The 144,179-nt window shown below is 36.7% G+C and overlaps 1 pseudogene across 1 annotated transcript; it reads right to left on the reverse strand.

Moving 5' to 3' along the window:
* Nucleotides 1-56,277: 56,277 nt before the first annotated feature.
* LOC308241075 (neurofilament light polypeptide-like) lies at nt 56,278-57,439 on the reverse strand (annotated as a pseudogene). Its single transcript has one exon. The product of its transcript is annotated as a neurofilament light polypeptide-like (transcript).
* Between the last annotated feature and the right edge of the window lie 86,740 nt (nt 57,440-144,179).

A 144,179-nucleotide genomic window follows, 5' to 3' on the forward strand; every position in this document is an offset into this window, starting at 1 on the left:
TTTTTTTTCATCTCTTTTTAAGCTGACCCAGAGAATGCTGAAAAAGCAGGGAACGGCCATGCGTGTTGTATTTTCAGTCCAACCAGCAACATGATGCACTCAAAATCTTGCAAAATAGGTCTTTCCCCCAGACTTGCAGTTCAATTTTGCAAACACCAGAATTTCCATAGTTTTGATAAAGTTCAAGTAAGCATCCTCCAAACTTCAGTATTTATCTGGACCAGTGTGAATGTTGCATTTTTTTTTAAATTCACCCAGCAATAATTACCTTAATATTTGAGATAGCAACTACTGATCTGTAATCTTTCCTGGGGAAAAGTAATCTGAGGTTCCCATAAGAAATAGCTTTGTATTAATATCCTTGAGGATCTTAAAACATTGGGTATTGTTATGTCAGCACAACTGTGTATCCTTTTTGGGCAGAGAAATTAACTATCTGGCATTACTGATACAGCAGGGGGATTTCTGAGGTCCTTTGATGAGAGGAAAGTATAACTTTAATGAAAATTTAAGGTTTTTTTTCTCCTTATCTTTCCCTTCTCAATTTGTATGCAGCATCTCTGGCCAGTAGGAAAGTGAAGGAAATAGTACACATTTCTTATTACCTAAATAAGACCTGAAATAGACCTGCAAACTTAAAAGTCTATAACCCTAAGCATAAAGAGAAATGAACTACCTTCTAGCATTCCTTTAGAAATGCCAACTCTTTATCTAGAGTAATGATAAAGCTTGGAAAAGTTAATGCTTTAATTTCATAGTTAAGCATTATTTTAATAATATTCTTCTACTGATCCTTCTTGCTTGGTGAGCCATGAAAAATGAAATGCTGAAAATCTCACAATCACTTATCCAAATGTGTTTGGCATACAGTACCCCGTTTTATTTTTTAAGTGCTAATTAGGATGTATAAATTAAAATATGCAAGGTAAAGGTAAAATACATTCTAATTGTCTTAGCTATGAAATGAAGGACTATCCTTCACTGAAGTGTTGATAACTCCTCCAGAGATCTGCCCTGAGTAGCTGGATAAAACTGGCAACTCAGTTAGCTTGCACTCACTTCTCTCCTCACAAATTTTGTCTTCTTTTGTGAAATGATTTTTCTGGTGGAAATTCCGTCTTAATTGACTTTTTTCTCTATACCTTATGAATGTTTTTCTTCTCATTTGTATTCTGTTATATTTCTTCTTTGCTATCTCAGCTCCCAGCTAGATTTCACTAATCTGGTTTTAATCTCTTGATTCAAAATAGATCTCAATAATAATAATAATAATAATAAGAAGAAGAAGAAGAAGAAGGAGAAGTAGGAGAAAAAGAAGAGGAGTATCAAGCTATGATTTATTGATTATTTATTATATGTGGTACTTTGTGCTTGATAGATCTCATTTATTTCTCATAATAATCCTTAAAGTAGTCACCGTTATCTACATTTAAGAAATTAGTAAATTAAGTCTCAAAGAACTTAAGTATATTCAGCAACATAACAGGGTTAGTGAATATTAAAATTAGAAATGAAACCTTGGTCTCTCTGACTTTGACACTTATACTCATCAATATTTTTTGCTTATTAATGGATTTTTATCCCCAGTCTTAAGAAATGCCATTAAGAAATGTCTGCCCATATTATAAATAAATTAATATCTTGTACTATTTTTTTTAAATCCAACCAGCCCTGCACAGCAAATTTCATGTTTGTATCCTGTGATGATGCCAAATGTGTGTGTGAGATATAAACCTGACAGTAACAACCCATAAAACTCAGATACTTTTTTTAAAATCTTGTTTTCTTTATTTTTATGGTAAGTCGGCTTAATTTCTATCATGAGCTCCCATTACTGCATGATAGCAGAAAAATTTTATCTACTTAATTCTGTTTTGTTTTTTATAGTCTAATCCAGTGACTTCTTAGTCATTATAGGCTAACAACATAGTCCCATTTATACTTAAATGTATCTCCAATGTGTCGTTTTCTTCCTCATGAAATTCTGAGATTGTATCATTTCAGAATTTGGATTGAATATAGGAGTATCATATTGGTCTTCCTGAGTCTCATTTCTCTTCCGACCTTCTCTCCATTAAAAAATTATCTTCTCAGGCCATTTGTAGAATAATAAAATGGTTTCCTGGATGTCTGTAGGTCTAATTTGTCTTTTAGTTGGTTAAATCTGTCATAGTCAATCCATTGATGTTTCAGCTATATTCTAATTCCATCTCCAGCAGGGAATGTGTGGTTGTATCCTACGACACATTCCCTCCTAACTTTTACCAGGTCTCCAAGAAGTCTTGCTGGCATGCTTTCTTTGTCAAGTGTAAACAGTATTCTACTTGAAAACCAGAGGAACTGTAGGGTGTGCTTACAAAATACCTTTTTGGGCCCTCTCATTTTCCAGGTGGAGTAAACTATTCTCCTTGAGAGTGAACTGAACTTTATGACCATATTAAAAAATAAAGGGAAGATATAAAACTTTATAGTGAATAAACATCTCATGTACCCCTCCTCTCCAAATAAGAGATGGATTGAGGTTAACAAGCAAAGATAAGTCATGTGCATATTATGAATCATGATGAGAAGCACAATTCATCTCCCTGGTATTCTTCTGAAAACCCATGAGAAACCATTAGGCAAATCCAAATCAGGAATCATTCTGCAAAATATATGACATTACTCTTCAAAATGGTCAAGGTCATAAAAAAAAGAAAAACTGAGAAACTAATGTAACATGATAATTAAGAGCAATGTGGTATCCTGGAACAGATCCTGGCAAAGGAAACGGACATTCTTTAATGAAAAAAAAAAAAAAATGAAATCCCTGTAAAATCTGTAGCTTAGTCACTAGTATTATACCAATGTTACCTTCTGAGTTTTGACAAATATACCATATATTTTTAAATAAATTAACATTAGGGAAAATTGGGTGAAGCACATATGAAAACTCTCTGTACTGTCTCTGCAACACTTCTGTAAATCAAAAATTCTTGCAAAATAAGAAGTCCAAAAAAATGGATTTTGTACAAACCAGGTATAGCAGATGACTTAATTGAGATGTAAGAAGGGGGAAAAAAAAGTGAGTCATCCTTAGTTACAGTGAGATGATCACCTGGCACATACTATAAATATTTTGAAAAGAGTAGATACTTTTAAAGAAAAGCTTATATACCACACAGAGATACTTTGCTTATGAGACTGCACTTAAAGAGTTGCCAATGTTAACAATGATTTATATGTTTTTTTCTTTACAAAAATAAGTATTCCAAAATTGCCAATTTTTTTTTTTTTACACCATGTAAGAAGATTGTTGCTTTTCAAACAAACTGCTGCTTGGAGAGAACAATTTGAAAAGTGACATTTGTAAATATATCTGTCTTAAGATAAATTTGTTGGTGAAAATAAAGTGTCACCTGTAAAACTTCTCATATTAGCATGCTTTAAAAGCTTAGAATTCTAATTATCTCATCTGATTACAAATATTCCAAATGAATTTCTATGACTGGCTTTGAGATTATTTTATAAAATTATTAAAGTATAGCACTTTCCTATGCAAAAGGAAAAAAAAAACTGATAAATGTTAGGGAAGCTCAAAACCTAGTGGCAAATTAAAAAAGATATATAATTTCATTATTAGAGAATGGGATTGAAACATGAGTTTCAAGATTTAGTAAATGCAGGCAATGTGTATTTCTTCTCTTGGATCAATGAATTTTAGCCTTTAACATTTGACTGTTCCAATAATAACAGTCATTAAACCAATAAATATCATCTCAATAAAGAGTATTTAGAAACAGAACTGTAAATCATTTTCTGGTATAAATCAAGGTACTCATGATGCATATGTAATCATATTGAAAGCACCAATAAATCTAATAAAATATTTGACAGTTTTTAACTCCACTGATAAATAGAATAGAATGTTTCAGAAAATGAATTTTATATATCTCATCCAATTGACTATCATGCTTTTGTGTATATTATGTAACACAAATCGTATCCTATCTAATAAAAGAGTAATATGCAAATTGACCATCACTCCAACACACAAGATGGTTGCCCCTATGTGGTCAAAGATCCTGCCCCCATGTGGACACAAGATGGCTGCCACAAGATGGCCAGCAGGGGAGGGCAGTTGGGAGGGACCAGGCCTGCAAGGTAGGGCAGTTGTGGGTGATCAGGCTAGCAGGGGAGGGCAGTTGGGAGGGACCAGGCCTGCAAGGGAGGGCAGTTGGGGGGGACCCAGGCCTGTAGGGGAGAGTAGTTGGGGGGGACCAGGCCTGCAGGGGAGGGCAGTTAGGCACAAACAGGCTGGCAGGGGAGTGGTTAGGGGGTGATCAGGCTGGCAGGCAGAAGCAGTTAGGGGCAATCAGGAAGGCAGGCAGGTGAGCAGTTGGGAGCCAGCAGTCCTGGATTGTGAGAGGGCAGTCGGACATCCCTCGAGGGGTCCCAGATTGGAGAGGGTGCAGGCTGGGCTGAGGGACACCCCCCCCATGCATTAATTTCGTGCACCGGGCCTCTAGTATAATAACAGAGGGATATGCTAATTAGCCCAGATGCCGTAACAGTCACGACTGGTCAGGCACGTAATAGTCACGACCAATCAGGTGTGGCCCAGGAGCAGCCACCGGCAGAAGCAGCCACCAGCGGAGGCGTATGCAGGCCCACAGCACCACCCAGCCCGGAGGCCACCTGGCCGGGGGTCACAAGCAGGCATGCAATGCTGCCTGGCCTGGGAGCAACCCCCAGCAGAAAAGACCACCAGCGGGGGTGCACACAGGCCCGTGGCACCACCCAGCCCAGAGGCCGCCTGGCTGGGGATCGAGAGCAGGCCCGTGGCATCCCCGCTTGGTGCTGAGGTGGAAAGGCCCCCGGCAGAAGTGGCCACCAGTGGAGATGCGTGCAGGCCTGCCCAGTGCTGAAGTCATGCTGCCTGACTGCGTGGTGCTGCCTGCATGCGTCCCCGCCCAGCGCTGAGGTAAAGCCGCCTGCCTGTGTCCCTGACAAATAGCAATATTAAAATATTTCCTCTAATGAATTCCCTTTTAATGTGCATGAATTTCATGTACCGGGCCACTAATATATAATAATAATATACTTTGTGAAGATTTCATAAACACATAACTGTTCATATAAAGTATAATTACCTTTATTTAATGCAAAACTTGTTTCTCAAACACACACACACACACACACACACACAAAATACAAACACTTTGAAAGAACCAAGAACCGCCTCTCATGAGCAATTGTTCTCCAGTCTGAGCTTTAATCTGCTTCATAAACTTAAGCAGATGTCCAATATCAAGTGGAACATGAGCAGTGACGGATTTTCTTTAATAGGCTTCTAACTCTTCTCTTTATGCAATTTCTTATTAGAGAACAGGAAAATAAAACTGGTTTTAGGCAGGTTATATATACCTTCAAACTTTTCTGGCTTACATCAACTCTTAAATATACAGGTATGATGTGGGGATTATTATTCATTTTCTTTCACCTTGATGCTTTTTTTTTCTGGGGAAAATAGCAGCCATATATCTTCACTTTAAATGGAGTGGTCCTCAGAAATAAGAGAATTTACAATCAAAGTAAATGTTTCAACTCATTTACACACAGTTCCGATAGGAAATAATGACTCTAACATTATTTATGGAGCAAAATCTGTCATAAGGTAGGTCCATCCTAGATAATTCACAAAGAAATGTTTTCCTGAATTTACAAGGTAACCTCAGCTAAGCCCAGGACAAGAAGGAGAAGAGCAGTCAGGCATCAGGGTATTGCAACCTGGAGTGGGTGTGCTTTGGTACAAAAGAAAATCATCATGCAAACTGCATGTGTCAACGTGGCACAGATTTTAAAGAATGAACCCTCAGGCCCTAAAAAAATTAATGAGTTCTGCCTCTCCTTTCCGTGACCTTTTAGTTAGGTTTTCCTGGGAATTTGTTTTCTTTGTTTTAGTCTGAGCTGTTCTGTGAAGTGTCTCAGTGGGACAGTGAATCTGCAAAAGTGCTCTCCTGGCACAGATTTTGCAATTGACCACTGAGTTGCTGGCTTTTGAGTACTTGAAGGTCTTGACCTAGGCAAATTCATGTAGAAGTCAAACATTGTCTCACTAAATCCAAGCCAGGGTTCCTCTTTCTAGGTGTTTTCTTCTTTGAAAGTTTCTTTTCTTTCTTTTTTCCCCTGCAAGGAGCCTATTTATCATCTTTTTTTTTTTTTTTTTTCATCTTTCAAACCATACTTTCATTAACAGATCAGATGAATTCATTCAATATGTCACTAGAGAATAGAAAATAGGGATAGGAACAATAAACCTGAGGTCAGATAACTGGTCTAAAAATCTGACATTGCCACTATCATGAGCTTGAGATCCAATCAATTGCATTTTGAGTCTCAGTTTCTGTTGTATGACATAGGGCTAATAGCCTCTGCCTTGATTCTCACAGAAGTTGTGTACATTGTGTTCCTACATCCCTTCCATGTTGTTCCCTCTCCCCACTCAGCAGTCAGTGAGATTTGAGTGGGATCCAGATCCAGAGTGAGTCCCTGCTGGGTCTAAATTTATCAGCTAATTTCATCCCATCTGCTATGAAGGCTGGCTCCTGGATAGAGAGTAATTTAGGATTATGTGAAGAGGCCCAATTCTTCCCACAGCAATTGGTTGAGGGGTGGGTTTGAAAACTCAGTTTGTCCAACCAGCACAAAAAGAGCACCTCTTTCTTTAAATTGTATGTTGTGTGGCTCTGAACCCTGGTCAGATATAAAGATTACTCAGAGGTTTGGAATTAATCACGGTAATATTCAAATTATCTTCTATTCCTTAAACAATTGCCTTTGTAGCACATACCCTGCAACAACATCCTTAAAGCTATTAGGAATTTCTATTAATTCAATCTGAGCCTAGCCCCATAGGCAATCACAGGCCTTGCAAAAATATATTTTCTGATTGTTCATCTCTTTATTACCAAATGATTCTGTTTTAGTTGACTTAGCTTAAAAAAAATTCTATTTTTTTAAGAATTCAGAAACTATAAAATGAGAATATGAACTAGAAATAGTGAAGGAGGAGAGGATAGCAAAGTTAGAAATGTAGACTTGAGATAAGAGAAAGGGTAATTAAAACATACTCTGCATCTATACATATATGCAAAGAGTAGATGATACATTTTTATAAGCCAGAATAGTTAATTTGTTTTATATAAAAATTGTAGTCTTATAATTTGGAGATATTCACCTATAGTACTTTGTTGAAAAACACTCTTTACTCAATCTTATTTCTTAGGGAATGCATGCTATATTATGGATAACTACCGTCATCCAAGGAAGAAAGGGTAGGTCTAAGATATTGGGAGACAGTTCTCATGTTTCTGTTCATCCGTGATAGCCTTTGTGTAGGAAGCAACCTTAGAAAATAGATATAGTGACTTCCTTTGGAGCAAAGGGCAGGTTTAAATAGCATTCAATTTAATAAAGATCATGTCTCATTCTGGGCATGCGTCAAGCAGGTTTACTGTCAATAAAATATTTTGTTTCCTATCCTGGAGGTTCCCTTCTTATAACAGAACTCCTTGTATGTGCAGAGAGGTTCAATCACCTGGCCTTCTCTGCATCACCCTGCGGGAATCGTGCGGTTCAGGCAACCCACACAGATCATGATACTCTGGCTTCTGCTATTGCTGCAAATAGAAAAGCCATGTGTCAGTGGACTAGGAGTCTCATCTCTCCTACCAGTATGTATAAAACACTAGCACATTACATTGGAGGAAGCAAGTAGAGTAAACTTTCAGACCCTTTACAGCTCTTGACATAATAGTCTATATTTGTTTTATTTTGCCGCATAACAAATTATCCCAAACTCAGTGGCTTAAAACAACACCCACTTATTAGCTCATAGTTCTTTAGGTCAGAAGGTCAGGCATAGTGTGGCTAGGTTTCTGCTCAGGTCTTACAAGACAAAATCAAAGTGTTGGCCAGGATTTGTTCATTTCTGGAATCTCCAGGAGGGAGGGAGAGGAATGCACTTTCAAGTTTAGTTACTTTTTGGAAAAATTTAGTTTCTTGCAGATATAGAATGGAGGTACCCATTTTTTTTTTGCTGAGGGCTGTTCTTAGCTCCTAGAGTCCACCTATATTCCTTGTCACATGGCCCCACCCATCTTCAAAACCAGAACAGAGACTATAAATCAAATTGAATCCCTTTCACTAATTTTGTGTTTGACGTCGTTCACCTCTGACCTCTAGATCCATATTAAAAGGCTCGTATGATTACGTTAACCCACTAAGTTAATCTACCTATCTTAATATCCACTAACAAGGGACCTTAATTATATCTGCAAAATCTCATCTCTACAAGTTCCACCCATATTCAAATGTACAAGAAAATATGTACAAGGGTGAGAGTCAATGGTGGTCATGGAATGCCACCTCTACAGCATCCCGATATTTACCATCCTTGACTGTTCTGGAAAGCTCCCATATGTTTCTCCTATTACTACCACTGCACTTCACTTCTGACACAAGATGTGTGGGTTTTCCCCACATCACGCAAATCACCATGACACCAACTGGATGTCCTACAATTCAATCCAAATTTGACACTAACTGGAGTTAGCAAAGGCCCCCTCAGGTTAAGGGCTCGGTCCCACAAGACTCCACACCACCCCACCTTACACATTAGTCATAACCTCAGGTTGTCACCTGTACTTCTGACCAACCAGCTATAAACCAAAGGTTCCTATGGCCACCCTCCTTGGGTGTGATAATTTGATAATCCACAAAACTCAGGGAATCACTTACTTATATTTACCAGTTTATTATATAGTAAAGGATGTGACAAAAGACACAGATGAACAGTCAGATAAAGAGATGCATAGGAAGAGGTCTAAAAGGGTCTTGAGAGCAGGAGCTTCTATTACCTTGTAGTTGGGGTGTACTACCATCCTGGCATGTGAATTTGTTCCCCAAACCCCACACTTTGGTAATTTTTATAGATTTCGTCACATAGGCATGATCAATCACTAACCAATTCTCCAGCCTCTACCCCTTTTCTGGAGGATGGCAAGTGGGGCTAGAGGTTCCAAGTTTTTAAACATGGCTTGATCTTTCTGGTGACTAGCCCAGAAGCCATCTGGGAGCCCAACAAAGTCACCTCATTGGAACAGGAAACATTGTATCATAAATTTTAAGGGAATATTACAACAAAAGATACTCTTAGTCCTCTTTTCACTCAGTAAATTATAAGTGTTTTAGGAGTTTTGTGCCAAAAACTGGGGGGCAAGGATATATCTACACTAATAAAAGAGAAAGATACAAATTGACTGCACCTTCGCGATGCCCACCAGCCAATCAGGAGTGAGTATGCAAATTAACCCCCAAAAGGTGGCAGGTTAATTTGCATACAAAGGCGCTGAGCTGCCAAGGACAGGGCGGGATGCTTGTGTCGTCGCCATGGCAATGACGCAGGCGTTCCGCACCACCCCAGCAGCTCCTGGCCTCTGGGCAGCATGGGGAGGCGGAAAGGTGGCTCCGGCCTGGAGCGAAGGCAGAAAGGCGGCTCCCTGCTGAAGCTAAGGCAGAAAGGTGGCTCCAGGCCCAGAGCAAAGGTGGAAAGGGGGCTCTGGCCAGAGAGAAGGTGGTGCCGGCAGCCAGGGGAAGGAAGGCCTATTCTTGCACTAATCTTCATGCATTGAGCCTCTAGTGTGTGTGTGTGTGTGTATGAGAACCCTCAAGAGATGTCCGACTGTCCACTGGGATTGGGCCTAAACGGGCAGTCGGACATCCCTCTCACAATCCATGACTGCTGGCCCCCAAATGCTCGCCTGCCTGCCTTCTTGATTGCCCCTAACCATTTCTGCCTGCCAGCCTTATCACCCCCTAACCACTCCCCTGCCAGACTGATTGATGCCTAACTGCTCCCCTGTAAGCCAGTTTGCCCCTAACTGCCCTCCCCTGCAGGCCTGGTCACCCCTAACTGCCCTCTCCTGCAGGCCTGGTCTCCCCAAACTGCTCTCCCCTACAGGCCTGGGTCCCCCCCAACTGCCCTTCCATGCAGGCCCGGTCACCCCCAACTTCCCTCCTCTGCAGGCCTGGTCACCCCTAACTGCCCTCTCCTGCAGGCCTGGTCACCCCTAACTGCCCTCCCCTGCAGGCTTGATCACCCACAACTGCCCTCCCTTGCAGGCCTGGTCCCTCCAAAATACCCACCCCTGCTGGCCATCTTGTGGTGGCCATCTTGTGTCCACATGGGGGCAGGATCTTTGACCACATCGGGGTAGCCATCTTGTTGGAGTGATGGTCAATTTGCATATTACTCTTTTATTAGATAGGATAGAGGCCTGGTGCACGGATGGGGGCCAGCTGGTTTTCCCTGAAGGGTGTCCCGGATCAGGGTGGGGGTTCCCTTGGGGTGTGGGGTGGCCTGGGCGAGGGGCCTGTGGTGGTTTGCAGGCCAGCCAAGCCCCCGGCAACCCAAGCAGAGGCCCTGGCATCTGGGATTTATTTATCTTCTACAATTGAAACTTTGTTGCGTCGAGCAGAGACAAGCCTGCTGCTCAATTTGTGGCAGCAGCCATTTCTGTTGGGATTTATTTATCTTCTATAATTGAAACTTTGTAGCCTTAAGTGGAGGCCAAAGCAGGCCAGGGCTGCAGAAGCTTGGCTTCCTCCATTGCCAGAGGCAACCCTAGCCTCCTGCTCTCTCCAGCTGCATGGCAGCCTCCATTTTTGTTGGGATTTATTTATCTTCTATAATTGAAACTTTGTAGCCTTGAGTGGAGACCTGGGCCAGCAGGGTGTGCGGAAAGCTTGGCTTCCTCCATTGCTGGGGAAACCCAAGCCTCCCTCCTGCTCTCTCCGTGGCCGCAGCCATCTGGTTGGGTTAATTTACATACTCTCTCCTGATTGGCTGTTGGGCGTGGCTTGTGGGTGTAATGGAGTGGTGGTTAATTTGCATATTACTCTTTTATTAGATAGGATATATACCTATAATAATAAAAGCATAATACGCTAATTAGACCAGACATCTTTCCAGACGAAGCCAGGGCTGCGAGGGAAGCCAGGGTCCCAGGTGCCTGCTGGTGGCCAGAGGCAAGCCAAGGTCCCAGGTGCCAGCAGCCAAGGAAAGAAAGCCTACTCTTGCATGAATTTCATGCATCAGGCCTCTAGTCCTAATATATAAAAATCCTGGGTTGTAACAACCAGTAACGACTGGAGGTTGACCAAATGGAAGTCACTGCTGGCCCTGGCCCCAAGCAAGCGATAAGGGGCAATCAGGCAGGCAGGCAGAGTGGTTAGGGCTGATCAGGTAGACAGACCAGCTGTTAGGGGTGATCAAGTGGGCAGGCCATTGGTTAGTGGTGATCAGGTAGACAGACGGCCCCTTGCTGGGCTGGCCCAGCCCCCAAGCAAGCGGTTAGGGTCAATCAGACAGGCATACTGAGTGGTTAGGGGTGATCAGTTAGGTAGACCATCAGTTAGGGGTGATCAGGTAGGCCAGCAAGTGGTTAGGGGCAATCAGGCAGGCAGGCAGAGTGTTTTGGTGTGATCAGGTAGGCAGACCAGCAGTTAGGGGTGATCAGGTAGATAGGTGAGTGGTTAGGGGCAATCAGGTAGGTAGACAGTCCCTCACAGGGCTGGCTCCAACCCCCAGCAAAGAAAGAGGGAGGCCCAGGCGAGTCAAACCATTGCACCCCAGCCTGTCACCTGCAGAGGGAGGCCACTGGTGGCAGGGGATGGGGAGGCAGTACTGCACAGATGGCAAGCAGTGGCAGCGGTGGGGGTGGGGCCAGCTGCCTGCAGCACAGGGAAGGAAGGCCCCTATAGGCTCTGATCTGAGGCCAGGCCTAGGGACCATACCCAAGGGGTCCCAGATTGTGAGAGGGTGCAGGCTGGGATGAGGAGACCCCCCCACCAAGTGCATGAATTTTCGTGCACTGGGCTTCTAGTATATGTATAAAACCTCAAGTAGTTTACATGGATGTAAGTTTTCAAGCAATCAGAATAAACTGCATAGTGAAATCAATTATTAAAATAACACTATCCTGAGATGAAAATGAGCCAATTAATTAGAGCAATAACTTAATTCAATAATTTTAGAAATAGTCCATCCAGTGTGTCTCAGTGTTTGGGTGTTGACCCAGAAACCAGGTGGTCATGGTTCAATTCCTGGTCAGGGCACATGCCCAAGTTGTGGATTCGATCCCCAGTAGGGTATATGCAGGAGGTAGCTGATCAATGATTTCTCTCATCATTGATGTTTCAATCTCTCTCTTTCCCTTCCTCTCTCTGAAATCAATAAAAACATTTTTTAAAATAATAATAACATAAGAAATAAAGTTTTTTATTATCTATAACTAGAGGCCCGGTGCACAAAATTCATGCACTGGAGTGTGGGGGATTGTTCCTCAGCCCAGCCTTCAAGATCTCCAATCTGGGACCCCTTGGGGGATGTCCAACAACTGGCAGTCAGACATCCCTCTCACAATCTGGGACTACTGGCTCTTAACCATTCACCTGCCTGCCTGCCTGATTGCCCCTAACCACTCTGCCTGCCAGCCTGATAGTCCCCTAACCGCTCCCCTGCCTGCATGATTGACACCTAACTGCTCCCCTGCCAGCCCAATCACCCCAAACTCCCCTCCCCTGCAGGCCTGGTCACCCCCAACAGCCCTCTCCTGCTGGCCATCTTGTGACAATGTGGGGGTGCCATCTTATGATGACATCAGGGTGGCCATGTTGTGGAGGCCATCTTGTGATGACATGGGGCGACCATCTTGTGATAATGTGGGGGCAGCCATCTTGTGACAACATGGAGATGGCCATCTTGTGATGATATGGGGTGGCCATCTTGTGACAATATGGGGAGAGTTATCTTGTGATGCAAGATCATGAGGGTCAGCTTGCATATTATCTCTAATATATATATATATATATATATATAAATCTAAGCAACTGTCTGACTATTCGACCATTCAACCAGTAGCTATGACACACAATGACCACCAGGGGACAGACGCTCAATGCACAGGCATGGAAACATGGAACAGGCTGATGAATCTCAGAGGGGATGGGGGAGAGGAGGGATGGAAGAGATTAACCAAAGATCTTACATGCATACTAGAGGCCCAGTGCATGGATTCATGCACGCGTGTGGTCGCTCAGCCTGGCCTGTGGGAATCGGGCCGAAACTGGCAGTCTGACATCCCCTAAGGGGTCCTGGGTTGCAAGAGGACACAGGCCAGGCTGAGGGACCCACTGGTGCGCGAATCTGTGCACTGAGCCTCTAGTGTTATTTATAAAAGGACAATTAGAAAAACACTTCTATTCAAGAACCAGGTTCAAAGAAGTTTCATAGGGCAAGCACAATGTCATCCATATAGGAGGTGGTCAGTAAATATCACTGAGTTCATTTAAAAGGAATGTTTGAGATTTCTTCAACACATATGTAAACAAAAACAAGAAAACACTCTAGAGAATGTATTTGAAAAAATATTTTAAAGTAAATTTTGCTAGTATCTATAATAATAAAAGCATAATATGCTAATTAGACCAGACAGTTGAACAACCATCCAGACGTCATTCTGGACATCTTTCTGGACAAAGCTGCTGTGACGGGGGCCAAGGCAGAGGCGGTTGGGGGAGATCAGGAAGGCAGGCAGAGTGGTTAGGGGCAATCAGTCAGGCAGGTGAGTAGTTAGGGGTCATCAGGCAGGCAGGCAGAGGCAGTTAGGGACGATCAGGCAGGCAAGCAGTTTGGGATGATCAGGCAGGCAGGCAGAGCAGTTAGGAGCCAGAGGTCCCAGATTGCTAGAGTAATGTCCGACTGCTGGTTTAGGCCCAATCCCACTGCGGTATCAGGCCTATACCAGCAGTTGGACATCCCCCGAGGGGTCCCAGATTGCAAGAGGGTTCAGGCTGGGCTGAGGGACCACCCCCATGCACAAATTTTGTGCACCTCTAGTAGGATAATAAAAGCATAATATGCTAATTAGACCAGACCATTGAACAACCTTCCAGTTGACCTTCCAGATGAAGCTGGGGCTGCAAGGGCCAAGCCTCTTGCATTAATTTTGTCCATCAGGCCTCTAGTCCTATATAATAAAAGCCTAATATGCTAAGTGTCTGATTATCCAGTTGTCCAGTTGTCCATTAAACCAATCAAAATGTAATATGCTAATGATATGCTAAGGCCACTCAACTGCTCATAATGACGTACACTGACCACCAGGGGCAGACGCTCCAACTGGTAGGTTAGCTTGCTGCTGGGGTCCGGCTGATCGGGACTGAGTGAGGCAGCCTGGACATGCCCTAGAGCCCTCCCGCAGTTCCTCCCCAACTGGCCAACTTCCTGTGTCCCTCCCTGGCCCCCATCATGCACCGGTGGGGTCCCTCAGCCTAGCCCAGCCGTGGGCAAACTATGGCCCGCGGGCCGGATCCAGCCCGTTCGGCTGTTCTATCTGGCCCGCGGAGCTGAAAGAGCGGAGGGTTCTCTTGCTCTCCCCTCCGCTCCTTTACTTTGAATTTATATTAGTTCACACAAACACTCCATCCATGCTTTTGTTCCGGCCCTCTGGTCCAGTTTAAGAACCCATTGTGGCCCTCGAGTCAAAAAGTTTGCCCACCCCTGGCCTAGCCTGTACCCTCTTGCAATCCAAGACCCTCAGGGGATGTCAGAGAGCTGGTTTCGGCCTGATCCAGCTCAATGTAGGAGCTGGTGTTCAGTGCATTCCCATAGGAGGAGTGCTGCTCAGCCAGGCTCATGGCTGGCAAGCACAGTGGTGGTGGTGGTGGTGGTGGGATCAGGCCCACTCCCTGTAGGACATAAGTTGGGCATTCTCTGAGGGCTCCGGATTGTGGAGGGTACAGGCCAGGCTGAGGCATCTCCTCCCCCGAGTGCATGAATTTTGTGCACCAGGCATCTAGTCATTTCAAAAAGGAATACTGTTTGCTCTGATGTATAATAACCTCAACAACCTTCTTACCCTGATTATCTTGAGAGGATCTACAGGTATATTTCTTATCACATCTTTCAGAATTGACTGGTGGAAACACCTAAGTATTATTCAGCAAAAAAAAACTGTATAAGGGCTCATTTGAAAGAATGATTCAAAAATCAATTAGAATTTCACATTTAAGTTTAATTTATAAATGTTTTGTATCAAATGTATAAGCTTGTGCTGAGTCAAGTTATAAGAAATGGAGAACCCATGAATTTAATTCAATATAATTTGATGCTGACAAAACATATTTTGTGTCAGTGCCATGTTAACTGTCTACTCGAAATCTCTTAAAATTTTACAAACATCTCAAATTTTATTACTTCCTCAAAATCAAAGTCAAGTCTTCCTTCATTTAGTAAAAGGCACCCCACACATTGGTGAAAAATTAGTTATTGGTGATTTCTCTCCTTCCTTAACTCACCATAACTAATCATAAAGTATGGCCTGTTGATAGCACCTCTAAAATATAGCATAGTACTCTATCTCAGATTCTACCATCCTTGTTCTGGTCATAGTCATCTCACACTCTGAACTGTAAAAAACCATCTTCATTACATTTCTATTCCATTCTTGAGCTTTTCCCTCCATTCTCCAAATCCCACAAAGGTTTTCTTCTTAACTACTAATCAAACTGTCACAACCTTACTGAAAACCTTTAATGGCTTCTTCATCACACCAAGTGCACTTCTGCTTGAGGGCTTTGGTGTCTGACGTCCCCTCTGCCTGGGACATCTTCTCCTAGATGTCCTCTGGGGGGCCTATCTTATTGTGCTTAGGTATATTCATGTCTCTTCCTCAGTGAGATTTTCTATGACATCCTACCTAAACAAATGGCTTCCCTACATCTCCTAACTTCTAGATTTCCTCAGCTCTTCTATGTATGATACTATATTTATACCTTTTACTTATTTATTTTGTTTTTTGTTTGTCTCCTCCTCCAGAGTATAAGCTTAATGGTGATAAAGGTTTAGCCTAAGTTTCTCCCTGCTAAGTTTCTCTTGCTCTCATTCTTGTTATGGTAATCCTATCTCTTTCCTTAACACTCAGTTTAAATACAATATATACTGGGAGAATAAGTCTTTTTTGACCACTCCACCTAAAGTCAGTTCACTTTATCTTCTCAGACATTTTAAAAAACCATAATAGTATAACCTAAAATAATTTCCCATGGCTGGATCCACCACAAATTAGCTAAATATTTTTCAAATGACTAACTGAATAAGTAAAAGAAGGAATGGATAAAGTGTAGAATAGAAATCATGACTAACTGATGATGGGTTTAGCGAAAAATTATATATAAATAAATTTGCTATCATGTATACATTTTAAAATCCACTTATTGATTTAATTTTTCCAGTAACATTACATTATTATTATTATTATTTTTAAATATATTTTATTGATTTTTTACAGAGAGGAAGGGAGAGGGATAGAGAGTTAGAAACATCAATGAGAGATCCATCAGCTGCCTCCTGCACACTCCTCACCAGGGATGTGCCCGCAACCAAGGCACATGCCCTTGACCGGAAATGAACCTGGGACCCTTCCGTCTGCAGGCCGACACTCTATCCACTGAGCCAAACCGTTTAGGCCTAACCCTTAGGGCAACATTACATTATTTTTAACAGTAAACCTTACACACAAAGATCCCATGTTGTGATACTTGGAATACATCTCAGAATTAAATTCCCATTCTAATTCTTATTAGCTATGCAGCCATGGACAAGTCACTGAACATTAATTTCTTTAATAATATAGCCAAGATAATTATATCTTCATTATAAGTTTAAATGTGGTAGCATTCAATTAATGGTTTTGTTTTTGTTGTTAATAGTGTAAAAGAAAGTGCTCATAGAGGTGGGTGAAAGCTCTTTTGAATAAGAAATAAAATACATGCTCACACAGCACTGAGCACCCTGGGGGTAGATAAGTTATAAAGATTAGGGTTTGCATAATTGGGGTAACTCATAGCTTGTGTTAACCTTATGAAGGGCAGACATTTTTCATAGGTGTTGAGAATAATGTTAAAGAATACCAAAACCTAAGCCATGAAAGTTAGCATGGATTATTAAGCTAATTAAAACACGGGGGCTCTGGAGACCTGAATTTTAATACACATTTTGCCACTAACTTATAATGTAACCCTAGGCAAGAGAGCAGGTCCCTTTATTCTTTGCTTTCTTCATCTGTGAAGTGAGCATTACCTTTCAGAGGTGGTTGTGCTGCATAGCAATGAACTGATGTAACATACACTGTGAGAATGGCATCCTTACGATAATCATAAAAAAGTAAACTGAAAGAGATGTAACATAGTTTAAAGAAACCTGCAGATAGACAGGTTACATCTTATCTCTTTAATTAGTTTATTGTCCACAAAGGGAGTGGATCTCTTTTTGCTGTTTCTATGTAGTCTGCATCTCCCCACCATCACTGCCACACCTTTCTAACAGCATTCAACAGTAAATGATAAAATTCGGTGAATATTCCAACAACGTAAAGACTAGAATATTTATGGCCAACAAATGTTAATTAAGATCATGCTTTCACCTAATTTACTCTAAAATGTGAAGAACACAGACTTACTTCCATCAGAGGACTCATATGTATTGCTCTTTAATTAAAGCTCTGATGTTAACCCACTGTTACTCTTGACTGAGACCCCAAGAAGCATAACTGGGAAGTAAGATTATGGTACTAGATGATGAATGAGTGTAGCACTCCCCTTCCTAAGTGCTCTACCAGAATATAAAATGGATGGATGTCATCATGGTGTAAAATATGGGCTTGGGTTTAAGATAAATTAGTCTACCTGTGGCACATTGCAAATTTCTTTATAAAATTAATTTATTTTACCTGCCAAATTACTGCACATTTATTAATTTTTTCAGGTTATTCATTTTATTAAGAGAAATTTTCTGTAGAATAGTAAGGTGATTTTTGATTGCTATTTTTTATTTGATTACATTGTAACTTTAAATTCTGTTTTGAAATCTTACAAATTTGCTATCAACATGAAGAGATAAGAACAGGAATTCAGAAAGTTCTTATTCATTTATATTTAAACACCTTAAGCAAAAAATATATTTCTACTCTTTAGAAAAACATCTAGGTTAATGTCTATAAAGCCCTAGTTTTATTCAAGAATGACTCATACCTTTCAAAAGAACTAAATTTATTTTTCCTATTAATTCATACTTAGATGGTTTATTGTAACACAGTCATAGATTACTGATTTGGGTATATTCTTTTATAGAATACTAGAGACTCGGTGCATGAAATTCGTTCATGGGGGGGTTGTCCCTCAGCCCGGCCTGCACCCTCTGCAATCCGGGACCTCTCGGGGGATGTCTGACTGACAGTTTAGGCCCTGTGGGATCAGGCCTAAATGGGCGGTCTGACATCCCTCTCACAATCCAGGACTGCTGGCTCCAAACTGCTCGCCTGCCTCTGCCTGATTGCCCCTAACCACTTCCGCCTGCCAGCCTGATCACCCCCTAACCACTCTCCTGCCAGCCTGATTGATGCCTAACTGCTCCCTGGCCAGCCCAAATGCCCTAACTATCCTCCCCTGCAGGTGTGGTCGCCCCCAACTGCCCTCCCCTGTGGGCCTGGTCACCCCTAAATGCCCTCCCCTGCCAGCCTGGTCACCCACAATTGCCCTCCCTTGCAGGCCTGGCCCCCGCAACTGCCCTTTCCTTCAGGCCTGAGTTCCCCACAACTACCCTCTCTTGCTGGCTTGGGCTCCCCCAACTGCCCTCCTCTGCCAGCCTGGTCACTCCCAACTGCCCTCCTCTGCTGGCCTGGTCACCCCTAACTACCCACAACTGCCCTCCCCTGCTGGCCATCTTGTGGTGGCCATCTTGTGTCCACATGGGGGCAGCCATCTTTGACCACATGGGGGCAGCCACCTTGTGTGTTGGAGTGATGGTCAATTTGCATATTACTCTTTTATTAGATAGGATGACCTCCCTTGAAAGCCTTACGCATAGAGAAAATGAAAATAGAGCGTACAAAACTTATGGAACATTAAATGAGAATGTTTGATAGCCACTTCTTGAAATCTCCATCACACCAAATTGTTGCAAAAATAAAAGTAAACAGTATTGTTTAGTTCAATGTAAGGGACTTTTTGACATTTAAAAAAAAGCACACAAAGAAACAAAGAAAAGATAGGAAAAAGAGCAGTAGCCCAGCTTGTTCTGAAACAGATTACATTTCTCTGTAAAAACCATCAATACAAATTCAGTTAGTAATAAGTGATCATAAGTGAATCATGTTTATTTTGAAGTAAATTACGACATTGTTAATAATATCACCTATTTCTAAAGACATAATATGTACCCATCACAGTTCGAATATTTCCTGCACTTCCTCAGAAAAGACACCCTCAGGTACTTATCTCTCCCTCTAATGTTATTTGTTTTATAGTGCTAGCAGAGCTCTTAAAACTATTAGGCATTCTGGAAAGAAGCATGAATACATTAAACCTCTTATTAAGGTATTCTGAATAGTTGGTTTCATTTGCTCTTTCAATAAACTAATTCATAAGTTGATGTTGACTTTATTTGACCTTCATGCAAGGGTTGTGTTCTGAGGATGGAATGTGGGATGACTGTCTCTGAAATGTTTTGTTTGAAAATATAGTCCAATAACATTGATTTACAGCAATGCCTAATCACAAAACCCTTATGACTACAACATTTGAAATGAACAAGACAGTGACAGTACATCATCCTGGGCAAGGGTAACAGCTCGGTAAGATGAATCATAGACATGCATAACTGGTGTCACTTAACACACATCCATATTAAGGAATGTAGTTTACATTTTAGAATTGTTCAGTATGCAAACATTGCATTTCAACTTTACAGTGCACACCTACTCAACAAAGAAGACATGTAGTAAAGGCTTTAAACATAAAAATAGTCATTGACTTTTAACCCTGCATAAATGATAATCAGTAGCAATATTTTCTGAACTAATAATAATAATACTTAATTTGTAATCATAACAAAAATATAATTGATTAACAAGTAATTTCAGAGAACTTATCAGTTTTCAAAGTTAGGGATTTATTACTTTATATGATAGAAAGATTATATTGGCAACATTCAAGATACATTTTAGACCGTCAAACCTCAGAAGGAAGGTAGGGGAGAATGGGGGTAAGGGGGAGAGATCAACCAAAGGACTTGTATGCATGCATATAAGCCTAACCAATGGACACAGACAACAGGGGAGTGAGGGCATGAGTGGGGGTGGGGTTGGGGAGGGTAATGGGGGGATAAGGACACATATGTAATACCTTAATTAATAAATTTTAAAAAAGATACATTTTAAGATTTGTGATTCTTCACATATTTCTCAAAGGAATGTGAACTATATATATGTGCATATATATAATGTACTTACAAAAAAGTAAATAACAGTTAGAGATTTTGGTGCTAAAATTTTCTAGGTTACAATCTTTCATTTCCTCTGGAGAATAAAAAAAAGAATCTTGATAATTGACAAATAGTTCTCTACAACATGCCCAAGAGTGGATGAAAAAAAATTACTGGTGCAACATAGATATTAGAAAGCAGTTTAAAGCAGCTTGTTAGTCGAATTGAACAATAAGAAAACTTACAGTTTAACAGCTTTGCTAGCAGGTGTTCTTGCTGTCATGGTAAAATGCTACGTTTTAGTTAATAATGATGATAATATGATGGTGTTAACCCAAAACTGTTTGTAAAAACTCAAGCAATAAAAACACATTATGGTTTTGTTATTACTCTAGTGTTGCTTTAAACTATGTGCCCCAAAGATGTCCTCTTTGAAAAGTGTCTCTTACTTAGATGAAAGGAAAATTGATCATTTTGAAATGAAATTAGATTTAACCTTATACATGTTGTTAGAATCACTATCCGTAAGTATTTTTTCTCTCAGCTATTCCACAAGTCATTAACAATGTAAAAGACTTACCAAATTTTTTTTTTGTCACCTACGTTTACAGTAACTAGTTATAATAAAGACAAATCCTGCATTTCCTACCAGGTTTTCAGATAATACAGACTCTCCTCTAATTGCATACATTTATTCTTAGAATTTTATAGACTTAGAAAAGCTTTACCCCAGGGCAAGTTAAACCAGTTCTGACATTTAAAAAAAGCACATTAGTTAAGCATGGTTATTTTTGTTTGACTATAGACGTTTCTTTTATTTGTTTTGGTTTGGGTTTTACTTTCCATGTAGGAAGTACAATAAGAGAGATGATTATAAATACAAATAAACAAGGAAGAAAATTTTAAATAAGCAAAATATTGAGATGCATGTCATCAGAGCTATAGCTCTCTCACTGGTCTCTTATAGAGTTTACTTTAGGCTCAGGCACATGAACAGGCTTTCACCCTAAGCTGTTCCTAATAAGAGGAACTTCTGTATATGCCACCTCAGTGGTCAGCGGTTCAATCAATGATTATTCATTTTTCATTGAGGTTATACTGGTGAAGAGACAGGAGCTGACCTCCAGAAACTCAGTGTTCCTTGGAAGATGCAAGTGTAAAAGCAAAAAAAAAAAAAAAAAAAAAATAAAAAAAAAAAAAATGGACAGTATTACAAAAGAGCTATGAACAGGGTGATATGAGAGCATGAAGGAGGAAACAGAAAACTGCCTGAAGGTTTCACTTAAATCTGCTTAAAGATGGCACTTACAAAAGATTAGTAAATACTGATATCCTTGGGAATGAGGGCATGGACACCAGTTTAAAGGCCAGCACTCACATAAATCATTATTCAGAATTCACATACTCGGTGATGTTCGTTTTCTTCTATATATAAATGTATTTCTTCTATATATAAAATGCAGGTGCAGTTGTGATATCATTTTGGGTCTCATCTCAAGATTTGGATATCACCTGGAAAAGTTAAGTCTGTGAATATATGTGTTGAATAATGAAGACATAATAAGCCTTATAAACAAACATGAGATTAGTCATAACAATTTGTTAGAAATAAGACATTGGCTCATTTTCTGCAACTATTTTCATAATCAATACATGTTTTAACACAGATAAGTTGCAAAAGATGTATTAAACTAGGGATTTAAAAATAGTTCTGTAAATTTAGCCATTGCACATTTAATTTTACTCAATTCATTTTTATTGCTTGATTTGATCTCAAATTGGAATCATTCTGTCAGCAGCTATGAAAGAATAGAATTAAATATATATATGTGTGTGTATATATATATATATATATGTATATATATATGTACATATATATATACATATCCTGTTAAAATTTTGTTATGTAGCATGTAGTAATATAAATGAGAATAATTGAAGACACAATCAATTCTCAAAAAAATAAAATAAAAATTTAGAAGTTACTGTATGCATTATTGAGAAATGCAAAAAATATATTAAAAAATCTAACCTTTATTGAATTTTACCACCACAACTACTCTTCTTAATATAACCCGTTAAGATCTGTTGTGTTTTTACAATGTCAGTCACTCTGATTGCCTTACAGAGTTTATGCCATTTGATGAAAACAAAACCCCACCATATTAGTTATTTTATTATTCTGATCTTATAGATGAGAAAACTGAGGCTATGGAAGGTAAAATTACTTATTCAGTGTATTAAAACCAGTAAGTAGAACAACCAATATATAAACCCAACTCTCTGGAATTTAGAGGTTGCTCTTGAAATCCCAGTGCCATAATGCATAGTATTATTTCATACTCAAAGGAATGCCATTTTCCAACTATATGTATTGCAATGCCAAGCTTTAGACATATGCTAGGTCCACATTCATAAACTTAGTAATAAAGCCCTACATCTTAACAATCCTAGAGCCAGATTTTTTAATCCTTGAGCTAGGTGATCTTTTAATGTAAGCCCTACAAAATTTTTATATAGCCCAAGGCCAGATTCTGCTTTAATCAAATGAGCTCATACATGATCAGGCAGGTTGATGGTGAATCAAGCTAATTATTCATTTAGAAAGTAATTATGTAAATAATTACTAATCTATTCAGTCATTTAGTATTATGATTATGAAGGACACAATGCATCATAGTCAATCTTTTGCTATAATGAAAAGTGAATAGAGTAAAATAAAAAGTGATTCATATATTGTGATTGCTAATATGTAAAATAAACATAAAAAAGACTACAGATAAAGTAACAAAAATTAATACCACAACAGTGAAAATATTGCTGATTTTTTTTTAATATATTTTATTGATATTTCACAGAGAGGAAGGGAGAGGGATAGAGAGCTAGAAACATCGATGAGAGAGAAACATCGATCAGCTGCCTCCTGCACACCTCCCACTGAGGATGTGCCCCCAACCAAGGTACATGCCCTTGACCGGAATCGAACCCGGGACCTTTCAGTCCGCAGGCTGATGCTCTATCCACTGAGCCAAACCGGTTTCGGCTTGCTGATTTTTTTAAATTTTCTATAAGTTGATCACATTTTAAAAGTTAAAAAATGTAACTAGAAGAATAAATATTTAAATAAAAGTAAAAAAACATAGCAAAAATGTAAATATCATATATTATGAGCTGATATTTTGCCTATAGTATATAATGCATTTGTTAATCAAGGTTTTGAAAATAGTTTTATAACTTAGGTATAAATTTATGCATAAAGGCCTTACCTTTTTAAGTCCAATTCTTCAAACTTTGGGTTTCTAAACTATTATATGTTTTATTTTGCATTTCTGAAATAATACTTTTTAAAATAATTACGATTAATAGTGTTGTTCTAAGGTATTCTTGAACCACTATTCAATCTTTAAAATAAAGTATAATCTTTATGAGTTAATATCCAATATAATAAAAGGCTAATATGCAAATAGACTGAATGGCGAGATGACCAGTCGCTATGATGCGCACTGACCATCAGAGACCAGATGCTGAACACAGGGGCTGCCCCCTGGTGGTCAGTGTGGGCTCATGGCTGGTGAGCACAGTGGCGGTGGCAGGAGCCTCCGGCTTAGGCCATCAGCCGGACATCCCCTGAGGGCCTCTGAACCACAAGAGGGCATAGGCCAAGCTGAGGGACCCCACCCAAGTGCATGAATTTCATGCACTGGGCCTCCAGTGTATTAATAAACATATATACATTTGTGTATATATGTATATATATAAAATCAAGTGTATATGTGACAATCTGTATTTATACTTGAAATTATTTGAACTATTCTTCAAGTCTTCAATTTATCTCTAAGTATTTTGTTTAACATCAGTAACTGATTGCATTAGATACCTGTCCCTGTATATTTACCAATTACTCAGTAGAATTCACATATCTGATATTAAAGTAGATGCCTTGAGAAAAACATCAGTGACTTCATGGAATAAATAGAGGAAAGAAATGGAAATCTATATATGTTCTGAATAAGGTATTATATTTTACAATACTTTGCTCACAAATAAAACTTTCTATAAGGAAATAAAAAGTAGTAAAAAGTAAGAATACAGATAACCTTAAAAACTTCTGTTATTAATCTTTTATTTTACATTGTTTATCCAACTGCAACATATTTATGTATTTAAATCATGCTTATCTTTCATTACATGTGGTCAGAAGATCATCCAAAGCTTGTTCTCAGATCCCTTTTCAATCTCATTCCAGCCACTGCCAAAGAAATCCTAACAGGTCAATTCATTCAATATGTCAATATGCCCTCTATATACTGACCACACTTAATATAACATTCTTTGAAAATAAAGAAGAAAGTTGGCAAGATTTGTGGTATATCCTTCACCAATATTTATTCTAAAGCAAATAGCTTAAATATGATAAACCATATTGCATATATGTACATATGTGCATTATAGTATATTCTATGTATCGTATGATAGCATATAATAAAATTTTTGTTATAAATATCTACTGTTCATAATTTTGAAGGAAAAGTCATGTTATCTTTCATTTTATATGTTTTCAAATTTTTTAAGTTATCTCCCTTTTCATTTATTGTTGGCTTCTTGAAGAAAAGTCTACTGAGTACTGCTATGTAGCATTCATTTACAGATTTTAGCAGAGAAAAAGAGTAGTTATATCATAAATACTCATTGATGCATGATCATTTTCTGCTCAAACATTTACCAAAACTATATCATTAGTATTTTGAAACATAAGCAGATATGCTACATAAATTTTAAAATCTCTTGACAGTATATAGAGATATGTCTGCTCTCTATCAATATTAGTAGTAAATTTTCTAAAGATATTCAAAGTTATATTAAGATTTTCCTTCTTTGTTTGTTCATTGATTTGTGTCTGTCACATTTCCATTGGGAATCTGGTCAATTTTGCCTCCTCTGTGGAATACTGGGGAAATGGCTATGTTTCAGTAATAAGGAGAGGGTCTTGGGAGACTTTACAAGGTCAGCACTTCTTGATCCCTGACAAAACTAATTAGTAAAAGTGAATTTTCAAACTCCACCACCTTGGAAATAATTAGGCAAATAAATCCAGGGTCTGAGGGAAAAAAGTTATATGAACATTAATATAGTATTTATTTTTCTATTCTCCTATTTTCTTTTTCTTGTATCCATATAGCTTGGCATCATGTAGTTTCAGTTATAGGTCTTCATTCTGGATAAATATAATCTCAAAAGGTTTATAAACTACTAGTGGCCCAGTGCACAGATTCGTGCACTGGTGGGGTCCCTTGGCCTGACCTGCACCCTCTTGCAATCCGGGATCCCATGGGGGATGTCAGACTGCTGGTTTTGGCTCGATCCCCAGGCCAGGCTGAGGGACCCCACGGGTGCATGAATCCGTGCACTGGGTCTCTAGTATGCATATAAGATCTTTGGTTAATCTCTTCCCGCTTCCCTCTGAGATTCATCAATCTGCTCCATGTTTCCACTCCTGGGCATTGAGTGTCTGTCCCCTGGTGGTCAGTGCATGTCATAGCTACTGATCGAGCAGTCAAATGGTGGGCCAGTCGGTCAGGCTTTTATATATATATATATATATATAGACTAGAGGCCTGATGCATGAAATTCGTGCAAGGGGCTTGGCCCTTGCAGCTGTGGCAGCTTGCCTCAGTCCTCGCAGCCGTGGCTTTGTCTGGAAGGTCATCCAGAAGGTCGTTCAGCTGTCTGGTCTAATTAGCATATTACGCTCTTATTATTATAGACTAGAGGCCCGGTGAACAAAATTCGTGCATGGGGAAGTGTGTCCCTCAGCCCAGCCTGCACTCTCTCTCCAATCTGGGACTCACTGAGGGATGTCCAGCTGCCCGTTTAGGCCCAATCCTACTAGGCAGCCGGATATCCCTCTCACAATCCAGGACTGCTGGCTCCCAACTGCTCATCTGCCTGCCTTCCTGATTGCCCCTAACTGCTTCTGCCTGCCAGCCTGATCACCCCCTAACCACTCCCCTGCCAGCCTGATTGATGCCTAACTGCTCCCCTGTCAGCCTGTTTGCCCCTAACTGCTCTCACCTGTAGGCCTGGTCACCCCTAACTGCCCTCCCCTGATGGCCTGGTCCTCCCCAACTTCTCTCCCCTGCATGCCTGGGTCCCCCCCCAACTGCCCTTCTCTGCAGGCCCAGTTGCCCCCAACTTCCCTCCTCTGTTGGCCTGGTCCCTCCCAACTGCCCTTCCCTGCTGGCCATCTTGTGGCAGCCATCTTGTGTCCACATGGGGGCAGTCATCTTGTGTGTTGGAGTAATGGTCAATTTTCATATTACTCTTTTATTAGATAGGATAGAGGCCTGGTGCACGGGTGGGGGCCAGCTGGTTTGCCCTGAAGGGTGTTTCGGATCAGGGTGGGGGTTCCCTTGGGGCATGGGGCGGCCTGGGCGAGGGGCCTGTGGTGGTTTGCAGGCTGGCCATGCCCCCTTGGAGACCCAAGTGGAGGCCCTGGTACCTGGGATTTATTTATCTTCTATAATTGAAACTTTGTAGCCTTGAGTGGAGTCCAGGACCTGCCAGGGTGTGTGGAAAGCTTGGCTTCCTCCATTGCGGGAGAAACCCAAGCTTCCTGCTTGCTCCATGGCCCCAGCCATCTTAGTTGGGTTAATTTGCATACTTGCTCCTGATTGGCTGGTTGGTGTGGCTTGTGGGTGTAGCGGAGGTACAGTCAGTTTGCATATTACTCTTTTATTAGATAGGATTATTAATTGTACTTTTAGAAAATCTATTTTCCAGAGTCTTTAATCAATAAGACAGTGTGTAAATAAAGAGAATTATCATGGTTATACAGATCATCTAAAGGGAGTGGGAAATTATGGCAGAAGTAGGAACTCAGACGCCTGAATTATCAAATATGGCTGTTACACTGTTCAAGTTTTCTAGTTACTCCAAAAACTATACTCTACATGGAGAGTGCTGATACCACCAAATTACCATTTCAGTTTTTTGCTTTGTTTTGCTTTGTAAGTACAAAATAGTTTACTGGACTTCATTGCCACTTATTTGTAGACATTTAATCTCAATGTTACTAGCAAAATATCTATAATAAAAAAATAAAGTCCATATTTATAGATTTTAAACAATTGACAGTATTAAAGGAATATTGATAAATATGTGCAAAAGTAACATAAACCCCTAAAACAAATGATTTTATCACAATTTTCTTCCTGTTCTGTTCATACAATCATGTTTGATATCATTACAATCACATATGTTATCTTTTATTTCCCATACTTTTAAAGTATCTTAAAACCTGTGTCTTTGATTTTCATTATCTCAATAATGTTTTTTAATGGTTTAAAATTTTTGTCCTACACATTTAAAAATGAGATGCTGTGCATAATATCATAATAACTTTGTACAGTGACAGGTGATAATTAGACTTATCATAGAGACAGGTGATAATTAGACTTTCCATAATCTAACATATATAAATGTTGAATCACTATCTTGTATACCTAAACTAATATAATATTGTATGTCAAAATTAATAAAAAATTCCAGAAAACCAAAGTGGATTATTTTTTATAGTTCATTGATAGAATCAACATGAATAGACCATCAAGACTTTTACTTAATGTATTTAAATAAGCAATGGATATTTACTGGTGTGCATAATGGTATTACACTTTGAAAAACAGTGAGTATGTGTGTGCATGTAGACATGTGCTTACATAAATCTATTGCAAGTGGGTACATAAAAATATTTACACATAAATATAACTAAATATTAAAAATATAGAAAACTTATAAAACTCAGCAGCAAAAAATAAACAATCCAATAAATAAATGGACAGGGGACCTGAAAAGACACTCTCCCAAGAGGACATACAATGGCCAACATGAATATGAAAAGATGATCAAGTTCACTAGCTATTAGGGAAATGCAAGACAAAACCACAATGAGATACCACCTCATACCTTTAGAACTGTTATTATCAACAAGACAAATAATAAGTGTTGGAAGGGTTATGGAGTAAAAGGAATATTCATATACCGCTGGTGGGAATGTAAATTGGTATAGCAACAGTAGGGAGATTCCTTAAAAAATAAGAAGAATAGAGTTACCATATGACCCCGCAATCCCTCTTCTAGGTATTGATACCCCTATGTTCATTGTATCATTATTCCAGTAGCCAAGACATGAAAACAACTGAAGGGTCCTTTGATAGATGATTGGAAAAAGATGTGGCATGTATATACAATGGAATACTACTCAGCCATTGGAAAAGATGACTGTCTTTGCTACACTATGTATGGATCTTGAGAATGCTGTGCATAATATCATAATAACTTTGTACAGTGACAGGTGATAATGCTAAGAGAAATAAGTCAGACAGACAAAGTCAAGAGCCAAATGATTTCATACATATATGGGACATAAAACTGAAAGCAATAAATTAATAAATGAGGGAAACAAACAAAACCTCATTCATAGACACAGTCAGCAGTAAGGTGGTTACCAGAGGGAAATGGTGGAAGGAAGTAAGAAAGGGGTAAAAGGTGTCATATAAATGGTGACAGAAGATACTGACTTTGGATGACAGGACACAATGCAATATATAGAATGTATTATAGAATTGTACATTTGAAACCACATAATTTTATTAACCAATGTCACCCTAATAAATTTAATAAAATGAATATAGTAGACTATTTGAACTAATATAGTAGAATCACACAAATACTTTGAGTAGAAAGGCAAATTGCATTATTCAGCTGAATATAATGAGCTATTTTTTGCTGGATATAAAATTTTTAAGTACAATATAAAGAACATTGTATGACAATAGAGTACAATCAGTATAATTAAATTTGGATAGTATTTTAAATAATTAAGTGATACTATAAAATCAATGGAAGGATTCAATTGTTTGTTGTTGTTTTTGGTGAAACAAGTATTGAAGTGTAAAGTTGTAAAGTTTATATTGTCCACAACAACAGCTTCTTATAAATATAAGATGATACTGTTAAAGCCATGATCATAGAAGGAGGGAGGTTTGAATACAACTATATTAAAAAGAGTTAACTACACAAGTTAACATGTATATTTTGTTTGAAGGACTGTGTGCCTGAAAACAGATAATACAAATGTATCAATCCATCCTGAATGAAACTGATCATTCATTTAGCCCAAAATAAAGTATAAACTATTCCCCTAAATATATTTCATAACTAAAAAGGAATGCAACTATTTTTTTCATAAATGTGTACATATGCCTTAAGGAATCTACATAAGCCAGGAAGTAGAAGAATGGGAGTAAATATTCAGCTAACTATTTTAAAGTGTGAAACATCTGAAAATCTTGTGAAAATATGAAAACTACCCTGTATAAATAGAGATTGCAAATCTGACACAGAGGCATAAAATATAAATGATAAAGAATTTGAACTATTTATTTTACCTTTTTTTGTTAGTTCTGGTCTACAAAATAAAAATATAGGATTTTTTATTTTAACTAATATTAACAGCTTGGTGAAGTGGAATTGACTGGAAATTTGGAAGAGATTAATAACTGTATTATAGTTCATAAATATAAAAATGAGGATTTCTTGGTATTACATAAACTCTATAGGTTAGTGAACCAAAAAAAATGAATAAAAGATTAATCATGTAACAATAGATTTTTAAAAAATGAAAGTGTATCTAATTGGTAGAATGCTGTTAAACTGATATCCTGAAGTAATTATTCCTGATTCCAGTGAACTGAAAAAAAGCATGGATATTCAGAAATATTCAGTTACATAGAAATCTTTAAGTAACCTTAGAATTTAAAATAGAGTGTACAAAATATAGGAGAAATGGTATATATTGAAGGGTAATAAAATGTAACAAAACTTATAAGGAAGGTTGGAAGGAAAATATATCCTCTTGTAAGCTAATACATGAGGGAAAATACTTAAAAAACAAACAACAACAAAACCTTTGGGTATGTTAGCAATATAAGCAAAAAGAAAAAAGAGAGAAAGACATATTTCTAAGTAAAGTAGTATAATATTAATAGATGATAGTAAAAAAAACAGCTGTTCAAATTCTTTGTTCTGTATCAAAGAAAACTATCCTAAAATTGGCAAGAGTTGAACAAAACTTGTTTGAGTGAACTTGAAAAACCTGAGATAAGTACCTGTATCCTATACTTCTGAGTTGGAAGTATGATAATACCTGATATTAAGCTAGACTTAAAATGGGCTGGCAATGGCTTAAGAACGGGCATATAGAAGAGCTAGAGGCCCGGTGCATGAGTTTCTGGGACCCTCTCTCAGTCCGGGACCCCTCAGGGGATGTCAAACTGCCAGCTTAGGGGGGATCAGGCCTAAGCTGGCAGTCAGACATCCTTCTCGCAGTCTGGGTCTCTCACAGTCCAGGACCCCTTGGTCCTTACTGACCACCTGCAGCGGAGGCGAGAGAGGCTCCTGCCACCTTCGCTACACTTACCACCCATGAGCCTGACTTCTGGCTGAGCACACTCCCTCTGTGGGAGCACACTGACCAGCAGGGGCAGCTCCTGCATTGAGCGTCTGCCACCTGGTGGTCATTATGCGTAATAGCAACCGGTCGTTCCACAGTTGGGTTGATTTGCATATTAGGCTTTTATTATATAGGATGGAACAGAAGAATAGACTCAAGAAATCAACCCACGCCATTGAGAGAAGTTAGCATGAAACGCATGCAGACAGGGCAGGGTCCAGTGGGAAACAAAGGCAGGTGGAAGATAGGCAGGGGCAGACATGGCAGTTTGAGCAAGCTTAATCACAGAAATCAACAATGCTGAAATAATAGAATGTTTCTGGACTCAAAGTGGGAGGCATGTGAAACTAGGGAGGGTTTGCAGTAGTAAGGTGAATTGATGCATATGAACAGAGAAAGTTCAGGTCCCTTGCTAGGCAAGAACAATGAGGAAATCAATCAGGTGATGACATGGATAGATATAGAGCAGGCTTATAGCAAATATATACCTCTAGACTACAAGGCTTCAAACAGGCAGCCCATTATTGGGCTCCCCTCCCAGTGCAGGGAGTCTGAATCCTAATATATAAAAACCCTGGGTCGTAATGACCAGTAATGACCAAGGCTTGGCCAATTAGAAGTCAGTCCTGCAGTCAGAACTGGGTTGCCATGGCAACCCAGCACTGGCTGCTTCTGCTGCAGGCTTGGTGCTCCAGCACTGACTGCTGAGGGGGCTGTGAACCAGGGCCAGAGAGAAGCCTGAATAGAAAAGCAGGGACTGATCCGTTGCCTCTGTGGCAGCTTTTGATTAGCACTTGCTTCTCTCTTTCTCTCCCAGTCTGACCAGCAGCTGCACCTCCATTTCTCTGGAAGCCTCCACCAGGGCTGCTGATCAGCCCTGCCTTTCTGATCAGGACCCATTGATAGGCCCAGAGATGCTGACTCGCATAGGAACTGACCAATCAGAAACAAATGTGGGTGCTGTGAAGAACCAATGGCTGCCTAGGATGTGGAGCTTTTGATGTTGATTGGCATAGGAACTGACCAATCAGAACCAAATCTGGGTGAATTGCAAGGAGCCAATGGCTGCCTAAGAGGCGGAGCTTTTGATGCTGACTGGCATAGAAACTGACCAATCAGAACCAAATCTGGGTGCTGTGGGGAACCAATGGCTGCCTAGGAGGTGGAGCTTTTGATGCTGACTGGCATAGAAACTGACCAATCCAAACCAAATTGGCCAGCAGAGGAGGGCAGTTGGGGGTGAGATCAGGATGGCAGGAGAGGGCAGCTGGGGGCGAGATCAGGTCAGCAGGGGAGGGCAGTTGAGGTCAACCAGGTTGGCAGGGGAGAGCAGTTAGGGGCAACCAGGCCGGCAAAGGAGAGCTGTTAGGGGTGATCAGGCAGGCAGGCAGGTGAGCAGTTAGGAGCCAGTGGTTCCAGATTGCGAGAGGGATGTCCAATTGGAAAAAGTGCAGGCGGGGCTGAGGAAACCACCCCTCCGTGCACGAATTTTTACTTATAATACATGAGAGGCCCGGTGCATGTATTTGTACACTGATGGGGTCCCCCATCCTGGACTGTGCCCTTTCGCAATCTGGGACCACTTGGGGGATGTCGGACTGCCAGTTTCCACCCGATCCCCACAGGCCAGGCTGGGGGACCCCACTGGTACATGAATCCGTGCACTGGGCCTCTACTATGCATATAAGATCTTTAGTTAATTTCTTCCTGCCCTCCCCTCTTCCCCCTTCCCTCTGAGATTCATCAGTCTGTTCCATGTTTCCATGCCTGTGCACTGAGCGTCTGCCCCCTGGTGGTCAGTGCATGTCATAGTTACCGGTCGAATGGTCACTTAGGCTTTTATATATATAGATTTTCCATACTTTTGCTTATATCTTCTAGTCTTCAGAGGTCATTCTTCAGTATTATGAGACACAACCCCAGGGAAAAAAACCCTCAGCTCAGAGTTTTGGTTATCACCATTATGGTCAATTAATATTTGACAAAGGAGGCAGGATTATACAATGGAGTCAAGACAGTCTCTTCAATAAATGATGTCTGGAAAATTGGACAGGTACATGCAAAAAATGAAACTAGACTACCAACTTACACCCACCATACACTAGAATAAACTGAAAATGCATAAGATACTTAATTGTAAGATGGGAAACCATAAAAGTCCTAGAAGAAAACAGAGGCAGTAAAATCTTAGACACCTCACGTAGCAATATTTTAGCTGATGTATTTCCTAGGGCAAGAGAAACAAAGAAAAAAATAAACAAATGGGACTACATCAAAAAGCTTCTGCACAGCAAAAGAAAACATCAAGAAAATGAAAAGGGAGTCCACTGTATGGGAGAACATATTAACTAACAATATATCAGATAAGGGGTTAATCTCCAAAATATAGTAAGAGCTCATATAACTCGACACCAGGAAGACAAACAATCTAATTTGAAAATGGACAAAGGACGCAAATAGACACTTCTCCAAAGAGGACATACAGATGGCCAATAAACAAATGAAAAAATGCTCAACATTACTGATCATCAAAGTGATGCAAATTAAAACAAAATGAGTTATCACACCTGTAAGAATGGCTACCACCAATAAATCAACAAACAAGTGCTGGCAAGGATATAGAGAAAAGGGAATTCAAGTGCACAATTGGTGGGAGTGCAGACTGGTGCAGTCACTGACAGAAACAATATGGAGTTTTCTCAAGAAATTAAAAATGGCCCTAACTGGTTTGGCTTAGTGGATAGAGAGTCGGCCTGCAGACTCAAGGGTCCCAGGTTTGATTCTGGTCAAGGGCATGTACCTTGCTTGCGGGCACATACCCAGTGGGGAGTGTGCAAGAGGCAGCTGATCAATGTTTCTTTCTCATCTATGTTTCTAACTCTCTATCCCTCTCCCTTCCTCTCTGTAAAAAATCAATAAAATATATTTAAAAAAAGAAATTAAAACTATATCCTAAAGAATCCAAAACACCAATTTGAAAGAATATATGCACCCTTATGTTCATAGCAGCATTATTTACCATAGCTAAGATCTGGAAACAGCCCAGTGCCCATCAGCAGATGAGTGGATAAAAAAGATGTCATACATTTACCAAATTAAATACTACAAGGCCATAAAAAAGAATGAAATCGTCCCTTTTGCAACAGTATGAATGGACCTGGAGATTATTATGCTAAGTGAAATAAACCAGTGAGAGAAATATAAATGCCATATGATCTCACTTATATAGGAAATCTAATGAACAAAATAAACTGAGCAAACAATAGTAACAGAGGCATGGGTACATAGAACAGACTGATAGCTGTCAGCGGGGAGGGGAAGGAGGGACTGGGTGAAAGAAGGTGAAGGGACGAGTCAAAGAACATATAGGCATAACCCTTAACTCTGGTGATGGTCAGAGGGAAGGGAGGGGTGGGGGCTGGGTGGACGTGGGTAAAAAGGGGGAAAATAGGGACATATGTAATAGTGTCAACAATAAAAAAAATTCCTTATAACATGTGATAGTTTCCAGTTTCCAACTCCTCCCCTGCCCCACCCAACCCAGCTTTGGTCTGAGTAGTAGCTTCAGGATCCCCTGCAACTAAGAAGGCATCATCCATTTTGATTCTTTTAGAATAGAATCAAGAGGCATGAGAGGAAGCATAGAAATACAGATAAAATATATTTGTGATTCGTATTCTGTGGGGCAAGAATTCAGTTTTTATTTCTTTCACACAATACACTTGTGAAACTTTCTTAGAAACTTCCAAGGAATCTTCATAGTTCATAATTTAATTATTAAGCCATGAACCTGTATGATCTGATCCTCTCGGTTCTTGCTTTCTGCAGTGCATATTCTATAACAACTTAATGCTGGAATCCCTCATCCCACATAGTTTATTTTCATGGGTACAATGCCTTTCAAGATGGCTTAGAACCACCTGTCTTCTTCAGCAACCATCTGGTACCTGAGAAAGTTTTGTATCACTGGTATGCCCAACCATGGAAGTTTAGCTTACTTTTCTGCTGCCCCTATTCCTTATTTTAAACTGTCGCTGGCAGCCTTCCATATCTTTAGAATTAAATAGTTGAAAGGCAGGAAGCCATCTCTTTTCACATGCCTTCCAAACTCCAGAGACCATGACAATATCCTCCAAGAATTCACAGGGGCCCACCCGGTGTGGCTCGGTGGTTGGGCGTCACTCTATGGACCAGGAGGTTACAGTTCAATTCCTAATCAGGGCACATGCCCAGGTGGTGGGCTCGATTCCCAGTAGGAGTTGTGCAGGAGGCAGTCAATCAGTGATTCTCTCTCATCTCTGATGTTTCTATCTCTCCCTCTCCCTCTACCTTCCTCTCTGAAAACAATACAAATATATATATATATATATTTATATATATATATATATATATTTATATATATAAAAAATATATATATATATTTTATATATATATAAAATTCACACAGGCCTCTACACAGGGCAAGTGCCATAAGCTCATTAGTTTTTATAGTATAACAAACATCCATTGTAAGATGGATAGCAAATATCCTTCTCTAAAAAATATTTTCAGTGTTTATGAATGGTTCCCTTTAATCCTACTCATTGTGTTTGAGAACACCAGCACCCTGACCACAGAGATAAGAGGAGAAATCACAGAGTATTTTCTTGTATATCTACAACTTCACAATCTCAAATATTCCCTTTTAATTCCAGTATTATCCTAGATGGGCTTGTAGAGGGCAGTGAGTGGGAGAGACACAGGATAGTGTCTTGGTATTTTTTGGGACACTCTGGAGGAAAGAAAGAGTCTGACAGTTTAATGCCATAATCTTCAGAATTTGAGGGCCTTTATTATGTTATCCTTAAAAAAAAAGACAAATTCCTTTAACATTGCATTTCTGTCTATGCATCCACTTGTATATTTATATATTTACATTTATTTTGATAAAAAGATATGGGTTGAATTTGTGGCACTCATTGGATTAGTATAAAATTCAGTCCATTTGAACTAGCCAACTAAAGATCTAAATATGAAAAACTATAAAGAGACTATAATTTCTTGGTCATTACGTGGCTATACTTGTCTCAAAATGTGACTTCACTTTTAGGTCTTTAATTTATATTCAAAGTTGTAAATATTAGAGTTAAGCTTACCTTTGAACATTCATAAAAATTTCTGGATTTCAATGACTCATAACTTTGAGCAAAATCCCTTTGGCTATTTTTAAGCTAGAAGCAGGAAATAAGAGCATTTGTCCAATTTTAAGTTCAATTAAACTTGGTATGCTTCAATAATTCAGAAACCAGTGAACTTTAAAAACTGAAGATTTTCATGGGTCCAATTTACTCCCAGTTAATATTAGTTCAGAAATTTAAGCAAAATATGTTTTAATTATTGAAAAGCAATATGTTACAAAAATTGTTCTCTGGGGTTTGTTTAATAAAACACTGGATGATTATATTTCAAATATAAAATATTATATTAAGTAAAGCTTATGTATTTTGTAGTACAGTATGAGCAAAGGGATTAGATGTATATAGTTGAGATGTTAGGATATGGAAAAGTAAAAATCTTTATATCAAAACCTTTAAAAATAATAATTAGCATAAAATGAGAATATGCTGATATATTGGCTTATAATATTTTAAAATAATACTTATACTGATTTTATATTCCACATTATATGTAAATTTTTAAAATACTGTGTTTAATAAAGTATACATTTTACATTTTTAATAATATAACTCTAGAATATCACTGTCCAATAGAACTGTCTGCAATGATGGAAATGTCTGATACCTGCATATTAATACAGCAGCTATGAGCCACATATGGTTATTTAGAACCTAAATGAGACTAGTGAAATTGAATAACAAATAACAGAATGTTTATTTTTATTTAATTTTAATTAATTAAAAGATTAATTTATTCTGACACATGTGCTTAGTGGTTATCATATTGGACAATTAAGCTCTAGAATGAAGAGAATGAAGTCATTAACATTCTCCTAAGATTTGCTTTTGTATCCTTGAAAATTACATTAATTATAATACTTTGCAATCTTCAGAGACACAGAATATTAGGAGAGTCAAAGACTACTATAACATATCATTATTTTCAAAATGAAACTTCAAAAAATCAAATTAATGCTATATACGAAAGGGCAGTACATATCTTTAATATCTCTAAAAATCTGCCAATGCATTGATTATTGATGTCAATCCATGCAATACAACTTTTGCAGAATAGTACAATTTTTATATAGAAATTTATGTCAGAAGATTATCATATAAATTTATTATTTTAAATTGCGAAAGTGCAATTATTTATTTTTAGATACTTTTGTTTTTCCACTTCCATCTTCCTACCTCTACATAAATGTCTTTGTGTGTTTTTACATATTTTCAGCTATTTAAATTAAGAAAATAGTAAGGTAAAAAAATACTATAAACTTGGAAAATGTAAACAGCTTGTTTCTTCCATAACACATGTGTTCTCTACAGGGGAACTTTGTAGTGCTGACTTGCAGAAGATCCCGTAACCAATCTGCCCTTGGGACTGTCTGTCTTGTTCTTCATTCCAAAGATGAATATTATCCAGGAAGACTAGGTTCATTCAAGGCCAAATTATTTAAAAGAATCCTTTGCACACCTCCTTTCAGAGACTATGTATTTTATTCAGTTTCTTTTTGATTTTCTTGTATTCTATAGTGATTTCCAGGATAAAAACTACAAAAGCAAGTACAAAAAACATTTTAAATATTTTACTTAACAGTGAAATCAGTTGGGAAAATGTGACACAAAATTTAGTACATTCATGTTTATTAGAGTTAATACTAGTAATATCTTCTTTATATGATTGCTGTTGATATTACATAAGCTAATATAAATTAAACACTGGTAATAGCACCTGGCACATACAATTATTACTAATCTTTTTTGTTTAAGGTAGCATCATTATATAGGCACTGTTAAATTTTACTCTCAGAAAAGTGTTAGGGATGAATTAGGATCTTTGCTAAAAAGATGTACTGAGAGTGCTTCAAAGAAAAAATAGTACTTTATTATTTCTAAAATATTTTTAATGATTTCAGAGAGGAAAGGAGAGGGAGAAAGAGATAGAAACATCAATGATGACAGAGAATCATTGATCGGCTACCTACTGCACACTCCACACTGGGGATCGAGCCCGCAGCCTGAGCATGTGCCCTGACCGGGAACTGAACCATGACCTCCTGGTTCATAGGTCGATGCTCAACCACTGAGCCATGCTGGCCAGGCTGAAGTAAGAGTTTTAAGCTATTTCTCTAATAATGGAAATTGATTTGTCCTGGTCCACCCATGTGCCCCGGCTCATTCAATGCCATGCTTTTGCAAGAGTGCTGACTGGCATTGGGAGAGCATACCCACTCCCAATCATAATTAACTCAGGCTTCATGGTCAGTTGGCTAAATCATTTAAGTCTTTTGTCTAACTTTCAGTCTAGGTCAATCAAGAAAGCTTGAAAAGTTTTTAAAATTATGGGTATTTCTTTCCGTTGGCAAGCTATGGGTGGTTTTCCTACTCTTTCTCATAAAACTTTCTTAATTATAGTAAAGAAATATGTTGGCAGAATAGTATTTGTACTATGTAAAATAAAATAATTCTTATACTAATAGTTTTATACTACTTATTATTCAAACAAATTTTAAGAGAATACTAATGGAATTATTACTTTATAGTTTTAGAATGAATATGTAAATGACATATACTATTTTCTATTTTACCCAAAAGCATTTGTTCTTGAAAATAATACATCAATTAACAGTGAAATGATATTTCCATGAAGTCAACCGTTCAAGGAAATCGTGAGGAAACAAAATAATTTAAATTTTTTATTTACTTCAAAAAACTTAAAATCAAGTTGATATTAAAACACACTCACAGAAAACATTAAAAATATAATGTATGCCACAGGAATCAACTGCTTATTTCAGATATTAAGTATAAAAAGGTGGGACTTTGGGTGGTAAAATAATTTATTAACATCCATGGAAGAGTGAAGTCATGGAGAGTAATGTAAATAGTGAAGTATATCAAGGATGGAAAGAGGATGGCAGATTTGGTATACAGTACACAGTCAAGGATTCTGTCATGAAGTCTGACTAAGGAAAACAGACTGATTTTTTTTTTAATACATCAATATTTTTGTTTTGTATTTACTTATTTTTAATTTAAATTATTTATTGTTTAAGTATTACGTAAGTCTCCTTTACATATGGGAATCTGTAATAACACTTCTAAAAATTATAGTAACAAATGGACAGACACTGAAATTTAAAGGTGGGATTATTCTACATTGTTATTATCTTCAGGAAATTAGATGGTTAAAAGCAGGGTATATTTGTATAGAGAGACATGAAGGAGGGAGACAAATTTGGAAGTAGTAGGTGTAACTATTGTCTTTCACTTTAAAGTTGTTATTTGACAAAATTCCTTTACATATTAAACTCATATAATTGAGGAAGACTGACACGTGACTTATTTAAAGTTGAAGTAATAGGAACATGAAAGAAGAGTTAAATAGAAAGGGTTTTTATTTGTTTTGTTTTGTTGGTGGGGGGTTGTGGGGTTTTTGTGTTTTTTTGTTTGTTTGTTTGTTTGTTTGCTTTTTATAGCATAGACAAGGCATGGCAACAAGGTACTGCAGATAGCTCTGAAGTGATAAGAGAAATAGCAAGAAAAACAGAAACTAGTTTGACAAGAAATTCTTACTTATTTCCAGAGTTTTAAGTGACAGCAAAATATTAAGGTATAAATTCTTAGTAATTAATTAAATCTTTGCAACTTCATATATATTAGAAAGGTCAAGGCTAGAGAGGAGAATAAGTAATTCCCTAAGAATATCTTGAGAGAAAGAAAAAAAAAAAAAAAAAGACGGTAGTGGATTACTTTCTGGAGAGAAGGAATGCAAGAATTTGGAAAAGCCAGGGAATTTTAGTGCTATAGATATATCCATAGATATAATGAAACAAAAAATTTTTTAGCAAAGAGCATAACTAATAGCTTGGTCAAAATTTCAAAGATTCTGAATTTAAATGATTGAAAGAGGCCTTTTAGACTTGGAAGAACATTATTAATGATCTTACTGTGTGGACTTTTGAAATCCCAGAGTGCAACAGAAATTATGAAGTGAATGATGGTGAGAATATTGGTCCAGGCAATATCAGAATAAAAGTAAAAAATAAGAAAGAAATAATATAGTAGCTCTATGGAGGCGGGAAAGTTTAAAGGCAAAAAAATAAAAGAGTGAGACTCAACTTGCTAGAAATATTAGAACAAACAGATAAACCCAAGGTCCCTTAGGGGGCAGAGAATACAAGTTCAAAACCAGAGGGAGGAAATGCCTTTTTTCTCACTCACACATTCTTGATATAGTCTCCTAATAGAGTCCATTGTCAGTATAATACTAACCAAAATATTCTTTTAGGTAATCACTTACACAATAATAATTAAATAATTTTATTGGTAACATTTGAACAATATGAAAAAAGGTAAGGTAACATTTCAATCCTCCTGGAAACACACACTTAAATCAAAATGAGTTGCACCATCATTCATATTTCCATGTAGCATTTTAGATCCCAAAAGTGAGCTCAAAAGGCAAGTACTCAAACCAGTGATAAAGAAAATGCTGTTAAAAGGATTATCATATTACTAAGTCATATTTTAATATTCATATCCAGATGCTTATAAAATTGCCTTTTTCAAATAACACTCTTCTTAAATGGAATTTATAGTGTTTCATTCTTAATAAAAAAACATGCTCTCTTATTTCACTAGTTTTATCCCATACTTGTTGCAATAGTTATCATTTCCTTCTAACCACATAAGGTGAGAAAACCTTCTTTTAAGCAAGGATGCAAAGAAATACTTAATCCTAGTAAAACAACAAAGTCCTATATATCGCAGTTAATAGAAGAGTGTTGCAGGTAACTTCTTTCACCAGCAGTGTCTTTCTGTAACAATTAACTGCACAGTATTCACTTTACAATGCATTCACACCAGTTTTTGTTTCTGAGTTAAACAGCATTGGCAATATTAATAACCCATTAAGACTGGAAAATGCTCTTTAAAAATAAAGAGGTGAGTTTATGTCAGTAAAATCAAGTCACTATTCCAAAAGAAGGCTTAAACAATAGTCAAAGTGAAATTTACCTTCTAAACTCCCCTAGTGTAAAAATCCTTGGAGGATCAATTTTCTTAAACTCTTAGATCAAATAGTAACTACTCTTTCATGTTATTGAGAGATAGCTTAAAGTTCTGGTATAAAAATATAGCTCTCAACCAGCCTTAATTTCTCTTCAACTTCTCAGGACATTGAATATTTAAATATTTATTTATTTATTTATTGTATTATTTACTTTTTTTCCAAGTTGTAAAGCACATAATATTGACTAGAAAATGCTGTCTAATTTCCTATCTATGGTCCATCCACTTACTCTCCCAAGGAACACAAATATCAGTATGTCAATTCTTTACCATTAGAAACATACTTTTTAAATAGGATTGCTATTACTGATCATTTTTAGCTGTGGTCCATAGTACAAAATTTTTGTTCTCAGATTTAACTAAAAATAAATACTTTGCTTCAAATTAGTGGCATTGGCAAAGTATTGGCACAATGCCAATCTGCTTTTTAGGGCTAAAAATAATTTCATATATTTTACTTACAATATGACTGATGCAATAACTTTCAAGAACTACTTCGCAAATAAAGGGAAGGGTCATTCTTCATTATAACATAATATACTTTTCAGTTTGCAAGGGTTTTGTCTATACCAATGTCCCGTGGTTAAATTCTTTTTTCAGTTAAATTAAAAGACTGTGTTCCATTCAATTATTTAAAGGTATTAGAAGGAAAGTGCTTGGCACAAAATAGTTGCTTAATAAAATCAGTATTATATTTGAAAAAAATAAATTTCAAAGTGATGTTATTTTCTGAGCCTAATCAAATCAAAATTTTTTTCATTAAATGTAAAGAATATTGGTTTTTGCAGAGAAAGAACAATTACTTGTATCTAATAAAATTCTACAAAGCAAACATTTTAGATACAATATTAGATAAAATAGATAATATTTGATAACATATACTTTAGAAAAATATTGAACACAGTTTTATTCACCGTTAATTTTCATAAGGCACTTTTTTATTTTCTTTTCTTTTTTAGTATGAAATTACTCTAGTGAGGAAGAAAAGTACATCAGAATGTGAACTCCTATAAAACAAGCTGTATAAAACAGACTTGGTCTCCACTAAATCTGATCAATTATAATTGGCTAAATAGTTAAGGAACACCACTGAATATATAAATATTATCTTGATGTAATAGGGATGACATTCATTGAAAACTTTAAAATGTCAACTGAAAATACCTGGGATTATATAATATTGCATCTTTGTGCTAAGACACAGCCCAAGAAATAAAAATTAATAAATGCAATTGAAACCAAACCTTTACTCACAAGGCATAGTGGAATTCACCTTAGATCTTCTATTCTTACATTTTACCATTTTATACATCAGTGGAAGCTACTTCCCCCTAAAACACAATAATTTTAATTTTATTTCTTCTCATTTTCAGCAACCAATTCAAAACTTCATAGACGCTGAGTTTTATAGAATTTATATTTATCTTCCTATGCTACCTCTTTTCTTTTATGGCTAATATATTCTTTTTCCAAAGAGTTAACTTTACCCTTGAAGTACAAACCAACCATTTCTATCTCTCCAGTTCTTCTTCTCTGCTCCCCTCTTTTCTCTTTCTCTTCCTCATTCCACCCCTTCCTTCCTTTCAACCCACACCTCATGAGGTCTATATATCAAACTCTCAGGAATGGATTTCTAAATGAAAGAATTCTTCATTGAGTGAAAGAAAGAAGAATCTCCATAAACAAAGACAGATTTGCTTTTAGGAGATAAAGAATGTTTGGTTGTGGGATTGAATGTCTATATTTTCTTGTTAAATGTTTTTATCTAATTATTACAAAAAAATAAAGAACATTGTCAAGGTTTTATTTGAACATACTTAAGTCTAAACTAGAGTTTTTATCCTAAATTTTGGCTAGAAAAAAAAAGCGATATTAAAAATGAGAGTTTAACACCATGTTTAATGTCTCACAAAATTCTCCAAAACAAAATAAGTAAAGGCCCTTAGACACTGTGAAGGCAATAACCTCTCTCTCCATGGAAATTTTATTTAAAGACTAAAGTTAATCATTTAAATTATGAGAATATCTATGTCCATCTCCAGTTCTTGGCACCTAAGGACAGTGTTTTTCATAGATAAACTATATTTTGACTTATGCAAAGAATGCATAAAAAATAGATCCAATTTTACTTAACTTTTGTGACAGAAAAGAGAAACTATTCTCAGTAATAATACTTTATACTGTACTACACTTTTCAGTTTCTAAACCCAGTTCTCTTACAGTATTGCATTTGACCCACAGCACCCTGTGAGTTAGCTATTATTTCGATTTCATAGACATGGTAACTTGAGTTCAGAGAGGTTAAGTGACTTGCCCAAGTTCAGATAGTATGTGACAACAGGACCCGGAACCTATGACTTCTGAAATTGTCTCTAAAGATATCTATTCATTTTCACAGACACAAACTAAGTCTAAAATGTATTATGTGGATAATGAGTTATTCATTGCCTTTTGTATTTTCTCAAGAGGAAGAGAACACCAGGACAGAGACACTTGACATGTAAAAAGTGATGGAGAGTAGAGAGTTAAGTAAGCTGGTTGTACTGTTGGGCCTCTATGTTTCCCTATATGGTGCCTTATGAATACTATGTGCCTTCTACCACAATAGCCCTTATATCTTGATTCCTTTTAATATATCATAAAAGATACAATGATTGAGTCTTTATAACTATGACAAATTGAATGCAAAGCCCAACCTTTTTTTTTTTTCCCTTTCCATCCAATTTTCCGGGGTCATCCTATGATCACACACGCAATGGGGATGGCGGTTATATCTCTGAATAAGGTTATGCCCACATGGCTGAGTGGCAGTAGGGCCAAAACCCTCCTGGTCTCATTATTCTCCATTGCTGTGTTCTGAACACAGTGGCCGCCTAATAAGTGGCTGCCTGGCTGAAACATTAAATGAACACAAGAAAGTAGCTTCTGAAGCCCTGGCTACTTTTTTTTTTTTTTAATCTTTATTGTTGAAAGTATTGAAGTGAGTTCCTTGAGATAGTTATTCCCTCTCATGGACACTATTTATAAATTCCAGCTAAAGGTTCATCCTCACTAAAGTCACAACTCTATAGGGCAAAAATTTTTTGGATCCTTTATAGAGACCAGACTATAGAGGGATTAATATTTAAGTGAGTTACAGGCAGAATTCTCATTTTCCAAGCCTGCTTGTAGCATATGTTCCCACCTATCTTTACTTAGTTTCTCCTCTTTCCTTTGTAGCTGTTGCTTTGGGAACCATTTTTGTCCTTTTGTTTTTTTCTTTCCAAGACTTTTATCTCCTTTTGTTTGAGTGCAGAAAAGCCTTATCTCCTGAGTCCTGGACACAAGCTTATAAAGAAGAGTTTATGATAGGAAAGAATTTCCTTTCTGTATCTCTCTCTCTCCCAAGCAAAATTGCATCTAGTTCCAATGATTTAGCAATGCACCTGATAAAGTAATTGACTTTAAAGCTTAACACTTCCTTGCTCATCAGTTCTTTTTTTTCTCCTATAAATCACTAAACAAAGAATTTGCTTTGATTAAACCCTTATCAGATGTTACATTGGCAAATATGTTCTCCCATGCTGTGGGTTTTCTTGTTGTTTTGTTGATGTTTTCCTTTGCTGTGCAGAAGCTTTTTACTTTGATATAGTCCCATTTGTTTATTTTCTCTTTTGTTTCCATTGTCCTAGGAGATGTGTCAGTAAACATATTGCTACAAGTGGCTATATCTGATATTTTGCTGCCTATGTAATCTTCTAAGATTTTTATGGTTTCCCATCTTATGTTTAAGTCTTTTATCCATTTTGAGTTTATTTTTGTGTATGGTGTAAGTTGGTGGTCAAGTTTCATTATTTTGCAAGTATCTGTCCAATTTTCCCAACACCATTTGTTGAAGAGACTGTCTTGACTCCATTATATGTTCTTTCCTCTTTTGTCAAATATTAATTGAGCATAATGGTTTGGGTCAATTCCAGGTTCTCTGTTCTCCAAAATTTATAGGGAACTCATACAACTTGACAAAAGGAAGACAATCCAATCAAAAAATGGGCAAAGGGCCTAAATAGACACTTTTTGAAAGAGGACATACAGAAGGCCGAGAGACATATGAAAAAATGCTCAAAGTCACTAATCATATGAGAGATGCAAATCAAAACAACAATGAGGTACCACCTCAAACCAGTCAAAATGGCTATCATCAACAAATCAACAAACAACAAGTGCTTGTGAGGATGTGGAGAAAAGGGAACCCTCGTACACTACTGGTGGGAATGCAGACTGGTGCAGCCACTATGGAAAACAGTATTGAGTTTCCTCAAAAAAATAAAAATGGAACTCCCATTTGACCCAGTAATCCCTCTCCCAGGAATATATCCCCCAAAATCAGAAACACCAATCAGAAAAAAAAAACATATACACCCCTATGTTCATAGCAGCACAATTTTGTACAATTGCTAAGATTTGGAAACAGTCTAAGTACCCATCAGCAGATGAGTGGATTAAAAAACTGTGGTACATCTACACAATGTAATACTACGCTGCTGTAAAAAAGAAAGAAAGAACTCTTACCATTTGCATCAGCATGGATGGACCTGGAGATCATTATGCTAAGCAAAATAAGCCAGTTGAGAAAGGTATCACATGATCTCGCTTATTTGTGGAATATAATGAACAACATAAACTGATTAACAAAAATAGATCCAGAGACACAGAATCATTGAACAGACTGTCAAATCTCAGAGGGAAGGCCAGTGGAGGAGATAAAGAGATCAACCAAAGTACTTGTATGCATATAAGCATAACCCATGGACAAAGGGAGGGGTGAAGGCCAGGGCTGAGGGGCAGGGGCAGGCTAGGAGAGGACAATGTGGCGGGGGAAGGAGACATATGTAATACTTTCAACAATAAAGAATTTTTTAAAAAATAATAAAATAAATATAAGAATCATCATGTGAAAAGTGAAAAGAAAAAGAATTTGCTTTGAGTCCTATTGAACCATGTAAGTAAGATGCTAAAAATTAATAAAAGAAAAATTTTATCATTTATAAAGCAATGTGATCAGCCAAAATACTACCCAGAATCTGTCCAAGGAAACAAAAATAAATATGAATGTCATTTAGATAGAAATTATCCTTTGCTCTCATTAGTTAAAAATGTATAATTCTGGGAAATGTTGAAAACCAAACTAAGGAGTACATTATATGAGAGGCAAACCTTCACAAATTAATTTATGCAATGAGTTAAAAAACACATAGGCTATTGTAAACATAATGATTCAGATTGTCTTAATTATTGTGTTAGTATGAAGTAAAATGAAAATATTTTCTTTTATGGTTGGAATAGTTTATGTTGCCAAATATAAAGATGTTTGCCATTTTATTTAAACAGATGTTTTTGTATTCTGAGTTGCCCCTCATCACTTGAAGGAACTAATATTTTTTTGTTATATAACACTTCCAAAATACTCTTTAAGTAAGAGCTATAAATTTGAAATAGAAGCTATTTGGAATAAAATCCTAGTGTTTTAATATATAGCAGCAATTTTTAACTGGTGTGCTATGAGAACTTTTAAAACTTGTAATACCTGACTATTAGTCAGGCACACTGACCCCTTTTCCCTTAGATTGTCAAATATTTTTTTTTTTTAAATGACAACAGTCAGCACAACAATAGCCATCGGTGTAAATGAATAAAAATTATACCTATTTTTTTGTCACATTGGCAAAAAAATATATAATGTATTTTTTGGTGTCTTGAAAAATTTTAGTAATTAGTTTATGTATGCCATGAGATGAAAAAGGTTGAAAATCACTGATATATAGTATGCATATAATCTTTGTTTAATTTAAATTATCATTATTTAAAATGTATAAACAGGGTATAATATATTGTATGTCATTGTGTGTCATTTATGTAATTTGTAGCTGGAAAAATATTTATTTAGAGATTTAGATTGCCTAAAACCAGTATCAAAACCTTCACCACTTTTCTCTACATTCGAATTCCAACCTCTATCTTTCCTTCTCCTTCTCTTCCCTTCTCAACCTGTTTCCCTCTCTTCTTCTGTCTTTATATCAATCTGTCTATTCTTTTATTTATCTGTCTATCTCTGATATCTCTATCTCTGTATATCTTTATGTATCTTTATCTTCTCTCAGCTGATAATCTGTGCTATGCTCCCTAGAGAAATTGTGCTTATTGGACATTAATTCCATCTGCAACTTGTCTCATCATTTACATTTATCTCTATCTGCATTCATCTTTACCTTTTTGCCATTTATAAGTAAGGCAGAAGAATTTATCCTCTTGTGCATTATTGTTTTATTCCATCACATCTCTATAGGAAAAAAAAATACCTTGCTATCAATTAACCCCTTTTTTTCTCTATCTTCAGTAATACCTCTCTACTATTTTTTCTTTATATCATAGAAAGCTGATGAAACATTTTTTATCCCAAAACAACAATGATTTCCCTTTTATCTTTGCACTCTAATTCTAGTCTATTTTGCTACATTTCTTTATATCTATAAATCTTAAAGGATCTCTATTTTGCCCTATACATTCTTTTATCTAGCTATCATATCCACATTTTTCACATAAAATATTATCCTACTGAAATCAGTGCACTGATTGCTGAACACATTGGTTACTTCTCATTCCTAACTTTAGCTGAACTGTTTGCATATTTGTCAAGTTATGACTATATCACTTGTCTTAACAATTTCTTCCAATTTGGTTTCTATGGTTCTTCTAATTCTTGGACTATTACATCTTAGTTTATTTCCCTGACTCTTGATTCCTTGTAATCAAATAGTCTTGGTGTTATTTAACATATTTTTAGTAAAGTTCCTGGTGTATTATATATAATATTGATATTATATATAATATAATATATAATATTGATATTAAAATTAGTTGTTTTTGATGCTGGTGCAAAATCAATTATATAATAAGATAATAGAAATAAAATGTTCATAAACACAAAATTACACTATATATAAATCTATTTCTTTTTTAATGCAATTATAGTTGGAGAAGAAGTAAGTTACTATTGTACTGTATGTGTACGATTTTATATGTGTCTAAATGATTAGATTGCTACCTGTGAAAACAAAGGTAAGAAGTTTATCATGCCCTTTCACTATTTAGATTCATATGGGACCATTAAAGAAACATCGTAAAACAATCTAACTAATAAAACCAACAATATTGCTGTCCTGTCTAAACTTGCTCCTCTCATTGAGATATTTAGTTTAAGCTCTATCATAATAACAAATATCATAAATCTGTATCCTAGATAAAGGGGATATGACCAAAAACAACAACAAATAACAAAACCTCTCAGTAGTGTACAACAATGAGTACTTACATACTGCTTATGTGTGTGTAGAATTAGCAGACTGTCAAAAGGTGCCTATGCAAATCTTAGTCTGCCTTGCTCAAATGTCTGAAAGCTGGCTGGTTATTGTTAAATTAAGCAAGGAGGCCACTGGAGTGAGGTCGCTCTATGGCATAGTGGCCTACCAAGCAAACCAAAATCTAAGTCTGTAAATGCCTCAATCTTATAAAATCAAAACCTAAAAACAACCAATCACAACAGAAATTCCAATGGAAAACCTATGATGTGAACCCAGACAGTCTGATGCTGAAGACCCTTCTTAACTACTGCTATGGTGTCACAAAGGCTCATTTAGAAACAAAAAGTCCTTGTAATGATGCTTTCTTCTGCTAATACATGATTGCCACTTCTATTACACATGAAGAAAAATATAAAAGCAATGACATACTTACACATTATATGTTGCATGGCCCAATTCTTTTTATTAGTGAAATAATTATAATTATTTTTTCACATTTACAAGACTATTATAGGTTTTAAAAAATTTAGTCTGACAATAAGAAGCTCCAAAGCTATATTTGCAATTCATAAATTCACTTCAGTTATAAATCTTGCATTCTAATCTCAAGTCTAGTGTTAAAATCAGCTGACAAGCAGGAACTGCTACAGGCTTCAGCTGCTAGTATAAAATAGAAAGAAAAAAACACACAAATTTATTAAATCCTTTCTAGAGGCATTTTATCTTCAAAGTTGAAAACTGGCTTAAGTCTGAACATTTCAAGAATTTTATAACTTGGCCTGTAATCGGTTAGAAGAAAGAAAAAGAAATCACCAAAACGGAGTGGTTTACTATACTGCAACAGGGCCAGCAGAGACATTTCATATAATGATAACACTGAAGCAAAGGGATGTCTAGCAAATACACTGAACCGTTATTTGTAATGAAAACTTGTGCTCTGAAAAAAATATAATTTTAAGATTAAAGCTCATGAAGTTATACACATTATATAATAATGAGTTTACATGTTGAAAATTAGATTGTCCTCAAAAATGACCAAAAAGAAAACAAACCAAAAAACTTCTAATTATATTGACACTCTTTTTTCCCTAAAGAATATGATGTACATAGTAAACATACTATGAACTTCCAGAAAACTAAAGACACTTCGACACAATTAACTAAGCAGATGAAGAAGAGGACTAGAATATTAATTGCAATTTTGTCTACTGCACTAATTGGGCCATGCTTTAGGGGGAGAAATGTGTTAATGTTCTTATAGTATTTGCATGTTTAACAACTCCTTTTGAAAGTGCTGGCTGTGTGGAAGAATTTTACCAATGAGCTCAAAGAACGATGACATCTTTTCCTCAGATGAACAAGACTCCTTCTAGACTCAAAGCTAGTTACCTTCATTAGGATTTTAATTGACTCCGCAAAGATCAAAGTTAATAAATCTGTTTATTAACTGTTGTTAACTCCTATACAATAGAATTGCTCCTACAGCTTGAAATTATATGGATTAGTAGCATGATCTTCTTGATGTACATTTAAAAATACCTGTAGCCTATATATATATTTTCTGTTCTCTCACTGTACCAGCTGGTGCCTAGTTTAAAGGATAAATAAAACTTAGCAGTTGGTTGTCATTTCTTCAAAATGAGTAGCAATGAATATAGCATTTCTCTGAACAATAGCTAGTTCTCCTGCAGCAGAGGGCTTTCCAAGCATAGCTTAGCTTTCCAGGTTTCTTTTGCATGTATTTTACTTTAAATATGGAAACACAAGAGACCAGTAATGTAGAGTATATTTCCACTCCAATTGGTTCTACCACTATTCTTTAAAATTAATATTTTTTAAAGTGTCAAATCACTCAGAAACCCAGTATCTGAATCTCAGTTTCCTAAGTGGTAACTTTTAATAATAATAATAATAATAATAATATTGATATTATCTTCAGCTTAAATGTCAGTGATCATATTTAATGACACCCATATTTTGTCTATCAACCCATGTAACTTAGTGGCATTAGGATAGAGGCTGTGTTTTCCCACTTTTGTACACCCGGAAAATGAGAGTACATTCTGTTAAATAAGTAAATAGCTATTAGAGTTTAACATCTAGGTGTTTTACAAGTTAGGAATTATCCTGGAAAGCAGATTTGAAAATGGGATTTTGAAGCTGGATCAATGGTTACTTAGCCATTAATGAGGATCTCATATTGTTTTTAGTAGCTGGCAGGTGAAGTACTTAATCCATGCTATGTTGTAATAGAGCAAGTGTCAAAACTGACACTAGTTATAAACTGGAATTGTACATTGGTGTAAGAGAATACATTAGCTGGTACATTATATCAGACATTTGAAAAATAGAGAGGAAGTAGTATTTTTTAAAAAATATGATTTTATTGACATCAGAGAGAGGACGGGAGAAAGATAGAAACACCAATGAGAGAGAAACCTGCAATTTCCTGGTGCATGGGGCAATGCTCAATCAACTGAGCCACATAGCGGGCAAGGAAGTAGTAATTGTAAGGAATAGGAAATTGGATGTCTATTGCTGAGTACTGTTGATACACTGGGGAAAATGTAAGGCTAAGAAGGAGCAATGATCTATTTGAGCGATGTGTGAATGCCAGAAGCCTTAGCAGGGACTATCACCTTCTGAAGCTGAAGGGTAGAAAAAACTGAGCATGAGACCCAAGACTTAAGAAGAATATTAGTAGTTTTCCAAAGAGTTGAATCTTCAACCCTGTCAAGTCTCCCTATTCCAAGAACAGGGCCTTAATTGGGAAAGTATAAGACCCTGAAACTTGGAATAGAAAGAAGTCAATGTACTTGAAATGTCTGAAAAGCCATATTTCCCTGTGTCTGCCAAAATGTCCCTTTTATTGGATTCTTCTCCCCTTGCCTAAAGGTGAAGTCTGCTTTTCAAAACAGGTGCACTTGCCCAGGTTGAGGCTTGAAGCAAGTTCAGACCTGCTACCCACTGACTGAAGGAGAGGCTGGGTCGCTAGAGAGAACACTTAAGGGTATACTGAGAATCTGACACACCAAAATGTGAATCCTCATAACATCCCCTATCAAGAGACACACTTTATAGCAAAGGTGTGACACTGGCTACTTCATCATGGAATAGACACTTTATACCATATATCATAGCATGGAAGCCACTAGAATGATAAAGTAGCAGAATAGTTTCCTGAAGATGAAGCTGTAACACCAACTCAAATATAAAATCATGTGAGGGTAGATATAAATCCCAAGGACTTAGTAGATATCCTAAATTCAATGAGCATAATATGGCCTCACATCTCCAGAAAGCAGGATATCTGTATTATTAAACCAAGGGGTGGATGCTAGAGTACCTCTGTTTTACTCTCTGTAACCATGTATGGAATATGTGCCTCACTCCCCATGACTTGAGACTCTGAGTGTGTTGGAGAGTGGGAATTTTTGCCCATTCCAGAGAGACCGTGGACTATGCCCCAGTTAGAGTTGTCAGTGCTGACACCAGGCCAGGCCTTGAGATACGGTCTCATGGCCCCTTCCAAGCACATAGGCCTTCTTTCATAGAACACTGTCAACTTTCTAAAGAACAGGATGACCCTGTGAATAACATGGTCGTCAATGGCATGATCCTGACATTGCTTAGAAAAAACTGTTTTGTCTTGGGTTACTTGCTCTGCAAAAACAGGATGTGGTTAATGTGCATAAAAGTGGTCCTGCACAAAGGGTCAGGGCTGCTCTCTGGACTCCCTGTGTAGAGAAAGGCAGAGCAGTCGCTGGCCAGCTAATAAAGGCTCCCTAAATTTTAATTTGGTCTGGACTCCAGTGGTCGTTCACTCGTGCTAGCTCCACAACAAGTGTAGAAGATCTGGTTCCCAGAAGGAACTTCCAGGAGGTGTCACAGTAAGATTTTCATTCATCTTTAGCCTGTGGCTCTCACTTTGTCACTTCAGACTTCTCACACCATGACAATAGCAGTCAAGAAAAGAAACAATGTACTGGAATGGGTAAATAACTGCTCATTGGCAGAAGGTAGAGCTATGGTTAAAACGAGAAGGGAAGATTATATCCAAACCTGAGACCATCTACTGGAGCACCTTTTGATTACACCCTTGCATGATTTTGGTGGTAAATGGGCAAAGAAACATACATAGTCTGAGAAGGACATGATAACCAGGGAATTAGACCTTGAAGAGATGAGGGTCTGGATCACTCCCAGAGGTAAATCTCATGGAGCACCAGTGGTGCCAGCTGAAGCTAAGGGAAGTCTAGCATGGATAGTAGAGGAGGCAGATCATGGATATCAGTGTGGGCCTTAAACCAACAGCAGTGATAAGATACTAGGTTGTTCCAGTAACCTTCCTCTGATATGTATCCCCAGGAAAGGAGACAAATCAACATCTTGAACAATCTGTTTCTATATAAGGCACAATTAAGAAGTATGTATATCCTCGTGGCCCAATGAGTAAACTGCAGTGGATATGGTGGTGTGCTACCCAGATAGGCTACCTTCAAGAATGAGGCATTTATTCATCGAGTCACTGTGAGTAAGGTTCCCCACCAAATTGCCCTTCACCATACTGGAGGAAGCTGCCTGGCCCCACTTCAACTCTGTCTCCTGGGACAGCCTTTATCCAATGACTGGCCTATGTAGAAAACAAAGACTGGACATTTTGCCTCAATTTGGGAAAAGCTGGAGGTAATCCCACCTCAGTAACTCCTTTGTGGTCAATGAAGTCCCGTGTTATGTCAGATCATAGTTCAACTCCACCCTCTGACTGATACTGCTTCCCAATTTGATGAAAGATACTTTTAAGTGAAATCCCTAAAACCTTCTGAATGCAAAGCTCCGTCTTTGAGGTTGTTTTTAGGAAATGCAATCTAAGAGACTCTGCAAGTATTTCTTATTCTTATTACTTGGCAACAATCCTTCTATGCCTTTCTTTTATTTACATACTAAAACTCCAATTATGTTTGTCTTATGATTTATTTAATAGTTTTGGCTGTTTCAAAAATATTATCCTATAGATTAAGGTGCTATAAACATTTCTAGGAAAGGACACCAATAAAAGTACTTAATATTTAAATCTTGGTGGTTTCATTGATTTCAATTTTTAGAAATGTGAAAGTTTCCTGTGTCTTAGTTTCTGATAGGATTAAGTGATATAATTTTAAAGAAGTTATTTTAATATTATAAGAAGTTCTTTTTTTAGCCTTCCTTAATCTCCTGTTTCAGTTTTATTTGCACAGTGTAAATTACATGATCAAACAAATGAAAAGCAATCATTATCAATAAAAAAGTTCCTATTGCATCTTTTACATTCCACTGTGTAAATTACATGATCAAACAAATGAAAAGCAATCATTATCAGTAAAAAAGTTCCTATTGCATCTTTTACATCCAATTGCTTGTTTATTTTAAAATTTTTAATACAACTAACACTCCTTGTTATAAAAATATTACAAAACTTTTCTGATTAGATCTACAAAATCATATAAATTCTTACTTTCACTGAAATATTGTTCTGTTCTGAAACCTTTTTATTCACTTTCTAATACAGTAAAATGCACAAATACGTAAGTGCTAAGTGTAAAATATATTGAATTTTACATATAAATATACCAGTGTGACCACCACATCTATCAACATAAAATATTTGAGAACCAGAATTTTTTCATGTGCCTCCTCCTGTTCACCTCCCTCTCCAGAGGAGATCATTATTCCGATTTCTATCACCCATAGGTTACTTTTATGCATTCCTCAATTTCATGTATATATAATCAGAAAGTACATACTCTTCCTTCTCTGATTTCTTTACTCATCAAATATCTGTGAGATTCATCCATGTTGCTGAGCTTAGAAATACTTATTTTTTTCATATTGTTATATTGTTATGAAGTGTACAGAAAATACATTTGTGTTTCCAAGAATAAGAGCTTTCTGAATAAATTTTACTGGAAACTTGGGATCCTAAGCAAAAAAAAAAAAGCTTTGCAGATTAAATTTACATATATATATCATATTACACACATACACACACACACACACACACACACACACACACACACACACAGAATTCCAGAGATATTTTCTTAACTCCAGAGGTATGTGTTTATGTTTCAAGAGAAAAAAAGCCCCATGACTTTGGAGACATCTCCAGGTTGTATAATCTAAAGACATCTGGAACTAGACCTTGGAGAGATTTTATTTCTATTCCAAAGGTTGAAATGATAACTCAGAATCCTGTCCATCCTTTATGCAAGGAGCAAAAGTCCCTTGCCCTCATTTTGGGAGAAGAAAGGGAGGCATCTCCCTCTTTCTCCTGCATATAAGTAGATAAAATAATTACATATAAGTAAGTAATGATATTTTTAAGTGAATAATGATATTTTATGTACAGTTTAGATCACTTCTTGTGGACATTTGGGATAACATTAGTAAATATTAATATTGGTAGCTCAACAGTAGCCTTTTACTTCATGAAAAGTAAGAATGTATTTATCCATCCTAATTTTTATACTTTCAATATGCAACTATTATGAAGAAAACTGCTGTGAGCATTATTGTACATACTAGAGACCTGATGCATGAAATCCGTACAAGAGTAGGCCTTCACAGCCGCAGCAGCTGTGTCGATCCCTCCCTCGTAGTCACAGCAGCTGCCTCAATCCCTTGCACCCTTGGCAGCTGCCTCGATCCTACAGCTGCAGCCCCAGCTTCGTCCAGAAGGTCATCTGGACGGTCATTCTGCTGTTCGGCTATTTGGTTGATTTGCATATTACACTTTTATTATAGAACTAGTGGCCCAGTGCATGAAATTTGTGCACCAGGGGGGTGTCCCTCAGCCTGGCCTGCATCCTCTCCAATCTGGGACCCCTGTGGGATTGGGCCTAAACCAGCAGTCAGACAACCCCCTTGCAATCCTGGACTGCTGGCTCCTAACCGCTCACCTGCCTGCCTGCTTGATCACCCCTAACCACTCTGCCTGCCTGCCTGCTCGCCCCCAACTGTCCCTCCCCCCCGCCAACCTGATCACCCTCAACTGCCCTCCCCTCCTGGCCTGATTACCCCTAACTGCCTCTGCCTCAGCCCCGCCACCATGGCTTTGTCTGGAAGGACGTCTGGAAGGTCTTATGGTCTAATTAGCATATTACCCTTTTATTAATATAGGTAGGATATGACATACTTCCATAACTATAACATATCTACCAATATTACAATATTACTCTATGATAATACGTACTTCATGCGATAGGAAGGCATCTAATACATTACATTGTATATATTGTAAGTAGTAGGAAATACTGTATTCATAGCAATAATATACACCCTGTGACTTCCCTTCCTGTTTTGGGAATGGTTCCCCAGTTCTTTGAACATTTCCTGGCCCCTAATATATATATATATTTTTTTTTTGGTCATTCAGTGTAACTTTATTTACTGTTTATTGCACATGATTTGAGGTCTTTAATTTCTAACCACCAAAGATTCAAAGGACTATTTTTTCCATGAAGTTTAACATTAACATCAGTGAATTCATGTATTCATGTGTTTTTATTGTAAACATCTGAATTATTCACATTGTCATAGATCCTGAGCTCATAAGCGTGGACCATGCACAGGCTGGCAGCAAGCCAGGAAGCCACTCTGCAAGCAAATAGATACTCTGCATAAGGAGAAAAGTCATAGCACAACATTTAATGTCCAACCTGAGTCACCTCAGAATGTTATGTATATTGACTTCTTAATTCATACAGTATCGGGAACTCAACTGCTTGGTTGGTGATGGGGTTGACCTGGTTTCAGGAGGATTATTCCTGAAATAATTAAGGAAAGGGGGGCTCACTCTTTCTTCTTGGTTGCTTGCTCCTCCCCAGCACCTTCATCTTTCTTCTCGTCCTGAGCTTCTTGGGCATCTTCTCCTTCACCTTCACCTCCTTCTTCCTCCTTTGCGTCCTCCAATTCTTCCTTGGCACCTTCTTCCTCTTCCTCTCCTTCCTCTTCCTCAGCCACTTCCTTTTCCTTCTCCTCCTCTTCAGCTTCTTCTTCAGAGGGGGTTTCATCCTTAGCTTCATCGGCTTTTGTCGCCTCAATGGTCTCCTCCACCTCGATCTGCTCCTGGTGTATTGGCTGGTGTATTAAGAAGGGAAGGAGTGAGTGGACATCAAGTAGGAGCTGGTCTGTAAACCACCGTAGGCAGATCAACCAAAGACCTGGGAACTCTGGGAGTAGCCGCTGGCTATGCTTCCTATGCTGGTGAAACTGAGCCGGGTCTCCTCACCTTCCAAGAGTTTCCTGTAAGCTGCAATGTCAATGTCCAAAGCCATCTTCACATTGAGAAGATCCTGGTATTCTTTTAAATATCATGCTATTTCACTCTTTGTAGTTCTCAACTCATTTTCTAATTGTTGATTGTGTCCTGCATAGCACTAACGTCTGCGTTCTGCTTATCCTCCAGCTCTCGCAGCTGCTTTCCCAGTGCTTTGTTCATGCCCCAGCTTGCTTCCATCTCCAGGGTCTTGGCCTTGAGCAGGCGATGGCTCTCGGACACCTTGTCCTTGGTGGCACGCACCGCGTAGGTGTTCTTGGCAGCGCTCTAGGTCAGCAAGGTGAAGCGGCTTTTGTACCATTCTTCGGCATTCTGCATGCTCTTAGCAGCCAGCTTCTCGTACTGAGCGTAGATGTCCTTGAGTGCAGCGGAGAGGTCAGACTTGGAGAACACATCCATCTCCACGGAGATCTGAGCATACTGGATCTGCGCCTGCAGCTCAGCGATCTCCTTTTCATGCACCTTCTTCAGAAAGGCGATTTCGCCCATCAGGCTGTAGATGCACTTTTCCAGCTCAGCGCCAGTGAGAGCCGCCTCATCTGCACCTTTGCGCGCCTCCATCAGCCAGCGCTCTGCGTCATCATGGTTCAACACCTCTTCCTGGTAGCGCGCCTGCAGGTTGCTCCCAGCCCCTTCTGAGCCCCGGTGCCTCCTAACTGCCCACTTCCCTCTCATCCCAGGGATAGGGTGTGGTGGGGTGGGGGACAGGCATCCCATTTTCATTAAAATGTTCAACCCAGGACCTGCTCCACTGGTGTCAGCAGGTGGCCCAGGGGCAGACAGTGATCCTGGACCTTGGCCACCCCTGCCTACCCAGGTCCTTGATCACGGCCTGGACCCCGTGGGCGAAGTCAGGTGCTGCACCTGCTGCCTGCCCGGGTCCCCAATCATGGCCTGGATCCTGCTGGCAGTGTCTGGCACTGCCTGCTCCACCTGCCCTTCCCCCATCTCAGCCTGGACCCCACAAGTGGTGTCTGGCGCTGCCTTCTCCGCCTGCCCATCCCCAGTCATGGCCTGGACCCCACAGGTGGCATCTGGAGCTGCCTGCCTGACCTGCATATGCAAATTTACCTGCCTTATTTGTTGGGTTAATTTGCATATCACTCCTGATTGGCTGTGGGCATAGCGGAGGTATGGCCAATTAGCATCTTTCTCTTTTATTAGTGTAGATATTTTGATAGTCATCTGTCATCATTTCTGGAGGAATATATAACTAGGAATGAAATTGCTATGCTACAGGAAAATTAAATTTTTAGCTTTTGAATGAATGTAGTACCAAATAACATTCCAAAGCAAGTTTGGCAATACACACTTTGGTCAATATGCAAGTGTTCTGTTTGCTCTCATGCTTAACAACAAATTTATGCTATTTCTAATAGGTAGTTACTTTTCAACGTTATAAAGATACCATTGCATTATCATCTGGATTTCACAATATTGTGCAAAAGTTAGCAAATATCTTAACATTTTTTCTTTGAAGGAAGTGTTTATTAATCCTCTGGCTACTTTTAAGATTGTCTAGTTTTAGCAATCATCTTTATATATAATTCAAAGTCATTTTCTCTACTGAAAAATCAGCTGACACTCTTATGGGAACTCTCTTGTAGGTAACTAACTGCCTTTCTCCTGCTACTTTTAAGATTCTCTTTGTCTTTTGCATTTTAATTATGATGTGTCTTGGTGTAGACCTTTGTGGGTTCATCTTGTTTGGGAATCTCTGTATTTTCTAGATTTGTATGTCTATTCACTTCATCAGGTTAAGGAAGTTTTATGTCATTATTTTTTCAAATATGTTTTCAATTTATTGCTCATTCTCTTCTTCTTCCAGCACCCCTAAAATATGAATGTTGTTATACTTGAAGTTGTCCCAGAGGCTTGTTACATTATTTTCATTTTTTGGATTTTTTTTTTTTTTGATGTTCTGATTAGGTGGTTTTTGCTTCCTTATATTCCAAATCACTGATCTGATTCTCAGCGTTTTCTACTTTACTGTTGATTTACTATAAATTATTTTTTATTTCAGTTAGTGTATCCTTCATTTCTAACTGATTCTTTGTCATGGTTTCCATGTATTTTTTTTTTATGCTGTTGAAGTTCTCACTAAGTTCATATGCATCCTTATAACCAGTGTTTTGAACTCGGCAACTAATAGATTGCTTGTCTCCATTTTGTTTAGTTCTTTTTCTGCTGTCTCCTGGACTTCATAAAATGGCTTATGTATTTGGTGTTCTGTAGGGCCCAGTAGCACAGCCTCCCTGATCACCCAAAAGGGAACTTTGTAGACCAGAAGGGATTGGCAAGAAATATTCGGTGTGATGAAAAGCAAGGACCTACAACCAATATTATTCTACTCAGCAAAGTTATCATTAAGAATTGAAGAACATATATAGAGCTTTCCAGATAAGAAGTTAACAGAATTCATCACCACCAAATAAGTATTACATGAAATGTTATAGGGTCTTCTGGAAGAAGAAGAAGAAGGAGAAGAAGAAGAAGGAGGAGGAGGAGGAGGAGGAGGAGGAGGAGGAGGAAGAGAGTATGAACAATAAATTGGCAATAAAAACTTCTCTATCAACAATTTAATCTAAAAAAACAAAATAAACAAACAAGCAGAACCAAAGCAGACTCATAGATACAGAGAACATTTTGATGTTTGACAGTGGGGAAATGGTTGAAAAAGGTGAAGGGATTATGAAATACACATTGGTTGTTATAGAACAGTCATGAGGATATAAAGTACAGCATAAGGAATATAGTCAACAATATTCTAATAACTATGTATGGTGTCAGATGGGTATGAGATTTATTGAGGTGATCATTTAATAAGTTATTTAATGTCTAATCACTGGGGTGTACATCTGAAACTATATAATATTATATGTTAACTGCAATTGAAAAATAAATGATTTAAATAAAGACAAATTTTTAAAAACATTCTCTCTATCTCTCTTCTTAGTTCCATGCTTGAGCATAAAACTGTTTATTAACACCCCACTTGGCTCTGCTGCTGATTTCTCAAATTTGAGTCACCTGGAAATTAGATATACTTCTTAAAAACGTAGACTCTGGAAACATTTAACTAAAAATCATGCTGTCTACATTACAATTTTTAAGAAGAATAAATTTAGAGGCAGCAATCTCGTTTCAAGTTCATTGAAGAGAACAACAAACAAATTAACTTAAAACCCAATGTTCATATCAAGCCCCTCATTCATCCATTGAAAAATACTTACTAGCACTTATGATCTTCCAAATGTTACTATAAGCAATAGTGATACATCAGTGAACAAAACAGATCTAAATCTTTTTCTTATGAGGTTTACATTGAATATGGGGAGATAAACAATAAACAATAAATAATGGATAAATATGCAATATAAACACATTTATAATGTTAGAACATAATGTTAGGGTGTGATAAGCATCTATATATATAAAACACTAATATGCAAATAGACTGAACTGCAGAACAACTGAACAATGAAACGACTGGTCGCTATGACATGTGCTGACCACCAGGGGGTGCATGCAGAACATTATGGACAATGGCTGCAGGCAGCAGAGCGTGGAACATGGCAGGTGTCAGCTGTGGCAGGATGGTGGAGCAGGTGAGCGGGGGCACCAGACCAAGGTGGGGCACCAGTCGCTGTCATCGGGGCAAGCCTCTGGTGGTTACTGAAAATTCTTTGCTCCCACGTGCTGTGGTCCCACCTGGTGCGAGCAGGACTAGTGCTTTCAGTGTGTGGAAACGGCAACAGCAGGAGCTGGGCTGCTGGCAGACAGGGGACAGAAGGGCACAGCAGGAGGGGCCAGGTGGGGGCACGAGGATGGGCTGAGACCCATCTATTTGCCCATGGCAGCCTTGTGACCCACAGTTCCTTTCAGGGTGCACGAATTCGTGCACTGGGCCCGTAGTGCTATATAAAGTTAGAACATTATAGAAGATGAATAAGCAGGTTAAACAGAATTGAAAGTACTGTAGTGCTCAAAATTGGCCTCAAAAAAACACACACACACACACACAAAAAAAAACACACACACTAAAAAACACAAAACTAAAATATAAGCAAAGAGTTAAAGTAGATAAATGAGGAGTATACCAGATAACGTTCTACTACAGAAACAAAACCAGTATGATATGTATACCCTTATGGAGGAGATGGACAGAGACAATGAGACAGAAACAGGTGTGTGTGTGTGACTTTATTCAATTCCCTTTGTTCATGTGTACATATACATTCATGGATATATGTGTATTTTATTCACAGCAGGGTGTGCAAATGATTTTAATTATTCATAGATTCCATATCTGCAGATCAATAATCATGGCACTTTTGTGGTAACTCAGACATGAACAGAGCACTGAAAAATTTGAGTCACCAACACACATGTTCCTAGCTGAAGTCAAACAAAACAACACTGTGCATTCTCATTTTACCTCTCTGACTACAACAAGTCTACTTTTCATAGTATATTCAGTCCCACGTTTCCTCCCCTGTTTTGTTTTTTATTCTTGGTGATTTTACTGTTTAAAATGATTCATAGTACTAAGGCACTATCTAGTTTTTCCTAGTATAAAAATTCTGTGATGTGCTTTATTGAGAAAATGTTATATAATCTGTTTTTGAGCATGAATTATATTGATGCTTACTATAAATTTTATGTTAATAAACCAACCATATATATTAGAGGCCCGGTGCACAAAATTCGTGAATGGGGGGGGGGAGGTGTCCCTCAGCCCAACCTGTATCCTCTCCAATCTGGGACATCCCTCTCACAGTCCAGGACTGCTGGCTCCCAACTGCTTGCCTGCCTGCCTGCTTGATTGCCCCTAACCACTTCTTCCTTCCAGCCTAATAACCCCCTAATCACTCCCCTGCCAGCCTGATCTACACCTAACTGCTCCCCTGCAGGCCTGGTCACCCATAACTGTCCTTCTCTGCAGTCCTGGTCACCCCCAACTGCCCTCCCCAGCTGGCCTGGTCACCCCTAACTTCCTTCCTTGCCAGCCCGATTGCCCCCAACTATCTTTCCCTGCTGGCCTGGTCACCCCCAACTGCCCTCCCCTGCAGGCTTGGTTCCCCCCAACTGCCCTCCCCTGCAGGCCTGGTCCCCCCCAACTGTCCTCCCCTGCAGGCCTGGTCCCTCCCATCTGCCCTCCCCATTTGCCTGATTGCCCCCAACTATCCTCCCCTGCTGGCCATCTTGTGGTGGCCGTCTTGTGTGCACATGGGGGTGACCATCTTTGACCACATGGGGTGGCCATCTTGGGTTTTGGAGTGATGGTCAATTTGCATATTACCTCTTTATTATATAGGATAAGGTGTCTATAAACAGGAATACACATAAAATAAGGTTATGTGTTGATCAGTTGATGAAAATGTTATGACTAGAACTAACCTAATATCTCCCCTAGAAAAAACAGTCTAGTATTCACTAATTCTAATAGAACATCACTACCATGAATAACAAGAAATATATATATATATATATATATATATATATATATATATATATATATATTTGCATATGTTATGTAATATATATATATTTGCATATGTTATATAATATATTTGCATATGTTATATAATATATTTATTAGTGTTTTGTTATTAATACAAGTTTCATCTATCTGTATCTATGTGTATCTATGAATTTATTAAAGACTAATATACATATTGGAGAGAGACATAGATAATAAATTTATTGCAAGGAATTGGCTTACACATTCAGGCAGGAGATGATGCTGCAAGCAAAAGCAGAATTTCTTCTTTAGGGAAAGAGTTCTGTTCTTAATGCTTTCCAACTGATTTCATCAGGCACACTTAGATTGTCAAGGATAATTCATTTACTTAAATTCAACTGAATTTAGATGTTAAATATAACCTACAAAATACCAACACAGCAATACTTAGATTAACATTTGATTGAAAAACTGTAGACCAGCTAAATTGACACATCAAATTGACCATAAGGAGAAGTAAATCTGAAGATATTCAGAAAAGAGTGTATTCCAGATAGAGAAACAGCCATTGGGCCCTTTTAACAAAATTTATTTTAACTCTGAAAGAAATGTGAATTTATTCTACAATTTTTTAAGTAGAAGAAGGATGGGATTTGATGTATATTTTAAGAGTTCTCATTTAGCTGTGTGGACAATAGACTGAAGCACACCAAAGGCAGAATTGAGGAACACATTTAAGTAAAAGACTTTGATCAGGATTGTAACAGTGATGAAAAGAAATGATCAGAGTTTGGATATACTTTCTAGTTAGCATCAACAGGATCTGAGGAAGAATGAGTGAAAAAGTAACCAAAAATGGTTCCATGAATTTTAATATGAATAACCAGAACAGAGTTGCCTTAAACTAAGATATGAAAGGCTCTTGAGTAGAGATGGTTTGAATTGGGAAAGAAATCAGAGATGAAGCTTTGAAAAGCTTCAAGATAACTAAAATGGAGATGTTGAGGGTAAGTTGGATAAATGAGTCTAAACTTAAGGATGCCTATTTTTATGTAAATTTTGGAGTCTTCAACTTATATTTGGTATTTTTAGTACATGAAACTGAAACCTGATTGATGTAGTTTTTCAAAGATAATAGCAAGAGAGTGAATATATAAAAAGGATGTAAACAATTATTAATTTGCTGTAGAAGACAATAAACTTATTTGTACATATAAACAGAGGATTTGATTATTGGTTGAGGGGAATAATCTCCTTCCTAGCCAGAATCAAGTTACCATCTCTGGATGCTAGTCTTTGAATAAGTCTTTGAATTATACTTCAGCAAGAATTATTTTGCTCATATAGTTCTGGATAACTAGAGTTATCTCCACTTTTCAAAATATTCTTATCTGCTCAATTCTTATTAATGCCATCTTATTAACTTATTATGTCATAATTTTCCTTATAATAGTATAATTCTCCTATTTTCATCTAAATTTCTTATTTCAAATGTACAATTTTCTTAACATTCAGTCATATTTTTATCTATATTCAGTCATATTTTGATCAAATTATCTACATAATTTTTTGTAACTTTTCTTATTTCTGTTAGATTGAAAGCTACTGGAAAATTTTCTCCACCATTGTAATCTTAGCCCTTATCATAATACTTTGCATATAATAGGTTTTAAATACATGTTTGCAAGAGTAAAAATTATAATTACTATTTATTGAATAAATAACTATTCCAGAAAAAAAAGGCAAAAAATTGGCATAATATTTAGTATTTATTTTAACTAATCTTTATATGGATAATATTAAAACACGGAGTTAAAAAAACATTCAAACATTGTTTTTGAGAATTTAATTGTTCAATTAATTTTATCTATTTCTTTTTCTATGAATATATTCATTGTGATTTTTTTTTTTACCTTTTTGCATATATATAGTGTCATATTTAACTCAGACCCTCATTCAATTTGTCATTACAAGAAGTGGCTTTATGGCATAATGAACAAACTCATTTCCTGCAATTTTTAAAATAAGTTAACACTATTAAACTAAAATTCACTTGTATGATTCATTAATGACCATGCTTCTTTAAAATTTTATTACAGCATCTTTGTAGATAGTATAAAAATGTCCAATAATTATAACTCCTGTTTTAATCACATAAAATGAAATAAAGGCATGAAAGATCTAAAAACTCTAGACATAGCAATATATATTATTTTGTTTGTTTTAAAACATAAAACTAGTATGGTGATGCTGGAACTCATGATAGGAATGGTGACCTTCATCATATATAACTGGGCTCTCTCACTAAAATACAGTCAAATATGATTTATCTCTAACAATGCCCAAAATGTTACATTCTAAGAAGGAAACACCCCATAAGCTTAGCTTGCATCATCAATTAGCTATAGCCAAATAGCAAATATTGACTATTCGAAGCTTCCTTTATGTATCAGGAGCAATTCTCAGAAAGCAGAAATCATTGATAGCCAGGGAAGCCACTCTCAGAGATACAGTAAAAAGTGTCTTTTAGAGATTATTTTTAATTGTAAAAAAATGGATTTGTTTCCCCATTGATACCTTTAATGAGATTCTTCTCATTTATCCTTTTTTTTAAAATTTTATTCCATTATACACAAAACAACTTCTCATATAGTGTTTGCATCATGTACCTGAGTAGGCATTAAGGGTGAAAGTAGATGATCAAGTTCTTACTTTCAGGGAGCTTTTAGTTAAGCATGTGTAGAAATATGTACACAAAGACTTAGACAATGATATGTTAAAATTTTTGCAAGTTGCTGAACAAACACAGAGAAGAAAATAAATTTTGTTGAGGGGTACCTTTAGCTGTCAAAAAAACATAAAATCCCTCACTTGTCCAATGCTGGACAGCAAGTAGCCTCAAGATACTAATCATTTTCAAATATTTTATACAACTTGGGAGATGATCTGAAGTGAAAAGTTTGAAATCCCATTACCATTCCTTAAGTCTCTCAGTCTTTTAGAAGAATTTTTGATGGCACTTCTTGCGTTCTACAAAATGATAAATAGCAGAATTTTACTGGAGTTTAAATATTTCTGAGAGAACAATTCTTCACTCCCTGCTGTTTACAAGTAAAACACTGTCTACAAATAATACATTACATTAGCTGTCCTCTTTATCATAAAGCCATGTTGAATACTTGTAACATTTATAAAAAGACACCAACTGATTGCAAGATGAGCGTTACCCTTGAGCAAATTATGAACACATTTATTTCAGTCTTATGCATTTGAAACTAATTTTCTGGTAATATCAAAAGTGTTCATAGAATTAATTTCCTGTCAGTTCAGCAGTATTCAAGTGAATATTTTATGATTTTGCATTAGCTGTATTTGTCTAGAGTTGTGACATGATCGAGTCATTCTCTGAGGGAAACACATTAATAATTAAACTCTGTCCAATGTGAAGTGCTAAAGATGACAGCATAATTGTACATTTCCAGAGACCATTTCGCAAGGCAGAGGAGAATTACCCTGCCACCATTTAAATGTCAATTTAGAATTTCTTTCTAAACTAAAACAGAGAGTCAGGAAAGAAAAGGGGGTGGGGGGCTGATGTCAAATTTGGAAACTACTCTCTTTACTTTCTCTTTATTTTAAAATCTGAGCTAAATGCAAATAGCCTCCTTCATTCTTTCTTTCTCATGCTGAATAAACTGTCAGATTTTTTTTTTTTTTTTTGCAATATAACATCATCAATGGTCTCTGAACCAAGACTCTTCAAATGATAAATACTACTTGCATAGATTATCTCCATAGGAAAGAACACAACTGACAGGAGAAACTTTTATTTCTTATATTTGAGTTTTTTTTTAACTTAGATAACTTCAGCAATAATTTAAGATTTTAATCTACTTCCCAGTCAAATAGTTGTAAATTAATCACTATATGTGTCCTTATTTGTGTTTCCTATTCTGATTATTAAAATAAAGTTATTGGATTTTTAGAAGTGGGAATATTTATAAATTTCTGATGAATGTATATTGTACACATTAAAACTCATATTTGTGTTTACTGCCTAAACAAACTCTGGTTAAGAATTATGAGTGGAGCCTGGCCAGCGTGGCTCAATGGTTGAGCATGGAACTATGAACCAGGATGTCCTGATTGGATTCCTGATCAGGGCACATGCCCAGGTTGTAAGCTCAATCCCCAGTGTGAGGTGTGCAGGAAGCAGCTGATCATTGACTCTCTCATCATCAATGTTTCTATCTTTTTCTCCCTCTCCCTTTCTCTCTGAAATAAATAAAAATATATTTTAAAAAAATTGTAACTGGAGAAACTTAAAATTGAATTCAACTAAAACTATGACTACAAACATACAGATGTTCCAAAATAATTTGTGTTGAAATTTGCTGTTGAGCAAAGAGCCTGGTAGCAAACTCCTCAGTGAATTTCTGTTTATTTCAGACATAGACATTCTTTACCGATAATACATATTTTCTCATTATCTAACATTGGCTGAACGATTACAGTCTTTTTCTTTTTAACTTTATTTTTATTGTTGACAATATTACAGATGTCCCCACTTCCCAGCCTTTGCCCACTTCCACCCATCCCCTCTTCTGCCTTAACACTACAATTATAGTCTTTAAAAAACCCTACTTCCATGAATTTATCCTAAAGAAATAACACCAGATTATTGAACCACAATGTAGTTTCTGGCAATATTGTTTATAAATTAAAAATAAAAGAAAATTAATTTAGCTCAATGGCTAAAAATAGGGGATTGTTAAATATATTACGATGTGTTTAAGTATTCTAATGCTGCAAATAAAAGCCTTCAGTGACTAAGAAACAGCTTATTCATCTGTTTTATTCATTGATTTATTAATTCACTCTACATATATTTATTAAATGCTTATTAAGTGCCTAGCCAGGGGTGGGCAAACTTTTTGACTCGAGGGCCACAATGGGTTCTTAAACTGGAATGGAGGGCCAGAATAAAAGCATGGATGGAGTGTTTGTATGAACTAATATAAATTCAAAATAAAGGAGCGGAGGGGAGAGCAAGAGAACCCTCCGCTCTTTCGGCTCCGCAGGCCAGATAGAACAGGCGAATGGGCTGGATCCAGCCCGCGGGCCATAGTTTGCCCACGGCTGGCCTATTCTTGATGGAATACTGCCTAGGAGATGGAACAGTGAAGAGAACAATTGCCCCAGTTTTATGGGCTAGCATTCTAGAAGGGAACATCTGACAATAACCATGTGAGGATATAATGTGCCACAATGTATTAAAAGCTATAAAGAAGAATTAAATAAATTAAGGAATGGATCAGATGATAGAGGTATTCAGTTGAGTAGTCAATCAAGAACTTTGAGAGTTGAAAATAACAGGCTCAATCCTAAGGCATTTGGAGGCAGAGCATCTTAGGGTGAATGACTAGGAAGTACAATCGATGCCTTAGAAGCAGCAAGGAAGCCAGTGTGACTACAGTGGGTGAGGAAGGAGGCAATAATTAAAGAAGAGACATAAAGAAGCCACCACCATTTAATGCCTGTAGGCCACCAATTTTTATTTCATGGCCCTCAGAAACTGATTACTAATATTCTGTGGACACCAAAAATATATATATTTTGCCAATCTGACAAAAAAGTATAATATTGATTGTTTTACCAAAAAAAAAAAATAATAATAATAATAGTGATTACCTACCCCTTTTGCTCCAAAGTGACTTTTTAAATAAATCAGGTGTATGTATATAAAGCTTTCTGGTACTAATAATTAACCAATTAGACACAACCTTATTATGCAGTGTGACCAATAAGATGTAATCTTATTATGCTACATGGCCAATAACATAAAAATCTATTATAACATAAAACTCTATTATGTGATCTATATATTTATGGCTCAAGATAGCGTGTTCACACCTAACGCCTATTACTGTGTTGGCTGTTGTCATTTTTATAATTTGACAATCTAAGAGAAAAGAGGTCAGTGTCCCTGACTAAATAGCCAGGTATTGCATGATTTAAATTTTTTGGTAGCACACCAGTTGAAAATCACTTATATAGGCCAATGGGAGGGCTTAAGAGTTTATTCAGGATCTGATGGAAAGCCACTGGAGAGTTCTTAGCCAAAACCTGGAATGATCTGACTTTTGAAAATAAATAATACTTTCATGATATATTAAGTGGAAAACAAGGATTTCGACCGGAAGAATGTAGAACTTATAAAGCATAACGAGGCATGTTTTTGTTTTTTGTTTTTTGTTTTAATATATATTATTGATTTTTTACAGAGAGGAAGGGAGAGGGATAGAGAGTTAAAAACATCGATGAGAGAGAAATATAAATCAGCTGCTTCCTGCACACCCCCACTGGGGATGTGCTTGCAACCAAGGTATATGCCCTTGACCAGAATCGAACCTGGGACCTTCAGTCTGCAAGCCGACACTCTATACACCGAGCCAAACCGGTTTCGGCATGAGGCATGTTTTGATTTTGATTTTATCATATCTATTTCTGCCTGTGAATTCTAAGCTCCTGGTGGGCAGAAACATATACCTGTTTACTCATCACTGTGTAACCAGCACTTAGTTTACTACCTGGCTTATATTAGGCATGTAGTACTATTTGTTGGATGAATGTATAAATGAGTAAATGGACAAGTATTTTAATATCCTATCTAATAAAAGAGTAATATGCAAATTGACCATACCTCTTCTACACCCACAAGCCATGCCCACGAGCCAATCAGGAGCGAGTATGCAAATTAACCCAACCAAGATAGCTGCGGCCATGGAGAAAGCAGGAGGCTTGGGTTTCCCTGGCAATGGAGGAAGCCAAGCTTTCCGCATGCCCTGGCCTGCCTTGGCCTCCACTTAAGGCTACAAAGTTCCAATTAAAGAAGATAAATAAATCCCAACAAAAATGGCTGTGGCCACGGAGCAAGCAGGAGGCTTGGCTCTGCTCAAGGCTACAAAGTTTCACTTATAGAAGATAAATAAACCCCAGATACCAGGGCCTCCGCTTGGGTCGCCAGGGGGCATGGCCGGCCTGAAAACCACCACAGGACCCTCACCCAGGCCACCCCTTGCCCCAAGGGAACCCCCACCCTGATCCAGGACACCCTTCAGGGCAATCAAGCCAGCCCCCACCCGTGCACCAGGCCTCTATCCTATCTAATAAAAGAACGATATGCAAATTGACCATCACTCCAACACACAAGATGGCTGCCCCCATGTGGTCAAAGATGACTGCCCCCGTGTGGACACAAGATGGCCGCTACAAGATGGCCAGCAGGGGAGGGAAGTTGGGAGGGACCAGGTCTGCATGGGAGGGCAGTTGTGGGAGATCAGACCACCAGGGGAGCGCAGTTGAGGGGGACCAGGCCTGCAGGGGTGACCAGGCCTGCAGGGGCAGGCAGTAAGGGGCAAACAGGCAGTCAGGGGAGCAGTTAGGCATCAATCAGGCTGGCAGGGGAGTGGTTAGGGGGTGATCAGGCTGGCAGGCAGAAGTGGTTAAGGGCAATCAGGAAGGCAGACAGACGAGCAGTTGGGAGCCAGCAGTCCTGGGTTGTGAGAGGGATGTCTGAATGCCCGTTTAGGCCCGATCCATTCGGACATCCCTCGAGTGGTCCCAGATTGGAGAGGGTGTAGGCTGGGCTGAGGGACACACACCCCCATGCATGAATTTCGTGCACCAGGCCTCTAGTATTGTACATAAATAAAATCACTTGTTTTCCTCTTATCATGGCTGTAACTTTATTGTCACATTACTGGTTGTTCTTGCCCTATTGGACCAATCAGTATTGGGGTTCACAAGCCTTATTTATAATTAATTCCTTCACAATATTTTTGTTTTTGTTTTGTTTCTTAATATAGAAGCTAGTCTACTGGGTCCATAGCAGCGTGTGTGGTATAGAAAAAAATCTATACTCGTATTTATACGAACATATTCCATATTTTCAAAAGTTTCTATGAAAGCTACATTGATTTTATATTGACAATTGAGAAATAAATAGTAAAATATATATATTTTAAAGATTACCCAGGAATTCAATAAGCTTGAAATTTTCTTTTATTTTTGTTAATCCTCACCTGAGGATATTTTTCCATTGATTTTTAGGCAGAGAGGGAGAGAGAGGGAAAGACAGAGAGAAATAACATCGATGTGAGAGAAACACATCTATTGGTTGCCTACTGCACAAGCCCCAGCCAGGGTCGGGACCAGGAGGAGCTTGCAACTATGGTACATGCTCTTGACCAGAATCAAACCTGGGACCCTTTGGTGTGCAGGCTGACACTCTATCCACTGAGCCAAACCAGCTAGGTCTAAGCTTCAAATTTTAAAGTCACTTCAGCAAAAAAAAAAAAAAAAAAAAAAAGCCATTTCACACCCTGGCTAGTGTTACTCAGTGGTTAGAGCATTGGCCCATTCACCAAAGGCTCATGGGTTTAATTCTGGTCAAAAGCAGGTACCTGGGTTGCAGGTTTGATGCCTGGCCCTACTCAGGGCACATGCAGGAGGCAACCAATAAATGTGTCTTTCTCACATCTCTCTTTCTCTTTTTTTCGCTCTCTCTCCCTCTTTCATTCGATGGAGAAAAAATATCATTGGGTGAGGATTAACAAAAATAAACAAACAAATAAAAAAAGCCATTTCTCAATTTTCACTTTTTTATAATTTAGAGATGGGTTGACATTTCTTCTTTGCAGCAACAGCATAAAAAGAGGCTTACAAAAAAGGTGAACTATACAAACAAAAAACAAAGTGATGAATCTATGCATTCTTTTCAAATAAACCAACTCCTAGTACCATTAAACTCAAATTAACAAAACCTCAATCTCTCAGAATAGTTCATTGTTAGGAACTGCTATTGCTATTTTTATTTTGCTTTATCAGCACCAACTTCTAGAAGAAAGAGGCAAATGACAAAAATATCTCTGGGCAATTTTTGGAATTTATTCAGAAAAATATCTTCCAGACTATGTTATGCTGTCAAAACACATTTTTACTTTCCCCCACTTTCTACATCTACATTTACACAATTGTGCAGTGATCACCAATATCTCGAAACACCTAGAGCTCCATGATTCCATTATGATCATTGAACCTGACTCATTAGGAGGAAATGTGAAACACTGAATTATAGAGTTATCTTCTCAGTATTTGGAAATTAAACTACATTTTCCAAAATATTCAATTAATTAGCACATACTCAATTTTGAAAGCTGACATTATTTTTTTACAGTCTATGAGTTTCTCTTTCAATATAAAAAATATGCAGTAATCACACAGTTAGCTATCATACTTGGAGGACCAATTATCTGATTATTAAATGAAATTTTTCTGAAAAGTAACACATATTGCAAGACTAAGTTAACAATTCTCAGAGTGTTTATATAGAATAAAATCTATAACAATAGAACAACACTATGTCTTTATTTAATAATTCAGAAAACACCCTTAGGGATTAGAAGACTCATTGGAACATTTATCATGACAGAATCATATTTCAAGAGACCTTAATAAATGCAAGCAGAGAATAGACACATGTTTATATAACAGGTAACATTTTAATTACCTATTATCAGTTGTTGTTTGTGCTTGATGTCATTATAAAATTATGGTTTCCTTCAATAGAATAATGTACCGTATATATCTCCAAAGACCAAATTAATAAAGCTTTACTCTGTGTGAACTCTATGGTAGGTTTAGAGTAGTCTACATAAGATCATAGCTTTAAAAAACAGATTTTTTTTTGGCAGTTAAATTTTGTATATTAAAATAATGTTTATAGGTCATGAAACTAAATTTTCTATTGTAACACTAGTGGTAAATTATTAAAATTTTGTCATCTCTCTTTTAGTAGCAGAATAAGAATGTTCTAGGGCTAAAGAACTTACTTTATAGCTATAGTTAGGGGTCAAATGCTGGTCAATTTAGAAAAATGGTATCAGTATCTTTCTCAACCTCTTTATTCCCTGTGTTTCATTTAATAGCCTTCATTTCAGGGCCATTCTAGATACTTTCTTCGTTGCTTTTTTCACTCTCACCACAGCCTTATCTGGGAAGGTCACACACACACACACACACACACACACACACACACAATTTTTAAATGGAAAAATATGATTTAAAATTATATATCTCTCCCTACTTCCCATGCACCCAAACCCCAGGTGAACTCCCCAGAGCTAAACCATGTTATTAGTCTGTTGTATATCTTTATAGAATTTTTATATGGTTGCATATCTGTGGCAAACTTAAATCTATCTATAAATCCCCTTTTGTAGATTAATCAGAGTTTTATATGTACTATTCTGCACCTTCTTTATTTTACCTACCAATAAATCTTGGCTATCTTTTTACATCAGTGTATATCAATAAACCCATATAAAAACAAACAAACTAATGGCATACTATCCTATTGTATGTATATACTGAATCTATTTAACTATTTCTTTTCAGCTGGAATCTTAGGATATTTCTAATCATTGATATTGAAAACTTTGTTGTAATAAATCTTGTCTAAAAGGCTTTATGTACATCTGCAATATTAAGTTTTCATATCTGAGAACAAAATGTTTTTCAATTTACTCAAGCCTACCTCCCCACTCCCTTTTCTCAGGAGAGTGTGGATTCTCTATATCTCTCTTCGTGCATGGAATGCTGTGTGACCCCTGTAAAAGATGGACTCTGCCACATACCCAAGTCCTGTCCTCAGACCACTTTACTTTGTACCCAGTTCCACCAGTTACTAGATCATGAACCTTAGAAAGGTTACCTGACATTTCTGTGCCAAGGTTTCCTTATCTGTAAAATAGAGACAATCATAGTAACTGCCTTGTGGGCTGGTATACAATGTATGAAAGAGTGGTTTGAAGAGTGCCAGACACAATAATTAGCACTTAATTAATATTAGTTAGCATTAGAATCATTCCTACAATTATCATTTTATGTGTGCCTACATAATGTTAAGGCATTCCTACCTGTATTTTATTTAAAAGTGTTAATGAAGAAGATATGTTTAAAACTCCTATTTTGCATCTATGGAAATGAACATACCATTATCTTTCTTTACCTTCTTAGGAATGTTTAGACATTCACAGTTGAATGTCGGCACTTTGGGTTTTTATAAAACTACCTTTCCCAGTTTTTCATAGTAATGCCATGCTTTCCTTATAAAACGGTGTGATGGGTTCTTTCTTCTTCATATCGTTTGTGGGAACCATTTAAAAGCATTAAAAATACCTGCCTGCGGACATTGATTAAAGTTCCCTCTGGATCCTTTTGCAACTGGTAAATGTGGCTGGCATCTCTGTGATCTTTTTCCCTACTGTTTCTCACATCACTCAGGTCAGTTTAGGTGTTCTGCTTTGGTTAAAAATTGTACAAATTTATATTTTCTTGGACAAATATTTACGTCTTACAATTTATGAAGTACATTTATTTCCATAGAGCTGAATTTAGGTTTCTTTCCTGGTGGTTTCAGAGTTGTTCTCAAAAGATTTGCTGAGTTCTCTGCAATTAGTGTTTTCCTCTTTGGGGAAAACGGAGATCTGTCTGGCTCTCAGTGTACTCTTTCCTCCACCCCCACCTCGCATCCCTTGCAATTAGAAGATATTTCTGTGCTGATTTAGAATTTTGTGACTCATTCATGACATGCCAAGGACACTGCTGATCCAGACACGATATTTAGTCACCTCCTTATGTCTCTAGTTCCAGGAACACAGCACTTAAGATTTGTAGAGGTCTGTATCTGCTACCTGAGACTGTCCCCAGTTTTGATTAACTCTTATAATATTTGACAGCTATTTTTTATAGCTAGAGGTTTAGGGTTGTGACTAGCTCCTGCTTTCTTTGGTGATACCAACTTATTCTTTCCTTGTTAATTTTTTATTAACATTTTATGTGGCTTTAAAGAAAGAAGTAAAATAGACTACCCTTATTGCATCATATTAAACTATCTTGTATATTTTAAGTTATTAAACTTAATTTCATCAGTTTATTTCTTAAAGGCTTTCTACATCTCGCTATATTAAGAAATTTATTATTTCAATTCTTCTTTTTCTCCCTATTTCTCCTCTTAGCTCTTATTACTTATGATTGTTTTGTTTGGTTATGTTTTCCAAAGTTGCTAAATTGAGAGATCAGGGACAATGTCAATGTTCACCATGATAACCCTAAAATAGAACTTAGCATAGAGTAGGTTCTTAATAAATCTGTATTGAATAGTATATCCTCCCATGGTTGTTTGTTGTTTCTGTTATTTAGCAAATTATTTTCAGTATAATGGACAACACAATTTCACTGTTTGATAATGATACATTTTCAGTTGCTGGTCGGTGGAAGTTTTAGGTGTTAGAGCTCAGTCTAGTTCCCGTACAGGAGAATGGTGCAGGAGTTTGAATGTCCGAGGGCAGCCATCTCACCCCTTCTCTTACACCAACTACCACCTGCCACTTTCCCCCAAACCATCATGTATCATGTCACTAATACGAATATTTTCTCTCTGGATCACACACTTTTATCCTAAATAAGCAGACACTCATATCCTAAATGAGCACACACATATCACGTGAATAAGTCTTCCTTTGCAGTTGCCGATTATCAAAGGAGGTAATATTCTGAATTCAGGTTGTGGAAGCTGGCTGACAAGTATTTCAACACAACATGGCTACTAACTGGCTCTATGAAACTTTAAGCAACTTGGTTAATCTCTCCAAATCTAGATTCTTCACTTAAAATACAATCACAGTAGTACTACCGACTTCTTGGAATTGTGTGTATTACATGCAAAATGCTAAATGCAATGTCTAGCAGATTGTAAATGCAAAAATAAATGTTTTATCAAACCATGTATTTAAACAATAGCAAACTGAGAGAGTTTCTTGAAAAGGAATTAGATCACAGTAAAGCATCACTAGGTTTGGGGAGAAGACCTGATTTGGTCAAAAAAGTGAAGGATCTTGTATAACCTCCTTTTGATTTTGCGAGTTTGCCAAGGGCTGGCCCTGTTAGAACAAAGTAAATAGGACAAAAGCAATGGCCTCCAGCGATCTTGAGTTCCCAGCCTCTTCTCATACTTCTAAAGTTTTAGTGTTTTTAAAACAATCATAACCCTAACTTTCCTTAATATTTCATTAAAAATATTTACAATGCTGTAATTTTTAAATGCAAACTTCAAATACTGCAGAAGGGAAATATATGGTTATGAAAGGTCAAATCATAAGAAAAAACTGTTGCAGGACATCAGTGGTGTCTGCAGCAAATGGGTCAATTTCTTTGTCACAGGCTTCTTAGAGCTACCCCTGAGGCTAGCTTCAACTTGACTCCTAGGAATTCCATGTTTTCTTTCAAACAACTATCACTGAATCACTCACTGGCTGACTAACCAGATTTTGTATCTTCCTTTTTTAGTCTGTAATCTAAAATCTTATAGGTTCACTGAGTTAGGTGGTTTTCCAATCAGAACAAGGGAGAATAAATCAGATAAAATTTAAATTGGCCCATGTCATTATTTTATGGCTGAAGACTTTTTAAAAGGGTGAAAGTAGAGATTAATTTTAGAGTTAAAAGGAAAGACTTGAAATTTATTTATCCATTCATTTGCCAACTGCCCAAATAATGGCATGTCAGTGTTTCTGCAGTTTATCATGGCCCTGAAAGCACAGCGTCCCCATCCATTATTCGGTGTAACTCGGAAATGTTATTAAAGTCTTTCTGTCTTAGACAAAAATTTAAAGGAACACTTTAATGTTAAAGCTTTAGCCAGGATTAACTACAATGTCTCTCATTTTATATCCATCTACTAGGGCACACACAATGAAAGTAGAAAGATGGAGCAATGTGATAGCTGGACTACTACCCATGACTAGAGAACACCAGTCCCGGGATGGGTAGAGAACAGAATTGAGAAGGAAGAGAGAAAGGGCAGAGACACAGAGAGGAAGGCCTAACAATTGACAAGAGGTTAAACCTACAAGATGATATTGTCCAGTAAAAAATTTTTGCTGGTAGAGTGACTGAAGGGCATTCAGGATATGTGTCCAATATCCACTTCCTATTTATTTATTTATTTATTTATTTATTTATTTATTTATTATTTATTTATTTTTATAAGAACATTTTTAATATGTTCTTATTGATTTCAGAGAGAGGGTGGGAGAGGGAGAGAGAGATAGAAACATTAATGATGAGAGACAAACATTGATTGGCTGCCTCCTGCATGCTCCCTGCCGGGGGTTGTGCCCCGACAGGGAATGGACTGTAACCTCCTGGTTCACAGGTTGACGCTTAACCATTGAGCTACACCTGTTGGGCTCACTTCTAATTTAGTTACACTGTTTCCATCTCAAATGCTTCTATGCTTCCCAACTCAGCAGAGCCTGTTACATCGCATGTCCAGTGAAGTCCTTGGGGGACACAGGAGATGGGCAGGGAGAACAGAATTATGTGTCTGAATTCCTTCGCTGGGTCAATGGAAAACAAAACAGATAACAAGAGCTGAAGATGAGATGCTGGGAAATCTAGACTTCACTAGAGCAAAACCTTGATATAAAAAATAGAACTCAGGAAAATAAGTGGAATGGAGACTGTTAGCTATCCCATAGAATATTGGGTGGGGAGTTCTTTAAAACTTCAAAATAAATTAGCCCAGCTGGTGTGGCTCAGTGGTTGAGCACTGACTTATGCACCTAGAGGTCACTAGTTGGATTCCTAGCGGGGCACATGCCCTGGTTTTGGTCTTGATCCCCAGGGTTGGTTGTGCAGGAGGCAGCTGACGGATGTTTCTCTTTCATCAATGTTTCTATCTCTCACTACCTCTTTCTTCCTCTCTCTCTAAAAAAAAACCAATAAAAAAGATATTAAAATAATTAACTATACACTGAGATAGTTATAAAATACTATTAATGAAAAGTGAATCTTCCTCCATCTGTCTTCATTCTTTCCTCCTTCCTAAAGTCATTTCATTCTCATGTATTTACTATGGACCAGAATCAACATTTAGAGCAATTCCAATTGCAAAGGACCTTTTTAGCGCATAAAGAATAGTATAAATCTCTAGCAGGGAAATATAGAAGTAAATACAGAAGTAAAAAGAAGACTGAAGTAGATTTAGGAAATGAAAGTATGGAGAAAGAGTTTAGCTAGAATTTTTTGATGTGCAGATATTTTTCAAATTCCTTCTATTACAACACAATAATCTGTCTAAAAGAATCACTGTCTCCCATAGTTTTGCTTGCCTGATGAATAAATACAGGAAAGTAGATATTTGAAACAAAAACATGACATCTAGTTAAACACTATGAATTTGGAGAAAACACAAAGGCATACTAATGGTAGTGGCAATTACTATTAATTATTCCATGTCTCAATTTATTTATCTTTTTCCCTTGAATGGATAATTATTTTTTTTTCAATCTGGGGTTATAAATAATTCTTCTGCAAGCATTCTTGTGCCTTGTACATGTCCTATACACTGATATCCTTTGCAAATAAGAATGTGAATTTTGGGTTAGGGGGTAGGCATATATTTAACTTCAGAAGATAATAATTTTTCAAACCAATTTACCACCCCATCAAAAATTTTTGAGAGTTTAGTTATTCCACTACCTAGCCAACAGATGCTATTGAACAGTCTTTTTTAAACTGTTTACATTCTGATGGGCATGTGTTGATACATCATTATGGTTTTATATCACATTTCCTTGTTGAATAATGATGTCAGACCCTTTTCATGTGACCGGGCTGTTTGAATAGTCTCTTTTGAGAAGTGCCTGCTCTAGCATTCTGCAAATTTTTAAATTGGCTTATTTGTCTTTTTTCTTATTGATTACAGAAGTTTGTCATATATTGTGAGTTATTTTTCATTTATAGGTAGTGTGAAAATATTCTTTGAGACTGTGACTTCTTTATCCATTTTCTTAATGATGCATATTTGGTAAACAGGAGATCTTAGTTTTAATTAGGTGCAAGCTATTTTTAAAATAATGATCAGTGTTCCCTTTTGTCCATTACTCTGAAGCCATGAAGGCATTCTGCTTTTCCTTCTAGAAGGTTTATTGTTTTTCTTCTCACACTTAGTTCTATAATCAACATGTAAGCTAATAAACATATTATGCTATATTTATACAATGAAATGATATACAATAATAAAAACTACATATATACACAACATCTTAGATGACTCTCATAGACTTTATGTTGAGCAAAAGAGTCCAGAAATGAAGAGTATAAATACTATGGTATGTAAAATTCTAGGATTGGCAAACCTAATCTATGATTTAAAAAGTTACCATACTGCTAATAAGTAGGTAGACAAAGAAACCTTCTGGAATGATGGAAATGTTCTATAATTTTTTCTGGGCTTAGGTATACATATGTACATATTTTCCAACTTGTACACTTAATATTTATATACTTTTATGTAAATTATTCCTTAATTGAAAAAATGAGTGTCTCCACTAAAAAATGCAGGTGCTTTTCTAAATCTTTTGATTTACTTCCTTCAAGTTAAACATTTTTATGTTCATTTATTGCACCTTAGGACATAAAATAATTTTCCTAACACCACAGGACTAATAAACATCAGAGCCACTTTCCTAATTGTAAATTTTGACTTTTCAAAACGTTTTACAAAAAATACCACAAAGAAGAAAATGGAGCTTTTCTATTTGTAAGTATATCTTTAAGGGTAGCTTTTGATAACTTGTAATTTATTCTTACCAAACTAATTTTTTAATATTTTCAATATCATTAATTTATTTTATTTTGTCATTAAAGCTAGCAATTTAGTGACTATTTGTCAAAGCTGAGTATTTATTTAAGAAATACTCACCTATTTCAATTCTATAACACACTAGCAAAATCTCATAAAGGTAAAGAAATTTGTCAAAAGACTATCATTAATGAATATCTCACATTTTTCTATTCTTTTGTTGAAATAAATATCACAAGGATGAATACATTGTGTATTAATTTGCTAGAGCAGCTATAACAAAGTACCACAAACCCTGTGGCTTTACACAACAGAAATTGTTGACCCTCAATACTTTAGGCTAGAAATTCAAAAGTAAGGTGTTGGTAGGGTTGGTTCTGTCTGAAGACTGATAAAAATATTTGTTCTAAGCCCCTCTCCTCCGTTTATAGATGACCATCTTTATGTTCACGTTGTGTTCTACTTATATACATACCTGTGTTCAAATATCTGCCTTTAAAAAGGCCATCAGTCATATTGGATTAAGGACCTACTCCCTATTCCAGTATAACCTTATTTTAACTTAAAAAAATTACATCTACAACAATCCTATTTCCAAATAAGATAATATCCTGACATATTAGGAGTTAGGACTTCAACATATGAATTTTGTGAGAAGAGCAATTTACCCAGAACATATGGCCACAGTGTCAGAGAAACCATGGTGCATTTTGAGATTTTATATTAAGGTAATATCAACATTAATTTTTCATGAAAAAGAAATTGCTTGGGATATCCGTTAAAACTTTTCCAAAGATACATTTTTAAATATGCAAAAGAATAATTTAGCAGGCTTCTAATTATGAATCATTATCTATATAGTTCAAAAGTTCTTGCCTTGTATTTTGCAAATAGCTACATTGAACTGAGTTTATCCTGACCTTTGATTAAAATGATATATGAGCAAAATTAAAAATGCAAATAACTCACATATAAAATCAAGCAGAGATATTTGATTTATCAAGCCAACTAAAGAGTCCTTATATCTCTAATGATTTGATCCCATGAATAAATACCTAATCACATTCTAAAATTTGATTCTGGCATATTCCCTTTATATCCTATTTCTCCCCATCCTTGTTGTAATGAAAGTTCTTGCTCAGTGCTTTTAATTTTTACTTTGAACTAGATTTCAAAGACTTGAAACTTATCCATAATCATAGACATACCAGAGCAGTTTACATAATGAGAATCACTTCCTTCAGCAGAATAAATTCTCACCTTACCTGTTCATAGTTTATCTGTTCAAGGACAAAAACATCACCACTTGTATCACTAGATTAGTCATGTTATTTGCTCATGTTATTTAATCATTCTATAAAACCATAAATTAATAACTAGAAATAATTCAAGTCACTTATGAATATAAACAGAAAGGCTGTATTTGACCAACTCAATACAGGTAAAGTTAAATGTTTTAGAGAGGTGGGTTTTTTGTGTGTTTGTGTGTGTGTATGTGTTTAATTCTATATGATCAGGAAAAGTATAACCACTTGCATTATTTTCTCAAGTTCCTCTCACATTCATGTGTGTCACATACTTAGTATCATATAGCTACTAAGGTGTATCTATAGTTCTCATTTTAACATTTATCCAAAATCCACATTTTCTTATTGTAAAAATTTTCACTGGTCCACCAGAATTTCTTTTAGGAGCATTTTCTATCTTCTGTATACATTTATACCTCACTTTTTCTTTTCCCTCTCCCTCTCTCTTTTTTTAACTCCTCTGAGAGAAATATCAAATAGTGTACTACTTCAATTATCTTGGAGCAAAAGGGGCCAACAGAAAGAATAAAACCACATGATGGCTAATATAAATATAGGCTAGTGATAAATGGCTGAATTAATATAAAAAAGTAAAAGTCCTAGGACAGGCTGCCTACTCTGATTGATCCAACTGCCCTCATTTACAATATATCTCCTTCACCAACACGGTGGTCACTCACATTCTATCTTGGTTGCTTCGGAGATGGCCCCGATGTTATTGGCTCTAGGACTGTGTGGAAAGCCATTTGTTATGGGCAGGAATAGTGACTCCCTAAAGTTTATACATGGAAGTGCTAACACTTAGTACCTTAGAATGTGGCTGTATTTGAAGATGGGGCCTTTAATGAGATAATTCATGTTAATTGGGGTCATAGTGTGGGTCCTAATCCTATATGACTGGTGTCCATATGTAAGAGATGTGTACACAGACAACATACTGAGCAAGAAATGACTCTGTGAGGACACGGGGAGAAGGCAGCCAGCTGAGCCAGAAAATAGGCTTTGGAAGAAACAAGACCTGTTAACATCTTACCTTGGACTTCTACACTCCAAAAATATGAGCAAATACACTTCAGTTCTTTAAGCCAATGTTATTTTGAAATGGCAGCCCTAGCAAACTAATACACTCTTATTTATTTATTTATTTATTTATTTATTTACTTACTTACTTACTTATTATTTATTCTATTTTATTTATCTTATTTATTTATTTGAGCAGAAGAAGCTCTTGGATCCCTGTTATTATGAATGACTGGAAAATACATTAGTAAAACCATCCCTGTTGTTCTAAATGTACATGCTCAGTGTTATAATTGAATGTTAATAGCACTGTTCCTCACCATTCTCCAATAACTGGACTTGTAAGTTATCCTTTCTATGTTATAGATCCTTCAAGGGAACTCACAGCACTTTGCTGATAGGAAAATAGAGGAGATAGATGATATTTCCCCCTGTCACAGAGCATGTGACACTCACATGTATAATTAAGACAAAACAAGTTTAACACTGTTCAGCATAGTTCATTGATGATGCTGGCTTGGGTTACTTATGGAAACTGATGTTAAGAGAAATTACATACTTCACCAGAGTCAGATAGCACATTCTTTGCACTGCTCTAGTTCACACTACAGCAAGTGCATGACCATTTGTGTTTGCAGGGTGTTACTACCTCCACAGCAGAAGCCAGTTTCATTCCGACTTTGTAAGCTCAGAAGAAATCCTCACTAAATATTTGTTGATGCTTTGGAGGCTCTATATGCTGTTTTATCTACTTATTTCTCAGTTCAAAACATCTAACAAAGGTACCAACACAAGGTAAAACATATTAAAAGAAATGTCTGAAAACATTTCACATCAAGCCTTCCTTATATTCCATGAATAGCAACATATCTAGAAGAGGATCAAAATGTTGAGATTTTAATTTAAATATGACAAATGAGCTATTGGCACATAAAAAATTAAATAAGGCCAAAATGCGTTATTTTACTTATGGACATTGATGACACAACAATAAACCATTGGACATTATTCATTTGAGGCCATTAAAGGTCAATGTTAGAACATTTTAAATTGTACACATCATTCAAAATTGTAATGAATATAAATACTTGACTTAAGTGAGGCTTTTCCAATTAGTGACTTCAAAGTACCTTAGAACACACTGTGTTATACAAAGGCCACACAAAAAATTAAAACATCTGGTTTGTAAAAGTTCACCCTCCTATAGTGTAGGACTAGTTTATAGATCTGATTGCTTCCTCCCTTAATAATATGTCTGGATTGGAATGCTGATTTATTATTGGTTCTGTACTGTTTAATGGTATTTTGGTTAAGCTAGTATTTTATAAAAGTGGTAGACTATTTATCCATGCATTCAATCTATGTTTAGATCTGTGAAATAAAAAAAGATTTCTTGTAAATTCTCGATTTTATTTACAGGGCACTTCATCAAGTAAAACTCCTGTTATAAACATGGGGTGATGGTGAGGATAACGTGGGTGGGTGGCAATAATAGAATGAGAACATCATTCTTGATCTTTGTTTTTCTACTCAGCTAATTTAGTGTAGGCTTTCACAGCTGCACTCCCCACTCTATAAAATAGAGGGAGTAAAGTTGTCTAGCTGTAAGCTAGAGAAAGAGGGAGAATTAATTCCCATGACCCAATGTCAGCAGAGCCTTTAATAGCAGTAATGTAGAAGTAATTACTAACAATTGTATAGGATTTTATCATTTAAAATACTTCAAAATATTACTAATTTTACTTCCACAATTATATTACAGTATACATATAATTATTCTCACATTGCAGATACAAAGATGTGATTTATCATAAATATGCTACTTCTACAAGGTTAACTGGTGAGTGGCAGAGTCTGGAATGAAATTTATTTCACCATACTGGTCAAAACCAACACGTGTGAACAGAATGAGAGCTGGTTCGTAATGAGATATCAAATCTACTCTTTCCAGATGCCACATTGCTTACTGATACCTGGTCAACAACTAAGAGAATACTGTTTCTCTAATAAATTTGGATGAAATGGAAATAAGAGAGGAAAAGTTCTCTTGTAAACAGAAGGCTACATTTCTTCATTTCTATTTTTTATTATTATTTGTTTTTTCTGTACTTAAACAGCATAATGGTTAGAATAAAGAGATCAAGAAAAATAGAAGCTAATGTCTAAGAAATTGATCTTTAAATATAAAAATTTGTTATGTGCTAATCTATATATATATAAAACCCTAATATGCAAATAGACCGAAGGCAGAAAAACCAAACAACCTAACAACTGGTCGCTATGATGTGCACTGACCACTAGGGGTTGTACGTGGAACATAGAGGGCATCGGCAGCAGGCAACAGAGTGTGGAACATGATGGGCATTGGCCATGGCAGGATGGTGGAGCAAGTGAGTGGGGGGGCCAGACCAAGGCGGGGTGCCGGTCGTTGTCATCGGGGCAAGCCTTTGGTGGTTACTGAAAATTCTTTGCTCCTGTGTGCCGTGGTCCTGCTTGGCACTCTCACCTGCTGTAGGCAACAGCCCCGCTCGCACCCACTGCCAGCACCAGAGCCGCTGCTCGCACCCACAGCCAGTGCCAGAGCTGCCACTTGCACCTGCTGCTGGCACCCTGCGCCAGTCCCAATCACTCGGCGTCATCAGTAGGTGTGAGAGGCAGCTGTCGGCCCTGATCACCCCTCAGGGCTTCTCCACCTCTCCCTGATCCTTAGGGGTGATCCGGGGGCAGCAGCCACTGTACACACCCACTGAAGGTGCCGGCCCCACTCGCACCCACTGCTGGAGCTGGCCCCAATCGCTCCGTGCCATCACCAGGTGTGAGCGGGACTGGTGCTGTCAAGGCGTGGGAGCAGCGGCGGTCAGGGCAGGGCTACTGGCAGACAGGGAACCGGGGGACTGCTGTGGGAGGGGCCAGGCAGGGTCACAAAGGATGGGCCGAGACCTGCCCCTGTGCCCACTCTAACCTTGAGGCCCACAGTTCCTTTCAAGGTACACGAATTCGTGCACCGGGCCCCCAGTTAACATATAAAACTATTTTGTAATATTTTGCAGAAATAAAAAGGTAAAAATGAAGTGGAATTTGATCATGAAACAAATGTAGATTATGTGGAATGATAGAATTTGTTCTTTTTTCTTTTAGCAGTTTCTTTGGTTAGGGTGAATTAGTTCATTGGTTACTCAGATTCTTATTCCTCTATACTTTTATGTGGCATGCAGATTGTCCATAAGCATATGCTATAGGTAATACAGATTATCAACTCTGACCTCACAATTGGAATCACCAAGATTCTTCATATTGACTATGCCAAGCCTGTATTGACTTTGCTAGACTCAAATTTTGTAGTAATACAACTACATTCTGGAATTCAAGCAACATTATTTCCATTTTAAATACTTAAATGTAATCAATTTTTTATGCACTAAAAAAAATGGATTTATTTTCCAAAAGAAGTTGACTTCTTTGGAAATTCTCAACATTTATATGCCATATGCTTTCAAAGAATAAAATATACAATATTTAATAAAATAATCCCAAACCAAAACTCATCCCTTGCAGCTGTAGTTGTTTCTTTATTTAAAATGGTTTACAAAATTTTAGTTAAGAGAAAGATAATTTGAAAAGAAGCCAAGCTGCTCCCAGTAAGACCACTTCTCTCATGCATGTTGAAAGCAATTTTATAGCTCTCTATTAATGGAGAGATCTAAGCAGGATTAAGAGGCCTCTCCAGGTTCCTCCCACAGCCTAGCATGTACTGAAGTACTTTAAAGGAACTGTTTGCATTTGAATTCTCCCATGCATTAGCACTTAAATTATTAAAATATTTTTGAAGCCCATTCTGCTCGAGCTTCATTTTTAATAAAAATGGAAATGGACAATCATAACTATAAAGTTTATATATATATATATATATATATATATATATATATATATATATATAATCATAATCTGTTGTACTCCAAGAGATATTTGGGTCATAATTATTTTCATTCATAAGATAATGAATCTATTGCAAGCAACTTGTAATCACACAAAAAACACATAGGAAATGGAAATACATCATCCAGTAAATAGACCATTTTGAACCACTTTCTACATTTCACAATGTAGAAAAGGTTATTTTGTTGCTCTTCACAAAAATGGTTTAAAAGTATTTACGCACTAGAGGCCCAATGCACTATAATCCTTGCAAGAGTAGGCCTTCCTTCCCCCGGCTGCCGGCACCAGCTTCCCTACGGCACCCGGGACCTGGGCTGGCTTCCCTCCGGCCCCGGCTTCGTTGGGAATATTGTCTGTTCTAATTAGCATATTACCCTTTTATTATTATAGTGTCCAATAATTTTTACATAAATGTATTGAGTAGGTTGCTTTTTTTCAGAGTTCATTAATAACATGAAACAGAGATAAATAAAATCTTAGTTAATCATTTCCCAGTATAGATTTCTAGGTATAAAGAAAAAATTATTTTAGATTTAATCACTGCAAGAATCCCACAAAATTTGTCTCTTTGGTTCTCCTCTCTCTAAGTTGAGGTGATTTAGTTTCTCAAACAAGAAAAAGAGAATGCCTTCTCACTTTTGAAGCTCTGTACATAATAGTGTTTAGGCTTTCTTATGAGGTTTGTAAAATTACTACCTTCTCTAAGGCTTAGTTTCAACCTCAGGAAAATGAGAATAAAAAAGGAGTCAGGGACATAGGGTTGCTGGGAGCTCTAAACATGTAGAGAGCTTGGTGTATAAATAATCCCCAATCCATACTGTGTATAATACAATTATGGTAATTTATTTTCCACAATTATGTCTTTTTCCATGGCTAGTTGGCTACAATTGCACCAGTAGGTTGATCTGGACAGAGAATGACACCACATAACTGTTCCTTGGTTCAAGAAAAAATTTCTTAGAGTTACAAATTTCTCTGACTTGAGGCTTCTGAAGGTTCTCGGCCTTTCTATCATTTTTATCAGCATCAGGAAATAGAATATGGTAGGAAAAGCACAGAATTTCCCTCCATGAAAGCAGAAAGGTGATCTAAAAATCTGCTCTTTGAGAGTGTGTGAATTGGGGAGTAATTTAATTCTTTTCTTAAAAATGAAAAAGATTACACATGCTCCTAAAATTTATTGTCAAGAATAAATAATATAGAATATGTCAGTAGATATTCAACAAATGTTTCTTTATATAAAAATTATTTTAAAACTAGTTAGAGAAGTTTTGCTCCCAAAAAGCTTAAAAGAGCTTATGGTAGGCAGACTTTCCAACTGAAGCAACTAAACATAATAGAAGACAGAAAGCATTTCTGCTGAAAACAATAAGGATTATAGGGCCAAGGTCCTAAAGAGAAGAGGACTGATCAAATTGAACTGAATTTCTGTAGCTGCATTAATTTTTGGGGAATTGCCAAGTCTGAGTGCAGGGCATAAATCTGTAAATATGTACTTTGCCTGGTCAAATGGCCAGGGAGACAGAACAGCAGTTTATGGTAATCTTTGGGAGCAGAAAATACAAAATTGGTCAAGATGCTAGTGAGAATAGTGAGCAGAAAACTGATTTGGACACACAGGCAGCTTTTACCCAATATATTTGTCAAAGTCTAAAACTGGAGAGACAACAGCACAAGAAGCTAATTAGGAAAATCTCCATTTCTTCTAAAGAGATTTAGATTAGGGTTAGGTGCAGCCAATTGAGGATCTCCGTGAACACAAAGGATATCAGTTGAATGCTCTGACCTGGGAGCAAATGTTAGCCAGACTTAGCTGAAGCCTCATAAAAACAAAAACCATAACTCAGCCTCACCTCAGCTCAGTCTCTAAATCAGGGGTGGGGAATGTCCTGCCTTTGGGCCATTAAAGGCCTGTGAAATCATTTGGTCTGTCCCTGCCAAGGCATTAGGGGTGAGTTAGTTAAATGCTAATTTTTAACTTGATGATTTTGTGTGACCTGCAAATGATGTTATAATGATGTTGGCAGCAAAAGAGTTCCCCATCCCTGCAACGTGAATTCAGGTGATCAGCCTCTAGTCTGCCTAACAGCTGAAAGGGTAGAAACTAGAGGATAGTAATATCGTCTGGATCCTCTGTAGTTTTTATATACAGTATTCAGTATTTTTCAGTATTTAATTTAAAAACTTACTGGAAGAGCAAAGACATAGGGTTATAGAAAAAATGTGTGATTTGTGTACATGTGTATGTGTATCTGTGTGTGTGTGTGTATGTGCGTGTGTGCACAAAAATGGGGAGAAATACAGAAATTTAATTATCTAGAAGAAAAAAAAAAAGAAAAGAAAATTCTAGACCTAAGAAGTATAATAATTCAATTCAAGAACTCAGGGAAAAAGTTTAATGGCAGATTCAGCACAACAGAATACAAAAAAATCAGTGAACTGGAAGATATATCAATAAAGACTATACAAACAACAGTAAAAAAGAGAAAATAAATGATAAAGAGAAAAATCTTAAAATAGTAATAGATAAGTGACAAGTGAGACATCCTCTAAAAGCCTAACCAATAAACAATTAGAATCCGTTTGTGAAGAGGACTAAAATAATATTTGAAGAAATAATACTAATGAGTTTAACAAAAAACAAAGCAATGAAAGACAATAGAGTTTGTAGAAGCTCTTTAAGTCCCCCAGAAAATAAATACAAAATAGAACAACATCTACACACATAATAACAAAACTGCTTAAAAATGAAAAAAACATTAAAAGGCAAAATAAATATTTTCAGATCAACAAAAACTGAAAACATCTGCCACCAATTGACCTGTACTAAGAAAAAAAAAATGCCATAAAGCCATTATCCAGGCAGAAGGAAAATAGATATTGTGTTGTAGAATTCAAGATTTATGTAGAATTTTGCCATGGATTCTCTTTTTTCTGATATTAATAGTGTTTTGTTTGATTCTATATTTGCCTGATAAATACTTTTTCATTTCTTTAAATACACTATTTTGTGTAATTTTAAGTGTCTCTTATAAGTAGCCTCTAATCCGATTTGATCTTTGGTTGTGCTTGCTACTATTGATGATTCCCCTTAACCTGGAATATTCACTCCAGGTGTCTCTGTCATTTCAAGTAATGTTTCACTCCTCACATTTTTTTGCATTAATAATATAATTAATTAGGATTTATTATTTTAATACTTTTGCATACATTTATCTACTTTTTATTCTAGGGATTTAAAATGTGTGTGCATTGTGTCTGTGTGCATGATATTCACATAATTTCTTCTGATAACAATTATTCTTTAATATTTATCATACCTATTTAAACAAATTTTCATCATTAATTAGAGTTTTTCTTTTTACTAGATATATCCATCATGGAAACAGTGGCTAATTTCCTTCTTTCTCCTGTCCTAATAACTCCATGTTGATATTATCTGGCATTTCAGTTTCATGTTGTTTCAATGTTTTAATATTATGTACCAACTAGTGTTTGGATTTAACTATAAGTTTTATTATCCTATCTGTACAATATTTATCTTAATCATTTTTTAAAAATATATTTTATTGATTTTTTACAGAGAGGAAGGGAGAGGAATAGAGAGTTAGAAATATTGATGAGAGAGAAACATCGATCAGCTGCCTCCTGCACACTCCCCACTGGGTATGTGCCCGCAACCAAGGTACATGCCCCTGACCGAAATCGAACCTGGGACCCTTGAATCCGCAGGCTGATGCTCTATCTACTGAGCCAAACCAGCTAGGGCTATCTTAAGCATTTTGTTTCTCAGATTCACTTCTTCATTTTTCTGGTTTATAATCTTCTAGAGGCCCAGTGCATGAAATTTGTGCATGGGGGGTCCCTCAGCCCAGCCTGCACCCTCTAGCAATCAGGGACCGCTGGCTCCTAACCCCTTGCCTACCTGCCTACCTGATTGCCCCTAACCATACTGCCTGCCTGCTTGATCACCCCTAACCACCTCTGCCTGCCTGCCTGATGCCCCTAACTGCTCGCTTGCCTGCCTGATTGCCCCTAACCATTCACTTGCCTGCCTGTACACCCCTAACTGCTCATCTGCCTGCCTGATCACCCCTAACCACCTCTGCCTGCCTGCCTGATCACCCCAACAGCCTCTGCCTTGGCCCCCACTGCCATGGCTTCATCTGCAAGATCGTTTGGCTGTCTGGTCTAATTAGCATATTATGCTTTTATTATTATAGATTGCTTTTGTTTTTATAATTCTTGCTTGTATACTCCCTTCCAATGTTGAAAAACTTATCTGAGTGTGTGTGAGCATGCTAGCTCTGCTTAGAGGATGATTACAGGAAAAAAAGTATAAAGTGCTACTAGGTTGTTTGCAATGATATCTTGATTTCTATGTTGATCTCCTACCCTTTAAGAATGTCATTCTCTACAAAGAGCATACCTTTTCATTTCTAGCTCAAATGCCTACACTTTCAAGTTCAGCCTCTGGGAAAAAATGCTTTCTCTGATTACTATTGCAGACAAGCAGTGAAGAAAGGAGGGCAGATTAGTGTCAATTCTCCGGGTATAGTTCCCTTAAAATCACCAGCCTCCTCCTACTCCTTCCATCTGCAATGACTCCTTCCTCGTCATCAGCATGTGTTTTTATCATTCATCTGTTGCAACTTGTTTTTTGTTTTTTATTGGTTTCTAGAATCAGTGGTCTGCAGAACCTGTTTATTGTACAAATTATTATAAAAGTAGTTTTTAAAATTCATATTTTAGATGTTATTTCTAAGGGCCTAGTGTTTCAATAGTCAGCCATTTGATACAATCTCTTAATTATTGAATATTAGCCCTGTCCAGTATGGCTCAATTGGTTCAGTGTCCTCCCATGCACTGAGAGGTTGCTGGTTTAATTCCTGGTCAGGGCACATGCCTGGAGTGTAGGGTGGATCCCCGGTAGAGGGCATGCAGGAGGCCAATCGATGTTTCTCTCATTTATGTTTCTCTTTCTGTCCCTCACCCTTCCTCTCTCTCTCAAATCAATAAAAACATATTTTTATAAAAGTGATTTTTAACCACTAATAAAGAACAAAAACATACAAAATTTAAAAGAGATAATGTAGAAAATGACCATGCTAGTTGAATGCTAATGATATCTTCCTATTATATTTTGAGACCTGAGTAAGGAGCCTCCACTCATAAGCCAACATCCTTCAATATCTGTAAAAACTTGGAGTTTACTCTGCAGATTTCTAGGAGTTCCATCACCCAGACTGCTTGGCAAGGAAACAAAGGATAACTGAGCCAAATACTCATAGTCCTAGTAAAGTGAACTAAATCATTCCAGATGAACTCATTGGAGATTTAATTCATTAATATTGCTCCACATTTCCTAAGATGTACAGATATTATCATATGGAACAATAAATTCTGACATGATTTATCATTTTTCACTAGGCACAAGAGGCCTGAATTGTCAAAGCATTTTCTCTTTATAATACTTTCACCTATTAAAATACGCCCAAATAAGGATTGGTAGAGCAAGGCAGACAGATGGGAAATTTGAGAGGTAACAGTTAGTAGGAAGAAGTTCAAAGCAGCCAACAGAGGAGCTAAGCAGGTGACCGAGGCCAATGGGGATAATATGGCAGAGGTCATACCCGATTTCTGCATAGCAGTTGTTTAGAATGCATTAGTAGTTTTTCTATGAATTCATGATGAAGTTCTCCAGCTCTGAAGTCAGAAATATGTGCTTAAAATCTCTTCTCTAGAATTTAAGAACTGTATCATTGAAAACTATTTTTTTCTTATCTGTAAAATCAAGGTAGTAATAAAATTTTTGTTAGAGAGTTATTATGAGAATTAAATGTGTTAATGCAGTTAAATAGTTATAACCCATCTAAGACAGACAAGATAAGAATTAAAATGTGTACAACTATACTTAGATAGTAATAGCTTATAATAGTTGATCCTAACTGGGAATAAAAACAAGAGTATTAATAAGCAAGCTCTTTGAGTAGAACTCTAGAGGCCATTAACATCAGAGTTTATGTGAAAAGCACCTCCAAAATTATTACAGTAAACAATTTGCATATTTGTACCTAGTAGCCTAACAGTGGTCGGCAAACTGCGGCTCTGTTGACTAATGAGTTTGCCGACCACTGGGATAGAGGTTTAATTAACAGCCTGTAATTATTGGAATCGAGAGTCTAGGTCAGTGGTCGGCAAACTCACTAGTCAACAGAGAGGCAAACTGTGGCTCGCAAGCCGCATGTGGCTCATGAGCCGCAGTTAGCCGACCACTGGCCTAGTACAATATGTTAATATTAATTAAAAGGTACTTACGTAAAATATTTATTTGATGATTTATTAATATGAGACTGAAAATGTCTTCTAATCCCAACTCTGTTGAGAATGCATTATTTCATAATAAGAAATGTGGTCTCTTGAAATTAACCATGCATGGAGAACAATTTCAAATGTCCCAGGAAAAGACATTTTCCTATGAAAGAGAGGACCATCTTACAGTGGTGTCTGTTAGTGCATGGAATAGCCCTTGTAGAACTCAATAATAGCATGATCACAATTGGAAAACTTGGACCAGTAAAGTTTCAGTTGTTAAGAAGGAAACAAAAAAGAAAAAGAAAAGAAAAAAGTCTCAGTTGTTGCCCTTGGGTCTTACTCTCTGGTCACTATAAATTGTCCTCTTTAAAACAATTCTGACTGATCACATGTCATTCACTAATTTCTCAATGAAACTTCAGCCCTCTTAAAAATCAATCAGTTGGGAAACTCAATCTTACACAATGATTTGACACTAGGTACAGGATTGACTGGATATTTGGCCATTTAGTTCAACTTCCATATGGGAGGGGAAGCTAGCTAGTTACATAAGGGAATTCCACTGATTCTCCTGTTCTTAATATAGGTGCGAGGAAGCAGTGTCTCTTAGGCAACCATAATGAATGCTTTCCATAAATTAGCTAAATATCTATTTTATTCCTTGTTGGAATTTTTCTCCCAAATAGGTTATGCTATATACTACACAGACATACAAACAAGGAGAAAAAAAGAAAAAAGTCAAGAGTTATAATTACATTCACATCTTAGCTAATTGGGCCTTTCGGGGCCTTCTTCCTAATTATAAGAGGGCATACAAAGAAGAAATATCACTAGAACCAAGTATGTATAGAATGAATATGAGTTTAAATGGGTTGTGCTGGCTATATAAAAGCTGTAAAACTTGATAGGAAAGGAATGCTATTACTTGCCAAACATCTCCTACACATTAAAAAATAAATAAATAAAATAAAAATAAGGCCCACAGCAGTGTCACTGACAGAATATAAGATGAGAGAAAAAATGTTAGTATTAAAGAGGACACATTGAAAAAGGAAGACTCTTAGTCTATACTGTAGATGTATGTTTTTATTATATCTGTTTTAGAAATTCAAGGAAATTATGATATCATTTGGAATTTAAAAAACATATTTTTGTGGCAAATTTAATATATGTAAGATTTTTCTGACTTCTATATAGAAAATTATACAGATACATTACATAAATACAAGCTCGGAAATCTTCAGAAAATATACTCATTTGTCATGTATAAACTTTGATGATATTATTTCATTTTGAGAGCAAAGGTAGATTTTGATCCCTGACATTAGAAAACTATATGCTATTTCTCTTATACTTCTTAAAATAAAATTTACTTTTTCTCTTTTCCTGGGGATTTAAGATGGTAGAAGGGTGGAGAAAGAGTGCACCCATGTTAAAGTCAATCATGGAACATTTTACAAGGTTGTAATTCATTTTATTTTACATCAAGTGGTACCCTTTTGACATGCCTATAAATGTCTGATGTTTATAGTAGATGTGTATAAAATATTACATTACACCTTATAACTGAGATAAACTGGCAAGAACCCTAAAGCTCAATAGGAACAAGATTGACTTTATCTCTTAAAACTGTCATTTTAATTTTCCACACTAGACAATGCTATAGATGTCAGATGACTTAAGTTCCTGGTGGCTGTTAGATCACAATCTTATGTTTTGAATTTAGTACCTAATCAAATTGCTTTGCTTTTTGTATTCTTATCTTGATGCATGTGAATTGATATAGGGTCCCCTCCTTAGTATACCCGAAGGAACAATGTATGTTATCACTGTCTAAATGCACACCCTGTTCCCAGATTTATGCCGTGGACAATGCAACTGCACTATTTAAAAAAAAAAAAAGAATTTAAAATGAAACCCAGAAAAATTGAAATGACAATTTTCGAGTCAAACAGCTGGCTCTGATGCTCTGTGGGCTGCCATGACTGAGCCCTGGTGCTCAAGCAGGGCATGTGCAGTCCACAACCTGCAATTTCAAAGTTACCTTCTGTGGAGTTAGAATTAAATGCCCTGTTAATACACAGAAAATTTCCCTTGTGCAAAATCTAATCAAATGTAATATGTCTATATTGTAACTACCATTTCTATGGCTGTTTTAATTCAGGTTCCTAATTATGAGTTCAGTTCATACAAAGAAAATTGGCTTTCATTTGAGCAGCATTTTCAGTCAGAAATAGGAAACACACATTTAAGTACACAGATTTTCAAGTCATTATTCTTTTTATTTCAATACCCAATTATGGGCCCAATTTTACCCTCAAATACTAATATTCAACTCCCTATGCAGTCAGGTTGGTACAAAAATCTTGGGTTCAGCACAAGTACAAATAAGTACAAAAATGATTCCAGAGGAAGGGGGAAAAATAAACTCTTCAGATGGTAAATATGAAAAAAAGTTATCTGAAGTAAGACTAACTATACCAGATTAAATAATCTCATATTCAGTGTGTTTGAGAAAATGATCAATCCTTGGTTTCTTTTTCTTCCTGTTCAATGTTTCAGTATTGTTTCCCTCTCTCTCTCTCTTTCTTTCTCTCTCTCTTCCTCCCTCCCTCCCATTTACTGTTCTACCCCCATTTATCTCTGTCCACTTAATTTGAGAAAATTTACTTGCAACCATAGACTATAGAAATAATTTCAACAATTTAACTCTGTAAATCTCAGAAAATTAGTGTTTTAAGCAAACTTACAATATCCAATTTAAAAATTAGTCAAATCCAAACATTTTCAGTTGTAAATAATATTTTGGTTTCTTGTGTGTTTATTTTCTTAAAATTGAAAACAGAATTGTACATAAAAGTAAAGACAAACATGTTTTTGGTCTTGAGGCCAGGACACAAAATCTGATTTAACTTTTAAATCTGAAATAACTCTAAATCTGATATGAACTCTAAATATGACATCTTTTATGCACATGAACCATGTGTCCCAAGTATCTAGAAACTCATATTCTCTCTGACCCTGCACCAGGGCACTGATGTTAACTAGATATTGAGTGGAATTGTACACTTGGTTGAATGAAGGGTGAAAAAAGCTCTAGCCATGGGAAAGCTTGCAAGACACCAGGTGTTGTTGCTCTAGTAGAACAGGAGATGGGGAAGGATAATCGATAAAAGTTTCTTTAGCTCCCAAAGAAACATTAGAATAGAAAATCCATGAAAATTTGATCAGGAAACTAAGGTAGCACCATCAATGATGGTAAGCAAGAGAAGGCAAGGAAAAGTCATTAAAACATAAAAAGTCATCTTTACATTTGAGCAATATAAAATTGTAGATGCTGTGCTATCAAAAAGTGTTTTCTGCAATGCCCACAGCTGCCTGAATTATAGCATTTGGCGACATCTAGAATAGGAAAGGTACCTGTGACTGAATTCAGTGACTGAACAGACAAACAAAAAGACCCACTTGGATAGTCTTATTAAAGTCAAAGGAGGTTCACTAGCTATTTCAGGAGAAATGTGATCCTGATCAGAAGGAAAAAAAAGTTTTCCTAAATCATTGATTTGGTTTGGTTCCCTGTAGAGTGCAGTTTCCAACTGAAATGAAATATATTAGGATGTGAACTGTTTCTATTTTGCTAACCATCTTGTTCACAATTTCTAAAACAAGATAAGCCTTTAAGGAATATTTTAAAATAGATTTATACAAGAAGTCATTCTTAAACTTATTTTCTCTGATCAAGCATATTAAAAATACACTGGGGGGGGTGGGACTGGATGAAAGAAGACAAATATATTAGTCAAAGAACATATATGCATAGCCCATGGACACAGACAACTGTGTGGGGATGGCCAAAGGAGGAGGGGAGGGGAGGGATGGGAGAAATGGGGGCAGGGGCTGGGTGGAGGTGGGCAAAGGGGGGAAATGAAGAACATCTATAACAGTGTCAACAATTAAATATATATACACTCTATCTTTTTTCATGATTGGTAATTATAGGGATGCCTGCCAAAGGAAATTAAGTGAAACTAAACTTATTAAAGTATTCACAACTAATGTATTAAGTGCTAAACTACGGCACTATAGTTTGGACACTATACACAATGAACAACTTACTAATTTAGGGCACAGTGAAAGAAAAAGAAAGTGAGGCATTTCAAGAATTTAAGGACTTATTGAAGCAATAGTCAGACGGGAAAGGGAAAATTCAGGGATGCCACTAGCATTAAGTCATGCCTCTTTAAATCCTATCCTGAGGTCAGGAAGTTGCTACTATTACTTAGAAATCGGAAAATGTCAAGAGCCTACATCCAATGTCACAGCTGCCTCAGGGCTCTATGGCTGGTAACCAGGAATGGAATCTTACAGAGGAACTGAAGCACTCTTAGCAAAAGAGTAAGGGCATGTGATGATTCTCAAAACAGGTCACCTGACCATTACCAGTAACTGAAGAAACTAAGGACATTTACCTTGGAAAATAGAAAGTTAAAGAAGAAATGAGATATATTTTGTATAAATAATCTAGGGATTCTATGGATATACCCATTTCATCCCAAGCAGAAGGCAGCATCGATTGGAATAAAGAGCCAATGAGTTAGCTCTGAGTCACTGGGATAATTCCAAGCATTAAGATTTAAAAATGTTAAAGTGGTAGAGGTTGAATTAGATGATCTCATCCATTTATGTTACTTATATTTTTAAAAAATGCAATTGTGAAATGACTCAGAAACCTAGATAAAATATTCTAATGGTAGCAGTAATTGTAACTTCTAATCTCGTACTCTGTGCAAGACACTAGGAAGTTCTGTGAGAACAGTGACTCTGCTTCATTCCCCAAGTACCCCCAGCACATATAAGGGTGTTACTGGTAAAGCCAAGATTCAAAACCAGGTCTGTGAGGAGCCAAAGCTTACCAAGAAAAACCCTCAGAAATTTATCAAAACAACAGAATACCATGTGAATAAATTGGGCATCACTTATCTAAGATAATTTATAACTTTATACATGACTCTGAAGGCGATAAAGTCTTAAAAGCAGTTAAATTGATATATTTTATGTTAAAAGATTATTTTGTAATATAGATATTTTGTGACTACATTTTTAAATGAATACTTTATTTGTCCCAGTGTTCTTAAAATCATAAAAAAATGGGTTCAAGTCACAGTTCTGTCTACTATGTGAGGTGGTGCAATGGACCTAACTTTTTGAACCTCAATTTTTTAAATTGTATGATAAGTAAAATATGTATGCTGCCTAACTCATTGTTAGGATAATTCAGTAATGTAAACTATACATACCTGATAAATTATAAATGTATATGGAAATCACCATAATCACAACAAATAATTATTGAGCCTACACCAAATTCTAGTTACTCTGCTTAGTGATTATTATGCATCTTTTAATTTAATATTCACAATTGTCCTATTATTGGTATTTGAATTTTAGAAAAATCCTATGAAATAGATACAATCACTTTCATTTACAAATAGGCAAAACAAGACTAAAATATCTATATATTTTGCTGAAAGTCACATAGTTGCTAAGTAGTTATGTGTTATGTCACCCCATACTCTTAAATTTTAGGCTATGTAAATTTTACTCATTATTATTACAGTGCTTATATTAATCTAAAATAACTATGGTACTATAAAATTTTTATTTCATATTCTCAAAGTTACAAAAAAGTTCAAATAACACATACATACCTATCACTTTATGGGTTTACCTTCTGTAATTTTGACTATTTTAGCATAAAATGAATATATAGTGTATTGAATTTAAGTACATTTAATAACTGACTTGGATTACATGGAAAGGCATTACATTTACTGCCACTGAGAGAACATTCTGACTAGGTTACTTTGTTTCTAAAGAATCCCCACCAAACCTAGCTGCTTTGGCTCATTGGTAAGAGTGTAGGCCTGCAGATTGAGGGGTTGTAGATTCGATTCCTGTCAAGGGCATGTACCTCAGTTGCAGGCTCAATCTGGCCCTGTGTGGGTGGGGTGTGTGCAGGAGGCAACCAATCGATGTGTCTCTCTCACATTGAATTTTCTCTCTGTGTGTTTCTCTCCCCCTCCCTTCAACTCTCTCTAAAAATCAATGGGAAAAATATCCTCAGGTGAGGATTAAAAAATAAATAAATAAATAAATAAATAAATAATAAATAAATAAGAATCCCAACCAGCTACTAATATGGAGATGCATGATTTTCTAAATTACTCTTGATCTTGTTTTTATCTGTGGAGCATTATCACATGCCCCAAGCCATGTCATAACAATTTTCTTTGTATTCTTTTCAGACAGTGTCCACTAAATCAAAGTTGGTGAACTTTAGGTACTTATGCTTATTCCACACAAATTCCATAAATATAAGACTTTAAAACATTCTAATAATAATGGCAGCCTTAAAGACCATGAGATATTCTGTGGGAGGAAGTTCTAAGAATGTTATCAAAGGAGAAATTGAGTTTTCAGAAGGTAAAGGATACAGTTACACCTTGTTTAAAGGACATAGGAGTTATAAGAAAAAGAACATGGCATAAAGGAGATTGTAACTCATCCATACACTACCTGCCTGATACACAGATTCGGGCACTGGTGGGGTCCCTCGGCGTAGACTGCGGGAATCTGCTGAAACCAGAAGTCCAACACTGCCTGCAGCTCCTGCCTGCCTCTCCTGCTCATCCTGACCCCGCTGGGGCAGTGGTTGCTGCCACTGTTGCTCGGTAGTCTCAATGCTGCTTTTCTGCTGTCTCCGGGCTGCAGTGGCCAGCCGTGAGCCCTGCGTCTGGCGTCCATCAGTCAGCTGAGTGGTGCTCTCGCTGTGGGAGCACACTGACCACCAGGGATCAGCTGCTGCATTGAGCGTCTTCCCCCTGGTGGTCAGTGCACATCATAGCAACTGGTTGATTGGTTCGGTTGTTCAGTCGCTTAGGCTTTTATATATATACTAGTGCCCTGGTGCACGAAATTCGTGCACGGGGTGTGGGGGGTGTCCCTCAGCCCGGCCTGCACCCTCTCCAATCTGGGACCCCTGTGGGATCGGGCCTAAACCAGCAGTCAGACATCCCTCTCGCAATCCGGGACTACTGGCTCCTAACCACTCTCCTGCTGGCCTTCTCACCCCCAACGGCCCCCCCGCCAACCTGCTCACCCCCAACTGCCCCCCCCACCAGCCTGGTCACCCCCAAATGCCTCTCCCTCCTGGCCTGATCACCCCTAACCGCCTCTGCCTTGGCCCCACCACCATGGCTTGGTCAGAAGGACATCCAGAAGGTCTCCGGGTCTAATTAGCATATTACCCTTCTATTAGTATAGGTATAGATTACCAAATATTAACTGTCAAATAGAAAATCTCTATTCTTCTTCACTGCTAATCTATGAAGAGACTGCAAAACATTTGTAAAAGGTACAATGGCTCAGAAATATATGTTCTTCAGTGATTGTAGAACGTAATATTAGGAATTTAAGGGCTTATGATATCTCAAGGAGCTAAAAAATCTCTCTGGAAACACCCAGAGTCTATAATTATTAGGGAAGGAGACACAGCTTAGTTCCCACCTGAAAGTCTTTGGGTATGTGATGCAAAGTGAAATGTAAAGTGGTGGTACCTCAAGATTTGATCTTTGTATCTTAAAATCAAATACATATGTACACACACACACACACAAAAGAAAACAAAACTAAAAGCATATTATCCAAGTAACTTAATGCAAAATTCCATAAATCCAAAATACAAGCTCAAAATAATACAGACAAAGAGAGAGAATAATTTGAAGCTAGCCAGTGTTGGGGAAAGAGTGGAGGATAACTCACACCCAAACAGCTGGATTACCTTCATTTTGTGTCCATCTAAATGTATTTATGTTTATCTAAATGAAATAAAATAAGGTAATGTAATGTAACATAAGTAGCCAATTTTAGTCAAATTTAAAAAACAAACCAAACACCATGTATAAAATTAGAAATTAGTTCTATTTATAATAGCTTTATCTTTAAAATCTAGGAAACTCAGATTGATGCAAAAATTCAAATTTCAGTGGAAGAACAAAGTACTTATTTTAACTCCAAGATGAAATCACTTGTAATAATTTCTGAATCCAAATTTAAGATGGGATTTTTTTCCTTAGAATTCTATGAAGAAAATGCACATATGCAGCCAACCATTTTTAACTAAAATACATTTAATAGGAACATGCACATGTCAGATTAGCACAGTATATCCAAACACTATTTTTATGCATGTCTATAAGTTTTGCTTCTTTTTTCTGTTAAATTATTTTGAGGTGTATTATAAATTTTAAGTTAAAATTTTAAAGTAAATTTTATAAATGTTTCCTAATGCAGCTGAAGGTACTTCAAGGCCTTCTAAAAATAAAAGATTTTTAAATGAATTATAAAATGTAACATGGTTGCCTATTGTATAGATCATTTATGATCAAGAGAAAACTGACTGAATATATCCTGATATGTCATTATTCTAAGTCTCCTATCAGTGATATGAGAGCTTAAAATACAAGTCATTAAATAAGAAAATTTTGAAAATGCATACCTTTATAGTCTTGTAGTATTTTATTATCATGGTAATATTACTTTAGATACTATCCCAAACTTATAATAGTTAAACATTAATATTGAAAATCTTATCACTTTTAGTTATATACTGAGTCCTTTAATTCCAGACATAAAGAATAAAAAGAGTTCATTTTAATCATAAAATTCCCTAGAAAAAAATGATATATAGTTTTGCAACATAAAAATATGTATGAATACAAATAACAAATTTGGCTTTTTCTCTTGTGTAACCTATAATAACATTTACATATACTTAGTGTTAGTCTTTTTTTATAAGTACAAATCTTTTTCTTTTTTCTCTTACATGTAAAAATGTTTCATTGAAAGTAAACATTTCTTTCTGCTTAGACTGACTTTTTTCTACAGCATTGCCAGGTCAATGAACCTGGGATTCAGACTGGTTTGAGTAGATTTGACTCATGGTAGCACCATTTCTTGGCTGTATGTTTTTTGGAAATGTACTCACCCTCTCCTGCACCAGTTACTCACCTCTAAAATGAATAAAATACTAGCCACATTTATTAGGGTGATTTTGAGGGTTACATGAATTAATACATGTAAAGTTAGAATTCTGCCTATCATAGAGAAATGTTATTACTAAAAAAGTATTTAAGAAATATTTATTGAGAGATTATTATGTGCTAGGCACTCTTCATTGTGTAGGGTGACTATCTTAGTTGCTATGGTTGATCTGAAATGCCATTATCAATGAATGATTAGTCACTTTACTAGGAACTGAGTTTATCAAGATAAATGCTCTCTAATCTCAAAAGATTTTACCAGGCAAGGGAGCAAAATGAGGTTATAATACATTGTGATACTATTATGACAGAATATGCACAAAGTGCCTTTGGAAGCATAAAGGAGAATTGTAATGCAGACTGGTTTAGGTCAGGTAGGCCACAATGTGACTATCTATGAAAGAAGTAATATGTGTACTGATTAATGTAGGCTAAAGGGGTATTTCTTGAAAAGTGTGAGCAACCTTAAAGTACATATGTCAAAAGCAATTTTCCCATAAGACATAATGAGAAAAGATTACATTGCCTCATTTCTAGGACACCAGCTACAGTTATAGGTTAATTGCTGATTCTGGTACTGATTAAAAGAGCAGCAGAGGTCTCCTCTACCAGCACACTAGGGCAAAAATTGCAAATGCTACAAGGCCCCCTTAGGAAAGGGTGGTCAATAAAACAGCTTCTACTCTGCTCTGTGGAATGGCATGCAGCAACTTATTAGAACTAGAGATTCCTATTGACCTTGATTACTAAAAGGCTGCTCTCCTGGTATAATTCAAGGACAATTTTTTTTAAAAAAATGGGAAAAAAAGCATTTGAAGCAAAACCATGTAAGTGAGAAATTGAAGCAGCAATGAGCATCCATTTACTAATGATGATGACTAGTTTAAGATTGAGACAACAGCACTAATAAATAGTGGTGTATGTATGGTAAAGAGGCTAGACAGCATGTGCTCTTATATTTTAACTAACAAATGCCACTAAGTTTCTACCATAAAAGTTTGCATTAGTTTATTGCCTTCTTTTTATCTGACCAGAAGGAGTATAGCAGCATAAAAGTAAGGAGCTCCTTAGAGAAGCCAGGAAACCTAGTAACAAATGAAAGAAAGAAAAGAAAGGTAGTCAAATAAAAGATATTTTTAAACATATTTGAAGAAATAAACGCTAGCACATGTTTGGCATTTTGTTATCTTTAATGAAATAATATACTTCAGCATTCATTTAGATTGCTTTAAAAATATGAAATTTTATTTTATTTTAGAGAAAAATGTAGACCTTAATACTTGAAATTAGAGAGAATGAATGAGCAAATAAAATCCTCAATGGAATCATTTTAGATAATAACTGTGGAAACAAGTGCATATTTAATAGTATTATATTCCTTCTGTAGGATTTCTAGATGAAATAAGTTTTATTCTTTCAGTAAGGCAGAGAATGTGGTTCTCAGAGTATGGAGGTATAAAGAACTATATACAGAGTGTCCCAAAATATATATACTCTTTGAATGATTATAAAGTCAGTGTTTATTAACACACAGTTCATTTTCAAAATTTAAAAGAATCTATAGAAATGACTTATTGTTCGTTTTGACAACACCTATTTTCAAACTGATGACCGTTCTGGTCCAGCCACTGCTGATAACGCAAAGCAATGGAATCACAAACATCAAGAATCATTTCATTCTGTATTTGTGCATCCTCAATTCATCAATTATTGCTGCTTTTGGACCATAAACTTATTCTTTTATGTATTCCCAAAAAAAAGTCTAGTGGATAAATTTTCTTTGTTCAAAGCTTAGTCTGGCTTCACCCATTATTTCAAATCAATTAAATCTGAAGATGAGTGAAAATTAAGTGTGTTATTAATTGTTCACAGCCTATGCCTGCAAAAATTGTACATACAATTTGAATAATTATAAAGGCAGTGTTTGTATTTCAACTGCGTTTTCAAACTTCCAGTGGCATTTTAGGATGAATTTCTTCTTTCCAAAACTTAGTCTGGCTGAAAAGAAAAAACATCAATTGAGCCATCAGCTATTAAAGTGTGTATACATATTTTTGGGACACTCTGTATGTCCATTGACTGGGTATAGCTTAAATTTAGCTTGTGACGAGTTAGTAATTTAAATTGATTTATCCTAAGGATGTTTGTGCCAGTCTTTCTCTGAAAGGTCTTCAAGAAAACTTTTCCTATCTAATAAAAGAGTAATATGCAAATTAACCATCACTCTGCGACACCCAGAAGCCATGCCCACTAGCCACGCCCACCAGCCAATCAGGAGCAAATATGCAAATAAACCCAACCAAGATGGCTATGGCCACAGAGAGCAGGAGGGAGGCTTGGGTTTCCCCGGCGATGGAGGATGCCAAGCTTTCCGCTTGCCCTTGCCGGCCTAGGCCTCCACTCAAGGCTACAAAGTTTCAATGATAGAAGATACATAAACCCAAACAGAAATGGCGGCAGCCATGGAGCTGGAAAAAGCAGGAGGCTAGGGTTGCCCCCGGCGATGGAGGAAGTCAAGCTTTCCGCACACCCTGGCCAGCCCAGGCCTCACTTAAGGCTACAAAGTTTCAGTTATAGAAGATTCATAAATCCCAATAGAAATGGCTGCTGCCACGGAGCAAGCAGAAGGATTGGCTCCGCTCCAGGCTACAAAGTTTCAATTGTAGAAGATAAATAAACCCCAGATACCAGGGCCTCTGCTTGGGTCACTAGGGGGAGTGGCAGCCTGCAAAGCACCACAGGCCCCTCACCCAGGCCGCCCCATGCCCCAAGGGAACCCTCACCCTGATCTGGGACACCCTTCAGGGCAAACCAGCTGGCCCCCACCTGTGCACCAGGCCTCTATCCTATCTAATAAAAGAGTAATATGCAGATTGACCATCACTCCAACACACAAGATGGCTGCCTCATGTGGTCCAAGATCCTGCCCCCATGTGGACACAAGATGGCCACCACAAGATGGCCAGCAGGGGAGGGCAGTTGGGAGGGACCAGGCCTGCGAGGGAGAGCAGTTGGTGGGGGACCAGGCCTGCAGGGGAGGGCAGTTAGGGGTGACCAGGCCTGCAGGGGAGGGCAGTTAGCGTAAAACAGGCTGGCAGGGGAGCAGTTAGGCATCAATCAGGCTGGCAGGGGAGTGGTTAGGGGGTGATCAGGTTGGCAGGCAAAAGCGGTTAGGGGCAATCAGGAAGGCAGACAGAAGTGGTTAGGGGCAATCAAGAAGGCAGGCAGGCGAGCAGTTGGGAGCCAGCAGTCCTGGATTGTGAGAGGGATCGGGCCTAATGGGCAGTCGGACATCCCTGGAGGGGTCCCATATTGGAGAGGGTGCAGGCTGGGCTGAGGGACACCCCCCTCCCCCATGCACAAATTTCGTGCACTGGGCCTCTAGTGTATAAATAAGAAGAGTGCTTGATTTCCTTTGACAACTAAGTCCTATAAATAGTTCGCTCCTCTCAGCAGGCATACTGAGAGCAGAGCAAGGAAAATGAACACCAGGAAGGGCACCAACCTTTCCTTCCCAACCAGCCCCATGTTAGTCCTCTACTCACCTAACCCTGTCAAAGTTAACTTTCTGTTCTTAACTAGCTGTTATAGACACGTGGCTCTCACCACTATCACAATATCTAACACCATATTTGTGATGTTGATGAGGCCACTAGCAATGTCTAAAGCACCAGCTATTTCTGACCCACTGATGGTGAGCAGTAGACTGTTTAGGATATGAATCTCTCATGTGTGGCTGTAGCAGCATTGAGCTCAGTGACTACGCTGTGAAAAGAGTAGAGGAAACAGATGCTGCTACAACTATTGTCAATTCTTTAAGGCTGGACAAGTTCCTTTTGCCCTGAGGTATAAAGGGAAAGAATATTATGACAAGATGTCATTTATTCAGCGAACTGTTTATTGAGTAACCTGCTGAATAAACACTCTTTAGGGGACAGAGTCTCTTCCCCATGCAGCTTATATTCAGAGTTGCCAATAGGAAAGCTAAAATAGTCATTGGTGGTAACACCAAGGCTGGAGTATCTTGGCATAACATAACAATTTTACTAATTTTGAATTTCTTACAGAGGAGTTTTAGCTCCAGCTTGGGGATGCTTCACTGTCCCTCACCCCCAAGTAGGTCTGAGATGCCTAATGACAAATAATATGTATTAGACTGTATCACAAAACCTGCTCTGTTGAGTGGATGTTCATAAATACTTTGTGGGTTGATTAACTTACTTAAACAAGGTCTGCATTTAATGGTTTGATGATACTAAATGTTATGGTTCCTACAATAAGTTTGTTGATTATTTCATACATACTTCCTTTTTATTATTCACTCAGGAAATATTAAGTTCATAATTACACAAGGTTGGAAACTAGAAAGATCATGGAGAAAGAGAGAAAGAGAGAGAGAGAGAGAGAGAGAGAGAGAGAGAGAGAGAGAGAGAGAGAGAAATGAGTTCTTCTTTTACAGAGCTAATGTTTTAGTGGGGAATTTAAGATTTAGGAAACAATTGCACAGATATTAAATCAATTACAATTTGATAAGTACCAAGAAGGAGTGAAGGATTTACTAGATCATTCTTACAAAACCAGGCCCTGACTTTATATGGGAAGGCCTTCCCATATTGTAATTGAGTGCAAAAATGCAAACAACTGTGAGTTACAGAGGTTAAAGTGAGCGAGAATGTCTGGGTGCAGGGAAGATCACACCTAAAAGAATCTGTGACAGAAATGAGTATCCATACACCAACACTGAATGTTTCCTCCACTGCAATGTGCCATCTTCACTAGAGGTAGCTCTGACCAGTCAGGGATGTTCCTTATCCCCCTCCTGTACCAACAGGTGACTAATTTCCATTCAAGAAGTTTGAATGAAAGTGGTGTGTGTCATTTCTTCTCCCTAACTGAGCTTCAGGATGAAAGGAGTCTCTATACCTGAAACACTACATAAAGAAAAGTCACTATACTACATCAAAGACCAAATCAGATTGTTAGATGAGTAAACAAAAAGCATCTATTCCTTTAAATCCATTAAAACTTGGGAGTTTGTTTTCACAGGTGCAGTATGGTTAATGTTACCCTAACCAAAACACTGTGAGTTGGAAAGTAACTGAAGATTTTGCAGTTAATGAAAGATGTGGAGTGTGAGTATAGCACGTAAAGAAAAGAGAACATAAATTGGACTGCGTGCTTGCACTTCTGGCACTGTGGCAAGGTAAATATCTTGAAAATATCTCACTATAATACAGCTAGAAATCCTGGACAAATATAATAAACATTATTTTAAATGTAGAGTTAAATGCAATCCCACCCTAACTTAAAAGGACCCAAATCAAAGAGAAAGGTGAAAGCTAGAATGGTAACCTAAAAGTTATATCTCTATCAATGTCAGGAATCAAATTTTAATGGGGAATAAGGGCATGAACTTTGGCCCAGGCAATTGGAATGTGAGGTGGGGAAGGGAGATGGCAGGATTAAGACATCCCCATAACTCCATTTCCCAGACCAGAAAAGAGCTTTATATCCTGAGAGAAAAAAAGTTTAAGCCAATAACTAAACATGACAAGTCAACTTATCTGGCTTGGCCTGTGCTGTGGTGGAAACAAGTCTGAAAGAATTAACAAATACAAGCTTGCTCTCTAGGCTTTGGATGATCAAATTTACACTGTGTAGCTCAAAGAAAAGCATACAGCCGAATTAATATAAAATAATTGTGAGTTAAGAAAAGTTCTAAGGCACCTATATTTTAAAACATTATCTTTTAAAATGCATCTCCAAAAATGGCCCCATATGCTTCTCACAGAAAAAGAAACCCACATTTGCAGTCCAACATTATAAAACAGTTTAGTAGATATGGCATCAAGAGCATCATAGCATGAGAATTCAACTCCTACATTTTTTAGATTGTTGAATTAATAAATGTAGAATAAAAAAACATTCTTTAAAATGTCTAATGAATTAACATAGTAAAAGTGAGAAACAAGAAACAGATTAAGAATTTATGTGTAATGCATAAAAACCACAAATTCCATGTAGAGGTAGTATACATCCCTACAATTCAACATAAAGCAAAACAAAACAAAAGAATCCAGTTCAAATGTGCAAACTATAATTTACAGAAAAGAGAACCCAAATGGCCAATACACATAAAAATGTTTATAAACATTATGATGTATAGTATATTTCTTCTAGATTTCAGTGGAACCAGGTACATGGTCAAATATTTTATAATCTATGTGGAGGATGCTATGAGGCACTGCTCAGATCCCCCTTGAGAATAAAGGACTTTCATTCCACCAGCTGCAGGAAGTGTTACCATGGGAAAGCCCTCACCGGCCAGCTTCCTTTACGGAAATGGAGGGAATACCTCAACTGAACAGCACATCTAAGCTTACATTCAGAAACCAATGACTGAATAATGCAGGGCTAAAAAAAGGCCTGGATCCTGGATTTCAACTCAAGACAACAGTAAAGAGTGATGCCAGTTTCAGATTCCCTAGTCCAACTGGCGGAGGCCTCTGTTAAAACTACATCAGAACTCTTCTCAAAAAAACAAACAAACAAACAAACAAACAAAAAAAACTCTTCTCCAATCCTGCTTACTGGTCCCTTTTAATAAGTGTTGATCCCAAGAGTACTCCCTAATCCACACCCTGCTTCCTAATCTCAAGCTGCTTTCAGGGATCCAACCTGTAATGGTGGGTGCCAATCCTGGCCTGAGAATGGAAATGGTGGAATGGGATTTGGAAATTGGATTATCTGCCATCTGGCTAGTAACAAAAACCCCATCCATCACTGGAGGTGAGGGAAACAGGGATAGCCTCAGGCATAAGATACCAGTGCAATTGCTAAAACATTCACAAGATGCACCTGTCCTCAGAATTTGTCACTACCTTCTCACTGAGCCCTACGCCAATAACTAAGTTTCATAACCAACAAAGGACCTGATAAGGAGGGGAATGTCTATTATACCTAAATGGAGCTGCAGGACCTAGTCAATAGAGTCAGGAGAGCAGGCACAGAGCTGAATTCTCTGGGTGCATAATGAAGAGGACAGAACATAAGCAAATCTGCACAATGTTTAAACAATCACATTCACAAGAAAATCAAACAAGTTAAAAATATTTTATCTTCACGAAGGTACACCTCTGTATATGTAAATAATTACATTTTCATCAACATACCATAACCCTATGATTACATAGTAAAGAACATTTCTTAAAAACTCAAACTAATTTATTTTAAATATGCAAAATCTCTGATAAATTGGCATGATTTAGGATAAATATTATGACATAAAAGAGTAGATAAAGTGTACATGACTTAGGAAAATTCCATGAATGTTATTTCTCAAGACCAAATTTTTGAAAACAAACTAAAAGAGCAAAGAAGTCAAGATTGTACTATCTAAGTACCTGGAGTCCACAATTTCTCTCTTACCAAGTGATTGCTGATTTTAATGCTTTGACAGTTAGGTGAGGTGTTACCTTATGGTTGAAGAGAACACCAGCTGCAACAGGTACCTGAATAGAAAGCCATCCAACATTTGCACAAGCTAGTACATATTGCATCTATGTGAGCAAGTAGAAACTTGCCTCCCATAACTGCTCTGGATCTAATCCAACAGAGTGGCAAATGGGCAGTTAACCCCAAAATCTCCTACCTTAGAAATAGCATTAATTTTAGGCTAAACATACTTAAAGCAGATATAATGAGTTTTCCATCACAACCTTTAAAAAGACCCTAATAAAGCATTTTTTATAACCTAACCGTATGGTGAACTCCATAATAGGACCTGAATCCATAAACTGTACTTCTAGATAACTATCATTCTGCCCTGAATCTATGATTATGAGGTATAAATAATTAAATATTCAATATTATACATTAATGAATATGTTAACTTTAGACTAATGAGTAACATATTTTTCAAAGAAATTACATGGCAGAACAAGTACTCATTGAGGTGAGTTCTAATGTCATAGCCAAATCATGTATTGGCATCCATTAAAAATATATTACTTCAGAAGGATATACATGCAAAATAATTCATTATATTGTCCAATTATAAATACACAGATTTCTTTACTGACAGGTCAAAGAAAAAGCTGCATTTTGCTTAATTGTGCCTTTTTCTTTTTGCTTTTTTTTTCTACCCTAACTTTCATGGCAGTATCTGGGAGACAATGTTAAGGAAAGCAAACAAAACAACAAAACAAAACACAAATGCTCCATTTGAATAGAAACTTTTGTTAAGATTTGAGGTAACTAGCATCTTTTGTGTAAGTGTCATGAATAGAGGCTACATTTCTAGTTTCTACCCTTCAACTATCTGGAATCATAAGTATTGAAAGAGCTCAAAGTTTAATGAGCATGGGGACAACATTAGGGTTAGGAAATATTTGCACTTGACAGTTAACTACTTTGTTGAATACTGGAAAAGAAACCAATGATATTTTCTGGAGCCATAACAGAGAGATGGTGGAAGGAAGAGCATTTTTTGTACCAAGATTCCATTTGACTCTTTGTCCAAGAGACAACCCTATGTAGCACGTATCCCTGACCAAAACAAAAGTTCAAATTGACTTTGACATGAATAATGTTGAAAAGGTTCAAAGGAAGGATTTTAATGAAACATAAGAGAAATGCATGAAACACATTTTTGTTATCGGATTGTTATCAAATGTGGATTCTTATATCCAGGTTTCAATAATACTCTGGCAATTCAGTATGAGAGAAAGAAAATGAAGTGAGGAGACCTGTTATCTACATCCTTATCCATAATTCACTTTGTAAGTGACTTGATATCATCTATTAACTATGCCTCAGTACTTTCATTTGTAAAATGCACCTCATGCCTTAGAATCGAATTAGTTTCTAGATAGTGATTACAAATTACAAATTAAACTGAAATCTTACTATATACACAATGTTTTTAATTGATATTATGTGCCATAAAATTCATATTAAAAATAATAAGACTTTTTTTTTCTTATATGTTTTTATAGCCTCCTTTTCATTCCACAGGTAAGAAAGGATTTCTACCCTAGTGTTATGAAGATGGCCAAACATATGACACCTGAACATGTACAGGTGAGACTGACAGCAGTTTATTAGTCACATATACTTACAGGCCAAGGAGGCCAGAATACTGAAAACCATAGAGGGACCCACAGAGACTGCACTTGGAACAGGGTGAAGAACCAGGAGCTATGGGAGATAGGCTTGTATCAAAACGGTCAGCTGACACCTGGTTCTTGAGGGAAGATTTGTAATTGGCCTGTTTTAATTGGCCTGTTTCAAGAACTCAGTGGGCTGGCAAGAAAACCCAACCCACTACTCAGTGGTAGGCAAGAATTGGTAAGGGGGTAGCTTGGCTACAGGATCTTATCTATGGGAGCAGAGCGGGGGATAAAACTTGTAGTCAGACCATCACAGTCCTCCCAGTATTACCACATGTCAAGGTAGCACAGGCTATTTGCCTTAATTTTATGCCTTTCTCCTCAGTGGTCATCAAAAGAAATCTGTAAAATCAAATGCAATACAGCCTTCTAAAAAACCATGAAATCTATGAAACTAAGTGCTTAATAAGAAAGCTCCATCATAAGTGGTCTTTTTAAAAGGAATTTTCTATTTAGGATAAAATAAAGAAAGTTTCTTTTCAAGTGAACCTTTGTGACAATAATCGGTACATTTAATTTTCTAAGTACTTCTAAATGCATTCAAGATTAGGGTCAGCTGTCCCGAAAACTTTTATTACTGATTTAATTTACAAGAATTCCTTCAAAAAAGTCTTTGAATGTCAGATCTTGGCAGTTTCAGTGGGAAATTTTATCCTTCAATGCACACTTACTTACTACCTATTTCATAAATATTAAATGCCTGTTCTGAAAAGCATCCTTCCTCATTAATAGATTTATCTTTATCTTTTTTTTTTTTTCAAAAAAATGTAAAGCTTTTTTTTTTTTTTGGAGAGGGGCATTGTTAATTCTTTAAATTCTGTTAAATATTCAGTTATACCTGTGAATCATTTATATCATACTCATCTCACTAGAAATGTTTTTCATGGATATTCCACTATTTGTTCAAAACTTGGCAGAAGCATATTATTCATTGCTTCCAATCATGCATAAGTGGAATCTAAAGTTTTCTTACTTATAGTCACTCATCATGTTTTCTTATTGGTGTTGGTTTATTTATTCCATTGGTCTAATGTGGACTTCACGTGTCTACATTATCCATATACATAGAGTGCTGATCTATTATTTGGAAGTTTATAATAAGAAAGGATTTAAAATTCCAGTTCACAAGTCAAATCCCCTCTAGTCAGAGTTCATTTATAATACATTTGTTATTACCTAATGTTTATAAATGTGTTTTTTCACGGTAAAGCAATATAGAAATATTACTCTTCACAATAACACATCCTTGATTTTTACTGCTTTATTCTTCAATAACATTTTTAAAGTTTCACTTATTAATTTTCTGTATTTATTTCTTACTAGAGGCCCAGTGCACGAAATTCGGGCATGGGGCGGGGGAGGGTGTCCCTCTGTCCAGCCTGCACCCTCTCCAATCTGGGACCCCTCGAGGGATGTCCGACTGCCCATTTAGGCCTGATCCCACCGGGCAGTCGGACATCCCTCTCACAATCCAGGCTTGCTGGCTCCCAAATGCTCACCTGCTTGTATTCCTGATTGCCCCTAATCGCTTCTGCCTGCCAGCCTGATCACCCCCTAACCACTCCCCTGCCAGCCTGATTGATGCCTAACTGCTCCCCTGCCAGCCTGTTTGCCCCTAACTGCCCTCTCCTACAGGCCTGGTCACCCCTAACTGCCCTCCCCTGCAGGCCTAGTTCCCCCCAACTGCCCTCCCCTGCAGGCCTGGGTCCCCCCAACTGCCCTCCCCTGCAGGCCTGGTCCCCCCAACTACTTTTCCCTGCAGGCCTGGGTCCCTCCCAACTGCCTTTCCCTACAGGCCTGGTCGCCCCCAACTTCCCTCCTCGGCTGGCTTGGTCACCCCTAACTGCCCTCCTCTGCAGGCTTGATCATCCCCAACTGCCCTCCCTTGCAGGCCTGGTGCCTCCCAAATGCCCTTTCTTGCTGGCCATCTTGTGGTGGCCATCTTGTGTCCACATGGGGCAGCCATCTTGTGTGTTGGAGTGATGGTCAATCTACATATTACTCTTTTATTAGATAGGATAATGGCCTGGTGCATGGGTGGGGCCAGCTGGTTTGCCCTGAAGGGTGTCCCGGATCAGGGTGGGGGTTCCCTTGGGGCGTGGGGTGGCCTGGGCGAGGGGCCTGTGGTGGTTTGCAGGCTGGCCATGCCCCCTGGCAACCCAAGCGGAGGCCCTGGTATCTGAGGTTTATTTATCTTCTACAATTGAAACTTTGTAGCCTGGAGCAGAACCAAGCCTTCTGCTTGCTCCGTGGTGGCAGGCATTTCTGTTGGGATTTATGTATCTTCTATAATTGAAACTTTGTAGCCTTGAGTGGAGGCCTAGGCCAGCAAGGGCAGGCGGAAAGCTTGGCTTCCTCCATCGCGGGGAAAACCCAAGCCTCCCTCCTGCTCTCTGTGGCCGTAGCCATCTTGGTTGGGTTTATTTGCATATCTTCTCCTGATTGGCTGGTGGGCATGGCTGGTGGGCGTGGCTGGTGGGTGGAGCAGAGTGGTGGTTAATTTGCATATTACTCTTTTATTAGATAGGATGCTATGTGAGATGAATTCAACTTGCCACTTTATCCATCTCTAATATTTTTGAAATCTTAATTAGTCATTCAAACTTCTCCCACATATTTAACAGCTCTTCCTTTGCCTATTAAGTCTGAAGTATTTTTGTGTCCTTTTATGTTAACATTAGGAAGAATTGATATTTAGAAAAGAATAGCATTTGTGTTTTCAATCTTTGTCAATATTTTCCTTCTAAAATTACAGCCAACTATAACAAAAGAAAGTCATCTAATATACTAAAATTAATGACAACATTAATTGTTCCCTTTTATGTCTACATGCAAACTATGCAAATGCATCTGTGATTATAATCAAGCCCAAGAGCGTCCCATGTCGTAGTCTTCACTGTTTTCACAGTTGTCTAAAATCCTTGACTTAGCCAGGTACTTAAATTAATTGTTTCACTCACAGTTATTTGTGTACACTCAGGAAGAAGCCATTTGATGGTGGGGAAGCTTTCAAATTTTACTTTTATATTTCTTCTTAGCCTCTTTCTTCAAAATTCTCAGTCAGTGTGCATGTCCTACCATGTATGGGAGGCAAAATAAATATACTAATGGTGCTAATTCTCAAAAATCCATGTATAACAGTATCTGATCAAGGCATTATTGAGAATAAAACAAGTCAAAATAAAAGAGTAGAAGCTATATCCTAAGAAACACAAAACACCAATCAAAAAGAATATATGCACCCTGTGTTCATAGCAGCACAATTTACAATAGCTAAGATCTGGAAACAGCCCAAATGCCCATCAGTAGATGCATGGATGAAAAAGCTGTGGCGTATTTACACCATGAAATACTGTGTAGCAGAAAAAAAAAAAAAAAAAAAAAAAAAAGAAGGCTCTCTTACCCTTTGAGACAGCATGGAGGGACCTGGAGAGTATTATGCTAAGTGAAATAAGCCAGTCAGAGAAAGAGAAGTAATCACATGATCTTACTCATATGTGTAATCTAATGAACAAAATAAACTGACAAACAAAATATATCCAGAGACATAGAAGCATGGAACAGACTGTGGAATCTCAGAGGGGAGGTGGGGGAGGGTGGCTGGGTGGGAAGAGATCAACAGTAGAACTTATATGCATATATGGATAACCCATGCACACAGATAATAGGGTGTTGAAAGCCTGGAGTGGGGGATGGCAGTGGGGCTAGAAGAGGCCAATGGGGGAGAAGAGGAGACATATGTAATACTTTTAACATTAAAGAGTAGTAGCATAATTTTTTAAAAATTTTACTTACAGTTGGGCAGCATGATACAGAATATGAAGAATTTATATTGTCCTCCATGTAGAGAAAGATTCTAATTTTGTTGAATCTAAACATTAATATTTGAATAACATTTATGAAGAAAACAAATATAAAATTAGAAGTACAAAATTAACTTCAGGTCCTTTAAGTAGACTGGTTAAGATGAGCCAAGCAGCTTCATTAGCTTCACCATGAATCTACCTTTCTATTTAAGAATGTCATATATGAGAGGCTCGGTGCAAAGATCCATGCACTGGTTGGGTCCATTGGCCTGGCCTGTGCCCTCTTGCAATCCAGGACCCCTCAGGGGATGTTGGATAGCCATTTTCAGCCTGATCCCCGCAGGCCTGATCCAGACAGGAGAGAGCCTGAACCCTGCAGGCCCGATCCAGTTAGGAGGGAGCCTAATCCTGTGTGTTGAGTGTCTGTTCCCTGGTCAGTACGCATCATAGACTGGTCTACCAGTTCTTCGGTCATTCAGTTGCTTAGGCTTTTATATCTATAATAATAAAAGCATAATATGCTAATTAGACCGGACAGCTGAACGACCTTCTGGATGTCCTTCCGGATCGCCTTGGGGGCGATCAGGCAGCCAGGCGAGTTGTTAGAGACAATCAGGCAGGCAGGCAGAGTAGTTAGGGGTGATCAAGCATGCAGCTGAGCAGTTAGGGGTGATCAGGCAGGCAGATGAGTGGTTAGGGACAATCAGGCAGGCAGGCAAGCAGTTAGGGATGATCAGGCAGGCAGGCGAGTGGTTAGGGGCAGTCAGGCAGGCAGGCAGAGGTGGTTAGGGGCTATCAAGCAGGCAGGTGAGTGGTTAGGGGCTATCAAGCAGGCAGGTGAGTGGTTAGGGGTAACAGGCAGGCAGATGAGTGGTTAGGGACAATCAGGCAGGCAGGCAGAGTGGTTAGGGGCAATCAGGCAGGCAGGCAGGTGAGCAGTTGGGAGCCAGCAGTCCTGGATTGTGAGAGGGATGTCTGACTGCCAGTTTAGGCCCAATCCCGCAGGGATCATCAAGACAAAACTGGCAGTCCGACATCCCCCAAGAGGTCCCAGATTGCGAGAGGGTGCAGGCCTGGACTGAGGGACCCCCCCTCCCTCAATTCATGCACCAGGCCTCTAGTATATAGATAAGGTCCCATATCAGTGACTGAATATATTTAACTGAAAGTTGGATTTTATGATGACCCAAAATCTGTCTTCTTTAGAATGTTTACCCATTATCTTTTGGGAGCACTTGGAATATTTATTTCTTCTCCTTGATAGATATTTAAATGTTTAAATTCAACTATTTATTTTTTTCACTCAGCCAAGTAATCTATAATTCCTTAAATTAATTTTTATATCACATGCACTCACAATCTCTCTGAATTCTTCTTATCTTTCTCAATGTGAAGGATAAAAACTATGTATAACTCAACAAGTGTTACTATTTTCCATTCCAATATTATGGTGATTCAGACCACATGACTCTGCCACAACAATGAATAATAAAGAATATCTCCTTAAGGTAATTCTAGGTTTATGCTCAAGATAGTTAACCAGAGCAGCCTCACATCTGAGCTTTTAGGTAATTATTTATTGCTTTAATGTTAAGCTTTTTATTGTTCACTCTATTAACTAATTCCTGAAGAAAGAAACTTAATGTAGATCAAATCACTTGGCTGATTATTTTCTACCTTTTGGAAATAGTCTTCAATGCTTCTGTATAGGTACTTAAATATCCCCTTAATGCAAACAACTTGGCCCCCAATTTCTGAGAGTAAATTTAAAGAGATGTTTTCTCTCTTTTCTTTTTGCAATCAGAATAGCTAAAGAATACAACTTATTAAAATATGATTGTATTAAATTCACAAATTTACCTTAAATATTTTTGTTGCATTCAGTTTAGCCTGAGCCATGTTTTAGTTATCATAGATGCCCTGTCACAAAGTTTCAATCATCTAGGGAGTGAGTAATGCAACTTACAATCACAGCTATCCCTGTGTTTACTAAATAGAATAATAAGACCATGTTATTAGTACTGTATCTCAGTAGCTACCGGAGTATCTGACAAGAGTGCTTTCCAGCTAGTAACAAAAGAAATAATGACAAAGTGAATACAGATAAAACCTTTTTGCCATCTCTGATCAGATACATAAAAATGCAAACTCCTTGGTTTGCTCCATTGTTGAAGGTTTTAACTCTACCTAGCAAATGGAAAAGAACTAACTTGTTTTGTTTGAGATATAATTTTATCATCAGTGTCAATCACAAAAAGTAAATTGACTGAGTTATAATTCACTTTCATTAAGATGATATGAGTATATTAAGAAATTAGACATGTGTTCAATCATCCTTCAATAAATGATCTCAATATTTAAAAGTTGCAATATTTGGAAAGTGATTAAGGGTACAAATGATTCAGCACATTTCAATTACACAAAACTGAATTTAGCAAATGGTGAAGAAAGGCATTAAGCAACTTGAATTTGAGTTTCAATCCTAGCTACATAGTTTTGAAGAAGTCATTTTCTTAGTCTTTATTTTCTTTATCTATGAAAATAAGAACAATAATACCTTGCTTCCTCCTATACAAGACTTCTGAGAAGGGTAATACCCTATTACACTTTATGGTAGATATTGACATTATTACCCCAAAATTCATAGTTGACAGGGAAAAGAACAATTAAACAAATAAAAATACAAAAGAGAGTCAAGATGACACTGTTATTCCTTAAAAAGGTCATGAAAACAAATGTTTTCTAGCTCCTATAGTATGGCTGGACCTTCAGCTTGTTCCTTTCACTATGATATCTCATTTAAACCTCACACAACCTGGCAGAAGACACATTAAATGTACAGGAAAAACAAGGAAACATACTCCAATAGATTAAAGTAATGGATTTAATAATTTCTAGGAATGGGATTTGTACTCCAGCAGCTCTGTGTGATTTTAAAGTCAAATCTGAGTTTTTCCTGCAATATCAGAAGTCTATTTTGCTTTGAATTATTGTGTTGTAATCTAGTTATTCAGGTACATTATTAGTAGATTTTTCAAGTTCCCATTTGAAATCAAAATGGTTTAAATAGCTCTTCTGAAAGAAATGTCTTAGCAAAAATTTGTTGTACCTGCTTTTCGTTCCCCAATGAATTAATAGGCAGTTTTGGTGTTATGTAAACAGAGCCATTATGATAAACATAGGCCATATAAAAAATGTGCATTGGAAAATGATCCTAGATTTTAAACCAAGCTATAAATAGCAAGCAGAACAATAAATTGTAATCATAATGTTTGCCAACATAAGTGCATTGTTTTGTTTTGTTTTGTTTTGCTTTTTTTGTTTTAAAATACAATTATCTGTAAATAAATCTATATAAACAATCTTTGGACACAATGCAATGAGTTACTTCTGTTTCTATAAGGTCCATTAAATAATTTCTGTACCAGTTATATAGACTTTTGAGTTAGGGTGATGCTAAAATAAGATGCAGTGGGTGATGGATATTTACAGTGAGTCTACTCAGCACCAAGTAGAGCTCTTGATTTGAATACATCTGTTGAAAAAGTCCCAGAGCTCAATGTTAGCTGATCAGAGGTGCCATGCCACAAAAAATATCACCTGTCATCAATTCCATTTGTTTTCCTGGAGATGTTTACAGGAAAAGGGGGAAAGGAAATCAACATGTTTAAAAATAGAAGACAGGACAAATTTTAAAGACAGATTAGGTGTATAAACAGCGCCTGACAGAAGGTAGGCCTTCAAAAATACTTGCCACATGAATGAATGATAGAGTGGGGATGCCATTAACTCTGAACTCAAATTTACACACTGTTAAGCCTTGTTAGTTCTCAATGCCTGACCCTAGAACACAAATTATTTTAGCTGAAGGAAGCAAAGAATCTGAATAGATCTTTCTATACAATATCATGGATTTTATGCTCTCTTTCCTACTTTGGGAAAAAATAGGCAGAAGTGAGTGGGTGGGTCCTCTGAGAATCATCAAAGATCTTTCAACCTCTGCCTGTGGCACACAGACAGCGTTCTCCCCGGAGCACTTGATGAACAACGTGTGTGAACTGTGAACGCCTGGGTTGCCCTGCTGGGAGCAGGGTGCTCTGTCTGTTAAGGATGTACATTGCTGTCTGCAGGTTTTGTCAGCAGGAGCCTTCAAAAAGCAAAAGAAAATTCAACAGAGGAAATTCACAGGGGAGGCAGAATCCACACATCAGTAAAGTGGAGGTGGCAGAGTGTTTCCGCATCCATCAGGGAGCACTCTCCGAAGAAATGAAAATGCTACTTTGGATTGTAAGGAGCAGCATGAGGTGAACTCCACAAAGAGAGAAAATAACACAAATTGTCTACCTGTGCTAAACTAGTCAAGTTCCCCGAGTAGCGGTTTGCGAACATCCTCATTTCTTCCTTCTGGTCAATTGAATGCCTTTTAGGTAGGGGTGATTCAGTGCAGGGGTTGTATTTATAGTAATCAAGTGTTTGAGGATAAAACATTTGAAAATGTATGATATCGAAGCAGTTATGGCCAGTGAACACTCACTTGGGCAAAAGAGTGGAAAGGAAACTAACTCTATAGAGAAAGGAAGCATATTTTAGTCCTCTAGACCTTTAAAACACATGGAAAGCCATTTTAAGCAAATAAAAGAACATTTTTTAGAGCCTTATACAATGTGGCATTTTGAAAGGTTGACATTCACCCCAAAGAGTTTATAATAGACGATACTAAAATGCAACCTCTCGCCCTACTTTTTACATCCTGGTATCTGGCAGTGCTTTTCAAATCAGCAAGGAATTTGATATTGCTCACATAATTATTGTGCTTAAAAGACAAGAATAGGAGCCATAGAAGTCAAAGGTTGAGTTTCTGTCTTATCTAATGAGTAGAAACTTGGTGTTTTTTTAGCCTGTGTGGCTTTGGAATAAGCCATAACAAATACAGACATATTACTGTTCCTTTTTACTTTTAAAAAGCAAGGGCTTCATTATTCATGCATTCATTTAGTGCATACTATTGTGGATTTTGGTATTCTGTGTTTTGCATGCCTCTAATACAAAATCAAGTAAGAATGTCATTAAAATTTAAAAAAAGTATTATGAAACCTATCAACCACCTGACATTTAATTTAAATCAGACCTGCCATTCATTTTTAATAACATTTATGAATCTCTGAGGTGGAAGAAATCAATACACATTTTTAGAAAAACAAAATCAGCAGGAAGTAGAAGACCCTCAGCAATACTTTGATTTTTCTCCTAGAAAAGCAGAAAACGATGTTGTTTTGTTGTCTGTTATCTAAATGCTGCTGAATTCCTTTAGTCATACAGCAGTGTGTTGTTAGAGAAACATTTTTTTTTTAGTAAAAAGCTAAAGCTTTCGAAGTGGTTGTTTACTCTGATCCTCTCACATCCTTTCCTCCCACTCTATCTTTTTCTTTGTGCTTTCCATTACCTAAAAAGACAAATAAAAGTGTATGAAAAAGATGCTACTTCTTTTGTTTTTCCAAGACTAGCAAGAATCAAGGGGCTGGAACACCAGCAAGTGAAGGGGGAGCATCTGCAGAAGGGAGAGGAGTGAGCCGACTATCAATACAGGAGCAAAGACTGTGAGGGAGGGCAATGAGTGATGGATGAAATGATTGTAAAATACTATATTCTAAGACCTGAGAGGGACATAGATTGGCACTTTTGAGAACAGAATTTTTACCTTAATATGATGATGAGGCTGGTATCAGTGACTAAGAAAAGCAGATTTCTTCCCAGCTGGCATGGCTCAGTGGTTGAACATCGACCTATGAACCAGGGAGTCATGGTTTGATTCCCAGTCAGGGCACATGCCTGGATTATGGGCCTGATCCCCAGTATGGGGCATGCAGGAGGCAGCAGATCAATTATTCTCTCTCATCGTTGATGTTTCTGTCTCTGCCTCTCCCTTCCTCTCTGAAATCAATAAAAAGATATTTAAAAAAAAGGGAGACTTAAAAAAAAAAAAAAAGGAAAGCAGATTTCTGGAAAAAAGGGGGGGAGTTTTACCCACTAGAGTGAAGACAAAGTTGATAGCCGATTGTTAATATATCAATTATTAGATGATAAATGTTCTGGAACTTCAGGAAGTTATTTAAACAGAGTTCAGATAGCCATCATAACATAGCATCTTTATTACCTAGCAGACTCTTTTGAAGTGGATCCCAACTCAAATTCTTATCTGTATACTTCACTGTTCTTCCCATCTGCCCAATTTTCTATCCCCAGGCTTCTCACTTCAGCACCATTGTTGTCTGGGGCAAAACAAGTTTTTGTTGTGGGAAGATGTCCAGTGCATGGGAGTTTAACAGCATGCCTGCCTTCTACACACTAAATCCAAGTAGCACTTTCCTGTCATTAAAGATAAATAAAATAAATAAAATAAAATAAAATAAAATAAAATAAAATAAAATAAAATAAAATAAAATAAAATAAAAAGTTTCCAGATATTGCCATATGTATCTTGGGGGGGTGGGGATCAAAATGGCTATCCAACGAAAACCACTGCTCTAATCTCAGTGAACTACTGAACTATTTTTGAATTAATGAATTACTACAATAAAATATATGGGTACACAAATATCCTTTCTAAATTACTCATTTTCTTTAGAAGACTGTGTTAAACCTCAGCAATGAATAAATTTGAAAGTAGTAGGTTGCTTTTTCTCAACAGAAAAAATCAAATAATATTTTATAGATGCATTTAGAAATTTATTAAGATTCTTACATTCTTCAAAGAGCACCTCTGCAGATAATTTCACTGAGAAGCACAAAGCCCTCAGGATATGCTCATATCTGTTTAAGTTTAAATTTGAAAATCTCAGCAGCTCTCAACACATTGATGGTTGGGACAATCAAACTGTATCTGTCCCTTAGGTACCTTTGTTTGTCAATAACAAGATGTATGAGAATCAATGGAATCATGTTATGAATGTGGAGTATATTCAGAAATTCCTTGCAGATATGGAAACATATCAGAAATTAACTTTTTCTGCAGCCATTTGAGAATAAGGCTATCCTTTTTAATGTACTGAAATTGAGCAAACTGAAGCTAGCATGTAAGCAGAGTGTCAAATTCATGTACATTATCAGTTGTCATTCTCATGCTAAAGGGGAGGGTCCAGTAATTCAGCTATTGCTAGTCAAACAGTATCCTAATGTTTAATCATTTAATTAAACTGTATGTACAAACAAAATATTATGTTCTTTAAAGTACCTCTTACTTCAGGAACAAATAAGCCCTCCTCTCCTAAGTCAGTAAGTTGATACTTAGGTGTATTTTTTAGTGCATGTACTAGTCCAAACATTTGTTTCTGCTTGGATGGCCTTCTACATAGTCATTTAGTGAGCCAGGCACTTTTCATATTGTGGCTCTCCCTTTTGCTCTTTCATCAAAGTCCTCTATGTTCAGTAAATGGGTAGGAAAAGAGAGCAAGAATCACTGGAGGTAAGTTTCTAAAGGCCAGGATTCACAATGCCCATATTCCACAAGTTAGAAATCAATCATGTAGCAACTCCAAACTGTAAGAAGGACTGGGAAATATAGCACAGTTCTGAGACTATGAGAAAAAGAAGTTTGTAAACATACAACTTTCTCAGCCAAAGCACTATGAACAATAGGTTTATGAAATACTTAGAGATATGCATCCTATATACCTGTTTTTCTAGATATATAAGAAATACTAGAGGCCCTATGCATGAAGATTCGTGCAAGAATGGGCCTTCCTTCCCCTGGCTGCCAGCACCGCCTTCGCTCTGGCTGGAGCAGCCTTTCTGCCTTCCCATGCTGCCCAGAGGCCTGGAGCAGCTGGGGTGGTATGGAACGCCTGTGTCCCACCCCGCCCCTTGCTGCTTGGTGCCTGTGTATGCAAATTAACCCGCCATCTTTGTTGGGTTAATTTGCATACTAACTCCTGATTGCCTGGTAGGCGTCGCAAAGGTATGGACAATTAGCATGTTATTCTTTTATTAGGTAGATAATTTAAAATGTCTCTGCAGATTTATTTCTTATTTTGACCTCCAATCTTTGCCACTCAAGTATTGAGAATATTAGTCTAGTCATGTTGTTTCTGTATTTCTTTCTTGTTTTTGTGTGTCTTGTCCTGTGCTGGTCTTCACTCCCCTTTTCTTGTGTCTTACAATGTCTTCTCTTCTCTGAAGTTATTAGTGGCACTTCCCATAACTGTATTAGTCAAGTAACCATGCCACCTCTCACACGCTAGATTGAAAGGGGAATTTATTGAATCTCAGTACCCAAAAAGGATGAGACACAAAAACCTTTGGGAAATGTAGAAATACAGCTGGACCTCCAGAACAAATGGAGCTCATGACTCTAAATCCACCCAGTTTCTGTCTCTAATACCTTTGCTTTTCTCTGGGTGTTAGATTCATTCTGTCTCTACATATCAGGTGCCCAAACATTGTTTCTACATCTTAGAAAAACCATCACCTGAGAGTAATTCTTTCTCCATTTCAATTAAAAAAAATGCCACTTGATTTAGTCATGTTCCCAACTCTGGATCAATCACACATTTCTGGGGGAAGGTCACATAGGATGATGGTGGCTTTATTGGGAGTGAGATATTTGAAAGTATGTGAAACAGTTTCCAGAAGAGATGAGATGGGAGGAGTGAAGTGAAATGGGGTGGAGGGCAGTGAGAAGTGAACTCTTGGTGCTAGGAGGCAAAAACACTACAACTACTTCTGCAGAAACTTGGATTTTCTCAGTCAAATTTCCAGTCTAGTTACTACACTGCAAAGATTTGCCAATCTTACTGAAACTTTATCTTTGTTATTAAACTGACTAGATTACTTTCTTCTTTCCTCTTTCCTTCTTATGTATTATGATTTATTTCTAATTTTCTTTTTATATTCTTAACAATTTAACATCTCCAAACCTCTATGAAGCATATAATTTTGCATTGCCCTTAAATACCATCTTCCATCTTATATTCTCAACATACTTATCTGAGACTGAATTCTCTTTTTGGCCACATATTTCCTAAAAAACTACATTTTGGGACATGGCATCCTCAAGGGTAAGCCTTCAAACTTTTTTTCATTGTGACCCAAATAAGAAATATTTTATACATCATGATTCATTGCAGACTCAGATATATGAAATGCTTATACAGTAAAAGAAAAATTTTGTGAAAATCTTTATTTGTGTGATGCACTCATATTAATGTTATATTTCATTTGTGGAATGCTGGTCCAAGACAACTGAATTTATTACACAACTCTTGGCTCTAAGGTAAGCCACTAGGGCCATCTGACTTCTTAGAATGTCCACTATTGGGGTACATGAGTCAATGTCCTCCACTGGCTATCTGCTAAACATGCAGACATGGCATTGCCTAAACAACTGCTCTTGGATGTTCTAGCGACTGTGGTATCACCAAATGTAGACAAACTAGAGCATTCCATATTCAAGAATCAGAATGTTAAATTTCTGGATTATGTTCTATCCACAAAGGGCTAATGATGATAGCCAATATAGTAATAGTTTTGGAATGGAGAACTGTTCTCTGAACCTGTATTTCCTGTTTATAAAATGGGAGTAAAATAATATAGAATTTAGCCATCTAAAAATACCAAAATGGCAAGAATATGACGAAAGTACCATCAAGTAGCATGTGTGCATCACTCTCTACACTGCCTCCACAAAGGGATGAATGCATTTTTTCTCTCTACTGTTTTCAAGTAAACCTTCAATTTATGCTATTTTAGTCAAGAGGATGAAATAAAACTTCACTGGGGAGAAGAGAAATGCGCATGCAGGAAGAATGAAATATCAGAGTAAATAATATCATTTTATCATGTATTCCCTTTATGTACATGTCATCTGAGAAGACTTCAGATTGAATAATAATAGTCCAATAACGACTGGAATCACATACTACACTCATAGAGAATGCCAGGCACTATTGCTTTCTCTAATTTAATTCTCATGAAAATCTTATAGTACGGGTATGGATATTATCCCTGTCTCACAGTTGAGTTTAATCATGATAATTTCCCCCAAATCTCGATGCTAACAGTTTTGAAATCTGAGTTTAAATCTAGGTCTGCCTCATTCCTTAATTGAAGCTTTTGACTGCAGGCTGTCCTGCTCCCTGCTCTCTACCTTCTCAACTCCCAGCTGACAATTTATAATCTATTACTTCCAAAGTTGCTGCCACCGTAATTTGACACATGTGCTCCAACTGTCACATAGGAATTTTAGGAAAACAGTCCTTTTAGCTATTACTCATTTTTTTCTTCTAGAGCTGCAATGTCCAATATAGTAGCCACAGCCATATGTTGCTACTTAAATCAAAATTAATTAGTTAAAAATTAATTCTTATTTACACTAGCTACATTTCAATAACTCAATAGCTGCATTTGGCTTGCAGCTACTATATATATATATATAGTTGCCATCATTGCAGAAGATTCTATTGCATAGCATTGTTCTTGACTTTACCCTAGAAATTAGATGTGATCTCTATAGTGCTGCACTAAAGAGCAATTTGAGTTATGGATACTCTGACCATTATCTATATTCTTTGAACCAGTATACTAGTAATGTGATTTAATTTTACTTTGTTCCTTTTCATGTTCTCTAGTTGCCACTGATGAAAATTAATTTTTCTGACTCCTGAGAAAAAGTCAGCTATGTTCATTAATCTATATTTATGTCTCTAGCATTTATTCTATTAATGGAAGCTCCTTAATCTTAAAAACAACTACTACCTTATCAAATCAATTAAATATTTAATTCTGATTGGCCCATATGGTCCAATGCCAATAAGTCACCATAAATGCATTAATGAAAATAAAATTATTGGCTGCATCTATACAACCCTGGTGTTCTTGAGTCATTCATTCATTATTTCTTTTATCAGTTGCACCTAGTGTCAGGCAGTGTGGCAGACATGGGGAATATATAAAAGCATAGTAAGGTCATCCTGAATCCTATAGATGCTACAAGAATGTGCCCTCCATGGGGGTAGAATTTTCATTGACTTTGTACCCTGCCTAATCCCTAACCATATTTCACACACAGTAAGAAACGCCAAGATATATTTTTGGATACATGGAAAAAGAAAGTATTTGCTCCATTTATATTTTTTTCATGTTTTGGCCATGACACAAATGTATATGGAGAAAAATAAGGTGAAAGAAGCTGGCTAAAATCCTAATCCCATTCAGTTCGCCCACTCCCCATAGACATGGTTTTAATGTAATTTAATTTAAAGTAAATTTTTTTCTCACAGAGAAACTTCAAATAAATCTCCAATGTGTTACTCACATACTGCTTTTCCTAATAGGTTTACAATGTAAGCTAAATTATAAATTGAAACAGCAGGCCTAAAATTAGATATGAATTCCTTTGTGGCACTGGTCATCACACTTCACATACCTGATTCCATAGAAGCATTATTGGAATTATGCTGAGGTGAACCCAGATGTTCAAGGAACTTTCACTTTTCTAGGCAAAATTAAAATAAAAACCCCTCATCCTGGCAGCTTAATGCTAACAGTTGGCATGAAGCCTCTTAGAGACTAATGAGAAAGACAAGAGTGATAATACTACATTGAGAGTCTATTTCATTATTCATCTCCTGCTCTCTGTGGAGGCTTTGCAAACATTAACTAATGCTCAAAAACATCCCTTGGAGGTAGTTTATCATTGATGTCTTTATCTTGTAATATGGAAACCGAGGCACAGGAAAGATGAAATTATTCAGTCAAGTTCTTTTAAAAAGATATTAACTGCAAAATTTAGGGACCACATTTTTATAAATTCTAAACTCTTGGCACATCCTTATTATAGTAATAGAAATGAATGGAACAAATAGTACAGTAGCCATAATATTTATTTTCCGGTGAAAACATCACTAGGTTATATTAAAGATCTTTTCAATCTAATGACATCCAGATTTCCTACAAGGGAGAAAAAGATTTGTTTCTTAATTACTCTTCCTTTAGTTAAACTACAGCAACAGGACATAGAAATCCTATCTTCTTGTATAAATTCTTAAGGAATTGTTGGCATTGTAAAAAAATGTGCCCCCAAATTATTTGTAAAACCATTTTGTATTCTCTAATTCACTGTGTCACATTTCACCATGTTATCAAAGAGCATTAAAACATAATTTTAATAATATAATATTCTAAAATATTGCTATGCTATGGTTTTGATAGATTTATCTTTTTGGGATGCTTAAGTTTGATCCTATTTAATAATTTAAATATTCCTGCAATGAACATGCTTGCATATAAATCTGTGTCCTAATCTCCAATTATTTATGTAGTGAATTCCTAGAGTATAATTCAAAGAGCATAATCAAAGAGTAGGGGAATTTTGAACACTCTTGCTACATTGCTAATTTTTTCTCCCAAAAGTTCCAATCAATTTACCCTGCCACTAATATAACAGCATGGAAGGGCCTAATTTAAGGCACTTTCCCCAGACCAGAGTGTAAATATTTTTCAAATAAATATTTCACACTTTTAAAGATAAAATGTATATAGTACTGATTAATGTATGATTAAGTGTGAATATTTTAACTTATGTTTAATACCTCCTTTTATTTCACCTGTAGAGAACCACACTATATGGTGTAAATCAAACAATGAAATAATTATATAATTTTGATAAAAAAGTGAATTATTCTGGAACCACTGTGTTAACTAATAATATATGGATAATTATAACAATGAACTTACAATGTTTTAAGTCCTTTAAATTCCTTTAAATTTATTGATTGATTTTATTATTTTTTTAAATTATCTTTATTGTTAGTATTATAGATGTCCCCCTCCCCCCCACCACTGACCCCCTTCACCCTGCTCCCACCCCTTCCCAAAGCCTTCACTGCAGTATTGTCGATGCATAGGTTATGTATGTAAGTTCTTTGGTTAATCTCTTAAATTTTGATTTGCAAAATATGCATGTATTTATCCACATCAGCAGGTGTCTTCAAGTATGAAAGTGACTTTACTGGATCTTTTTGGTGATGTATCATGGTAGTAGAAGAAACATTCACTTAAGGTGCACTCCTGTGACTAAGTGTATATATTCAATGGGATATAAGATGAGTCATATGGCAGCTTCTGTAATATTTCTCTTTTTCATTAAATATTTTTATCTATTTCAGAGAGGAAGGAAGAGGGAAAGAGAGTTGAAAACATCAGTGATGAGAGAGAACCATTGATTGGCTGCCTCATGCATGCCCCCCACTGGGGCATGTGCCCTGACCAGGAATCCAACATGACCTCCTGATTCATAGTTTGATGCTCAACCACTGAGCCACACCGGCCAGGCTGTAATATTTATCAAGTGATGTAATATTAAGTGAAGTAAAAATTCTGCTGATATATATTTGTTCTGTCTTTTGTTCTTTATTTTTTCCTTTTCATGTCTGGAAAGGAAAGGTGTTTGTTGGAGCTGGATAGACCATTTTAGATTATATTGTGGAAGCCACATGGTGAGGATAGGGAAAGAATTAGACAGAGGATCTGAATCTGACACTATGGCAATCCATACAAGCCCTGGACCAATGGCCTATAGGTAATCATCAGATTTAAGATACTCTAATTTTGAGTAATCAGTAATGCTAATGATAATCCAACCTTACCAATCATCTGATGAGTATAATTATTATATATATTTTAAATTCAACACACATATCAGTTCTTTACTATAAGACACACTATTTAAATTGGATTTCATAACCATTTGTTTATGGGTATGTAACTATTTGTAAATGGTTTGCATCAGCAACTGAGAAACTGCATAATAACATTCTGTCCTCAAAAAATTCTCCCCAAGTCCCTCTATCAGTTCCTCCTCACACATTGTTCCAATAGATATGGAATTATCTGTGTCCATAATCCATTGCAATATAATGAATGGAAGAATTTGGTTCAGTATTTACTACACTACATATTCTATAGTCTTCAGAGAGCTTTGCAATCATTGTTTACTTAAGATACACAAAACCACATAAGTTAGGTAAATATTATTATCCCACAACTGAATGAAATGTGAGGTTCAGTGACTTGGCTGAGGCTATGCAGTAAGTGGAAATAACAAAGTAGACATTAGGGTTTTAAGTTTTCTGACCCTCTGTGCTTTATAGTTTGATATTTTTATTAAAAAAACAACTACCTTCAGCTCTGGTGGAAGTTTAATTTTTGTGGAGATTGAAATTATTCTTGAATATGAAATTTTTAATATATTTTAGGCTTTTGAATTATCGATGTGGCCCTTCTTCTATTTTATGGAACCCATTTGATGCATATGTTTAAAGCTTCCAGTATTAGATGACCCACATAATCCAAAATGAATTACTTATTCATTCAACAACATTATTATAGATAATTAATGATGCCATAAAATAGCTGGCACTAGAACTAAAAAGAATCAATAAGCCAAGGTCCCACCTTCAATAATTTCTGTCATTAATTTACATTTTATGTTAAGATGCATATGTATTAATAAAATGTATATATTTCATGTACACACTTAATATGTCACAAAAATAATGAATTTATACAACACAAAACATTCAGATAATCTTAAACTTTATCCAACTCAATCAATATGCTATGTTTATTCTTTATGTATAAAGGGGCTTTCAGGTTGAGAGAACAATTTCAAATGGCAAAGACATTTGATTCATCCATAGTCACATCAATTATACTAAAAAATATATATTAAAACATTCCTTTACCAAATACAGACTTGTTATAAAGTAACAATAGGCCAAGAAATGGAATCATGTGTGCTAAGCCCCAAACCAGCAAACCAAGACTTACTTAACCTAATTGCAGTCTTAACCTCTCACAGGTCAACCTGCAATTAATCTGGTCAGCACCAGTAAGATACCCCACCTGACAGGCACCTTCCCTTTCCTTTAGGAGGGCAACCTTGCCTAAAACAATGCATTCTTTACTAATAATTTCCTTTTTCTGACCTCTTTCCATCTTTAGAAAATCTTTGTCTTCCTGCAGCTTGGCAGAGCTCCTTTCTATTTGCTAGATCAAATGCTGCCTGAGTCATGAGTCCTTTGATAAAGTCAATAACACCTTTGAATTTGACCCAGTTCAATTTTTCTTATTTAACAGACCTGTTTTATGTATGACACATAAAGGGTTAAATGTTTGAGCTAAGCAAGAGATTCCTTAAATAAAGCAAACATCTTTAATTCAAAGAGTGTTTTATATGACTATATATAAACACTAAACTTGTATTTCTTGAAATTTAATATTTTCTTTGTGTGGGAAGAATTAATTCACTTTGGCTTTGAGCTATAAAGCAGTGAATGTCACAGGAGGGAAAGCTTGAATTCCCATAACCCCGAAGAGGAGTTATTGTAGTAGATATTGGATAAGATACATTTCTAAAGGACCAATACCATTTAACAAGAGAAAGTGGTAGAACCTAATGAATTTTGAGGCCCCTTATGCAATTAATGGTTTGAAGTGTTGTCTTCTGTTGTTTTTTTATTACTGTTTATATTAACTTTGTTAAAATTATTTACTTGCTTTGCATTTAAATAGATATTTTAAACTCTAGCTTTCACACTTCAATACAGCCACGATCTTGCTATTTTAGAAAATCATTTGAGAATAATAGCAGTAATTTATTTTATGGAATAAAACCCTCAGAAATATCAGGAATCATCTATTAGAGTGGGAGTAAGTTACATTCCAAAGTCTTTGTGATGGAAACCAAGAAACTCAAAGAAAGAATATGTTTTCTCTTTTTTTTTTTTAGCTCACAAATACATTCCTTATTTTTTATGATAAGTACAATAAATCTATTTTTAACTGATGATTATATCTAACATATTTCATATATATATATATATATATATATATATACATTTCTTATATATAATTTTCTCAGATATTTAAAATGTGCATTTCTTACATTAACGTACTTGTTATTTTACCCCTTAGATGTCAGTAAGCACTGCAGTCTTATTCTGGTATTACTGATACGAAGATGGAGGCAGACAGGGTTCTGATGACATATCCATTCCAGCAGAGGAAACTAATGACAGCTCTGGGATCAGAACTCAGAAGCTCCCGGCTCATCAATGTGCAGTTTGCATATTTGTTTAAAATAAAATATCACCATCTGACTATAGATCTCAACAGTGCCTCTCATCATAACATCTGAATTCTCTCTTTAAATAAAAACAAAAAGACCAGTAACCCAAAAACATTTCAATTTATTATTTTTCAAGAAGTTCCTAAAAATGAGAACTAGTCTGGAGTACTTGTGTGCAAATCCTAAGTGGAAAAGTTTCCAGGCAGTAAGTGCCTCAAAGAGCTAACTCAAATGTTACATAACATATTCCTGTTGAGTTTCAAGGGACTTTGAGACTTGGATTGGACTTGGGAAAAGCTCTCTAACATCCCATCTGGTTATAGACTTTTTATGTGGAGTTTTTCTTTATGTTTGTTTCCATGGAGATGTGTGTACTATAAAAAAAGAAAGAAAGAAAAAGAATAAACCAAGGCTTTTACAGTTAAAGTGAAGGGTAATAAGTTGTGCATTTTAGGGGGAAAGAAAACCTGGATGCCTAGAATGAGTTAATTGAACTATGTAAAGATAGCCATTTATTCTCTTCTATTCTGAACATAGTCAGTTCTGTTCATTCTAATTAAATATACTGATGATTCATAAGATAGTAAAATGTCTAGGTTGGTATCTAAAACATTCCAATGTTCTCAAATTTCATTTCTTGAGACTAAGTTTGCTAGTAACTGAACTGAATAAGATATAAATAATTCTCCTCAATCAGAGAAAATTGCATATGAGATAACAGGCATAATTTCAGCCCAATAATTTGGAGGAATTTATCCCCATTTCCACACTCAAAAAGAAGATTTTATATTGAGTGTTATTTTCTTCTGTTAAATTACAGCCTAATGTAGAAGAACAGATTTTTTCTTTTTTTTATGTATAGTGTGTCTTTAAAATTGGGAAAATTTAAATCAAGTCATATGTGCAAAAGAATAGAGGTTGGGAATGGGGGCAGGACAAGATCAGTGGGTGAAGCATGGGGCAGGCAGGGAAAGAAAGTAACCACATGGCAATAATACTCTTTAGTCTTGATTTATGCCCTTACTTACAATTTTGGTTTTTAAAGCTAAAAAAAAAAAGTGAGAGTGGAAAAAAATATAAAGAAAGAAAAAATGGAGAAGGTTGGTGAATCTGACCTGGAAGGAAATGCTACAGTTTGATTTGCAAATTCTCAAGAGTAGTTGTTCCCATATCAACTCTCCCCAGTCCCTGCGGGCTACACTAGTTACTTTACTGAAAGGGCAATACGATCCTTAACCAGTATTTGCTAGAGAACAGAATTCAGCATGCGCTTCACAATCAAAGATTTTAGTTTGCAAAGTAAATTATTTTAGCTCACCCTGTTGTAGTATAATCCCCATCTTACAAAGGACGCCTCAAAAAAAAGTCGAATTATGGAGTCATTTATTAAAAGCCGGCGGCATACGAGGGAGCAAAAGCGCTCTAGACCTCGCAGCCCCGAACAGCTTACCACATCAGGCTTATATTGGCAGAATATCACAAAAGTATCGATTACATCTTTGGGTCTGGAATGAGGAACCTGTTTCGCGAAAAAGCATTTTTTTTACAGAGGCGAAATTGAGCAACTTAGTTATCTAAAGTATCTACGAATCACTGAATCAACAGAAACGCATTATCTGGGACCACCTGGACAATTTAGAATAATTTGTGCTCTTCTGATTCTGGGACCACTGAGTCAACCAAAACTCAGTTATCTGTAGCTACTGAGACAATTTAGGATCACTATCTGTCCTGGGTCCCAGAGGAATGTGCTTCGATGACCAGTGAGATCACAATCAATGGGATATTCAAACCATCATCAATGGAGTATTGGGATAGCATACATAAGTTCAGAAAATCAAAATAACTTTTAAATGAGTACAGAACCCAAAACAGCAAGGTTAAAATATTAAACAGCAATTTTTACCCAAGTATGGTTGCTACCATACTTCAACCCTATATGAGTCTCTAGAATATAGTTATATTAAAACTATGTCTGTGTGTGTGTGTGTGTGTGTGTGTGTGTGGTGTAATATATTCCTTAAATTGCGGATTTACTCCAAAGAAGGTAGGAAAATATCCAGTATGTAGGCATGTGGATTGTGTATTTTAGATTGTAGTTCTATCACAAATTTCACCCTTCTTTTTATATTAGTATTAAAATATTCATTTCTGCAATATTCAGAAAGTTGCTCAAATCAACTTCCTGACTGCCTGGGGCAGTGGTCGGCAAACTCATTAGTCAACAGAGCCAAATATCAACAGTACAATGATAGAAATTTCTTTTGAGAGCCATTTTTTTTTAAAATTAAACTTCTAACACCACTTCTTCAAAATAGACTCACCCCCAGGCCATGATATTTTGTGGAAGAGCCACACTCAAGGGGCCAAAGAACCGCATGTGGCTCTCGAGCTGCAGTTTGCAGACCACTGGATGGTGTGGGAGGGGTGTGGTCAGTGTCCCCCCCCTGCCTTAATGGTAGCTTTTTCTAGAGTGTTTATTTTAGCAATCAATGCAGAAGAAAAATACAAAAGAAGTATTACCCATCAGCTATCTTTTCTATGTACAGAGCTAGGCTTATTATGTAAGATATTCATAATGTTATTTAAGAAATTCAGAATAAAAACTAGATTCTAATTAAAATGTATATTTGAGTATGTGCCTCATATGAAAAGTAAGGCAAAATAGTACTAAAATTTTATTATATAATATTAGATATGATATTAATTCTAACCCAATTATTATTTATTTGTGGCTCCCAAAGTAAGCAACATACATATTCTATTTAATTCTTTTTTATATTACCATTTTTACTGATCTTTTTTCCATTTTTTATATCAGGCAATTAAATGCATGTTCTGTCTTCTGGCAAGGTGAGTAAAATTAAATATTCATTTAAATAATCTGCATGCTTATGTTCAACAATTCACATCTAAAATATTATTATTAATGTGTTAAATTATTCAACATAAATCACAGACTAAAACTTTCAGCTTGTAAAAGTCACCAAGGTAAGTCATGGCAATCTCAGTGCCGTTCAGTTTTCTACTGTATAAATTGAACTTTTAAATGGCATGTAGAGATCATTTACATGAAAATAGCAATACAAGAGTAATTATTTTATTATGCAAATATGTAACAACAAACTTATTAATTTATCACAATAAAAAACAATTTTATAATAATTCAGTTAAGTTTTTAAGTTTCATTTTTCCCTTAATAAGGCTTCTTCATTTTCTTGAAATTAAATACCCATACATTAAACCTATTTTTCTGTTGTAAATATAGCTTGTGCACACACATGCTTATTTACAGAGTGATACAAATGTTTTGGAAATAATATGAATACAAAAAGCCCCATGAGGGATCTGATAATGGATATTCCATTTAAAATAATTCAAGTAGCATGATGATAGTATTAATCTAGACTTTCTAAATAATGAATTTTCACTTATTTTATTATAAGCCCTGGAGATATTCATCAAAAGCATGATTCTGATAATTACAACATTTACAAAGAATTAAAAGATTCATTGAATAATAAATATGTACCCTGAGACTCATCTGTGAATCTATTCACTTGTAGCCAAAGCCTGCGACCCTACAAGCAGGCATGATGTTCTCTGCAATGTCTAACGCAGACTAAGCACTGGAATAAATGATCACATTCGAAAATGTGCATGCATTTCTCTCAAGGAAAGATCAAATAGAACTCTTGTTTAATTCATGTTATGAATATACTTTTCAGTTCAAATACCCTTTCAAGATGTTTTCCTGGTGAAATTCATATATTACATAAACATAAACATGTAAGGAGTGAGTGTGAAAAGCCATGTAGACGAAGTTTTACACTTTGCCAGTGCATTAATGAGAGTCAGAGAACACACTGGGACACATAAGCCTGTGTGAAGCGAAACTCATTCTAATGAAAACCTCTCTCACACACCTCATTTGTAGAATTATACTGAGCAGCTTAAATTCCTCATCTGTCACTTAGAGTTCCAGCTTATGAAATGCATCCTGGACCTCGCAGTTTCACTACTGCTGAGTTTTTGTTCTAAAGGCCGTTGATTCATTCTGACAAGAAAGTAAAACCCTACAAACAGTGAGCTACCTGAAGGACTGGTTGTCAGTGCCGTTTAATGTCTTCAATCTGAATGGGTTTGTGAAATGATAGATGTTCTATAGGAGAAATTTTTCAGGCACAGAACATTTTTCCAGAGTTTTAAAATTTATCTCCTTATTTAGATGACCGATAGCTCCGATATGACATGCATTTTGTTGAATAATTGGTCTGGACAAAACAGTAGTAGAGCATATGTATTTTTTTAAGTGTAAACTAACCAGAACAAACTACTCAGTCAGTATAAAATACAATAAGCCATAAAGTGTGTTCTGGCTGAGAAAAAGGACAACAAAACTTTTGTAGATCAAAATGTGAAAAATAAAATTACTTATTTATAGCTTGTCAGGTGTATTCCCACAACTCATTTTGTTTCTGTTTTCCACAACTTCAGGAACCTTTTGAAACACCACTATTAAACCTACAACTTTGTTGCATCTCAGTAGTGCCCAAAACTTAAAACATATTTTTTTAAAGTATCAAAAATTTCCATAGAAATTCCAAAAATATTAAAATTAGGTTTGGCTTATCAGTTGAATCTTTTTGATGTAAAGACATTGTAATTCATTACTTTTATAGAATTCTGCTATAAGTTCATATTTCCTTTTAAAAAGGACCAACATTCTCATTGCCAAATATAGTATTTTAGTCTCTAATTAGTGAAAGCTTATGCAAATATAAATTCACATTAATAATATGTTTTGATCATCCTTGCTGTACTTATTTATTTATGATTTGGTCAAAAGTATGGTTTTCACATAATTTATTTCTATAATTTTGTCAACTACCAAAGTAGACTCTTGGATTGTTTCCACTTCATTCTTTTTTATAATAAATACTGAATGCAGACCATTCTATCCATTTAGACTCTACAGTAGTCCTTGCCCATGTTTGTACCTTAGTTCATTTCCTTCCTACAATACCTTCAAAATAACAATTCTGGATTATCTAACATTAGCACATCTGAGCCATGGACAAGTCTGCCTTTCTCTCTGCAAAGAAAATGAACAGATAGCTTCCTTTGTTGTATGCTTATGCATGGATGCAGTTGAAAACTGGTACAAAACATTTCAAGAATCTATTTCTTTTATATTCTTTATTGGAAAAGTTTTTCTTGTCAACTACATGAGGCACTCTGAAAACCACCACATTTTTCAAACACTTTCAGTATGCATGGGTATATGCTAGTTTCCTTGAGACCTGTTAGTGCAATTTCATACTGCTTACTGTAAAATTAATGGATTATTTTATTTTGGTATATTCTGGATGCCAAATACAAAAAGACAAAACAAAAAACAACAAAAATAACCTGTCCCTCGATTTCAAATCATTTAACTAGTGTATATAATTCTAGAAGTTCAAAAGTTTCCTATATGAAAAACTCGACTTAAAGAATTCATAAAATAAAACACTACGTATAGGATTCCTGGCTTTACAAATCTGTCATAGCCCAACTGGCATAGCTCAGTGGTTGAGTGTGGACCTATGAACCTGGAGGTCACAGTTCCATTCTTGGTCAGGGCACATGCCTAGGTTGCTAGTGTAGGGCATGCAGGAGGCAGCTGATCAATAATTCTCTCTCATCATTGATGTTTCTGTTTCTCTCTCCCTCTCCCTTCCTCTCTGAAACCAATAAAACTATATTTTTTAAAAAAGAATCTGTCATAAACTATTGATAGAATTGTAAACTTGGTATTAAGCTTGTATAGTTATAATATTGTGATTTGCAATAAGAAATATATATATTTGGTCTTTATACCAGTTTCTGGCACAGAGCTAGGAGTTTAGGAAAACCTTTGGAATGTCACAAATGACAAGAGTAATAAAGGTGTATTTTGTTATTAATAACAAACTCCATTCAGCCACACCAGAATTTATATTAATGAGGTTACTTTGGGAAATCCCCTTAGGATGAGGGCTGATTGATAGGGGAACCAATAATAGAGGGTAGGACCCTTCAGTTCAAGCCCCTTACTCCAAGGAGGGCACAGGGGTTGGTACTGACTTGATCACCAATGACCAACTCCTTTAAAAAAATAAAAGAGAAAGAGGTCTGGGAGCTTCCACGTTGGTGAACACTTGGAGAGGCAGAGCAACATGCCTAAAGGGCACATACCTTTGCCTTTGCATCTCTTCTGTCTGTTCCAGATGGGATTGTCTTTTGTAATACACCAGAAATCTAATAAGTAAACTAGATTTAGTGCAATTTCATACTATTTAGTGTAAAATTAATGGATTATTTTATTTTGGTACATTTTGGATGCCAAATATAAAAAGACATAGTTCCTGAGTTCTGTGAACAAGTCTAGCAAAATAATTGAATTTGAGGAGGTGGTTGTGGGAACCTCTAATTTATATCTAGTTGGCCAGAAGCACAAGTAATAATCTGGACTTAAAGTTTGCATTTAAAGTGGTGGGTAAGGGAATTTTGGGGGACTGAGCCCTTAACTTGTGTGATCTGATGCTAACTTCAGTTGGTATTTTAATTGAGTTGAGTTGTAGGACAACCACTGGTGTAGCAGAATTGCTTGGTGTGGGAAAACTCTCCACATATCTGGTTCCAGAAATATTAGAAGTGAAAAACTGAAAGTAGAGAAGACATGCAGGAGGATTACAGAAATTGTAGCCCTGACATAGAATTTGTATGGTTTACATTTTCTACTTAAATATCCTACTACTGCTAGGTACATATGGTTGCTATGAATTATGTGGTATTTTTTTAAATCACTCACACAAAACTAATATGTCCTGACATATTTGAAGTTTTAAAAATTCATGATTGCTATACATATGGTAAGACAGATACAACCAAAAGTTTTGTTTAACCCAATAAATTAAGTTATATGAAGTTTTAAGAAGAAATTATGTAACATTTCAAACAAAAATAAGTAGAAACACTGAAAAATATTTATATAAATGAAAAAAAAACATGTAAATATTTTGCAGTACATATGTATAAAACTCCAAAGTGTCCATCTTGTTAGGTTCAGTTTAAATGTAAAAGTGATCTATTAGCCTGCTGATTTAGTAGCTGTTCCAATTGATTAATTCATTTATTCCTTTGTACAACATACTGTATACTGAGTAAATCTTATTAGAGAATAGGGATGCAGGGTAACATTTTCTCGGTATCATTTACTATGTAGCATCTTTACATTCTTCAGAATGTCTTTTTGCTCTATTTCTGAAAGTCCTCAGGAGAAGGTTCACAAACAACTCCTTGTGGCAAACAAGAGCCATGTTTTTCCATTCCTGAATCATCCCCTTTTAAAATACACTCTAGGGACTTCTAGGTTTTTTTGTTTGGTTATTTTTTGTTGTTGTTGTTTTTCAATCAATGATGGAAAGAGATGTTCTTACCTTTAAAATATATCCAGAATCCATTCACTTCCCATCTTTTCGATGGCTGCAACTATAGCGAGGGTCATCATCATCCTTTGCCCCAGAATCACCGCAAAAGTTCTCTAACTGCCTCCTGCTTTGACCTCCTCTCTTTTTCATTTTCAACATTCCTCCAGACAGTTTATCATTCCTCCGCTCAATACCCTGCAAGAAACTTACATTTAGAGAAAAAGCCAAAATCTATAGTGGCCTAACATCTATCTCTCCATGACTTCGTTGACTTCCTCTCCACTGACTTCATCCTTGCTCACTATTCCAGCTGTTATCAGTGTTGGGGATTTTTGGGTTCCTAGAGATTGAAATTGAGTGGAAACCCCAGAGAAATTTACAGGCAGACTTTATTAAGTTTATTCTTGAGCACAAAGGAGGCAGCACAGAGGAAAGGAAGGCCTTCTGAACTGGCTCAAGGGCTGGCTCTGCTTGGCTGCTTTTATAAGCTGTGGAGAAAGCAAGCTTGTGCAAAAAAACTGGGCTTTTTAAATATACATGCTTGTGCATTTTTAAAATTTACCTTTATTTTGAAAGTAATACAGCTGTACCCTTTTGCTCCATTGACCCCTTCTAACCCCTGACCCTCACCCCCACCCCAGACCTTAACCACACTATTGTCGGTGTCCATGGGTTATGCATATACACATATTAAGTTCTTTGGTTTTATTTCATTATCAGATGACTTCCTTTTGCAGCTGGGTTGCTTGGTAACTACATCAGTGCCTGAACGTGAGGGTAAGATGGCCAACTGCTCATTACCACCAACCTAGGAAAGTCGTGTGGTGGTCAAACCTTGATCAATTGTGCATGGGGGTCAGTTGTTTAAGCAGGCAGTTAGAATGGAGTTTTGAGTAGGGAGTGGAGGGGTGCTGACATATTTGTGGTCAACTTATTCAGAGTTCCTTCTGAACACCTGGTCTTAACTTGGCCTCCTGACCACCCAGTATTTTCTGTTCCCAGGCCCAAGTCCCTGTGCTGTCTCAGACCAACACTGTTCTCCTCATAGTTCTTCCAAAATCCCATGTATTCCTTAGTGTCCAGGAATCTGCACTGCTGTTCCATCTTCCAGGAATCCTCTTTATTCAAATAACTTCTCAGATAATTCTTGTTCTTCCACCAGGTCTCTGCTCATATAACCTCTTCTTTATGAACAAAATTTTCTAAAATAACAATCTTGCTTACTCTTTTCTTTCAAAGCATATATATCACTCTTTAATAAATGTATTAATTGTATTCATTTATTTTGTCAATGATTAAGTGCTTATCTCCTCCACTACAATTGAGTAAGTTGTCTTTATCCCATGGTCTCATTTCACTTTGAAGTGTCTTTGATATATTAATTATTATGTAATACTAGAGGCCCGGTGCACGAAATTCGTGCATGGCTAGGGTCCCTAGTGGCTGCAGGCTGCCAGCTGGGGCCTTCCTTCATTCCACATCAGCCCCTGGTGGTCAGTGCATGTCATAGCAAGCAATCTAACTCCAGATCAGTCGAACTCCTGAGGGGACACTTTGCATATTAGGCTTTTATATATGTAGATTATAGCTGTTTGATAGGATTTAACCTGCCCAATAAACTAATCACTGCAAAGGCAAGATCTTGAGTTTTTGTAATGCCATGCAAATAATCAGGATCTATTAAATTTTTAGTAGTTATATCTTAATATAAATGCATTCTTGGGTTGCTAAGAGAATTCAGTTAGATAAATGTTGAATGTTATGTTAGACTTAGCATGATATATTAAAAATCAAGGCTTAAAGATGAAAAGTAACTTTCATTATGTGTACACATAGAAATTAAGATTTTCAATAAATGTACACCTGGAATGAATATTTACTTATTCATTTACTTGTGGATTTTTTTTTTATTTTACCTCCTAATACCAAAGACAACTTCCAATTCTCTTAATCTAACTTCCAATTCAGTTAAGTTCTAACAATAATTACCCAGAGTTAGCAGAACTCCACCAGTTTAGAGTTTACTCCTACAAGACTGGCCTCTCTTCTGATGCCAATAGCGAGTACCCAGTCACTTATACTTCTGACTGACTAGCTATAAACCAAGGTTTTCACAATCCCCTTAGAAAACTTGTTAATATGATTCACAGAACTCAGGAAGACACTTTATCTGCATTTACCAGTTTATCATAAAATTTATCAAAGAACAGCCAGATGAAGATTTACATATGGCAAGGCTCAGAAGGATCCCCAGAGAAAAAAGCTTATTTTGGTAGAGTTCAGGTAAGCCATCCTCCTGGCACATGGATGTGGAAGCCCATCTAGGAGCTCCCCAACCCCATCATTTAGAGATTTTTTATAGCAGTTTCATTATATAGGCATAGTTGCTTCACTGGCCAGTGGTGACTGGCTAATCTCTAGTCTCTCTTCCCTCCTATGAGATTGGTGGGTGAAACTGAAAATTCTAAGCTGCTAATCAAGGCTTGGTCTTTCTGGTGAGCATCCTTCATCTTGAAGATAACTAGGGATCTGCCAAGAGTCACCTTCTTAGAACAAACTAACACCCTATCTCTCTTATAACTCAGAAAATTAGAAGGGTTTTGAGAAATATATGCCACTAACTGAGGACATTATGTGTGTGTGTGTGTGTGTGTGTGTATGTATGTATGTATGTATATATATATATATATATATATATATATATATATATATTTACATATATACGTATATGTATGTATTATAACACAATAAGTTGCTTTCATTACAGCACGCATCCACATTTTCAGCATTTAGTAAATCTTATCAGAAAAGTAGAAAAATGCTGTAATTTGAAAGGAAGTCAGCCTTCCAGTTAGGAGGATCAGCCTTGAACACAGTTCTTCTTTAATCCTGACTGAAAATCAGAAAAATAGTAGCATCTACTGGATTCAAGGGTCCTTTTATTCCAGTTTTCAGGTTCCAAACTAGACTCAAATGGATTTCAAGGATGACCTGTGGTTTAAAACTTCTTAGCTTAAGAAGACCTTAAAACTTAGAAACTTACCTTGGCTGTTGTGGCTCAGTTGGTTGGGTGCCATCCCTTGGACCAAAAGGTTGCCATGTGATTCCAGGTCAGGACACATGGTAGGGTTGCGAGCTCCATCCCTGGTGTTGGGGGTGCAGCAGGCAGCCAATGGATGTTTCTCTCTCCCCCCTCCTTCTCCCTTTCTCTCTCTCTCAGAGTCAATAAAAAACATTAAAAAAAAAAAACACACCTTAAAACGGCTTCAATTTTTTTAAAGTGAAAGCAATTACAAGAAAGGAAATTCCTTTAGAGAGATTGTTTGTGCTGATAAGTTTGTTCATGTGGCCTTTCACCAATTGTAACCACCAAGGACTTTGAGAACTGGTACATCTGAGTAACCCTGGTGACTAATCTTTTCACCATATCAAAACCTGAGCTAAAAAAAAAAAAAAAAAAAAAAAAAAGGTGTCTCAGCTAATAGTGACAGCAGGGCATGGCAGGGCTAATGACCTGATACTCACTTTGCAGGCTGACGGAGAGTAATTAAATGTGGTTCCAAAACTAAATGAGGGAAGTCAGAGACTTTCCAACCTTACCTGCTTGCCTCTGGTTAAAATGAGGAAATATCACAAAATGTGTTGGTTAGTGACAGTGCAAAAACGAACCTGAGGAGGAGAAAGAAAAACGCTGCACTCCTCCTTAAAGGCTGGGGAGAGGAGATATGGGAAAAGCCCTGAATTCTTCATCAAGGGCCAGTTTCAGAGGGAAGCCTGGGGTTTACAGTCTCACTTCAGTCAAGGGTGGTATTGAGGAGAATGGACAAAGGACAATAGCTTGGCGGGTAATCATAGTGTAAGACTTAAATAAAAAAGAACCCAAAGGAACCGAAAAGCACACCCACACACCCAGTAGTAGTCACAAGGGTTGTGATCTAAAACCTTCACATCTAAGAGCCACCCCAAGCTGGAGGGCTATTTCAGGGAAGGAGGTGGACAGGGAGGCAAAGGAAGGTAATGGGAGAGAAGGCAGAGACTCCAGGCCATATAATTAGCAGTAAGGTGAATATGTGATGTGTTTTTTTTCACATTTGAGTTAGATATCCTCACTGGTTATGATTTAAAAACCAATTTAAATATATTTTATTGATCTGAGAGGTTCAACTAACTGGACAGTAGTTACACTCAACAGAGTTGTTATACTCCAACTTATATATTTCAAATGTACAAAATATTAGCATCATTTATAGAATTTATGATAAATTGCTTCAAATGGTAGTTTCTTTCCCAGTACTTTAATGTCTATAAAATGCATTTAGATTTACTACTTTACATTGATGACAACTTCAATCAAATAGAGATTGAAGGGAGAGCCCATTTTTTTTCTTTGTTTTTGTTTTGATTTTGTTTATTAATTGCTGTAACACCATCCTTCAGGTGGCCAAGAGGGTTTCATATTTTCTTTCCACACTATTAGGTGCTAAAGACCTTGTAGGACAAATCTGATGCTATATGAATTTTGCTTTTTGATAGCACTGATATGGCTCTTAATTTCACCCATCCATTAAAACTATTAACTATTAATTCATATTAATTTTGTTATAAATTTTTTAAGGGAGGGATGCTTCTGAGTATTAGGCCCACATTTCATTTAAAGCTATATATTCAGTTTTCACTAATTTTTCTTGGAGGAACAATTGGCATCCCTATACATCTTGTGTCATGTCTGTCATCTTCTAGACCCCAACTAAGCTTGCCCATCTCCTATTCTTTTTCTGGCCTTCTTTAAATTCTTCCAACATGAGGAATTTTACTCCCAAGCCCATAGTGGCTGCCATCTTGAGTCCCTGTCTTCTAAGGCCAGCCTATTTATTTGTTTTTAATGTGTTAACTGAATAATGAGTTTGTGGCCACCAAAAACACTTGGTTAACCCATTCCTCAAGTTGGATGGTACTAAGATTAACCATGTTACAGATTACATGTCCCTGGTCACAAAAGGAACATAACTGATGTGTACTATTAGCAGTCAATAATAGGTGTTTTTTATTTACTTATTTATTTTAATTTTACTAAAGGAAAATGGCATGAGAGTCATGTAGTGAATTAACATTGGCTCAGGAATCAGACAAACTTTACCTTGCTTGTAATTCAAAAATGTGACATATGACCTTTAGTTTGCTTACCTACAAGTTAAAATCTAAGTTACATAAGCTGTACAGATTTTTTTTTAATTTAACTTTACAATAATATTGAATGGGGTTAGAGTCATGACAGTCAATGAAGCTGGAAAGTTAAATTAATGGCAAAGTTTGAGCAGGGAACTTAGGTGAGAACAAATGCTTTTTATTTCCTGATACATAATCTTATAAACACAGATGGGCTCTCGTTGATCACAGTGGCTGATTGCTAGTAGCCCCTAATGGACGCTTTCAAGGCATCCGAGGCATATGATAAACAAGAGGCATCTGTGGGAAAATGAGAAGTTCTTAGATAAATATTTAGAATCTCCATTTATTCTTGACCCTATACACAGATCTCAGAACTACACTTTAACAAATATGACCAGGTTCTGTGATTTCGTTCACCATAGAACTTGCTGCGTGTGGCAAAATGCTTTCAGGATGAAAGCTCTTATAGATGAGATAAAGGGAATCTTTCTCATTTTAATAACCACTATTCTCCTCTATTGCCCATAATAATTCATTATTTTGCTGTTTGATAGACTCTAAAAGTCAAGCTCACATCAGAACCCATCTCTGTTAAGGCTGCACATCCTTCCTCCAGCCTCCAGCTGTTTGGCACAAAGTGTGAAGTTCAATATAAAACAATTTAGAAAAAAATCTATGTACCTTTTGCCAAGTTTCCACATTATACCTCAATAACTTACTGTCAAGAAAATGGCAAATAATAAATAGACATCTTCAGAATTGAAAATTTTCAAGGGTCTTTTTATCCCCCCTCTCTAATAAAATAGGCCTTGCATAGATTTCTGTCTCTGTACATTAGAAAAGATTTTGTACTTTCTCCAGGATATTTCAGAGAATTATTACTTTCCCATAAAATTAGTCATTAAAAGGCACAGAGCCATGCTTAATTACATAAGTGTCAGCTTTAGACTGAGTACGATGAGGCATTTTATCAAGTTTTTATGAAGATTATTTGTCGCCATAAGAAAAGAACATTAGCACTGCTAAGTATGCGGTGAAAATGAAGAAAACTTAGTTTTTGCTAGTAAAACAGGGAACGTTCTTTTAATTAAATTTATTGCACTTAAAATTTCCTGACATAATCACATTTGGAATCCCCACTGAGAATTTTGTATGGTCAATATTAAATGTTCACACAGTCAAATGAATACTAACAGTATTTTGTCTCATTACAATTAAATTCTTTTTCCAAAAGAAATGATATAAACTCATGTTCTTCAGTAAAAATTAGTGTAGTGGGAATGTGACTGTGGTAAGTAATATCCTGGGTACCTTAAATTGCCTGTGATGCCACATTTTCCAGATTCCCTGGAAATGAAAATAAGTACATTTTCCTATATATGCATTGATTTTTGGCCCAAGATAACAATCATTTAGATCATTTATATTTCTGTTACATACTGTGACCTTGATTTCAGCATGAATCTTTCACTCACAGCTTTGTACCCCGTGTAGCCATGTGTAAACTTAAAGCATAAATTCTTAGGGTACCATGAAGAATAGTAGTTAAAAAATAGTTCCCACTTGGAAAGAGAAAAATAAAAGCAGGGACTCTGCATCAGATCTTTCTTTCTTTCTTTTTAATTGAAGTGCAAACATTCTAAGGTAAAGCCCTATCATCACAAAATGAACAAACTCGGAAAACTACCAGCAAGATAAAGAAACAAAATATAACCTGTGCTTAAGAATATCACTTAGGACACTTCCTATCTACTGTCCCACTTCCCTTCACAAAAGGTAATCAATATCATATCACATGCTACAAAATAGTTTGGTTGTTTTTTGTTTTTTGTTTTTTGT

Source organism: Plecotus auritus, assembly GCF_963455305.1.
Source record: "Plecotus auritus genome assembly, chromosome: 2".
Taxonomy (NCBI): Eukaryota; Metazoa; Chordata; class Mammalia; order Chiroptera; family Vespertilionidae; genus Plecotus; species Plecotus auritus.